The 144179-nt window shown below is 37.5% G+C and overlaps 1 protein-coding gene and 2 long non-coding RNA genes across 7 annotated transcripts; all 3 read right to left on the reverse strand.

Moving 5' to 3' along the window:
- Positions 1–3657: 3657 nt before the first annotated feature.
- On the reverse strand, positions 3658–79830 carry LOC18434990 (malonyl-CoA decarboxylase family protein). 5 transcript variants are annotated; one of them, XM_020667718.2, is made up of 15 exons: positions 79687–79830; positions 78994–79100; positions 78774–78864; positions 78570–78696; positions 78288–78471; positions 64708–64852; positions 64476–64566; positions 44318–44376; positions 44165–44242; positions 43057–43140; positions 30885–31072; positions 28453–28581; positions 21165–21237; positions 4039–4107; positions 3658–3951 (listed from the first exon to the last, which is right to left on the reverse strand). In XM_020667718.2, exons 1-15 carry the CDS (start codon positions 79756–79758, stop codon positions 3943–3945), a joined length of 1506 nt encoding a protein of 501 aa, XP_020523377.1. In that variant the 5' UTR covers positions 79759–79830; the 3' UTR covers positions 3658–3942. The 5 variants fall into 5 exon arrangements, with proteins under 5 accessions (XP_020523377.1, XP_006845110.1, XP_088724846.1 ...); XM_006845047.4 differs by having other exon boundaries at positions 4022–4107; XM_088868720.1 differs by having other exon boundaries at positions 79430–79776.
- Positions 79831–92450: 12620 nt separating this feature from the next.
- LOC148781700 (uncharacterized) lies at positions 92451–93884 on the reverse strand. The gene is made up of 4 exons (XR_016057784.1): positions 93704–93884; positions 93484–93611; positions 93323–93398; positions 92451–93233 (listed from the first exon to the last, which is right to left on the reverse strand). It is a non-coding gene; the product is annotated as an uncharacterized LOC148781700 (long non-coding RNA).
- Positions 93885–103966: 10082 nt separating this feature from the next.
- Positions 103967–105221, reverse strand: LOC110007345 (uncharacterized). Its single transcript, XR_002281067.2, has 2 exons — positions 104730–105221; positions 103967–104258 (listed from the first exon to the last, which is right to left on the reverse strand). It is a non-coding gene; the product is annotated as an uncharacterized LOC110007345 (long non-coding RNA).
- Between the last annotated feature and the right edge of the window lie 38958 nt (positions 105222–144179).

Here is a 144179-nt window from a genome sequence, read left to right on the forward strand (position 1 = left end):
TTTTTCGGACTCAAAATCTATTTTCTTTCATAATCATACATCTCGATGTCAAGATTATATATATATATATATATATATATATATATATATATATATATATATATATATAGGGAAATAACATTATGAGACCCTCCTACACCCATGTGTGCAGGACCCCAAAAGATCACCATTAAATTTGACATAGATCTCTAGAAAAATTATCATATTGGTGTGGGACTTGACTTTTCTAAAGATCTATGCTAAATTTAATAGAGATCATATGGGGTCCCACACACATGGGTGTTGAAGGGTCTTATAGGATCATTACTCACACACACACACACACACACACACACACACATATATATATATATATATATATATATATATATATATATATATATATATATATATATATATATATATATATATATATAAAAGAAAGGATGGGATTAGCCCACTAGCTCATATGAACATATGAAATCAACAGCCCAGATTGAATTTGAGCCGATTTGACGATCATGAATATCCGGTAGTGCTTGAATTTTATTTATTTTTCTACATATCCAAATTACTTGAAAATTTAGGTGTGTGTTCTTCTCATCAAGGCGCACCTAATTAAAATATAAAAAAAATTATTGGTGAAAACAATGACCACAATACCCTTGAATCTTAGGGATATTTTGATCAATTTATTTCATGTAAAATATTTTTTAACATTTTTCGAAGATTCACCTATTTTTGATGAATACACGCCTAAAATTTCAAGTAATTTGGATTTGTTGAAAACAAACTAAAATTCAAACACTACTGGACATCCGTGATCGTCAGATCGGCCAATATTCAATCTGGGACATTGTGATCATATGTTCATATGAGCTAGTGGGCTAATCCCATGTTTTCCTTATTTATATATATATATATATATATATATATATATATATATATATATATATAGTCACTGTTGTACGCCTATACGCCTATACACGAATGGCCTAGATTGAATCTGGGTCATTATGTGACCGATCTAACGCTCAGATGTCCGATAGTGTTTGAATTTTAAATTTTTTTATACAAACCCAAATCAATTGAAATTTTAGGCATGTGTTCTTCTCTTCATGTCGCACCTAATAAAAAAATTAATTTGTGAAAAAACAATTGACCAAAAAACCAACCGAATCTTTTTTAAGGTATTTTGATCAATTTATTTATTGTAATTTTTTTTTTATATAGTTTTCGTAGATTCATCTATTTTTTAATAACACACTTAAAATTTAAAATGATTTGGATTTGTAGAAAAAAATTAAAATTCAAATACTATCGGACATCCGCGTTCGTCAGATCGGCCAATATTGAATCTGGGCCGTAGGCATTTACTATAGCAGTATGCACCTGGCCGCCCAAGTTATTTTCTCATATATATATATATATATATATATATATATATATATAGAAAAAGTCTTCCCAATGCCTATAGGAAAAAATGAACAGTGATTTCATCTACCCTCATCACCCATTCAAAGTTCATCGCACGGTCACGATTGTTTGATAGTGTTTTATTTTTAATTTTTTTTTCTACAAATCGGAATGATATGAAATTTAAAAAGTGTGTACATCTTAGTAAAATGCCGTTAATAAAAATATAAAAAACATAATTCACAAAAAACAAACTGATCAAAATACGCCAATTTCGAGGGTATTTTAGTAACTTTTTTCATGTAAAATATTTTTTTGATATTTTTTATAAATTTGCCTATTTTTAATGAACACACACTTCAAATTTCAGGTCATTTCGATTTATAAAAAAAAATGAAAAATAAAACGCTGCCAGACAATCGTGACCGTGCAATCAACTTTGGATGGTGATGAGGGTAAACAAAGTCACTATTTATTTTCACATATAGGCGTTTTGTAGTATCTTTCATGTATATATATATATATATATCTAAAAGAAAATGCTGAGAGATTAGCCTACTAGCTCATATGTTCATATGAGCCCAACGGCCCAGATTGAATCTGGGCCGATCTGACAGTCACGACTTCATTTCGTGTTTAAATTTTAATTACTTTTTTACAAATCCAAATAACTTGAAATTTTATAATATATTCTTCTCATCAAGGCTCACCTAATAAAAATATTTAAAAAATAATTCGTAAAATCTAAATTGACCAAAATACTCCTGAATTTCAAGAGTATTTTGGTCAATTTACATCTTGCAAAGTATTTTTTTAATATTTTTATTAGATTATCCTATTTTTTAAGAACACAACTAAAATTTCAAATTATTTGGATTCATTAAAAAAAAAATTAAAATTAAAATACGAAAATAAATCATGAGTGTCAGATTGGCCCAAATTCAATCTAGACGATTGGGCTCATATGTTCATATGAGCTAGTGGGCTAATCTCAACATTTTATATATATATATATATATATATATATATATGTGGAAAAAGATTTCCAAAGCTACTAGCTATAATAAATAGTATAAACTACTAACTCCCGTGCATCAAATCTTTCATCACGTGATTTAAAATTCATTACTATTTTAATTTTAATATGTTTTCTAAAAATCAGATTAATATGAAAATTTGGATGCATACACTAACACTATAGCAAACCATATAAAAATATAAAACAATTACTTTCAATCATTTAAAATGATCAAATTACGCCCATCATTTTTCAGGGGTATTTCAGTTATTTTATAATTTAAGAAATATGTTTTATATATCATTTTATTGGTGCGATTTGTATAAAACCTAAGCTCTAAACAATCACATTAGAGCCCTTCAAATAGTATCGAGAAATGTGGTTTCACTACTGGAAATCTTTGTTAGCCTTAAAATATATTTTCATATTTATTTATAAAGTTTAAAGCTTAAAAAATAATGTAGATTGACATATTTATGAAAACTTGAAAATCTTGAAAATTGACGGTCCAAAAATATGTTGCAAAATGTACTATTTTCAAAACTTGAAATCTAATTTTTTCTCATGTCTATGCAACTTGACGTCGAGATGATCAATTTGAACATATTTAGGCATCAAGACAACATCTTCTAATGAAAATTTTAAAGTAGGCTCAAATTTGGTCGTTTAGAGCCTCAACTCTATGTAAACTTTTCCCTATTTTTATTGCGCACGCTATTTTTTAGTAAGCACATCCAAAATTTCATTATGATCTGATTTCTAAAAAAAAAGATTAAAATTCAAATAGTGGTATGAACTTTTAACCACCCGATGAAGATCTGATGGTTGGAAGCTAGTAGCTTATACTATTCATTATAGCTAATAACTTAAGAAATTATATATATATATATATATATATATATATATATATATATATATAAAGCTTGCATCACCATTTCAACTTTTTAGTACCACCGCTGACCCACCAAAGCAGTTTGAAAAAGAAACACATTCATGGCAAGATGAATGGCATACATTAGTCGCCATTTTTTATCTAATAAGATTGTCTCTGGCTTAAATATACTCGCACCCCATACAGAACAAGATCTTTGCACAGAGGCCAAGTTCTGGATTAATAAAGACAAGCAATTGAAAGGATACCATTATCTTAATTGTAAAATTAATCTAGCTATTGGGATGAAAAAAACATAAACTAGTTGCAACATGCCAAGATCTATCTAAAACTGAACTCGAGAGAACTCGTACGTACATAATGCCTTCACTTTTACTTTACAAATTATGAAACAATCTTACAACAATCACAATAATTACACGATGTTTTGATGGATGGCTATTGTTGATACCCTGTCACGTAAAAATTGCACAAAACATTTTTAATAATGAAGAACATTTAGGTTTTAGGGAAAAACAAGCAAAAACATCCACAAGATCAAATCCTTGAGTGAGTATCCAACTCAAGATAGCGTTGAATGTCAGGGGAAGCTTGAATATGGCCCGAGTTAAAATATAACTGCGCATTCTCTTCAATTTCACCAGGCCTGAAAAACAAAGCTGTTAATCTTGGAAGAATGGTATGATTTAATTTCAAAAGCCAAGTCACGTAATCACCTGTACAAATAATTTACCATGATGCCTCCACTTTGATGGAAGCCTTTCTCTGATCGATCTGCCATCCAATTCAATCTATGTATCATCTGTAAATATCAGGCAGAGTTAGATAATTGAAACATACCACATAACAATTTAGTTCCTATATACTGTAGTTAATTGAAATTGTATGTAGGGTGTTATATCATGATATTTCACCCCTAGGGAAGTTCGAAGCATACCCACAAATAACAAGAGGAACCTAAAGACATTGGTTTAATATATAAACCAATTATCTAACCCGTTTTCCTAGACTTCATTAAGCATATTTTTAAATAACTAGTTCTTGATGTTCATGGGAATGCTCTATTGATTAAGCACTTGGACATAATCAGCACATTATTTGCCTACCATTCTTTAAATTTAATTGCATCAGGATCCAATTGGACATAACCTTATATCTTCCAAATGATAACATAGTTGCATAACGTGACCAGGGAAGAAAATTGTGCCCATTAAACTTCTAATGATATGCAAACTAGGGTTCTGTAAGCTGCTTAACCTCTATATTTCTGAGTTTCTTGATACTAGTTAAGATTGTGATGTCGTATCCATCCATAATAAGAAACATGAACTTCCCGGTACTCTATGCGTATGAATCAAACCAACTTTATATAGGAAGCTACACCTAGTAGTGAAAGGAAAATATGCTCAAATGACCCAAACCAAAAAGAAAAATCAAACCAGATAACTTATTAAAACAGAAAAATCCTCAGATCTCTAGAATAACAGCAACTTTCAAAATTTGCCAAAGATGAACTAAAATTGCCACAGTAGGCATAGAAAGACCCTAGTTACAAGCTTCAATTAGCTCCAGAAACAAAATTTTATCATTGACCATCTATTAAAATAGGAAACAGCCAAATTTGTGCCGAGGCAATAAAAATGGAGGCCATTTAAGCATTCACTGCTATAAATGATATGCCCGATATATTCCATGTTTTTGCAGGTTTGTGGGGCTACAAGCATGTGCATTATACTATGGTGGGCAGCTTTCTTAGCAAGTAGTTAGCACATTGGAACCAGAGGATGTGAGGTGAACAGATTCTAAAGGGTTGAAGTTTAAGACAGTTGCAATTATGGGAATAATATTTGGGATATTATTGAGGACAATAACAAGGACTAGAACTGATAAAGACAAATTGTAAATCCACAATGGTTCAACAGCTTCCTCCTACAGATGCTATTGAAATTTTAACATAAATTAAGCTGGAGAAACCAAAGGGAACCCCCATCCGCTCATCATTATCATCAGAGCCTTTTCCCCACTATTTGGGGTCGGCTACACGAATCCTGGTCCGCTATTCTGCTTTATCAAGGGCTAAAGCAGCTAATCTTAGTTGTCTATTCCTTTTGGGTGTATCCTCTGGCTACTAGTCTAGCCTTTTATTTTTCAAGCCGCCCCTCAGAATTTAATATCTTCTTGAACAGACATTTTGATTCGATCGCTTGCAATTCGGAGGACGATAAACTAGTTCCCATACTTTGTTGTCATTAATTGATTTCATTTCATCCTCCATGGCTCCCAGCCATTGCTTGTGTTCTGGACACCTCATGGCTTCCTCATAGGAAGCCGGTTCATCACTTTCTTCACTGACTCTCTCATAGACATCTCCTAAATAGGTGAAAAATTCAGGTGGCCTTCTAATTTTAATACTTCTCCTAAGCTAGGTTATAGGCTGGGTTGGAGGTTCTTGAACCCTAATCTCATAGAAATCAGCCTTCTTATGGATCACCTTCCCTTCCAGGAATTCATCTTCAAGAAAATGTTCATCTAGACTCTAAATGACCTTCCCAAAAGACAAGTCATAGAATCTATAGCCTGTACCATGATTTGGGTACCCTACGAAAACACACTTAATAGTCTTGGGGTCCAATTTGGTTCAGTTTTGGGAAGGAACTAGGACATGGGCTGAACAACCAAACTTTGAGGTGACCGATAGATGGAGGTTTTCCCATATAGAGTTGATATGGATTCTCAGGGACTGCTTTAGTAGGAGTTCTATTTAGGATGTATGTGGCGGTAAGCACCGCCTCACCCCAGAAATCCAAAGATAATTTTGCAGTACCCATCATGCTCCTAACCATCTCAATCAAGGTTTTGTTCCTTCTTTCGGCGACCCTGTTTTGTTCAGGTGAATAGGGCATTGTGGTTTGTTTGACTATCCCATGTTCTATGTAATAATTATTGAATAGGTGGGATGTGTACTCACCACCTCTATCAGATCTTAAGTTTTTGATATGTTGCCCAGTCTGGTTTTTTACTTCCGCCTTATACATCATGAACTTTTCTAATGCTTCACTTTTCTGGTGAGTAGGTATGACTATATCTGGAGAAGTCATCCATAAAGGTGACAAAATATCTCATGTGTCTTTAGTTGCAACACTCATGGGTCCACAAATATCTGAGTGTACTAACTCTAAAATCCGAGTAACTCTTTGGAGCTTTCTATGAGATGTCTTAGTCATTTTCCCTTGTAAACATCCCTCACACGTAGTTTGGAAATCATTGTCCATGGTTTAAAAAAAACCATCGCTCTGAAGTCTTTCCATCCTTGCCATAGTTTTAAAAAGCGGACCGCCCAACGCCTAGGCGGTCCAGAAGGCCTGGGCGGATCTCCCAAGCCTAGGCGGCCAAACTAGGAGGATATCCCTAAGCGTCCGGGAACCCACCTAGGCGCTCGCCCGGACAGCCGCCCAGAGGCGAAAATGCGGCTCCTTGAGGGTATTTTTGGGTTATTTTTTAATACTAAAGGGGAAAAATTGTGGGTTTTAGGTTCATTTGAAATCAAAAATCCATTAGAGACTATTTTAGATAGAGAAAACCCCCAAAAAAAAAACTTAATATTAGGCCGCCCAGGTTCTGGGAGGGCACCTAGGCGCTCGGCGGCCTGGACCCCCCGACCGCCTAGGTGCCGCCTAGCACTTTTTGAAACACTGATCCTTGCATTGCCCATGTGACCTAATCTGAGATGCCATAGCATAAAATCATTTTGAGGCTCCAAGACATAAGTAACAGCAGATTTGATTTGAACTGTGACGAGACCATTTGCCAGGTGGGCTACAAAGATAACTGGACTGCTCGGTTCTGTCGTAGACATAAATAGGGTTTCCCATGAACAGAGTTGGATAACCGATAGAAGAGAGTTTAGAGAAAGAGATACGTCTTTTATGCATTCCAAGTGCATAGAGAGTACCCCTAAGGACTAGGGTTTCACCATTCTATAGTTTAACATAATCCCCAATTCCTAAAACTGGTTCTTCTTGATTTCCTCCTACGTAAATCTTGCATGGTCCCGGTTTAAGTTCTTTAAAGGTTCGGAAACCAACTTCCTGGCTAGTGACTTGCACGGTTGCCCCAGAGTCCAGGCACCATGCATTTGTCCCATCACTTGCTATCATAGCTTCAATTACCATGCAAATTCTCTCTCCTTTTGGAGCACATCCAGGGTTTTGTGGAAGTGGAGAAATAGATGGAGGATTTCTACATAATTTCATAGTATGCCTAAACATTTTGCATCTAAAATGCTTAGTAGACAAATCCTTTCTACCAGGTTGAGGAGCATTATTTTGGTTCCCATTTCGCAAACTTTTATCTTTTCTCCCATCATATGGACCCTTAGGTGGAGGAGGCGAAGGTCCGTTATATGGCTTCTTTCCCTTGGAGTTGCTATGCGGATTCCCCTTATAATATTTAACCTTCCCTTTAAATTTCCCTTTTCCTTTTCTATTTCCATTAATGTAGTATGTCGTTGTGGCAGAACTAGCCCCGGTGGGGTCAACTACGTTCACAGCACCCATGAAATGCATATTAAAAGGAGGAGGATTAGAATTTACCCCATGGACCATTGTCGTTGGTCCATCCATTCGCATCGTCCATCTCTCCTCTTCGACCTCCAGAAAATACACAATCTCATCAAATGCCAACGGTGTCTCATGAGACACCAGATTTGTCGTGAACACGTCCCACAAGACCAACAAGGTGGTCTAGGTAGGAGCATCAAAGGGCATCCCACTGCGTCCAACTCATAGAACATAAGCTTGAAATTGCGTACATGCTCACTGACCTTGCAATGTTCTGGCATGCGGAAATCCAGTAATCACTTCATAACAAGTCCTTTGCGATTTTGGGAAGGCGTGTCGTACACCTTCTTGAACCTATCCATTATCTCTTTTGCTGTCCAACACACCTTATATCCTCTCACATATGTTTCAGTCATTGTGGCAAATAAAATGTTTATGGCAATGCGATTTTTAGAGACCCAAGTGGCAAAAGCATCTAGAGTGGCCTGAGCCGCATTACCTTTGGGCTCACTTGAAGGAGCCTCGGCGACGAGAGGAACAAGATCCTCATCATGTAACACATACCCTACTTTCCTTTTCCCTTCAAAGTAATTTGTGCCGTGAAACTTCTCATCTTTAAACAAATCAGTCAAAATCCCTTCAGCAGCCATATCAAACTCTAGTGCACAACTCTATAACTCTAAAAAACACCTCTCTTTTGATAACAATTGAAGTAGCACCAAGTACTCCACTTAAGGTGCAGAAATTAAAAAAATTTCAACTATAACTCAATAATTCACAAAAATTGCTTACAGAACCTTGAAGAAATCCCTCCACTTAAGGTGTAAAAATTTTAAAAAAATCAACTGTATCTCAATAATTAACAAAAATGGCTTATAGAACCTTGAAGAAATCCCTACAATCACTACAAAACAGGTACAACAGGAGTACAATTCGCTTCCAGCAAATAACTTTCAATCACAACTTTACAATGACGAGCTTTGCTTAATTACAACACATTCAACTTACAACTCACTGAGTCAAAATAATACAAATAAAATGAACCAAATTATGCACGAGTTTGATATAACTTTGAGAAGCCAATATAATTATCAACCAACTCGTGTTTCCCACAACGGTTTTGTACAATCCTTGCTACCGCTCCTATCAATAGCGCAAGAGGGATGGCACAGATCTAATCATGGCAAGCACAAATGACATGCAACACTGACAAATGTTCACACACCAAATATAGTCCAAATGAACTTCACATGGGAAACAAAAACAATGAGAGCATTAGGTGGAACAAACACGGCCAAAACCAGCTCAAACAGTGTAGTATGGGAGCTAGGGTGTGCGCTAGGTGTCTACATACCATATGAGATCAAAGGACCACAAACTAATGTTCAACACATGCCTTAAGCTCACCGTTATATATAAAAGAGCCCAAATTTACAGCAGCATAAACACATAATAGTTTGGGAAAATCATGATCAAAATTACACCATAGATTAACAACACAAAAGGCTTTTAAATGCTATGATCAACAAGCTTTAAATGGAAGAAGATAAGGTCAGTTAGCTTGCTGCAATGAGCATTTACAGCAGCACATCCACAACCAAATGGGAAGGTGGGTGCGTAGGTAGGTATGTGGCCAAGCTTCAAGTCACACCTCCATTATGGGATGAGGACTACACACTCGTTTTAATGAAGGCTTAACAACTTAAGAGGCAAGGAAATGGAAATGGGAGTGGCACGTGGCTATCCAAGGGGAGTCTCATAAATGAAGAAAAGGTGAGAGAGAAAGTAGGATTAATGAGGAGGGTAGGACTCCCTTTTATAAGAGGTTCAAAATGCAATGTTTTAAAAAACAGTCCGCCCGGCGCCAAGGCGGCCTGGACCAAAATACCGCACGCCCAGACCTAGGCGGCCCTACACGAGCGGATGTACCTAGGCGGGCACCCAGGCGGGCGCCCAGGGACGTGCCTTTTTTTTTTTGAAATACCCAAAAGGGACAATCGGGTAATTTTGACGTTTAAATAGGTTATGGGGGTTATTTTCAATCCCCAAAGTTAAAAGACAAATTCCATTAACCTTCAATATCTTAGCTATACCTGTTTCTGATAATCAAAAGTATTTTTTTTGGTTTGAAGAACCTTTCTAAACCTTTTCAGAGTTGGAGACTATTACTAATACATATCCTATTAGACTTTTAAATTTTGCATGGTTTGAATTTTGAAATTTTGAACAAGTTTATTCTCAACATACGATATGTCATATTTTTGTACATAAAAAAATATGTTACAATAGTTTCAAATGTAATAAATTCTAAAATTGACACAAATATATGTACATATATTACATATCTATATAACTTGTACAACAGGGCGCCTAAGGTTCTGGGCGCTCGCCTGGGCACTGGGTGCCAGGCCGGCCGCCTAAGGGCTGCCTAGCGTTTTTTTAAACCTTGTCAAAATGTGAGCTTTATCTTATATTAGATCTTGGCCATCCATTGAGCGATCCAAGGGTTGAAAGTCTTAGCCTAATTAAATCACTATTTATAGCTATCATATGAATGGTAACTATCAAAAACACCTTAATCACCATGCCCAAAAATCACCTCCAAATTTTTTTTAACATAAGCGCCCTTCAAACCCTAACAATTCATTTTGGAAACATTTGATCTCATTCATTTGTTTTAAAACAATGTGCAAGATGAAATAAGTGGGGCATGGGCATCTCACTTTCTCTCTTCATCCCTCTCACTTAAAACTTGCACCACACTTCAAGTTACATGAGGTGTCATTTTCAAGGGGGACATGCTCTTATCAAATGTCAAAAGGTATTCCCCCAACTAACGAAGAGATATTGGTGGAATTGCCACATATGAAATTGAGCGCAATTTTGCAAAGAAAAACCCCACTTATAAAATTGAGTGCAATTTTTCCCGAGAAGAGACGGGGAACATGCTACCCGAGAAGAGAAGGGGAAAATGCTCAATATCAATTAATTGAATAGTTGCCTCAGCTCCTTGTTGTTTGAAGAAACCCTCCACTTCAATTGGTCTTTTTTCACGATAAGCAGACATGAGATAACAAATCAAGTGTTTCACTAAGATTTCGAAATGCCGTCCCGAATTCCAGTTGATTATGTTTTGCTTCTTCCCCCGAGAAAGACGATCAAACAATTCCAAATCATGGCCCTTGCGGATTAGATCATCCAAATTCGTATAGGATACAAAAAGAAACTCCAGATATTTAATATCTTTCTTTTTGAATTAGATCTCAATTCCAGCTACTGTTTCATTAGATATCTTACAACTAAACCTTCACTTTTTTCCGATCCGGTTCCTCCAGCACTGTGAATCCCAATTAGATTCAAGTTCACCAATCACATACCAACACCCATAAAAATCCATTTTACCCACAAATCACATAATTTCAAAATTAAAATATATTTGGAAATTTAAAATGCCACACACACGTGTATGCACACACCTGCCTTCACACATCTGGTCTACACGTGCCACAAAATTACACATCATATAGTTCTGTGTAAAAACAAAACAAGACATACACGCCCAAACCCTAGGTTTGTCCACATCATGCCCGTAGGGTAATGATGTGGCTGTCCAGTGGGCTCCAAGTGCGACACACATTGGCCACATGTGTGCCACATGCCACACGTGCAAATGTCCTCATTTGGAATTTCATATCAACAATTTAAATAGGCCACTTTTCCTCAATAAAATTTCCAAAAATTCTCAAAACTCATAATAAATCATTTTTAATCATTTTCTATCAAAATAACACAGTCAAATAAATCTAGTTGGGAAATTAGGATCCTTCAGGAGGTCGGACTTCATGGCACTCCATTGGGCTAAATCAAGAAACCCAGACCACTTTCTCAGATCAACCTTATACGCCCTATGTGCGACAGACTTAAGTCCGGATACACGAATGGACCTATTAAAGCTAACCAATAGATGGTTGGATTTCTTGGTGTTTGGTGGATTTCAGGTGTCCCCCAAGGATATGCACTCTTGCAGATGCGGGGTTCCTCTCTCAGCATGTGTGCGTTTTGATTCATGGATCTTACCTTATCAAAATGGCTTCCCAAATGTAACCATCTAGTGCACATGCTATGAGAAAACCACATATGTCAAGGATTTGGGTTTATGTCCTTCAAGAGCCCAGTTTGCTCACACAACGCTTATCACACATAGAAAATTTCTCAAACAAACTGGGATCCACTGATCCTCAAGCCTTGGCTCAGACCACGAGGGGCTTACATACATCGACCCTGACTAGAGGAAAACCCTCAATTCTCCCATTTCACAACATGGCACAAGAAAATTGCCTCATGTAATCAGGGTTAATTAGACCTATCCGGATCCCAGTCTGCAAAGATTCTGATAGCCTCAGCATTCCTGGTCACTCCCACTGTGACCTAGAACTGTGTTGGCAACACACACAAGGTCTTGAAAGGCCATAATTCCAAATAGTGTGTGGATGAGTGGGTGTTTATGCTCCGATCTGCGCCTATCTCTAGGATGAAGTCTGCTCAAATCTTAGTAAAACCTAAGTTACTGTTTAAAAGGTAGAGAGAGTGGGGTCCCTTGAATTATGGGCTCAGAAAAATCCCAGATCTATACAAATCCGGTCTTTTTTTTAGTGCACTGGCAGCGCCAGCTCCAAATCCGTATTTTGACTAAAAAAACAATTCTAAATTTAATTAAATCTAATGATGAATTAATTTCCAGAAAATAAAATAAATCACAGAATTAAATGAAGAAAAACAAATTAAATAAAGCAAAGAAAAATATACTTACCTCTAAGGACCCGAAACTCGGAGTTTCGGGCTTGAATCAAGCCGCTTTTCCGATTTGCGCCACCATCTCCTTGTTTTGGATGCCTTTGCTTGCTAGAATTGGTAAATCTAAGGTTCTTTGACTTAGATCTAGGGTTCCTAAGGCATGGGGAAAAACTGTGAATTTTAGGTAGGGTGTACCTAGGTTTTTATTAGGATTGGAGGAGAATTTCCTTAGTTTTCTAAGGGTTTTGGGACCTCCAGAGGTTGAATATGAATTCTGGAATTTTCTCTGATTTTTTAGGATTTTTGGGGATTTTTTCTAATTTCTTAAGAATTTTCTATGGGGTTTTTCCTATTTTGGAGTATTTTTGGGCAATTTTTCTAATTTCGAAAATTTCTAAAGGATTTCTTTCTTTTTTTGGTCTCTTTTTCGTCCCCTTTTGGGTTAGGGAAAGGGGGTATTTATAAGATTCAATTGACGATTTTTTTTATTTTTTTGGAATTTTTTAGGAATGTTTTAGATTTATCTTGAAGTTTTAGCCTTATCTAATTCAAAAAAACGCCTTTACTGCATCATAAAACGTGTTGACTGCATCATCAGGCCACGTCTGCGTCATCAAGCCGCGTATCGGCCTTTCAGGACGAGTTAAAGCCCGGCCCGCGGCCCGACACTTGGGTCTCACAAGGACTAAATTGTCATTTGTTATACCGTTTTATCCGTATGTTCGATTCAGGCGATTCTTGGACCGTTGGAAAGATCTCGGGCTCTACTTCAAGTTGGGATAGGATTGTGGTAGTTTTGGAGCAATTAAATTGGGTCTAGGTTGCATATGGTCTACTAGGGTTTGTGTGGTCCTTTTAAGATCAGAATCGAGGTTTTTAGGAGTTCCCTTAGCCAGAATTTCAAGAAAGTGTCTACAGTTGCCCTTCTTTGGCATTCACTTGGGGCACCAAGTGAATGGCAAAGAAGTAAACACCTGATACACGGTGGGAAGGAAAACCTTTTTCAAGGGATCATTCTTTTGAATGACCAGTACCCTTTTGGGTAGGCGGTACGTCGATGGATGATTTTGATCTGTAAGACTCGAACTGACACTGCTATCTTTGAGGTTGAAAGGTCTCAGACAATCGGGATCCGAAGTGCCACTCAACAGGAATCGTGCTATCTTTAAACCGGTGACACTCCTTGTTGTAGTCACTCCAATGCTCTACCTGGGAAGCTGTCAGTGTTACTTGGACTGATACCTTCTTTTACTTTCTGACGCCATTCTACCTTGAGAAGAGAAGAATTTTTGAAGATTTTTGAGAAAAGACGAAAAGATAGAGAAGTTCTATTTTGCTATCGCCCCGAGGTCCCTTTTGGGTGTTCAGCCCAGTAGCTTTTTTTGCAACATTCGGGATTCCTTTTGGATTTTCAGCCTGGCGGATTTTATTTTATTTTTTTCTTTGCCGTTAGGGTCCCTTTCGGGTTTTCAGCCCAGTGGCCTTTTTTTCCAACACTCGAGATTCTTTTCGATATTCATCTCGGTGGATTTTGTTTTTCCTTTTGAAGATGGAAACAGAGGAGTAGGAGAAGAGTTGGTTGTGTTTTTTCCTTCGTGGCACTTTGTCCTAAAAAAACAGATAAGAACATGATCATCCTTCCTTCTTCCAAGTGGCAAGGAGGTCCTAGTCTTGGTTATCCTTATATTTTCCTTGCCCCTAGTTGGTATCACTTACTTGACAAAGGATGTCGAATCTTTATAGAATATTTCCTCCTTGGACTGCTTCACTCAAGCTTTGATTTTCAGACTCGGAGTCACTTTGAGCTTCCTAATCCTTCAATCTCTTGTTGAGTTGGCTAAGCTCATTTTTCTCATTTTTTTTTCTCGTTTTCTTTTTTTTTTTTCTTTTTTTTTTCTTTTTTTTTTTCTTTTTTTTAACTCCTTAGGTTGTCAATACCACGGAGCAAAATGCCTAAGCAAAGCATGGATGCCCCACTTGGCTTATTTGAATGGGAGGAGCAAGTGATCACCCCATGCCTTTTCGGTAATGAGGAGTATATCGCCTCGAGACATGTTGGGAGTCGTCAGATAAGGCGTGGGCCTCACCAGTTGCCCCTGCTTTATTTTCAACATCAAGTGAGGGTGCCCCTATCAAGTGGTTTGGTAGGGCTGCCCATGTAGGGTCTTCTCCATTTGATGAGACAACCAGTATCTTGGATGGGACCGCCTCTATAGTATTTTCATAAGATGGGGCGATCCCTATCAAACTGGTGGATAGGACTGCCCCTGTTGGATCTTCTTTTTCTCTTTGAATGTGGGGTACCCCAAGTAGTGGAGTCATGCCCCTGCCCCTATCATTTTCTTTGGATCCTTTCTCTTCAGGGAATAATATGATTTGATCTTTAATGTTTGGTTCTTCATCCCATATAAGCGGGTTATTCAAAAAATCCTTTGAAAGTGGCCGAGGTGGTCCCCTTAGAATTTCTAAGGGTTTGATTTCTTTTAACTCTTGCAGAGGTGTTAGATCTTCAGGAATGATCAAATTTGGATCATTCGCTTCTTCGGTGTTGATTGCTAGATCAATCATAGTAACTGCTGTAATTGACTGCTTTAGGCTCAGCTCTTCATCCCAACTAGGTGGATTTGTCAAGAACTCAGGTGAAGGTGGCCCAGGTGGGCCTCTTAGGATTTCTAGAGGTTCAATTTCTTTCATCCATTCTTGAGGGGATGGATCTTCTTTTGGGTTTACATTAAGGGATAGTTCAACAGAATCCTCTAGGCTTAACTCTTTTGTTTCTTCGTGGATTGCACTGTCGAGATTAAGGAATTCGTAACAAATGTCGTCTTGGGAGTCCCTAGCTTCAGGATCTTGATTGAGCTCATTGATGACTTGAGCCTCCTATGGGTCATCAACTACACTTATTTGAAAGATGGAATTATTTTCTTTTGCAGTGACATGTATCACAGGGATGCCCTGAACATTTTGTGCGCTCATTTCTTTGACCAGAATCAAGATTTTTCTTGTACGATCATCATTTTCTTGAGTTTCAAATTTCTGGCTACAATTACTTTCCTCAATTTGAATTTGAGAATTTATAACCTCAAGATTTGGATCATCTACCCTTGCCCTGCTATCTAAGATAGGGGTGCCTTAAGCCTTCTGCAAGTTTATTCCTTTCACTTCAATTGGAACTTCTTGGGCAGAAGTTCGCTCTTTCATTCTCTCTTGAATCATGGACTCTGGGCTAAGGCAATCCTTGGCATTTTCTTTATGAAATTCCCTAGCCACATGGTTTTGAGTGTACTCGTGCTCATCCGGTATTTTTTTCATATGGTGGATAGTTTGGTCCCTTTGTGTCTTCATAGTCTCAATTTTTACTGGGATTGCTGGAATCGTTTCCTCCTTTTGTGGGTTGGACTTCTCTAATTCTATAGGAGCTCCCCAGTGAATAGATCCAGACTTAAGGCAATTCTTATCATTCGGTTTCTAAAATTCCTTGGTAAAATATGTCACTCTACCATTTCGTTTTTCATTTTTAAGGAGATTTCTTCCTGTGCCCTAAGGCCATATTGGATGATTTTCAGTCTTGAGCATGGACTTCAACCCATCGATCTTTATCAAATTGATATGGTCTTCATTTTCAGGGCGACTCCTTCCTGTGCCCCAAGGCCATATTGGATAATTTTCAGGCTTGAGCAGGGATTTCAACTCGTTGATCTTTATCAAGGTGATACCAACTAGGACTTCTCCATCTTCATCAGTCCTATCATCTGATATTACCTGGCTTTGCTTTGAGGAAGCCCCATCTATGTCCTTAAATGATTCTGGTGATGGCTCAAACTTGGGATCACCGTCAAATTCTTCAATTGTCATCTCTTCAGAGTTACATTTAGATGAATCTTCACTGTAGTCAGGTTCTTGTTCCTTCATGACTTCATCTGACTCTTGCCCCAGTATCGTTTCATCAGGCTCTTGCCCCAGTGTAACTGTTGACCGATCTCGGGCCCTATCCTTTGCTCTCTCATAATTTGAAACCATTTCTAGCATTGAGTCAAAAGAGAAAGGCCGAATTCTTTACTGAAGTAGAGTTTATACTCAAGGGAAGCATTCTCTATGGCCATACCAATCTTAGAGGCTTCAGAAAGTGTCCAATCAATGACTTTAGATGCGGCCTCTTTAAATCGTTGGACAAAATCTCTAAACAACTCGCCTGGATTGTGTTTGGTGGAGACCAATTCGCCAGGGGTCATTGATTTCTCTCTGGTCCCGTGATATTGCTCAACAAAATGTTGAAACAACTCATCAGGAGTTTGATTCGGGTATTTTGATACCACCTCTCGGAACCATGTTAAAGCTTGTCCGGAGAGAGTGTACTGAAAGATGACCTTGAGACTGTTTCTCTTCAAGTGCAGGAACAGTCAATAGGTAAGCGATGATGTGATTTTCAGGATCACCTTTCCCATTGAACTTATTTTCAAACTGAGGGAATTCGAAACCCGGAGGAAGAGGTTCGACATCCCCAAGAACATCCTTGACGTAAGATCTTGTAGGATGTATATTTAGAACTCCAATCTTAGCAAGGGTCTCTTTAAATGTGGTTAATTCGCCTTTCAGCTGAGCAAGCTCGACTGACTAAGGGGTTTTAACCTCAGAGGTCTGTTGGTTTCCTAGAATTGATGGCATATTTCATGGTGCAAGGGATGCAGTTGATATGGGTTGCACAAGACTAGATGTAGGTGGGGCCCTCGAGATGGTTGGAGGATAGTACGGGTAAATCTGAGAAGCGACCAGGACTGAAGGAGCCAGAGGCTGATAAGCCGGTGCCGGGGCCTGAAAATGGACAGTCGGGGCCTAGTGCACAGGATATCCCAGGTATGGGTGACTATAGGCCGGGACTGTAGGCGGAGGGTGTGAAGCCAACTGGTATGGCTGACTTGGGGGATATTGAGTTGGAACAGGAGCAGAATAGGGTACCTGTGACTGATGGCATGGAAATAGAGTGGCCTGAAGAGGCTGCACCAGTGAATGACTATACATAATTTGTGGAGGGTCAGGTCTGGACTGACAATGGGATGGACGGTCCCGTGGTCGAGCAAGATCTACAGGAGTTTGAGGATGAGAAGATTGGCGATACCGGCTGGCCGCCGGGGTGGAACTCACATAACTTTGTTGGTCATGGGGTAAAGAGATCCACTGATTCTGACCTAACTAATGACTCGATGCCCTAGGTGGGGCATGTGGCTCAACATGGCCAGCACGCTTCAAGAAAGCCTTGACCTAGGGTAAGTTCTTGAGCCTCTCAAATGAAAAGGTGTCATAGAACTCGAGGAGTTCTTGATCAAACTGATGTAACTCAGGGTGCATGCCCTTGTTGGATGAACTATGATGGCTCAAATTCTGACTATTAGAGCCCCTATAATGGGTCTTTTGAGGATCCCGACGTGATTTGACCAAACTTTCACCTTGAGGAGGTAGACTCGGGTCTACTTGACCCTATGGGTCAGGTGAGTTAAGGGGAGCTGGGGTATTGCCGATAGTGTAAATTTCAGCAACACCTCCCTCAGACTTGGATTTTTGTAAAGGTGGATGGCGTGCCCCTAGCTGGACAGCATCAACTCTAGAGCTAGACAGATGTGGGTCGGTGCCCCTAGTTGAGCAGCTTCACTCTTAGACTTCGATGATAATGTGGGGTGAGCTACCAGTTTAGTGAGATTTCCCTTAAACTTTGGCATTTGTGGGAGATACGACCTTAGTTGGGGGGTATCTCCCCTAGATTTGGAAGATAAACGGATTTTAGCTACTGATTGGGCGGCATGTCCCCTAGAACCAGAGTTTTGTGGGAAATGTGCCCCTAATTGGGCAGCATCTCCCTTAGACTTAGACCTAGAAGATGAAGGTGGGTTCAACTCTTTCTTTCGACCCAAGTCGAATACCTTGACTATTGAGGGTGCCTCGAGCCATACATACTTGCTAGACTCCACGGCTCGATTGACTTACAGATGTGTTAGCCATGCTTAACCTTGGGTGCGGGACAATGGACCTACTAGAGCCTGATTTCGACTGACCTAAGACAGGGTAGGCCCAGGGAACTGAGCCATAAAGTCCTGTGGGTCTAGTCATCCTAGGGGGACTAGATGACGCAGTAGACTCAGTATTTGAGTCACCACAAACTATAGACATGACTAGAAAGTTATGCAACAAAAATCCTCTCTTTTTTTTTTTTAATCTAATTATTTTTTTTGCCTCTTTTTTTTTTTTAACTATCTAAAAAAAAAAGATAAAGATGCATCTAAAAGAAAAATATTTTATTTATTTATTTATTTATTAGAAAAGAGATAAAGATTCTTTCTAAAAGGTGTATTCTAAAAAGATAAAGATACACTTAAAGAAGATAATTATGATCTAAATAAGATAAAAGATGATCTAAAGATGATAAATAAGAACGAAAGAAGATATGAAAAAGATGATATAGATGATATCAAGATGAATCTAAAGATGTTCTAAAAAAAAACAAAGATGATCTAAAGATTGAGAGGAAAAAGATCTTAAAATTTTTATGGAGAGAGAAAAGATAAGATCTAGAAAGAAAGAATCTAATAAAAATAAATTTTTTTTTTTACCTTGTTTTTCTTCTTTTTTTATTTTTGCTGGAAAAATAAATATGAGAAAAAAAAAAAAAAGAAGAAAAAGAAGCTCTCGTAAGTCTAAAAATACGGATCTGAAGCTCATGGTGCCCCACGGTGGGCGCTAAACTATTTACGCTCCAATCTGCAAAGATCTGCTCAAATCTTAACAAAAACTAAATTACTTTTGAAAAGGTAGAGAGTGGGATCGCTTGAATTATGGGCCCAGAAAAATCTCAGATCCATACAGATCCGGTCTTTTTCTGAGTCCATTGGCAGCGCCAACTCCATATCCGTATTTTGACTAAAAAAAAAATTTCTATATTTCATTAAATCTAATGATGAATTAATTTCCAAAAAAATAAAATAAAACAGAGAATTAAATGAAGAAAAACAAATTAAATCAAGCAAAGAAAGATATACTTACCTCTAGGGACCCAAAACCCGTAGTTTCGGGCTTGGATCAGGTCAGTCCACCATCTGCTTTTTTTGGATGTCTTTGCTTGCTGGAATTGATAGATCTAAGGTTTTTTACCTAGATCTAGGGTTCCTAAGGCATGAGGAAAAGCTGAGAATTTTAGATAGGGTTTACCTAGGCTTTTCTTAGGATTGGAGGAGAATTTTCTTAGTTTTCTAAAGGTTTTGGGATCTCCAGATGTTGAATATGAATTTTGGGATTTTCTCTAATTTTTTAGGATTTTTAGGGATTTTTCCTAATTTTTTAGGAATTTTCTAAGGGGTTTTTCCTATTTTGGGGTATTTTTGGGCAACTTTTCTGATTTCGAAAATTTCTAAGGGATTTCTTTCTTTTTTTGGTCTCTTTTTCGTCCCCCTATTGGGTTAAGGAGAGGGGGTATTTATAAGATTCAATTGGTGATTTTTCTTGATTTTTTTGGATTTTTTTCAAAATGTTTTGGATTTATCTTAAAGTTTTAGCCTTGTCTAATTCAAGAAAACGCTTTTACTGCATCATAAAATGCGTTGACTACATCATCAGGCTGCGACTGCATCATCAAGCCACGTATGGGCCTTCCAGGTTGCGTTACTGCTCTGTCACGGCCCAACACTTGGGTCTCACTGGGACTAAATTGTCATTTGTTATATCATTTTATCCGTAAGTCTGATTCAGGCGATTCTTGGACTGTTGGAAAGATCTCGGGCTCTACTTCAAGTTGGGATAGGATTTGGGTAGTTTTGAAGCAATTAAATTGGGTCTAGGTTGCCTATGGTCTACTAGAGTTTGTGTGGTCCTTTTAAGACCAAAATCGAGGTTTTTAGGAGTTCCCTTAGCCAGAATTTCAAGACGGTGTTTAGAGTCGGAAGAGAGAATAAAGGAAAAAGAGAGGGGGGGGGGGGTTGTTGTGGTTGTGTTGAGGAAGGGGAGAGATAAAGGGTTTATGACATCAAAGGAGAGAGATCTGATACATGCAAGAAATGAATATATGTTTCAGGCAGGAATATAAAAGAACATTCTTTTTATTTTCCCTTTTTTTTTTTTTTTTTTAGAAGGATTTTGAAGAGAAGATCAATATACAATTTCTTAATCAAAACAAAGAGAGAGAGAGAGACACACACACATAGAACCACTAGAAGTGCCTAGGAGGGGTTTCCAAAAGAATTCCTGATGTTTAAAGAATCCTGGATTAGAGGAGATGCCTAGACTTAAGACTGTTTCAAAACCATGACAATTATGGAGTTGTTTCTAAACTTACACGAGAACATGCCAGAGGGACAGTCACCTCCCTAACGATAACAACATGTACACTGGACCATCATATATGGGCAGATAAACAAATTCAAAACAATTATAAATAGAGAGAGGACAAAAATAATTACTCTTTTGCAACACCAAAAAATCCCAACAATCCATAAAAGAAACTAGGTTACAAGAGGGGAGGTACCGCTCCATTTTGCAAGTGAAAGTTTGCAACAGCATCAAGGGCTTTACCTCGCTTCTTCTCACGAACTAGGTACCTACATAAGTGCCTTGATAATCAGCCATTTCATAGGAATCAATAACTGAAGATAATAACACAAAATATATCCAAACCGATTGCCTAAACAATTTTAGTGTTGATTAAGTGACAATCTCTAGTCTCAACAAACATAAGAAACATTAGCGAGATACTAAGCTGTATGTCCGCTTGCCACAGGACAAAAGCCTATCTTTGAAATTCAGAAACACCAGTTACAAATCTCAAAAACTAGTAAACTATAAAATTGAAGAAAATCCCGAAGCAAGAAACCCTAAACCTATTAGAAACACAAATTCTTAAATTCGAGAAAAGTCCCAATAATAGACAAATAACAAACCTATCCAGCAAACTTAAAAATCTTGATAATGAACTTTGAGCTGCATGGAAATAGAACCCATATATCACAATGAAAGCTTCGAAACAGACCATGGAATGTACCAAATTGACACATGAGCAAATGTCATATAGAAGAAGAACATATTGATGGGGTTTGTGGCCTTTAAAGGCCGTGCGAGCATGTAAAAAGGCATTTATAGTGGATTTATACACTTCAGTGGGAGTGGATGATGTTTGCTTATGGGATAAGTGGTCTATGGCTCTAGTCATGTCCAAAACCCTTACCCCTAGGCATGTGGCACTACTTAAAAGAGTTTATAGAGAGTCATCCATTGTTGAGGTCGGAGAGATGCCCAGGGATAGTTTGTACCAAGAGAGTTGTACGGTCTCCTACATGCGAATGTAGGCATATAAGAGCAAGGGCTAAATTCTCAAAAAACTTCTGCATGGCATGTATATATGACAACCACACTACTGGAAAGCAATCCTGAAAAGGGATATGTACATGGAGGGAGTCCTCCTTTGCCCTATAGTGACATGTGCTTAGCTTGTTCTTATGGGGGGAATTGTAATCTACATTCCAGGATCATGGTTCCACTTTTTATTAACCAGCTTTGACAAATCAATCATGAGCCCCTACATGAGACTGTGGGTCATGGGTTTCGTTGAGTTAGTTTGAGAAGACATTTGTGGATCACGGTCGCTGGCTCAGATGGAGTTCCCTTATAGTCACTTATTTTGACCCATTGGTACAAGTCCACTTCTAGATTCTTTATTTTCAATATTAGAATTGTTTCTATGAATTTTATAAATTTTTCAGAATTTTTGAAAATATATTTTCTGCAAATTCTTTAAAAAGGGTAATTTTGAAAATACGAAGTGTAAGGGAGCACATATGTAAAAGTGTAAACACATGTGGGCCCTTGGATCCAACTACATGTGTATCACACCCCATGAGTGGGGCCCATGCGGCCAAAATGTCACCCATAGGGGTGGCATGCCCCTCATCTTTTAATTTAAATGTTGTTTTAATTAGTATGTATTTTTTAAGATAAGTTAATTAGATAATCCTTTAAATAAAAGATTACGTGTGCTTATTTTTATGGGAGTTAGCTTTGACCAAAAATATATTATTTTGACTTCCTATAATTTTAAAAAAATAAAAAAGGAAGTTCTAAAAGGCTTTTAGATTGGTCTAATTCTAATTAGACTAGAAGTAGATATAGGTCAAATAATAAGGGGACAAAAATCTTAATATGCTTCCCTAAATTATGATGACTGATTGGAGGGATGGATAGCTCATTTATTTCTCTCTCACCTCAAAGATTTCCTAAATTCCTATTGGTCAAGGTGAATCATTGGATAGGCATACCTAAAGGGGGTTTTGAGCCTATATAAGGGGTGACCCCCTTTCTCATAACACACAATTGGAGCCTCTCACTCTCTGCTAGCTCTCTCTCTCCTCTATACCCCAAGTTTTCTCTCTCCTCTTGTTCTTATTGCTCTCTCCTCTCTCTCCTCTCTCTCTTTATCTAAGTGGCAGGCCACCTTATAAGAAATTAATGAGGGCGGCACGCCAGCCCTAATTAAGGTTTCAATGTAGAAAGAGGGGAACGCCCAACCTAGAAAGGGAGGTGCCTTTGAGGCATGCCCTACTTTGTTTCAAATGGTTCTAACAAAACCCTAATTATTTTTTTAGCTCGCAAAAACCCTAGTTTAAGAGATATTTTCTAAGGAAGCTTCCTGGCTTTGAGAATTCAACAAGAACACTAGGATCGAAGTGTACTATTGATCAAGAAATCGAGTGTGGGGTATACTAAATCCTATGGCGATGACCCTAGGCACAATCTAGTAAGTCTTCATGGCTATTTAGTTTTATTTTTCAGTCTTATTTGTATATTTATTTCTGGCACCAATAGATGACAAAATGAGAGCGAGCAGACTTAAGTGGGCTGGCCATATGTGGTGCCGACCCAGTACAACACATGTTAGGAGGTGCAAGTTAGTTCAAGTGGAAGGACTGAAAAGAGCAAGGGGTATGCCCAAAAGGACGTGGTTGGAAGTAGTCCGAAAAGATATAGGGACTTACGACCTCACCGAGGATATGGCATTTAATAGAGCATAATGGAAAACCAGGATTCATGTAGCCAATCCCAATTAATTGGGAAAAGGCTGATTATGATTTGCATATTTATTTCGTATTTCAAGGAAGCATATTTTTGCTTAAAACCCTAGGTAGCATTTAGGGTTTTATTTTCCATTTATAAAAGTGTATTGTAGAACTTGTAAGTGTAATTCAGATTCAATATTAAAGAAGGGGGAAAAAAATTTATTTTATAGCCTTGAATTCCGCATAGCCACACCTTTCATTAGTATCAGAGCAGTCATATTTTACTACCATAGTTTAGGAGTTTTCTCTATTTTTTGAGTCAAGAAGGATGGCAGCTAAGAGTTTTATGGCTGAGCTTATTAAGTATGAAGAATTTGAAATTGAAAGAGAAAATTTGTTATGTCCTCTTTAAAGGACTTAGGCACTTAGCCAGATGCCTATTGAGAACCCCCACCTGCACCGAGAGGCAATGTTTTATGAAAGGCAGTCCATAAGAGAGGCTTATGCTCAGTGGGAGCACGAAAAACACCTTAGCTGAGAATCTCCTCCTCATGGCCATGGATGACTCCCATGCTCTCGAGAAATTCACGAGAGACTCAAGGCTAATTACGCCACTGCTTCCCTCACTAGAAGAACCATGGGGAAGAAGCAAGTACTCATATTTAAAGATGAAATGAGGGATATTACCCGAAACACATCCAGAAGTTCAGAGTAAATAAAATACAAACCCAATAATATAAAAATTTCAGTAATCGGTGAAAAGAAACCCATGAATATAAAGAGTAAATAAAATAAAAATTAAATGTTGGAGATGATATCAACAGGACTGCATCAATCACCCCTAGTTAGAAGAAGAACTCGCCCTCCTGTCATTGCTCCCACCTGTCAGGATCTACCCTTTGGAGCTCCATCTCCAAAATCCACGAATCTTTTGCTTCAGATTTATCTTTCAATGCACAAGATAATGGGTATAGGATCCACACCTCGTGGTATAGTAATCCTTGCATCAAGCACAGAATCGATCACCTCAACCACGAATTTTGGCAACCGGTCCTGCAAATCAATCTCCATCTCTTCGTTGTTCTCACCGTGATAATAATGTAGATCTGAAATACCAAATAATGGCGAAATATCATACCCTGGCGGAAGTACCACCTTATATGCATTCTCTCCCAATCTCTTCATAATACAAAAATGCCCAACACACTGAACTTGAGCTTATGGGCATGCCGTCAAGGAAATCCCTCCTTTCTTAGATAGACCATAACTAAATCTCCTTCTTAAATTCTTTTAGCCACATGTGTCGATCACCACTTTCCTCGTAGAACGTTGTGTTCATCTTTAGTTTTTCTATCACCTCCAGCTAGAAGTCTCGATTGTGTTCCAGCCAAACCTCAGCACTATCACTAACCCACCCCATGTCAGGCAAATTCCCCATACCCAATACTTGCTTCGAATTCTTGTGAGAAAATACTTCAAAACGTGATCACCCTGTAGTTCATTTCTGATACTGTTTATGCGAACTCAGCTCAAGACAAGAACAAATCCCACCATTGTGGTCATCCTCCTGTCAAACAGCCAAAAGATTGCCCAAACTCCTCTTAACTACCTCCGTCTGACATTTGTTTGAGGATAATACGCAATGCTAATTTGCAAGTTGTCCCATCTTTCGCCACAATGTCATACAAAAGTGGCTCACAATGCATCTCTTAATCATCATCAAGCGTGTCCCTTAATCCGATGTAATAATCCTAGTAACACAATGAAGCCGAACAACATGTCTGAAATACAGATTGACTACCTGCATAGCATCCAAGGTGTTTTGACAAGCCATAAAATGTACCATCTTTGAGTAACGATCAATTACTATGAGTATAGAGTCCATTCGCTAGGCTATTCATGGCAATCACACCACAAAATCAAAACATCTTCTTCACGGGGCTGTCATGATACCGGCAATGGAGTGCACAGTCCTGTGTTTTGAGTCCTTCATTTCATCAGTTGGCAAAGACGACATTCATCCACATACCTCAGAACATCTCTTCTATGTCTCGACCAAAAATACCTGTCCTACTCCAAAACGAAAGTACATCCTCTGCCAAAGTGAGCTCCCAGTCCAGCACCATGAAATTTAGAAAGTATCTTCAACCTCAAGGAGCCATCCAGTATGCAGAGGCGATTTCCACTGAAACGAAAACCATCCTGCAAAACATAGCGTTTTTAGTAATTTCTGTATCTCCTGGTTGTATTTGTTCAACAATTTCAACAAACTATGGCTCAATAGCATATTGTTGCAGGACTATTTCAAAGCTCACAACAAATGTCCACAGAACACTCAACACCATAGATCTCCTAATCAATGCATCTGTGATTCAATTTTGAATTCCAAAGCGAGCTGATATGCCTGATCCAAAGTAAAAATCCAATGCATAGATAGCTCATCTTGTATCGCAACATGCAGCCCACTAGTGTACCAGGCAATCAACTAGTCATCAGTCCCCCAAATATAATTTCAACTCAACAACTAATAGGAGGCTTCCACAGAATCCTGTACTATACCATCTTTCTGTCGTAAATGGTGAAGTCATTGGTCAAGATCTTGCGCAAAAACTTTCCCTTCAATTACCTCTTAATCTTCTCCAAACAGTGATCTCTTGCTTTCCTTTTCTTGTACAATCAACCTGTATTTTCTGCCAACAAAACATAGCCTTTTAACCTAGTATCCACAAATCCCACCTTTTAATGCTACATCATAGCCTTCCCCTGAAAAACTTGGTCAATACTTGCCAGCCAGCCTGGGAAATCATCTGGCAGTTATGAAATCAAGAACAACAACCCTACTAGTTCGTCCAAAGCCTTTTAGCACCTAAATCAACCATTCTTCAAATAGTATAGGGTTTCTTACATGAGAATGATGTGATCCCAGGCTATCCGAGTCTAAATCACCCCACAACCAGATCTGGTCTGCATCCTAAATCCTAGGGACGCAGGTCATCATCTCTAGGTTCAACCCTTCGCTAATGCAATTCTAAGGTGATGTCACTAATCTGACCTAGGCAACCAGTGTATTGAATTTATGAAGAACGGCCTCCAAATCTTCCATCACGGTTCTAACTCCACGCCTCAACCGCGGCCTCCCCTCACACAACCTCTTCCTTCCAACCCTTGTGCAGCCATGCCGCAGTGCATTGACAGAATCGATATGCTCCCATACCAAAGAGTAATGACGGATAAGGCTAAACAGAAATTAGGTTTGGAAATTCAGTAGTCTTTGCTGCATCAAGCACTGTGAATAATGACTGTTCCATATTCAACAGAAATCACTTATTCAACATTATGATCGATGTGTTGCATCAATATGTCGCTTAGTGACTCTAAAACAATGTAAAATTTCATGAAATTCATAGGAGAAACAACAAAGCATAATTTAGCACTAAAGTTTGTTCTTCTTCCATATAGAATCCTAATCAGTTCATGTATATGACAATCCAAGGTCTTCCATATTACAAGAACAGTAACTCAATATGAGAGGACAAAAATGTCCTATACTAAAAATATATGTACATCTAGATTCAAAAAAAATGACGGACAACATTTTCACAACGAATACAGAGATTGTTTGCCTTTTAAGGCATAGATCAAGGCCAAACCATCGTGGTATCGCAGAATAAAATCATCATCATAATCCTCAAACTCTTTTTCCAACTACTTAGGGTCGGCTACACGAATCTTAGTCCGCCAATATGCTCTATTAAGATCTATATCCTTAATTTAGCCATAAGTCCCCATATCTTTTCTCACTACTTTCAACCATGCCCTTTTGAGCCTAACTCTTGCACTTTTTAGCCTTCCACTTGAACTAACTTGCACCTCCTAACAAGTGTTGTACTAGACCTGCGCCACACATGGCCAGCCCATCTAAGTCTACTCTCTCTCATCTTATCGTCTATTGGTGCCACACTTAAATTTTCCCTAATATAATTATTTCAAATTCTATCCCTTCTTGTTTTGCCACTCATCCATCTCAACATCCTCATCTCTGCTACATTCATTCTATGGGTATATTAGTTTTTAACCGCCCAATATTCCGTCTCATAGAGCAAAGCTAATCTCACAGTTGTCCTATAGAACTTACCCTTCAATTTCATTCGTATGTGGCGATCACATAAAACTCTGGTTGCACATCTCCACTTCGCCAACCCAGCTCTAATTCTATGTGCGACATCTTTCTCAATCTCTCCATTTTCCTGGATTATCGATCCAAGATATCGAAAGTATGCTCTTTGTATTTCCTCGCCGTCACTCTTAACTACTTCCCTATCTCTACTCTTATTATTACTAAATTTACATTCCATATACTCTATCTTGGTCTGGCTAATTTTAAAATCTTCAAATTCTAGAGCATCCCTCCAAAGTTCTAACTTTGTATTGACGTCGTTTTGGGTCTCATCAATCAAAACTATGTCATTTGCGAACAACATGCACCACAGTACCACATCCTGTAGGTGCTTAGTTAAGTCATCCATAACTAAGACAAAGTGGTATGTGCTTTAATGCTAACCCCTGATGTAGGTATTGCAGAATAAAATAAAATAGAAAATTGTGACATAAGGAAACTCCAATATGGCTACAAACATGATTCAGACGTGATGATAAAATTATGAAATTGATTAATAGAGGCATTTTACTACCTTGACTCATTCAACACTGATATACATTTGTCAATTGATTCCTGAAATAAAATAGACTCAGAGGGGTTTGATATACCTTGAACACAAACGCATGAGAGGAGCTTGCAAAGCTGCCAACAATCTATCTGATTTAACCCACTCAGGGTTTCTTGATCTCAGGAGGCAAAGCATAACTTCAACAGCACTATTTCCAGTAGGATTCTCCCTGATTGCATGATGAGAATGAGGATTAAACAACTATTCAAATATTTAGCCACATTTCAAGCGTAAGAAGTATATTGAAACCATGGAATATATTGAAACAATGGAAGTCTGTGTTCCACTCAAGTAAAGTAAAACCACTTTATCAATGTCTTTGTATTGCATTTTTAACTGCATTTGAAACTGCACAAAATGCAAATCTCATAGTGATGAAAAATGCAAAGGAACTTGAACACTCTTGTCATCAAAAATGACACTTTTAGAGTGACTACGTGGAGGATAGACCATAGTTGTTGGGATCTCTCAAACTATGTGGCAATCCTGCTCTAGGTCTCGTTCTGGAGCTCCAAGAAAGGGATCTTGATTTTTAAATTTTCAGATCTCAATCCCCACTATTAAAGATCTTGATCCCCACCTTAAAAACCAAGATAACAACCAAGATGATGATTCTTACTTTAAAGACCATACGAAGTCCTAGACCATATACACTTTTTAAGGTTGGAAGCAAGATCCCCAAAACCAATAAGTTAGGGTCGAGATCCCTAACATTTGGAGATCGCGATTCCTAACATATGCATTGTGTGAATGGCACACCCAATCTTAATTCCAACAATTATGAAAAGGCATATCTAAGTTCATAGATATGGTAAACTCTCCCAGATAAATTTATGGAGTTAAAGAAATGTGTAACTAGCATTGTTGCTATAATAAACCCACAAAGTTATGCAGAACTCTTCAGCTGATGTAATTTGCATCTTTGGAAAGCCATATGTGAAATGAAATGATCATACTCTTGCAAAAGATAAAACAGGAATAAATTGAATATCCTTTGAAGTTTCTTTGCAAAGTTTAAGTGATCTTAAATTCTTAATGTATTTGGGACAGATAGCCATTTTTTATTACGATGCAAGAGACTATTCATGTTTGGAATGACACTATATTATCATATTTTTGTCCAAGACCAGGTGGGAGTGAATCAATGTAGGGAAACAGCACTCAATCGGATAACAAATACAAACAAGACTTCCTTAACTACATGCATGTGGATGCATAGAAATGCAACAAAAAATAGTCCTGAAATGAATTTCAATGGGTAATATCACAGATGCCACTAGTTACTTGAATTTAGCAATCGTGAGATAGGTATCTACCAGTTGTTTATTAAAAGGACTTCAAAACCTTCTAGCGGATGTCACTAGTTACTTGAATTTAGCAATCGTGAGATAAGTATCTACCTGTGATTTATTAAAAGGACTTCAAAACCTTCTTGTGTGACCATATGCTATCACTATATTAAAGTTGGAAGATGAAATTGACCAACACTCTCTACACTTGTGCATCAATAGATTTACTAATGTAATCAGTTTTAGACAGATATCAGTTAAAACAAGTCGCCCCTCTTCTGAATGTTCTCAAATATTGATTATATGAAATACCATAAGCAACAACATCCATCAGTTTCAGACAGATCAGTTAAAACAGGTTGCCCCTGTTCTGAAAGTTCTCAACATTGAATGTATGAAATACCATGAGCGACAACATCCATCGAAATAAAAGAATGTACGAAGGTTGTAGCTCTCCCTCAGGCTCTGACCTGGTGGTAGCCATTTTGATTAGGGTGAGGGCAGTCAATCGTTCGAAACCTTGAAATTTGTTCCAGACAGCCCAAAGAAGCTGACCTTTCTTTTCTTTTTTCTTATTTTTTCGCAATTTTGTAGTCAAAAGGCATATGCTTGATCTTCCATCATTCTGTGAATGCATGAAAATGATTCTGGATAAATGACTACTGAAATTTTTATTCCATGGTTATCCAAGCAGTATGTTTATGTTCTTGTGCTTTCTCTCCAGATCATGTTCAAGTCTTGTGTCCCATTAGTGAATAACTGATAACATTCGGAATCCCAGTTTATTGAGTTCCAGAATAAGGATTTAGAGATGTGTGATCCAAACTGATACATTATCTTTGGCTACTGAGGACATCATGGTTGTATTACCTCCAATGTGATTTACAGATTAAGAGCCAAAGAGAGTAAGGTGAATCCTCAACCAAGTATCCACACACACAACACACACACTAATAACAAATGCATTGATGTTCTTCGTCATACATTCTAACTGAATAACAATAGTGTGGTACCCATTATAATATCATATTGCATAGACACAGATACATGTATGGTACACATGCATGTCAATACATACGAAAAGCAACATATGTGCATGCATATATTCTTTCCATGTGTCCATACATACAAACTAGCACAGAGTACATCCAAAGTTTCCACGCATATAAGAACCGGAACTCACGCACAAGATGCCAATATTTCTTGCTCTTCTTCAGGGTAAAGTAAGTTCTCCCTAAAAGTACGAGCTGTCATGTCTTCTGATGATACTCTTTTGTCCTCAGAATCCAATTCAGCGAGCTTCAACTGAGACGCCAATTTAGAAAGAAGCCATTGTATGTATCCAGGGATTGGACTAAGTGTTGCAAATGTCTGCAGATAAAAGGACAGTCATAATGAAACATAAATAACAAAAATGTTATCAGGCATATGACTTTAGATGTTTCAAAACATTGGAATACTGGCAGTACCGCAACAGTCACAAAAACAGATAAGTTTTTCTTAGAATGAATCATTTCCTGAGACTTGTAATCTGCTCAGGACTCACTGAAATGCTGTAGAAACTCAAATCGCAAAACATGACATGTATTGAGAAGGCCACAATAAAAAGGGAAAAATGATACAGGCTAAGAAAATAAAGAGATGGAAAAAAAACGCATATAGTCCTCAAGAATGCATTTTGGTGAAGAAATGATTGACACCCCCACCCACCACCCAAAAACTAAGAACCATATAACCCAAGAAATATAGAAACAAGCAAGGAAGAAGCCAAGGGTAGCCAGTCGCAGAACTAGGTTATATATATATATATATATATATATATATATATATATATATATATATATATATATATATATATATATATATATATATATATATATATATATATATGGCCTTTTTCCAATTAATTGGGGTCGGCTACATAAATCCTGGTCCGCCATTCTGCTCTATTAAAGGCCATACCCTTAGTGAGGCCATAAGTCCCCATATCTTTCCAAACTAGTTCCAACCACGTCCTTTTGGGCCACCCACTATATATATATATATATATATATATAAGAGGCATGCACCCCTTAGAATTCTAAGGGGGCTTTCGCACACTTCTCCCTCTCTCTTTTGTTCTCTCTCTCTCTGTCACAACTCCAAGCTTTTCTATCATGGAATTAGAGTTGGTTCGAAAACCCTAGATCTACAAGGCCCTTCAAGGATCTTTCAATGACATCTTCTGACCTTGTCTTACCAAACAGAAGCCCTCTTCTTTCTCTTAGCAAATTCTCCACATAACCCCAACACAAATTCTATATCTCCTCTTTGTCTTTACCTTCTTAAAACCCTAATTTTCTCTTCAAGTATTTCTTTAATTTACATATCTAATTTTCATCTTCAAAACCTTAGTTCTCTTCTCTTGAAACCTCTTATCTTCTCTCTACCCATTTCTTTCTTCTATCTCTTTACTTTTTTTCTACAAAACCCTAGCTCTCTTCTCTTTTAGGGCTTCATATTCTAACTCTACATAATATTACTTTATCCATCAAAAAACTGCACCAATATGTTAACATCTCTCTCCCCAAAAGAAAACCCGTATCTATTCTCTCTCTCTCTAGGGCATCATGTGCCCAGATCTCTTTCTCTAAGGCATCACTCGTCTAATTTTCTCTCTCTAAGGCATCGCGCACCTAGCTGTCCCAGCAACTCTTTATTTTATTTTATTTTTCTTCTCGACAAAAGTTCTCCCTGTTCGAAATCTTAATTCTCTCTCTCTCTCTGTCTCTCTCTCTCTCTTTGCATCGCATGCCCAATTTTCTTCGCCTATAGCACCACATGCTCGATTTTCTTTCAACAGGCCATCAGACAACTAATATTTTGTTAAACGTTTTGTCTTTCTTCTGAACTTCTAGCCCAACATAGTATCCTCTTCCAACACGTTTTCTATGGTCATAAAATTGACCTCATCCAATTTCATAACATGGAAAACCATCATTGAACCATTCATTCGTAGTCATAAACTTGTGGGACATTTGTATGGTACTTCAAACCTCCATCTAAACTCCTTATCAGAAATGGTTATAAAATTGACCTCATCCAATTTCATAACATGGAAAGCCATCATTGAACCATTCATTCGTAGTCAGAAACTTGTGGCACATTCATACGGTTCTTTAAACCTCCCTCCAAACTCCTTATCAGAAATGAAATTGATGAGACTAGGAAAAATAAAGTTTCCTTCACAAACCCCACAAGTGAAAAATGGGTTGCTAGTGATCAACAACATGTTCGATGGATCAATGCAAGTCTCTCAAGATATCCTCGTACAAATTGTTGGAATGCCCATGGCTGCTGAATTATGGAAGGCTTTTACATGATACATTCTAACATGAGTCAGAGGTATGTGCGATGGACTGGAAGCTTGTTGTTCAATAATGCAAGCAAGAAAAGATGATGATCATTGAACATCATAACAGAATTAAAGGCCTTTGTAATTGGACGGATAGTAACATGAGGATGGCTTGGGAAACTTGCCTTGCTCTCACTGGCTTGAGTAAGTTTGTCATTCCTCATTATGGTCACGTAGGCCATGCTACTAAAGGTTATTGGCGGTGGTGGAATATCACTAACCGCTCTTACTGGAAAGCAGACCATAAATGGAAGGCCGTCAACAGTACCAAGAATGATACAAGACATGGGAGGCATTTTGTGCCTCCAATCTTCTTCAAAGTTCATGAACTTGACTACCCCTTGAACTGGAAAGGACTTGGTATACCTCGATCTCTAGCCATGGACCATACCGGCATTCAATATCTTTCCCGTGAAGGTAAAACGAGGTCTTTATTTGATGACCTTTGTTCGATCTTCAAATGGACCAAGGGTCGTGCCGTGCCTGGTTATGAAGGTTGTCCTATTCAAAACCTTAATACCTTAATAGGGAGTGGGCCTCATTCTACTCCAGCTGCCAAATCTCACCAAGGATGCTGCTTCCAAGTTAGGAGATGAGGCAATCCCAGAGAAGAGAGTAAAGAAGAAAGGGGCAAAGAAGAATAAGGACGTAGAGAGTCTTGAACCCAGTTCCACTGTAAAACCTGAAGTTCCTTGAAAGAGCATCCGTCTGAGTAAAAGGGCTTTGTCAAGTCCAGATGCATCTCCTTCAGTTCCATCCGCTTCGAGTGAAGGAGCTGATGTCCCTCATAGACCAAAGAAGCGTGTAAAAACGAAGGCTTCAGAGTTAACAATTCCTGCAATTGTTGTCGCTCAACCAAGTCCATCTGGTCAGACATCCTTCAGCTTGAGTTGTCGATCAGAGAGTGCTCCTCCTCCCATAGTAGAAAACCTCTTGCTAATAAACCCACTGAGCCTGTAATAGTGCAGTCTCCAACTCTCTCATCATTGAGTCAAGGAGACTTTCTTTGCACCATCACTGAGGAAGGGAATATTCTTGAAGATGAGACTGAGGCTATAGGTGGGGCCCCAAATATTGAAATAACAATTTCAAAGGTACCTACTCCAACTACTTCAAGAGTAGAACCCCAACCAGATGCATCCTTAAGTAAAGCTTTGGACCTTGTAGTCGTCCCTACTCCTGAAGAGCCAATTTTATCAGTTGCAAATGCAGAGGCTTCATCTAAGCCCGGTACTTCCTCTAGTGAGCCCTTGGCTCTTGTTCCTCGGGAACTAGCTATCATTGCTGAAATTCCTCCCTCTGTTGTGGCTAGTTCTTCATCTTTGCCTTCTTCAGTGTCAGGCACCGTATCAACTATGAAAACTTTGCAAGTTGAGACTTTGCTACGGTCAAGTCTTCAAGAGATAAATGCTCTATCCCTGATCTTGCAGCCAAGATTGCCGCAGTCAGAGACTGCACCACTGCTTTGAAGGTTGTCAGCTATGATAAGGAGACTTTTGATCGATTCAAAGGCCTCTTAAAGGACCTTAAACTTTGGGGATTTGAAGCCTCACAACGCGAATCCGAGGTGCAAGCACAATACAGGACTCGCCTGGCTTCCTTAGAGGAGACTCTAGCTCAGCATCAAAGTCTTATGAGGAGCTATGATGAGAAGAAGGCACCTCTCCTTTCTTATCAAGCCAGTTTCAAGAAAGAAGACTCAGCCTATTCTACTGAGATAAAGGCAGCAGAAGAAGAAAGGGCAAGGTTGGATATTTACATTCACCAGTTAAAGACTAAACAAAACCACATGAGAGTAGAGGCTCGAAGCAAGTCCCAAGAATTGGAGATGTTAAACTCTGAGGCAACTTTGACAAGCCCAATGTCGAATCAAGTTACTCGGGCAATCTCCCTCCTCAAAGAGCAAATGAAGACAGCCTTAGAACCCTCAAAAGCATTGAAGACCAAGATTCATGAAGCCCTTGAAAACTTCTAGAGGCTCATAAATTCTTTAACTTGTTTGCTTGTTATATCTCCTTTTCATTCCTTCTGTGGATTTTTTATAACTGTCACCACAATTTTGTAATCTTCTTGCATATGGAATGGATACTCTCTTCTTTTCATCTTTGACTTGTCTACTTTTCTTTGCTTTGTGGTTTGCTTTTCTTTCTTCATGGTTTGAACCTTTCTTTTATCCTTGTGACCAACCCTCGTCTCCTCTAAAAGGGCGTAAGAGATGGGCCTGGAGGTCTGCTTTGCATGGAAGCATGTTTGATCTCCGTCATATGTGACTTGAACGACATCTCTGGTTTTCATCCAAGTCCTTGGGGTATGTTGTGCCATATCTAGTTTTCACAAGGACCCCGTATACATTTTTTTGTGGCGCTTTTGCCCATGGTTTTTACACCATGTCTGCTATTTTTACATTTTTACTCGCGATGCCCTTGTGGGCTTTCATTGTGCCCATTTTTTTATTTTGACATATTTTGCTCGCAATAGTTGATGCTACTATCACGCCCGTCATGTTTTTTCTTTTCTTTTCTTTGACTCTTTTACCCATGACGCCCTTGTGGGTTTGCGTCATGTCTGTTTTTTTGAAGATCTTGTTGAGACCCTTTCTTCCATATTTCTTGTCAAAAAGCACAGTGAAAGAGCACCTTTGGTCTAAACCAGTGGTTTAAAAAAGAGATCGGTGAATCGTCCGACTCGGTCAGGTTAAGCTTTAAAAAAATACAAAAAAATTATTAAAATTCATTATAAATATTGTCTTTTAGGAATTCAATAAGAAACAAGGATCCTACAATGTTAACTCTCATTTTTTTCATCAATTTGTGAATATTGAGACGTTCTTTCCCTGTATAAACTTATGTTAACCATTAAATTTACATCATACAAAAGAAAAATCATAGAATTATCATGGATAAAGTATATCAATCATACATGGACAACAATAAAAAGTAGACTAAATCGACGAAAAAATGGCCACTAAAATCTCAAATTGGCGGAAAACTCTAATCCGCTTAAAAAACCTAAATTATTACAACCTAACTATAATCCAAAATTATTACAACCTAACTATAATATTATATACTGAAATTAAAATTGTTTGTTAACATTTTATAATTATTTTATTATACAAACGATAACAAATCCAAAATATTTTATAATATCATCTCATTTAAAATGTATTATTGACAACTGTAAGAAAAATAATACATTACATGATTTATAATGCAAAATTAATAAATAACATAAAAATTTGGTTATCAATATAGAAATTATTTGAATGCGTATCAATTTTTGAAAAAACACTTCAATTTTTCAAAATTTTAATTTTTTAGATTCTAGAATAAATTTAGTAAAACAGATTGTTAATAGAAAGATAGAATTTCAAATGGAATATTTTTTTTTTAACAACATTATTATCTGCTTATTTTTTATTTTTTTTACAACCAAAATAATATATTACATGATTTATAATGCAAAAATTAATAAATAAAATAAAATTTTGGTTATCAATATAGAAATTATTTGAATGCGTACCAATTTTCGAAACAACACTTTAATTTTTCAAAATTTTAATTTTTTAGATCCTAGAATAAATTTAGTAAAAAAAGATTGCTAATAGAATGAGATAATTTCAAATGGTATATTTCTTTTGTTTAACGACATTATTTTCTGCTTATTTTTTATTTTTTTTACAATAAAAATAAAATAATGTAGCGCGCCTGAGCTGAGGTTCGAACTTGAGATGTCCTTCAACTAAGAGGAAGCGATAGCCATAAAGCCACGCCGTGGCAAGTGTATTAATTTTCTATATTAATGATATTTATTCAACGTCTATTTTAATTTAATGAACCTTGTGGGAATTATCCCACATCCAAGAATGAGTATCAAATTTAGTGATATAAATAGTTTCGTTGTACCTCATTAAACGCACGCGTGAAAACACGGGGCTGCGATGCTGTGGGGTTGAAGGCTTGCCACGTGTGACTGAGAAGGGTTGAAGGCTTGACATGTGTGACTGAGAACCGGAGAGAACCGATAAAATGTGATGTCATGTCACCGGTTCTCCCCGGTTTATGACGTCGTATAGACGGTTTATTGTTCAGAACCGGCAGTTCTGATCTAGAACCGGGCGGTTCCTGGTTTTGCGAAGTAATCGGCACGGGGATACTGATTCCCGTGCCGACTCGGGCTAGTCCGTTGCAACTCGTCAATTTTTAAATCACTGGTCTAAACCATACTGGCGTGCAAACCTGTGCAAACCTATGGGGAAAATAGCCCTCAAGCTTTTTGTCTATGACACCCCTGTAACGCAAGATGCATCCCCTGACACTTACGAAATACATTGCTTCTTTAGTCTCAATGGTGTGTCCGTCAAAGACATCACCAAAAGAATCAGTGTAGACACGGTCTGTGGGATTGCCTACAGGAAAAAGGCGACCACGAGAGAAGAAAGAGTTGTCTATCCGGAAATGACGTGCGTCACCTAGCCCTCTAAAAATGGCTTTCATCCCTGCAATCCTTAGCATTTGAGGGCAAGTATACCTTGAAAGATCTTCATTGATCTCATATGCTCCAGGGGTATAAGGATTAGACTCCTTGGGGAAGTATGCTGAGAGCCAACCAAAGACATAATGGATAGGGTACCTTGTCGTGAAGCGACCAGGAAGGACCTCCCCACCGAAAGACTCACTCTTCCTATCTCTAGATGATGCTTTGCCATGACCAGGAGGGACTTCCTCAGCAAAAGATTCACTCTTGCTATCTCTTGATGAGGCTTTGCCACATGCAATTGCCCCTAACCCGTGGTACATACCACAGAGGACTGGTTGGGCCAAGGCATACGCTTTGCCATGAGCAAGAGAGACTTCCTCAGCAAAAAGATTCACTCTTGCTATCTCTTGATGAGGCTTAGCCACATGCAATTGGCCCTAACCCGTGGTATATACCACAGAGGACTAGTTGAGCCAGGGCATACGGTGAGTCTCGCCTCATCTGGTCTCTTTAGTTCAAGAAAGACCACTATGCCTTGTTCCATCAACATTTTTAAGAGGGTTGGTACCCAGGCCTTGCTAAAGTTGTACTGCTGGTTCAATCTTCGCTCAAATTGGTCAAACCAGTACAGGTTTTGCAGTGCGAGGCATCCTGTTATAGCCCTGAGGCTGGGATTGTTGTTGTTGGGAGTGGTACCATTCCCCGCAAGGCGCCTAATGTCTTGAGAGGAGTGACATTAGTTGGGAGTTTAGGTAGAATGGGTGTGGTCGTAACCTCTACGCTGACCGTATTTCTTTGCTGGCCAGCACGAGGGTTAGGTCTGCTATTGGTGAAATTCCGGTTTTGACCTCCCCCTGAAGTCTGAGCATGAGTTCCACCATGGTGTTTTAACAGACTCTCAATTTTCACCACCTTTGAAATCATTTCTAAGAAAGTGGTGGGATTAGAAGCTTCAACATGAAGGGAGATTTCCTTCTTCACTTTTCTGATACATGTCTATACTGCGTCACTCTCAGGCATAGGATTGCTTCGATATACTGCGAGATCCCTCCATGTACTGGTTCCAATTACCTATCAGTGATAAAAGAAAGTATAATGTCTTTGCTGGTTTGAGGGATGAATACAAAATGTTTGTCACCTCAATAACTGCTAAGCTTTCATTTCCACATTTTCGTAACTACGCCCATTACTAGAACCACATGAGTCCCTCTTCTACAGTCAACCTACACTGAAACACATCTAGAATCAAGATTCTCATGATGTGCCGATCACGGCCAGCAACCCTATAGCATTTAATGGTCGATGAGGTCCACATGGATGGGGTTCTGGAAATAGATGTGGAAGAGCTGGAAGATTGCATCCATTTCCACCTAACCAAGTGTGTTTCCTTCTTTCTACGCCCAATTACCATCCACAAAATGCAAATCCAAGGTATGGCGGGGTGGCACGTCAAATCTATGATGATAGAAATCATGCCATAGTGGCCTGTTGTTATCGCTACAATCAGAAGGGACAAAGTTCAAATAATTACTCGAAATCTCACTTATCAGATTCCATTGTAGAAGAATCGTCCGCAATTTTTTCAGATGAATTGACCATGTTGATCCATGCATAATATCACGAAAAATGGATACAAATTTGTGACTGCTATCAGTATTGAGAAGACAAAGCTGCTGCCCTAAACACTCAATGGAAGTCATGACATTTGTCTTCCCCGAATGAGCAAGCATCGATTCTCAACAGTGGAGCAGCTAAACCATGTTACAGGTGATCTAGCGAATTTCTAACTCTTACCCGATGTTCTGGTGGTGATTCTGTAATAACTGGAGATGGGTCATCACTTCCCATCACACATGTAAGAAAGTCCATGCAAATTGTTCCAAAGGTCCCGTCTATTGAATAATGCGTTTTTAGCCCCTAAAATCAAGTGTACTCTCATTTCTATTTCTTAATCGACTCGAGAAAATGAGTCAAACTTTGTTTTTACACCGACCTCTATTGTATGGGACAATGTTGAGGGATTTGGCAATAACATCTATATGTCTTAAATGATAAATAGATGAAGCTCCCATTGTTAGTCTCTTCATTTCAAATAAGTGAGGATGTCAATATTTGGCATTAACATCGAGCTCACCTCAATCATGAGTGAGTCATTAGGTTTTGTAAAGAGGGTTCAATCCCATCGTTATCTAAGAGTTGGAATCATTAGGTAAACATTCCCAAATCCCCTTTTCCAATTTGAATAAAAAAGCTCCCTCACCTCTTGAATTAATTCATTCTATCTACAGACCTACATCTATCGCTTCTTCTTTCCATAACAAATATTATGTAATATTTTTGGATGACTTTTCATGATATACTTGAATTTATTTAGGATCTAAAAGGGCATGGGAAAAGCCCTAAACAACATAGATGGAAGTAGTAACAAAATATATGGTGACTTATGGTCTGACTGAGAAAATGGCCTTTGATAGAGCGTACAGGACTCATGTAGCCGACCCAAAATAGTTGGGATAAGGCTCGGGTGATGACAATACTTGGATTTACATCCTTAAGGAAAAAACTCAAAATATTTGAAACATTCACAATCTAAAAATTTAGTTGAGAACCATTTGTGTAAACCAATTTTGTTCTTTTGTAGTTACAGCAAAGGTGAATTCTCATCTCATGCATTTAAGAACTACATAAAAAATAAAGGGATAAAGCAACAAATTTTATATCCACAAATTCCACAACAAAATGGTGTGCTAAATGAAAGCACTGCCATATTGGTGGGTTGCTCTTCAACTTCATTAGTATGCGGCGATCACATCAATCTCTGGTTGCACATCTCCACTTCACCCACCCAGCTCTAGTTCTATGTACGACATCTTCCCCAATCTCTTCATTTTTTTGGATTATCAACCCAAGATATCAAAAGTGTGTTTTTTTTGGTATATCCTAATCATCGATCTTAACTACTTACTCATCTCTACTTCTATTATTACTAAATTTGCATCCTATATACTCTGTCTTAGTCCGGCTAATTTTAAAACCTTTAGATTCTAGAGCAACCCTCCAAAATTCTAACTTTATGTTGACACCGTTTTGGATCTCATCGATCAAAACTATGTCATTTCCGAGCAACATGCACCATGGTACCTCATCTTGTAGGTGCCTAGTTCAATCGTCGATAACTACGATAGAGGTATGGGCTCAATGCTAACCCCTAATGTAGACCTATTGTCACTGAAAGCTCACTGGTCTCTTCACTAGTTGTGTGCACACCACTACACTAGTAAATGTTTCATCATAAATATCTCTCACTAAGTCGAAACAGTGTCTCGAGACTCCTTTTTTTTTCCAACACCCACCAAATCAAATCTCAAGGTACTTTATCATAAGCTTTCTCTAGATCAATAAAGACCATGTGAAGGTTTTTTTCCTTCGCTCTAAACTTCTCAATCAGTTGTCTAATTAGGAAAATAGCATCAATTGTTGATCTCCCTGGCATAAAACCGAATTGGTTTTCTGATACACTCCTTTCATGCTTTAGTCGTTGCTCAATCACTCTCTCCAAGAGCTTCATAGTGTGGCTCATAAGTTTGATCCCTCGATAGTTCACAGAATTTTATACGTTTCCTTTATTTTTGTAGATAGGTACCACAGTACTTTTCCTCCCTTCATCTGGCATTTTCTTTGTTCTTAACAACTTGTTGAACAGCTTGGTCAACAAGTCAATGCCAATTTCCCCCATGCACTTCCAAACCTCCATCAGGATACCAGCTGGTCCTAAAGCATTTCCTATCTTCGTCATTTTCAAAGCTTCTTTCACTTCTGATATACTAATCCTACGAATGCATCTATGACCTCCGACCTCATTTATACCAATGGTTCCTTCTACCGCTATGTTCCCATTATGTTCGTCATTTAATAATTTTTAAAATAAATTCTCTACCTTTCATTGACCTCTTCATCTTTCACCAAGACCCTTTGATCCTCACTCTTAATGCATTTAATATGGTCTAGATCCCGACACTTTTTCTCTCTCATTTTTACTAATTTGAAGACATTTTTTCACTTTTTCTTGTTCCCAATTTATTGTATAGATTATCATATGCCTTAAGTTTAGCACTACTTACTATTTGTTCAGCGTTTCTTAGAATTTTTATATTCTTCTAAGTTTTGATCATTTCAATTATACTGCCAAGTTTTATAAAATGTTCGTTTTTAGCTAATGGCCTTCTAAACCTCATCATTCCCCTCATCACTCCACCACCAAGTTTCCTCATAGGTTCCCCAGAAAGACCTTATCCAAAATAGGCAACTATAGTAATAAGCATATAATGTTAGGGACTTTACAATAGTAACGCATGTGTTGGAAGATTATAAAATAATCAAACAAAGGAAAGGTCCTCATACATTTCTTATCTATGACGGTTAAATATGCCTCAATGCCAAAGAATTAGAGATACTCCTTCATGATCATTACTGAAATCAGAATATTTACTGATTTCAAAAAAGGAGGTTGCTTTCAATGAAGAATCATTCCATATCAATGTAAAATAGATTTATGTTCATTATGTGAAGGTCTAGAGAAAGAAAGTGGACCAGATGCCAGCTTTTGTTTGCTTTCATCCGGTTTCCTACTTCTAGATTGATATTTAAACACAAATTAAAGAGGAATGATGCCCGAATTAATTTTGCACAATGGAGCAATGCATACTAGAGACCAGGTTGAAACACTCTTACTGTCAAACAGTATAAGAATATGATAACATCATAATTATGTCGATGAGTGTCTAAAGGGCCTTTCATGCAAAAAGAAGCAAAGAGAAACTATTACAGGGTTACCACTTGGGAAAAGCTCATTTGTGGTACACGAAAGGATATCAACTCTTGTTTCATGGAAGATTCCATGACACATACAACAAATGATAGTTTTCAAAAGGACCATATGAGCATGCCTACATAGCATCAAGAATCCAATTTCTAAATCTCTATCCAGCATATACATTGTCAGTCAGGTGCATGCATCAAGCATTGGTCAAGAAGTCAAGACCTAATTGTAGTATACTCCCACTAAATAACAGCAATATTACAGAAGAAAATAACACATAATGGAGCACCAACATTCACAGAACTTATCAAAATTTACCAGAAAATACACATGGACACATATAGTACATTTATCCATAAGACTATTTAGAAAAAGGGAATAGTCAAGTAGCAGGTCCTCTGTATTTGGTTACTTGGGAGTTCTGTCCCTAGTGCTGGGTTAGAGATCCAATGGTTGGCAGAATGGTGGTTACTCAAATAACCGATAACAAGCAAACCGCTCCTGGTAACCACCTTCGCTACACCCATTAAATGTCTAATCCAATGGATGGGGATGGAACTCCCATACAACCGAATACATGGGACTTCCTATGTGACCATTTCCCTAAAAACAACACACATTACAAGAACAGAGATTGATATTGTCCTTTGGAACAGTACATACCAAAACACATGGCATATCTCGTCGAACCAGCTCAATCACGCGTTTGATGAGAAACTTCCCAAGGTTAATTCCTGATAGACCAGGCTGTTGATTTGAATCATCAACTTGATTAGTGCATTCAACTCCCAAAAAAACTATAGTACTTGAATGACATTTTTCCAAATAATCCCAAAGAAAAAGAGGGACAGTGTGGGTATCACATAATTTTCAAGATAGAAAAACAATCACACACACAAACAAATGAAATGTATAAGCAACCTCAGAATAAGGAGACTACCTCAAGTACATCATGGTCTCTACGTGATTCTCTCTCTCCTTCTCACCTTCTCTCTCTTCTATTTTTTCTTTCTCTAAGCCTATTCCTCTCTATAAATCCCTCATCTTCTTTATTCTTTTTCTCTTCTCTCTAAGCCTATTGCTCTCTCTACACTCCTCATCTTCTTTATTCTTTTTCTTTTTCCATCTTTTCTTTTTCCATGATGCTATATTTTTAACTTCAATGTTTGTGCTTGTCAACACAATGGTTACAATGTTACATCGTACCCTCGAGCCCATATTTTAGGAGTGTGCATGAGTTAGCCCCATTCGTAGCTTCAATGTTAAGCAGTAGAAATCTTTGTAATAGATCCCATGGACCATGGAGATAATGAAAATGCCTAGACTGGGTCTAAGGGGATAATATCCAGGACTGTCTCTAGTTGAATTTGCTACATCCCAAATGAAGCATATTTGATGGGTTTTAAGGAAACTCCTGAGTTACCCCTCCAAGAACCCCATTAATGTAGACGTTTTTTATTTCTGATGCACTCAAAAGTTAGGTGTTTACAAACCCATACTAAGACGTCCATAATAACATGGAAGTATATCCACCCAGACATGTACAACAAAAAAAAACCAAGTAAAAAATCACTGAACACATACCCCAAGCGATCTACTATATTGCATACAGTGGTGAAGATATGATCCATACTAGCAAGAAGAAAAATACTATTTATCTTAAATTTCAACTCCAAGTACCATTCAATTCCATGGGGCGGAACTGCAACGACATTAAAAGTGTATAACGCAATTTTACTTCTATATTCATAGAGAGGTCTGAAATTTTCACCTGGGTTGAAGATATAGAATAAAACAAGGCACATGTAGCATCATTTTCGAGAATAGGAGGCTCATCCCACAAAACCTCCTAACCACAGAGAAAGGTCAATAAATCCAGCTGCAGATAATGATGAATTAGATAACATCTGAAGAACCAAACAACCTGTATTGTATGTGCCACATCCTTCAAGAGAGCAACTTCGATGAAAATCAAAGGTTCACCTGTATAAACATTATTTACATGATTGGAAGCACAAAATTAGCAAATCTAAGAGGAGAATTACTCTAATACCAATGACTATTTTCTAACTATGTCAGATAGTGAACTATCAAAAGAGTTGAATTCAATTTCCAGGAAGCAGTCACTAGAACAACTAGTAAGTATGAACTTATCCATGTGAAGTATGGTCATGCATATTAAGAGAACTGTTTGTTAATAGACTAACTCAAGCATCGATTGAAGTCGTCCAATATGAATGAAAGCCAAATGATTACCAAACAGATTTCAAAATAATCAAACGATTGCATGTACCCAATGTGCTACTCTGCTCATAAAACCCCAATATTCAACCATCACCATCATCATCATCATCCGAGCCTAATCCAAACTATTGGGGGTCAGCTAACAGGTTCAGGATTCATGAAAAGATGTAGCAAAATTTTATACTTGCTGCCCTACCGAACACAACCCTCCTCCTTTATCCAGGCTTGGGACCGGTGTGACCGGCTTGGGACGGCCATAGAGGAGTTGAAACCCCAATATTCAATAATGAACAGAAATTGCAAATATAATGATTCATGAACAAAATTGTAGACATTATTTGGGTTTCAAAGGAATATTGTGTTTGTTTTTTCCTTTTCTTTTTGGCCTTATACACAGACTGAAAAGTTTGAGGATCTAGACCCCTAGGAGAGAAGGGAAGTTGTGGCTGCAATTGGGAAAGAGGGAACGAGAGAGAGAGAGAGAGATGGAGAGAACACAATTCCAGGGCAAAAGAAAGAAAATAGACATAGAGCGGGAAAGAAGACCACTAGCTTGGTAAAAATATCAGCTAGTTGATCTTTAATCCTGGTATACTACTTAGTCCCTCGTAAATTGACAATCAACCTTAATGTGTTTTGTTCTTAAATGGAAGACGGGACTAGTGGCAATGGAGAAAGCAGCTTGGTTGTCACAGTGCATAGATATAAGTGATGTGCTGTGCACTCCCATGCTAATTAGGAGCACTCATAACCATAAGACTTCACATACAGTTGACCTTATGCTACGGCCCTGGAGCACGCAATTATACTCGGGTTTTTGCTTCTCAAGAAACCAAATTTGCCCCTCCACAGTCAATAGCCAGCAGTTGATTGGAAATCAACTACATAATCAGCCCAGTCAAGAGACATATTACATCTAAATAGATGTCCTTACCAAGAATACCTTCAATATAGCTCAAAATATGTGCAACTGAAAAATGTGGTTATGGGGAATTCAAGACTATAAAATCAAAAAAAATTCTTTTTTTTTTTATTATGAATCTGAAATCCACTTACAAGTGCCACCATATGCTGTTGAAAATGAAAAATAAAACCCTAAATACAACCTAGGGTCTCTTCATTCTACTGCCAAATTAAATAAACACAAGCCAAGAACAAAAACTAGTAATTAAGACACAAATATTGTTCCTGAAAATTCATAATAAACACGCAAATATGACTGAAAAACAAAACTAAAGAGCAAAGAAGACTTACTGGATTATTCCCTAAGAATATTTGTGATTATACCCAAGTAAAACTTACAAATAACAGATTTATCCCATTTTCCATAGTTAGTGAGAATACATTGCCCATGAACTTAGTATCACAGCAACATTAGAACCATAGGTTTGGAACTTTAATAAGTAAAAAGGTTATAACTCAGGTTAACAGGAACCCCTCCTGCATGCAGGTGGTCAAAATACAAAAATCACTCTTCTTTTATTTGAATCTCCAGCTCTAGAGCAATGCTTGCCAATTGTTACCCAAACTGACGAGAATGACCCCATTGATAATTGTATTTTCAACACTAACCTCATTCAGTCATGCCCACTGACGTACCGCCATACTCATAAAGCATCCATTTTCCTTGACTTTTTGGTGATTTAATGGTTACTCCATCGAGACTAATAGAAAAGAAACAGATGTTCTATATATATAACTTGAACCTCTTCATATAATGAGGTTTTTGAAAGATGTGGCTATGTGGAATTCAACACTATAGAATAAAAAAAAATTTCTTCGTTTCTTCATTAATGAATTTGAATTCCTCTTACAAGTGCCACAAGACCCTGCCGTAAATGAAAATTAAAACCCTAAATACAATCCAGGACCTTTTTTTGTCAAAATGAATAGACACAAACCAGGAATAAAAACCAATCTTCTACTAACAATTTAAGTACATATGATGTTCATGAAAAATCACAGAAAATATGAAAATATTATTAAAAAATAAAACCAAACAGTCGAGAAGACTTACTCAATAAACAGTGGAACTGCAGTTCCAGAATATGGATTACAGTTCCCCTTTCAAGAGCAAGCCAAGCACATATCACTATAGCGCAATGGGAACTTTATCTATGCACATATACATGTGTCCTTCTATAGAGTTGCTTTCCCGCAGTGTGGCTATTATATGTACATGCCATGTGGAAGTATGTTGAGGATTTAGCCCTTGCTCTCACAGGCCTACACATAAGAGACCACACAACTCTCCTGACCAACAACTATCCTTGGGCATCACTCCGACCTCAAAAAGGTATGACCCTTTATAAACCCTTTTCGGTAGCACCACATGCCCAAGGGTAGGGTTGGGGATGGGTCGGGACCCGGACCCAGACCAGTGCCCAATATTATTTGCAAGACTCATACCGACGGGACCCGACCAATCATTTGTACAAGTTAGTGCATCACATATCAGAGGTTGCTGATGTAGAAGAGCCAAATCCTAAAAAAGCCACAACAGTACGGCCAAGCCAACCATCAAATCCTTTATATGAGGGAGCAAAATAACCATATGGAGTATGAATGACGAACGGAAAAGATAACATGGAATCGTTTGAAGGAGTGATTGAAAAAGATTGAAATTAGGATGACTACAATTGAAATAAACAAAAAGAGTGTGTAAATGATGATGAGGGTAGTTGCTGCATACAATGTGCTCAGTGTGAACTTTAGGGAACTATTGAGAGAGAGAGAGAGAGAGAGAGAGAGAGAGAGGGAGAGAAGATAGGAAGAAATATCTTTGAAGCAAGATATCTCTAAGATCCAGGGTCTTTGTGCAAAGATGGATGGGCTATGGCGATCTGTTGCAACGAAAGGTCACTGAGATCAGTGGCGACGGTTATGGTGATATGTTGCAGCGAAAGCTCTCTCTTCAGCTCACAGTTTTCAAAATTTCCATGTGAATTGAGGGATTTGTTCCAAGTTCCTATTGTTGTGAACAACTATTGGGAGACAGAGAGGAGCACTCGTAGCCACCAGCCACAGAACAATGGGGAAGATGGGCCACGGGTTAAGGTTTTACAGAGAGACCCTAAAAATTGAGTTTTGATTTTGTGGGTTTAAAGAAAGACAGAGGGAGAGAAGAGAGGATCCAATCCCCACCGTTCATCTTCATAAAATTACGGTGGGGATCAGGTTTCTAAAACTCAAAACATTATGTATTAATATATATAACATATGTATATATTTAACCTTTATAAATGTATATTTATAAAGTAATATATAATAAACCTTTATAAATGTACAAATATAAAGTAATATATAATAAACCTTTATAAATGTACATATATAAAGTAATATATAACAAACCTTTATAAATGTACATAAATAAAGTAATATATAATATTTTAAAATACCAGGGGTCGGGTCTTAGTTGGGTCCACCCGTACCCAAACCCGACCCGATTTACTATTCAGGTCCAAAATTTGGATTTGTACCTGACCCGTCAGATACAAACCTTAGACCCATATTCGGACCCATACTGAGTCGGGTCTTGGGGTCTCAAGTTGGGTCCAAGTAAAGTCCAAAACCTACCCAGGGGTAAGACTTTTCGATATGACCAGAGCCATAAACTGCCTAACCCGTTGTCACACCCCAAGAATTTACAATACTGTTATTCCTGATATGTGACAGACAAAACATATATACATCTATTGATAGGATAAATTTACAGTGGCGAATTCTTACAAGGTAACAAAAGAAAGTTAAGCTAGCACAACAACAATATCTTCCAGAGTTGATCCCAACGAGCACTCAAAATGAAACCGCAGTTATCCTGAAAAATGTTTACCATAGTTTGATGAGTTTGGCTACTCAGTAAGTGATCATCATAATCCTAAAAATAATCATGGTTGAAAGGTATCAATATTTTCAAAAAGGAGATCTATTAACAGGAATGCATTAACAGTTTCACTTTCAAACAAATGCATAATTAAGTATAATCCGAATAATTGAAATGCATATCACATTTTAACATCAATGCATAATTCAAAAGATTTCCCAAAATACCCTACTGGCATCCCAAATAGGTCACCTATATGCCCCATCAGCATCCTGATGGGTCCACTTAATCCCTATCGGCGTCCCAGATAGGTCCACTTAATCCCTACAGGTCCACTTATAGCTCACCGGCGTACCGGATGAGTCCACTTAATCCTTACCGGCATCCCGAATAGGTCCACTTATACCTCACCGGCGAACCGGGTGAGTCCACTTCCATACTTAAAGTATTTTTAAATCTCTTTAAACATTCGAAAGCAGCAATATCATGTACTCAACATATCACTGAAATCATTAATATGAATTTCACTGAAACCATTAATAACAGTCACTTTCAATAACATTTCAAAAATAACCAATCAAATATTTTGGGCTCAAATTTAGAAACGTAGCATATCGTAAACACATTCTAGCATAATTGCCAAGTTAATATGTATAGAAAAACTCTTATAGAAATTCAAGAAAACAGAATTACCACAATTTATGGGATGTCAATTCACAAATAAACATTTCACAACAATGCTGTAATCATATGCAAAAATATCAATTTTTAAATAATAAGGCAGTCATTTGCACATGAATTTTACAATGTCTAAATATTCAAAAACAGTAGAAAGAAATATCACAATTTTACTAAAAGCAGAAATATCACATTTATTTCTAATAATTTTACAGTATCTAAAATTTTCTAACAATAGACAAGAAAAATAAATAAGTTTATTTCTAATAATTTACAGCATTTAAAATTTCTAACATAGATAAAATATCACAATTTTTATTAAAAAGGTTATGTTTTAAAATAATGAGGTCGCGTGCGCATAAAATTTATCGCGCCTAAAATTCATGATAATAAGCAGAAATAATTATTTCATTTCATTTTTAAAAAGAATGGATTATTTTTCAAGATAATGAAGTCACTTACACACAAAACTTATAAAATAAAGATCCTGGACGGAAATATCACTATTTATTAAAAACAGGCTATTTTTTAGGAAGATGATGTCACTTACCTAAAATATTTGAGAGGGAACTTCGATAAAATTCTGCTAGAGAGAGAAGAGCGGTGAAAGCACCATGGGTAAAATCCTGGGAGGAAGTAAACCTTTGGATTTGAACAAAAAAAATAAAAATGGCTTGGGTTGAGGCACACGAGGTTTTCAACTGTCTATCACATATGGGAGATAGTTAAATTGTCTCAATAAATCTTGAACACATAGAGGATTAAAATGGGAGAGAGAGAGTACGATACCCGAAAGGCTTTTCAGTGACACTCTTTAGACCAAAGGACAACTTCTTTTATAAAGCATACATGGCTTAACACACATGATGTGTCAATAGAGGGTTAACTGCAATATATGGTACTGCCACCACACAATATTACAATTAAGCAGCATCTTATGGAGGCACATTAGCTTCACTTACGCTGGCACGAAGAAAAGTTTTGGATGCTAGCATACAATTATGATAACAGAGCTGATGGACCAAAGGTCCACCTTAAAGAAATGGACTAGCATAAAAAAAAAAAACTATTTGAAAAATAGTAACTTTGAATTATTAATCAAATATCCAAGAAGCCTGGGTCCATCTTTAAATTGAGGGGTAATTTTGCGTAAGAGAAAGATGGTCCTCGTGGTGCATTTTGTCACCATGAATTATCGTTCTAAATATTTCATTATGTATTTTATTTTATTTTATTTATTTATTTATTTTTATTGTATTTATTCTATTAACACTATTATTATTATTATTATTATTATTTTTGAAATTTCAGGATTATTACATTCTTCCCCCCTTAAAGAAATTTAGTCCTCTAAATTTGTGTACCTGATTACTGAAAAAGATAGGGATATTTTTCTCTGATATCGTCTTCTCGTTCCCAAGTCGACTCCTCTCTTGAATGGTACTTCCATAATACACAGACCAAAGGAATCTCCTTGTGTTAATCCAGTATCAAAATTGGCTGCTCAATGAAGGATAGGTCCTTTCTGATCGGTAAAGGTTCATATTTCAAGATATGGGATGGGTCGGGCTGATATTTTCGCAGTGAAGATACATGGAAGACATTATGGACGTTTGCCAATTCGGGTGGCAAGGCAAGTCTATAAGCGACACCTTTGATTCTTTCCAAGATTTCAAATGGTTCGATGCAACGTGAGCTCAGCTTTCCTTTCTTGTCGAATCTCATAATGCCCTTTTATTGGTGAGATTTTTAGAAAAACTCGATCACCTTCCTCAAATTCAAGATCTTTCCGTCGATTATCGGCATAACTCTTTTGCCGACTCTGAGCTGTCCTGAGCCTTTCTCGAATTAATGTTATCTTATCTGTGGTTACCTGGACAATTTCTGGCCCCAAAAGTTTTCTTTCACCAACCTCATCCCAACAGATGGGTGACCTGCATTTCCTTCCATACAGAGCTTTATATGGTGCCATCTGAATACTGGCTTGGAAGCTATTATTATAAGCAAACTCAATTAAGGGTAAATGGTCATCCCAGCTTCCTGTAAAGTTGATGACATAGGCCCTCAGCATATCTTCCAATGTTTGTATGATCCTCTCCGTTTGTCCATCAGTTTGGGGGTGAAAGGCAGTGCTAAAGGTGAGTCTCGTCCCCATTGCTGACTGTAGCCTAGCCCAAAATTTAGAAGTAAACCGTGTATCCCTGTCTAATACAATACTGACTGGAACTCCATGCAACCGCACTATTTCTTTAATGTACAACTGGGCCAGTCGATCCAAAGTGTACGTCGTGCGAATCGACAGAAAGTGGGCAGCTTTGGTCAGCCGGTCCACAATGACCCAAATGCTATCATGTCCTGAATTTGTTCTAGGTAAGCCAAAGACAAAATCCATAGAGATGTGCTCCCACTTCCATTCTGGCACGGGTAAAGGCTGCAACAACCCAGCGGGCCTTTGATGTTCAGCTTTTACTTGCTGGCATGTTAGGCACTTAGACACAAATAGTGCTACCTCTTTTTTCATATTATTCCACCAAAAGGTTTTTTTCAAGTCCTGATACATTTTAATACTTCCGGGATGTATCGTATAACGAGAATGATGTGCTTCTTCGAAGATAGCTTTCTTCACATTCCCATCAATCGGAACACAAACCCAACCTTTGAATCTTAGCAAATCCTCACTACATATAGAGAATTCATCTCTTTTTCCTTGCTTCACTTTTTCTATAATTGTTATAAACTGAGGGTCTTTCTTTTGTGCCGATCGGATCTGTTGGATTAATTGGGGTTCTGCCTTAATATTGGCAATCATACTTACCACACTATTAATGGACGGAGTCGGATGCCAATCCACTATTTCCTCTAACAATCGCATTTCTTGGATCATTAGATGAGCTAAGACTCCTGTAGATTTTCTACTTAGAGCGTCAGCCACAACTTTAGCTTTTCCTGAATGATAATGGATTGTACAATCATAATCTTTTAAGAAATCCATCCATCTTATCTGTCGCATATTTAAATCCTTCTGAGAGAAGAGGTATTTCAAGCTCGTATGATCCGTGTATATTTCGAATTGCTCACCATATAGATAATGCCTCCATATTTTCAAAGTGAATACTATTGCAGCCAGCTCCAAGTCATGAATTGGATATTTTTTCTCATATTCTTTCAACTGTCTGGATGCATATGCCACTACTTTTCCATATTGCATTAATACACAGCCCAAGCCTTTATGTGAAGCATCACTATAAATCACAAATCCCCCACTCCCCTCAGGAATAGTTAAAAAAAGTGCTGAAGTTAATCGAGCTTTTATTTCTTGAAAACTCTCTTCACATTAACTTGTCCATTCAAATTTGACATTTTTCTGTGTCAATCGAGTCAATGGGGTTGCGATTCGAGAAAATACTTCTACAAATTTTCTATAATATCCTGCCAATCCCAAAAAGCTTCGAACTTCAGTCACATTACTTGGTTGTTTCCAATTAAAACTAGCTTCAACCTTTGAAGGATCAACTGATAGACCTTCCGACATGTCCTAAAAATGTCACTTGTTCAAGCCAAAATTCACATTTACTAAGTTTGGCATATAATTTCTTTTCTCTTAATATTTGCAATACCATTCTTACATGCTGCTAATGTTCCTTTTGATTCTTAGAATAAATTAAAATATCATCGATGAATACCACAATAAATTTATCCAAAAAGGGCTTAAAGACTCGATTCATCAAATCCATAAATGCAGCCGGTGCATTGGTTAATCCAAAAGGCATGACTAAAAATTCATAATGGTCATACCTCGTTCTGAAAGCTGTCTTGGGAACATCTTCACTTTTAATCTTAAGCTGATGGTACCCAGATCTAAGATCAATTTTTTAAAACACTTGTGATCCTTGTAATTGATCAAATAAATCATCAATTCTAGGTAATGGATACTTATTTTTCACTATCACTTGGTTCAACTGTCTATAATCGATACACAATCTCATGGTCCCATCTTTCTTTTTAACAAACAATACCGGAGCACCTCAAGGTGATACACTGAGCCTGATAACACCTTTATCTAATAATTCTTTCAATTGTTGTTTAAGTTCTTTACGCTCTGCATGTGCCATTCTGTAAGGTGCCTTAGAAATTGGGGCTACCCCTGGCAATAATTCAATAGAGAATTCAATTTCCCTGCCAGGCGATAATCCTGGTAATTCTTCGGGAAAAACATCAGGAAATTCTCGGATGACCGGAATGGTATCCAAATTTATCTCTTCCTTCCTATCTTCTTTGATATAGATAAGAAAGCCTTAACACCCTTTTCGAAAGAGGCAATTAGCTCTAATACAGAAGATTAAATATGATGGGGAGTCTTCTTTGATACCATTGAAGTAAAATACTGGTTGATCCGAAATACTAAAGGTAACCATTTTCTTGTAACAATCAATACTTGCATGGTATGCAGAAAGCCAATTCATGCCTAAGATTACATCAAAATCTTGAATTTCTAGGAGCATTAAATCAACCAACAGTTCCTTTTCTTCTATCTTTATTACACAGGACTTGTACACTATATTGGTGTCAATTGAATTTCCCATCGGTGTGGCTACCTCTAGAATGTATTCTAATTGTTCTGATTTTACCTTTAAGTGACATGCAAAGTGTTGTGACACAAATGAATGAGTAGATCCAGGATCAATCAAAACATGAGCTACTTTTTGGAAGATAGTAAGAGTACCTTGGATCACTGATTTTGAGGCCTGAGCGTCTTGCTCGGTAATCGCAAATACTCTTCCCTTCATCTGAGGCTTTGGAGCTATCTCTCCCTGCTTTGGAAGCTGTTGCGTCTGTAAGCTAGGACATTGTCTAATCTGGTGTCCCAATTTTTCATATTTAAAACAGGCTCCGGTATTCCAATAACAAAGGCTTGATCCATGGTTTTTCCCACATTTTCTACATGGTTCTATTGGACTTTGAAGTGGCAAGGGCCTTGGCTTCTTATTTGGCCATTCAAACTATTGTCGGTTAGATGGCGTGGGTCTAACATGACTTTTCTGAATTTTTGTCTTTTGGTAATCTTCGAAGTCTTTTTCAACAATTTGGGCTCGATCTACTATTTCAGTATAAGTTATCAATTTTAAGACTGATATTCTGCTTCTAATAGTTGGCCTGAGACCCCTTTCAAATTTTTTCACCTTTCTTGCCTCATTATTAATCATATGTGGTGCAAACCTGGCCAATTCAGTAAACTTGGCCTCGTACTGTGCTACTGTTCAGTTTCTTTGAATTAATTCCAGAAATTCTATTTCTTTTTTGTCTTGAATAAAATCTGGGAAATGCTTTTCATTAAATGCCTCTAGAAATACTTCCCAAGTCAATAGTTTATTTTTTTTTATCAATACTTCTTTTGCCATTCGCCACCAGTGTTGTGCTTCACCTTCTAACATAAGAACTGCCAAGGCCACCTTCCAATCATCAGGACATTCCATAACCTCGAATATTTTCTCCAATTGCATAATCCATTCATCGGCTTCCAGTGGGTTAACAACACCCTTAAAAGAAAGTGGGCTCAATTTCTTAAATTGTTCAATATCACTCCCACCATTTCCCATAACTGACTGCCTGGGTGGATTGTTGTTTTCCGTCTGATGTTGCATTAAAGCAACCATATTTTCCAAAGCTTTGTGAATTCCTTCCATATTAGCTTCAGCTATTCTGGATCTTGACTTCGTCTCAGTCTGTACACGCAATAAATGCGATTTTAAGAACATTCTTTTTAAATTTCCTAAGAAACTTAAACCTATTACTCTGATACCATAATTGTCACACCCCAAGAATTTACAATACTGTTATTCCTGATATGTGACAGACAAAACATATATACATCTATTGATAGGACAAATTTACAGTGGCGAATTCTTACAAGGTAACAAAAGAAAGTTAAGCTAGCACAACAACAATATCTTCGAGAGTTGATCCCGACGAGCACTCAAAATGAAACCACAGTTATCCTGAAAAATGTTTACCATAGTTTGATGAGTTTGGCTACTCAGTAAGTGATCATCATAATCCTAAAAATAATCATGGTTGAAAGGTATCAATATTTTCAAAAAGGAGATCTATTAACAGGAATGCATTAACAGTTTCACTTTCAAACAAATGCATAATTAAGTATAATCCGAATAATTGAAATGCATATCACATTTTAACATCAATGCATAATTCAAAAGATTTCACAAACTACCCTACCGACATCCCAAGTAGGTCACCTATATACCCCATCAGCGTCCTGATGGGTCCACTTAATCCCTATCGGCATCCCAGATAGGTCCACTTAATCCCTACGGGTCCACTTATACCTCACCGATGTACCGGATGAGTCCACTTAATCCCTACCGACGTCCCGGATAAGTCTACTTATACCTCACCGACGAACCAGATGAGTCCACTTGCATACTTAAAGTATTTTTAAATCACTTTAAACATTCGAAAGCAGCAATATCATGTACTCAACATATCACTGAAATCATTAATATGAATTTCACTGAAACCATTAATAACAGTCACTTTTAATAACATTTCAAAAATAACCAATCAAATATTTTGGGCTCAAATTTAGAAACGTAGCAGTTCGTAAACACATTCTAGCATAATTGCCAATTTAATATGTATAGAAAAACTCTTATAGAAATTCAAGAATACAGAATTATCAATATTTATGGGATGTCAATTCACAAATAAACATTTCACAACAAGGCTGTAATCAATTGCAAAAATATCAATTTTTAAATAATAAGGCAATCATTTGCACATGAATTTTTCAATATCTAAATATTCAAAAACAGTAGAAAGAAATATCACAATTTTACTAAAAGCAGAAATATCACATTTATTTCTAATAATTTTACAGTATCTAAAATGTTCTAACAATAGACAAGAAAAATAAATAAGTTTATTTTTAATAATTTACAGCATTCAAAATTTCTAACATAGATAAAATATCATAATTTTTATTAAAAAGGTTATGTTTCAAAATAACGAGGTCGCGTGCGCATGAAATTTATCTCGCCTAAAATTTATGATCATAAGCAGAAATAATTATTTCATTTCATTTTTAAAAAGAATGGATTATTTTTCAAGATAATGAAGTCACTTACACACAAAACTTATAAAATAAAGATCCTGGACGGAAATATCACTATTTATTAAAAACAGGCTATTTTTTAGGAAGATGATATCACTTACCTAAAATATTTGCGAGGGAACTTCGATAAAATTCGGTTAGAGAGAGAAGAGCGATGAGAGCACCATGGGTAAAATCCTGAGAGGAAGTAAAGCTTTGGATTTGAACAAAAAAAATAAAAATGGCTTGGGTTGAGACACACGAGGTTTTCAACTGTCTATCACATATGAGAGATAGTTAGGCTGTCTCAATAAATCTTGAACACATAGAGGAATAAAATGGGAGAGAGAAAGTACGATACCCGAAAGGCTTTTCAGTGATACTCTTTAGACCAAAGGACAACTTCTTTTATAAAGCATACATGGCTTAACACGCATGATGCAAAACGTCACACATCATTTAAGTGTGTCAATAGAGGGTTAACTGCAATATATGGTACTGCCACCACACAACATTACAATTAAGCAGCATCTTATGGAGGCACGTCAGCTTTACTTACGCTGGCAAGAAGAAAAGTTTTGGACGCTTGCATACAATTATGATAAAAGAGCTGATGGACCAAAGGTCCACCTTAAAGGAATGGACTAGCATAAAAAAGAAAACTATTTGAAAAATAGTAACTTTGAATTATTAATCAAATATCCAAGAAGCCTGGGTCCATATTTAAATTGAGGGGTAATTTTGCGTAAGAGAAAGATGGTCCTCGTGGTGCATTTTGTCACCAAGAATTATCGTTCTAAATATTTCATTATGTATTTTATTTTATTTGATTTAATTATTTATTTTTATTGTATTTATTTTATTAACACTATTATTATCATTTTTTTTTTTTTTTTTTTTTTCAAATTTCAGGATTATTACACCCATGGTCAGTCAAACAATACACACTTGAGAGTAGGACTATGTGACCCAGGCAAGTGTACACGATTAAAATTTTTCTTTCTTTTTCTTGTATTTTCACCACCGATCACTTACAAATATCCAAATACAATATATGAATCAATAAGAACACAAAGAATGCCAAGGACTCTCAATTGCTTGCCATGAAAAATAAAACTAATTCATAACATGCAACTAAAGATTACATAACACTAGGATAAAATCAATAGAGCATGAAATAGAATAATACCACATACCTTGCCTCAGGTTACTCCCAAGGACCGGGTCTCCTCCAGCGATGGCGCACAAGATCAAAGTCTTTCTTAGATCTCACAAGTATATGAAGCTTTGGATTGATACCCTCAAGGATGAGAGCATGTGGAACAACTATGGAACCTTTCTTCACAAAATTTGTGTGGGGCGTACCCCTCTAGATCTCTACAACGGTAGGGGCGTACCCACCCCCTTCTCTTGGCTAAGAGACAGAGACTTTACGAGATGCACAGAGAAAGTTAAAGGGATGAGAGAGAGAGAGAGAGGGTGGTGTGCCACCTTGAGGAGAGAGAGAAAGAGAGCTAGGTCAAGGTCTGGAGACATTGTCCTCCATAGAAATCTTTTATAGATTTGTAGTTAAGGGTAAGGTTTCTAGGTTTTATCCATCCTTATGGAGATTTGATCTAGATCATTGATCAAAGGAGACTTGTGGGGTGAGAGATCTTAGCCATACAATGGGACCTCTCTTCACAAACTTTGTGTGGGGCGTACCCCTCTAGATCTCTACAATGGTAGGGGTGTACCCCTTCTCTTGGCTAAGAGACAGAGACTTTACGAGATGCAAAGAGAAAGTTAAAGGGATGAGAGAGAGAGGGTGGTGTGCCACCTTAGCCATACTTGTGGGGTGAGAGATCTTAACCACACTATGGGACCTTTCTTCACATACTTTGTGTGGGGCGTACCGTTCTAAATCTCTACAACGGTAGGGACATACCCCTTCTCTTGGCTAAGAGACAAAGACTTTACGAGATGCAGAGAGAAAGTTAAAGGGATGAGAGAGAGAAGGTGGTGTGCCACCTTGAGGAGAGAGAAAGAGAGCTAGCTCAAGGTCTAGAGAGATTGTCCCCCATAGAAATCTTTTATAGATTTGTAGTTAAGGTTAAGGTTTCTAGGTTTTAGCCGTCCTTATCGAGATTTGATCTTGATCTTGATCATTGATCATAGGAGACTTGTAGGGTGAGAGATCTTCAACCATTACGACCTTATGAAAAGTGTTAAAACCTTATCCCTCGGCTTCTATAACCCAATCTCATCAAACATGCAATGTAGAGAAAACATAATACAATTGCCTTTTATTTTCAATAAATCTCTACATATGCTTCTTTTGAAAAGTCAATTAGCCTTATTACAAAACCTTCCTGTTTTATTTAAATTAAATAAGTGGCTTCTTACACAAGCCAAAAGAATAGGAAAGAGAGAGAAAACTGGGGCATGCACCTCTATGAGTACTAGTGAACCCACAATTTATTTTAATAATCTAAAAATCATTTATAGTCACATTAATTATTTCTAAATTAATTCGATGAGATTCATAACCAACTTCATTATGGAAAATGCAAAAATACATAGGCACTCCATCTCTCCTAGTGATCACGTCCCACACTTACTTTCTCAAACTGACCCAGTAGTTCCCATGACTCATAGTCCATCACAAGGGTTCATGATTGGGCTACCGAATCCAGCCAATAGGTGATGAGAATATAATCCTAGTCTATGGACTGCAGGTTCCCACTCAGAGATAAGCCTAAATCGCACAGCCCAGTGCACACACAATGCAATTAGTGCATGGGAGCTATCTCTCGCACATGTACATGCAACACCGTCAATGATGTTCCCTTCGCAATACAGCTATCATATGTACATGCCGCGTGATGGTCATGATGAGGATTTGGCACTTGTCCCTTAATGCCTACCAATCACACACAAGAATCATGAAGTCCCAATGCCAACTACCTTGGGCATCTCCTCGACCTCATCAAGGGGTTGCTAACCCTTCTCAGTTGTGCTATATGCCAGGTACCATAAGGTTTTAGAACGCAACCCGCCGTAGCTCATCAAACTTAGTTTGAGTCTTGACATTAGTATTACCAACTTCAGCTCCTCTAGACCCTGACCCTTTGGTCCCTCTGAATCGTACTCCAACTAAAGTTATTATATTACAATGTTCATAGATATACACAGTGTTTCAAAAAGCGTTAGGCGGCACCTAGGCGGTCGGGGGGGTCCAGGCCGCCCAGCGCCTAGGCGGGCGCCTAGAACCTGGGCGGCCCAATAAGAAAAGAATAAAAAATTGGGGTTTTTCTCTCTCTAAATTAGCCTTTAATGGGTTTTAAGTTCATTTGAAACCTAAAACCCACAATTTTGTACCTTATATATTAAAAAAAATGACCCAAAATGACTCAAAAATGGCCTCAACGAGTGGCATTTCCGCCCTTGGGCGGCCGCCTAGGCGGGCGCCGAGGATACCTGCCTAATTTGGCTGCTTAGGTCTGAGCGATACACCCAAGCGCTGGGCGATCCGCTTTTTGAAACACTAGATATACATGCTCTCATAAGGCCTTTAAATGGCCACATAACCCCAACAACACTCCCACTGAAGTGTATGATTGATAACGATCAAAGCAAAACGAGTAGCCATGAGTATCTTCTTTAAGAGCAACAGATTCCTCCTTATTCTCGCACATATTTGGAGGATGAAAATCCTAAGAGAGCTTCCAAGAAGAACAAGAAGAAGAAGAAATGGTTTGACTAGTTTTTTTAGTTATTTAAGGGCTATTTTAGATTTTTTTTTTAATTCATTTTATTGTTGGACCGGCTAAGAACTTTTAGACATTTTAGTTAAAGTTAGAGACTTTAATTTCAAGTTATACTTAAGTTAGGACTTGTTGTTCAAAAGTTAATTGTACAAACAAATATTGTCCAAAACAATAAATTTCTAACATAAAAGAGGGGTGTGGATGGGCTAAAGGAACAATCATGTATTCCTCTTTTCAAAAAAAGAATACTGGTCTTAAGAAAAAAGTAGCCTAGGGCTTGAGCCCTCGGTGGAAGGAACCTTAGGGTTTCTCGAAAATTGCATGTGTCTAGCTGTTTTCTTCCTAATTTTTATTGTTTCTTCAAGTTCTCTGGATCAAATTGGTATCAGAGCCCAACATAAGAAGGATGGGACCTGGCGCATGTGTGTGGATAGTAGCACCATTAACAAGATCATGATCAAGTACCACTTCCCAATTTTGGGCCTTGATGATATGTTAGATATGTTGACTGGTGCTACTATGTTTTCAAATATAGATTTGAAGAGTGGGTACCGTCATATCCGTACTCAACCTGGAGATGATTGGAGGACGGCATCAAAACCAGAAAGAGCCTTTATGAGTGGTCAATTATGCCATTTGGCCTCTCCAATGTGCCCAATACTTTTATGAAGATCATGAATCATGTGTTCAAGCCTGTTGGCAATTTCGAGGTGGTATACTTTGATGATATTCTAGTGCAAAACATTGGTGAGCATGTGCATATGGAGCACTTACAGTTGGTGTTTGACTTGTTATGGAAATAGCAGGTCTATGTGAATCTCAAAGAGTGCAAATTCAAGACAAACAGCCTAATCTTTCTCGGTTATGTTGTTTCAGCCGAAGGAATTATGATTGACCATAAGAAGGTAGAATTTATCAAGGATTGGCCTACTCTTAATACAGTACATGATGTCCACAGTTCTCATGGGTTAGCTATTTTCTACATGAGGGTTATAAGGGACTTCAATTTGATCATAGCACCTATCACAGATTGTCTGAAGAAGGGGATTTGTATGGATTGATGAAGTCGAGAAAAGTTTTCAGTTGGCGAAGCAGAAGATGGCTAAGGCGCTTGAATTAGCTCTTCCAAACTTTGATAAAGTCTTCAAGTTGGATCATAACGCTTTGCATGTTGGAATTGGTGCAATGTTTAGCTAAGAAGGTCAACCTATTGCCTTCTTCAGTGAGAAATTAAATGACAGCCGCCAACAATATTCTACTTATGATGTGGAGTTCTATGCTATTATTCAAGCCTAAGGCATTGGTGGCATTACCTGATTAAGAGGGAATTTATTTTATTCACAGGTCATGAAGCATTGAAATATATTAATGGGCAACATAAAATAAATCAGTGACAATGCTCGAAGAGTAGCCTATTTGCAAGAGTTCGTTTGTTATTCGACATAAGGTAGGCAATCAAAACAAAGTAGCAGATGCTTTTAGTAAAGGACGAGGTATCTTTAAGGACTAGGCTTTATAAAAACAAAATAAAGCCTCGCCTCAAATCCTCGCCTGAAACGTACTTTCGGCGATGAAAATCTCTATGATGGCTCTAAAATCAATTTCTAGTGCTGACAATAAAATTTGAAACTCAAAAAATGGCACAGATCTTATGGATCTGTGAACACACATTATTAAAGTAAAATGGACGGTCTAGATAATATGTTATAATATACACTATTTTTATAACTTGAAATCCTGATTTTTTACAACCGTAATGTTCAAGTTGAGATGATTGATGTAAATGTTTTCCAATGCTTGACTTGCAATTTTTTATGACTTATGAGGTGAGGATTTACTTATTTTAATAGGGCTGCATCCCTATCAAACCATTTTCCTTTAGTAAAAGGTCTAACAACTATTATGATGATTGCTATTAGTGGGTTCAAGTTTATGAAGAATCTTTACGTATGATGACGACTTCAAGGAGATATGGGACCAGCGTTGCAGTGGAGTCAATGGGGATTTTCTAATTCAAGATGGATTTCTCTTTAAAGAAAATTGTCTTTGTATTCCTACATGTTCCCTTCGAGAAACTCTAATAGCAAAGCTACATGGGGTAGAGCCTTAGTGGACATTTCGATTGAGAAAATACTATAGTATTGGTGGAGTCTAAGTACTACTAGCCAACATTGACGAGAGATGTTATGCGGTTTGTTGTGCGGTGTCGCACGTGTCAGCTGGCTAAAGATACTGAGCTTTACTCTCCATTTCCTACTACTAATGCACCTTGGGAAGATGTTAGCATGGATTTTGTGATGGGATCATGGGACTTCCACAGAATCAAAGAGATATAGATTCTATATTCGTGGTGGTGGATGGATTCTTAAAGATGGCTCATTTTTATGCCTTGCAAGAAGACCCTGGATGCCACACATGTTGCTAACTTGTAGTTCAAAGAGGTGGTGAGCTTACATGGTGTTCCAAAGAAGATGACTTCGTATCAGAATACAAAGTTTCTCAACCATTTTTAGGGAACTTTGTGGAAGAAATTGGGCACTCGGATGTAGTTTAGTAGTGCTTATCATCTGCAAACAGATGGCCAGACTGAAGTGGTACACCATCTTTTTGATAATCTTCTAAGAAATATTGTGAGGGAAAAGAAGAATAGTGGGGCCTAGAACTGCATCAAGCCGAGTTTGCCTATAACAATGTTAATAATAGGTTTACTGGCAAGAGTCCATTCACGGTGGTATAGGGGAAAACCTTACTCCGTTGCTTGACTTGGTTCCTATCCAAGCCAATGGAGAGGGTCATGCTACTGTAGAGGACTTCATTGAACAGATGAAAGCAATGCATGAATAACTGTGTGCTAGTCTATAAGCAAATACAGCCAAATACAGGGAAGCAGGGGACAACATCACCGTTTCAAGGAGTTTCATGTGGGAGACTGGGTAATGGTGTATCTTAGGAAGGAACGGCATCCAATGGGCAAGTACAACAAGTTGAATGATCAAAAGGCACAAACATTCAAGATTTTGAAGAAGTTAGCCAACAATGCTCACAAGGTTGTTTTACCTTCACATATGGAGACTTCGGATATCTTCAACATTGTTGATTTGTCAACATATCATGGTCCGGAGGTGCATGAAGATGAAGATGCGAACTTAAGGGCGTGTTCTCCTCAATCTTGGGAGAATGATGACGATCAAAGCTTAGTGAGTAGTCATAAGTATCTTCTTTGGGAGCGACAAATTATTGTTGCTCATATTCAGGGGATGCAAACCCTAGGAGGGCTTCCAAGAATAACAAGAAGAGCAAGAAATAGTTTGAATAGTTTTTGTAGCTATTTGGGGGCTATTTCAGTTTTTTTTAACTCACTTCATTGTTGTACCCGTTAGGAACTTTTTAGAAATTTTAATTCAAGTAAGAGAGGTTAATTTCAAATTATACTTAAGTTGAGACCTTCTGGTCAAAAGTTAATTGTATGGACAAATATTATCTAAAACAATAAATTTTCAACATAAAAGAGGGGGTGGATGGGCTGGAGGAACAATCACATATTCGTCTCTTCAGAAAAAGAAGACTTGTCATGGGAAAAAATAAGCCTAAGGCTTGAGTGTGGAAGGAAATCTTAGGCTTCTCTAAAATTGCATGTGTCTGATTGTTTTCTCACTACTTTTTAATAATTCTTCAAGTAATCTGGATCAATGATCCACTATAAATGTCTTTTACATTCTCTCACAGCCTTTAAAGGACACAAATCCCAACAGTTTCCACATGAAAAAAGACCAAAAAAATATTTCTTCACTTCAAACTATAAAAGAATACCTAATTCAACACAGAAGTTGACGAGCTGTTAAATTACCAACAAACATTGATTTGATAATCATGTAAAAATATTCAAGGATTTGAACAATAATTGTATAGCTTATGATACCGCATTGTTTCAATTCATAAATTTTGAATTAAACATTCAAAATACTTCATTTTATTCAAATTTATACAATAAGTGCAAAATTGACTCTTTTTGAGGAGGATAAGATTAATTCTAAAATTTAGTAGAACTTCAAGTCCTAAAAAATTTTATAGATGTCCTTTAATGCCAAATCAAATAATCAAAGATGCTTCGAAATTCGTCATTTGTGAAAAAATGAAGCCTTGAACTTCAATTTTCACAAATGACACAAAAGTCCTTTTGGGTAAAATTAAAGTACTTCATTCAGTCAGAATTTGATGCACAAGTGTACTCACAAAAAATTGGCCTGGGAAAAATGGGCCTCTATATGATAAAAATTGAAAATTTGAACAGATGACTTATGTCATTCATAGCTGGCTAACACAAATGACATAAAAATCAGGAACGTACGACAAATTACCTTTTCAGCACATCTATGAAGATTCAATCCCACATATTACACTTCTTATTCAGATACAAAGAAACAACAAGAATGCAAATGAACCCATCATCAAATGCAAGAACAAAGGAAGAAAAACGAACATGGAATTGCAGGGTGTAGATATCCAAAGCACCGACGGCCAACACCTAATCTTCTTTTTAAATCTTGAAGATTATTGATAGGATGCACAGCCTAAAGGAAAACCACATAAAAACATTTAGACAAAACAAAAAATATGGAACAACTCGCACAAGCAAGTTATGTTCAAGATTTCTAAAAACATAAAGGAAGATATTCTAAGAAACAACTGAAGGAAATAAAACAAAGTATTACCTCATAAGCAACAATCTTCTCGAGCAAAGATGCAGAGTCATCCCACGTGATACGATGAAGCTCTAAGACAGCTGGGCTAAGCCATGTCACCAGTTTTTCTTTCAAATATGAATCTAGGGCTCGTAAAGATGGAAGATTAACTTCCCTACACAATTCATCAACAGAGAAATCAGACACTAAGATCACCATGTTTGACATAAAACTAATATGTACAAGTAAATGAACAACATGAGACAAAAGCACTACATAGAGGGATATGTGTACTTGTTGGTTTTGTGGCCTTTAAACGCCTAGAGATCTTGTAAACGCGATAATTTATAGTGGAATATGTACTTCAGTGGGAGTGTGTATGGTGACTAACCATGGGTTGGGCAGTTTATGACCCTAGTTATGTCCAAAACCCTTATCCCTAGGCACGTGGTACTACCGAGAAGTTTATGGTTCTAGTTGGGCAGTTTATGGCCCTGTTTACAGTGGGTCTTCCCTTGCTGAGATCAGAGAGATGCCCAGAGATGATGTTTGTAGGGCAGGACAACTATGTGAACTCTTGTGTGCGGTTGTAGGCCTGTGATAGCAAGGGCCAAAGCCTCGACAACCTTTCGCACTACATTTATACATGACAACTGCCTTACTGGGAAGCAGCCCTATAGAGGGACACATATACATGTGCATAGAGAGAGCCACATTTGCACTGTAGTGACAAGTGTTGGATAGGCTCTTAAAAGGGGAGATTGAAATCCATAATCCATAATCACAGTTCCACTGCCTATTATATAACTTTGACAAGCCAATCATGAGCCCCTGCATCGAGACTGTGGGTCATGGGTCTATGTTGGGTTGAACAAGAAAGCAGTAGCAGATCATAGTCCTTGGGTCAATTGGAGTCCCCTTATTGTCACTAATTTTGACCTATACGTACCAGTCCACCTCTAAAATATTTTATTTTGGTATTACAAATGTTTTTATAATTTTTTATAAATAAAAATTTATTTCTGCAGCTAAATCTTTTAAAATGACATTTTTTATAATTTCTGAAATTTGGAAGGGCAAATGTGGGACCTAGGATCCAGCCCCACATGTGTGCCACCCATGAGTGGGATGTAAGGCATTGTGGGGATCACTTAATCTCTCTTGGGTGGCACAACCTCTTTCTTTTATTTACGACATTTCCTTTTTTGTTAAAAGTTATTTTAGGAGAATCTTTTAGATACTAAATAGTGTTTTAATTAGGAGTTTGGTTTGACCAAAACTCTAATTATTTTGACTTCCTACAGATTTTGTAAAGATATTAGGAGGTATTTGATTGGTTATAATTTTAATATAAATAGAAGTTAGACTTGAGTTAAATTATAAAGGGATAAGGCTCCCAATAATCCTCCCAAAATCATGATTGCTGATTTGTGGATGGATGGCGCAAATTTATTCTCTCACCCCACAAATTTTCGAAGTTCCTATTGGTCAAGTTGTGTCATTGGATAGACAATACCTAAGAAAGGAATTCTAATCCAAATAGAAAAAGAAATTCTTTCTATTTAAACACCATTGAGCCCCTCTCTCTCAAGATACATATTTCTCTCTCCTCCATGCACCAAGTCTCTCTCTTTCTTTAATTAAATATTCATTTTCTCTCTCCCTCTTCCAAAAAGCGTCATGCCACCCAAAATTTGATAAGACAAGGGTAGCATATTGAAACCCCAATTAGGGTTATGCTGTTTGGAGAAGAAAAAAGGGTATGCCCAGCCATAGGAGGATCCTTTGCCTTCAAGCCCGGCCCTAATTTGTTCCTAAGGGCTCCTACAAACTCTAGTTAGGTTTCCATGCTCTCTAAAACCCTAGAGTAAGAGACATTGCTTATGAAAGCTTCCCATCTCTGAAATTCCAGCAAGATCAAAAGGGACATAAGTGTGTCATCGTTCAGGAAATCGGGTATGAGGTGGATCAAGACCTGTGAGGACAACTCCATGAACCTTCTAATAAGTCTTTCTAGTAAATTTAATTAGTTTTAGTACTACTTCATATTTTTTTGTGAATTTCCACGAATTTATATTATACTCAAAACTTTAGTGGAAGATTGTTTATTGCTCTTGGATGGTTCTTTTTTGCTTTGGCAGCAAAAGTAAAGATCCTAGGTTACATTTAGGGTTCTAAACTTAATTTACAGTAGTGTATAGTTGCTCATGTAAGTGGAATTCAAGTATATTGAATACAAGAAAAAAAAAAAAATTAATTTAATACCTTGAGTTCCATACAGCCACTAATTTTAGTACTATGCAAAGAGAAGTCATTCAGAACAATTTCACAAAAATTTCCGTAAGGGATTTTCAGATATTTTATTCTAACAAAGATATAGAATGTACATATGTTGATCTTAACCCAAGGAACTTCGAGCCTATGGTGGTTTGATGTTCCCCAAACCAATCCTGCTCCTGAACCAGCTCTCACCTCCAACAACTATGGTTCATACAATTCTGTATGTTTCATTTGTTCTTGTCAATAGGTACCACAATGGTTTTTATCCATTCGTTTACCATTTTCTTTATTCTCAACATCTTGTTGAACAGCTTGGTCAACCAGAATACGCAAATCTCTCTCGTGCACTTCCAAACCTTTATTGGGATACCATCTGGTTCTAAAGCCTTTCCTATATTCATTCTTCTCAAAGCTTCTTTCACTTCAGATATCCTAATCCTGCAAATGTATCTATGACGTCTGACATCATTTATGTCAAAGGTTAATACCAACATTATGCTCCCAAAGTGTTCGTCATTTCATAATTTTGAAAATAAATTCGCCACCTTTTGTTGACCTTGTCATTCTTCACCAACACCCTCTGGTCCTCACTCGTAATGCATTTAATATGATCTAAATTCCTACACTTCCTCTCTCACATTTTTGCTAGTCTGAAGACATCTTTTTTGCCTTCCATTATCCCTAATTATTGTATAGATCACCATGTGCCTTAAGTTTAGCCTTACTATTATCTGAGTGTTTTCTTAGCATATTTATATTCATATTCTTCTAAGTTTTGATCGTGTTTATTATATTGCCAAAATTTATTACATGATCATTTTTCGCTAATATCCTTTTGAACCTCATCACTCCAAGTTTCAATTCTTTGGAAATAATTGTGAAAGCCTTTTTGTGGTCTAGTAACAACAACCATAGGAAGATCCATCTCGTGGCTTAAGAACAGGTGTATTCCCCAAAGTGCCAAGTGTTGCAACCTTGACTCGTGAACCTGAGCCTGCTTAGAAAGTGGTGGTGGCATTATGCTACCAATCTGGGTTCTCTTTGGAGGAATGTTGTCAAGAAAAAATATGCTACCAACTCCCTTTCATAGTTCACTCATAGGAGAGTCACCTTTAGGTCCTCAAGTTTCTATAGAAACATCCCTGCCACCCTTCAATGCTTTCTCTCCTATACTAGGTTTAAGGCCAACTGTGGTAACATGGTCTCTTTTATGTCCGACCTATGGATTGGGGATTGCCCTCTTAAAGAAAGATGGCCTTCACTTTTTCCCATCTCAAATTTGCCAAAAGCCTGTGTGGCCCAATTCTTCAATTCCTCTCACCAGCCTCTATTGTGGAACCCAACCTTCCGAAGGCCATTGAATGACACCGAAACTGGGGGATTTTCCAACATTCATAACCTTCTTTTGAACTTCTACACAGATACCACTGCAAATGACAAGCTCATCAAGACTCCCTCTAACTCAGGAATCTTCACTATTAACTCCATCTATAAAACCTTATCTTCACCTCTACGAATAGTTCCACCTTAAACTCCTCGTGGATTTCTACCATATCTCATAAAGCCCAAGATTTCTAATGGCTTAACCGTAATCTTACCTTAGACCAACTCCAAAAGAGAGGATTCCCACTTGCCAATCGTTGTTGTCTGTGTTTAGAAGCTAAGAGATCCCATAGCCATCTGTTTCTGCTCTATCCCTTTGCTGGGAATATTTGGGCTTCTAATATTAAGGATTTCAGTTAGAAGTGGGTTACTCCCAATTCCACAGAACATCTCTTCTCGTGCTAGTTCGATCCTCCCTATCCCAAGGTGGGACGTCTTCTCTAGCAAGCTACGGCCACTCTTTGACACATCTGAAGGAAAGGAATTCTAGAACATTTGAGGGTATTCATAGGCCAATAAATTTTGTCTTGGAACACAACTACCTTTTGGGCTTCAAACCATAGCATCTCAAGCATTTCTCTAGATCTCATTTTAAAACCAATTGGAAGGACATTCTCAACTACAGCCCCACCAAGCAGTCATGATCCTCCTTGCGGCTGCCCCCTGCTCAAGACTACATCAAATTGAACCTCAATAGCTCCTCCTAGGGTAAACCTAGACCCTATAGCTTTGAGGGTATATTTAGAGATGTAGATGCTAATGTTCTTCAATCCTTTAGTGCCCCTCTCGGGAATGGTGATTCTACTTGGCCATAGCTCAAGCACTTTTGGAGGGACTCTCAAGGTTTGACCCATCCTGGGGCCAAAACCTTGTTGTTGAAGGGTGCTCACAATATATTATCGCTTGGGCTCAAAGGACATATGCTCACCCTTAGTGACTTTTGTATTTTTTGACAGGATATTATATATTTGCAGGCATCTCCAAGTCAGCTTTCAACATATCTAGAGGGAGGCCAATACGGTGGCAGATGCTCTAGCTAAGAAGGGCACTGCTACATGTGTTGTCCTGCCGCTTCAATGAAGCCGATGCTACTACTTAAGTTTCTTGATATGTGTCTGTCATGTCACCTTTTTTTTTCCTTCTTTTTGTCTTTTTCTCTCCCTTTTTCTTTCTTCCTTGCTATCTCTTCATTTTTATGTTTTCCTCTAGGCCTCTCTCTCTCTTTTCTTCTCTGCTCTCCCCCTCCAACTAACTTTCCTATCTCCAATCTCCTTTTCTCATCTCAAACTTCTCACTTTCTACTTCTAACTCTGATATATTATATGCTGAAGTTCCTTGTCTAACATCTCATTCCCCTGTCCCTCTACTTCTAACAAATTCTCACCTTCGTCTCCCCAACGTCTATTTCATCTTCTGCAACCACCCCTCCCCCCTGTTTCTTTTCTTCTGTCACCCCCTACTTTTACACCTCTTCCTCTCACCTACTGGTTCTGGACCAATTTTTTATATTTGGGATGAGCTCGTAGCTTGTGGGATGCCACCCGAAGTGTTTTGAGCACCCAGCCGGACCTATTTTATCTGCCCTATTCTTGCATTCTCATTCCTTTTGTACAAGGCTCCCTTGTATGGGTTGCCTTAATCCCACGCCGCATGAGGATTTTACAAATTTATATTTATACACATATTGCAAACTTTTAAAAAAATTGAGAAAATGCAGATAAATCTTCAGAAGACCATAAACCAAAAAAATATAAAATAATAAAATAAATATGTGAATTATAATTCATTTTAATCAAATGTTAAATCAACTAATGGCAACAAAGATAGTTCATGTCTGGAGGAGTAAGAAAGGACAGATGAAGAGAAATGGGTCTTCGTCGTCTTCTTAGGCATTTCCATCCCCCCTTCTGTCCCCCCCGTCCCTTGCGCCTTTGCCTCTCTCTTCGCCCCTCTGATTGGACCCAAATTTACGCCCTTAAACCATCTACCCACTCTACGCTCTCCCTCAACCACATCTCTCACCCCTCTGCCCCCTCTTCTTCTTCAAGCTCTGATGGATCCCCTTCTTCCGAGGCTGAGAAACCCCCTTGAGCTTTCCTTTTGTCAGGTTGTCACTTCAGCCAATAAGCTCCCACCCCCACTTGCCTCCTCCCCGCCTGTCAAGGTTGCTGCCCCTTCTTCCTTCTTGCCCTGCATCATCTCTACTTCCTCGGAGGAGGCATACCATCGCGTGCAACAGCTCTCTGCCTGCCTGGTTGCCTCGTTCCGGCCCAAGCGAGACGACTTTAGAGGGATAGAAAAAGGGGCTCAGAGCATATGGGAGGAGCCTAACCTCACTTGCAGACGAATCACTAGAAGCGAATACCTCTTCTCCTTCCCTACCCCTGCTATAGCTAAGCATGTTAAGGACGCTTTCCAAAACTCGGTTTTCAAAGGTGCTTCTTGCAGCCTTAGACCGTGGCCTCCCGTAGAAGGGTCTTTTAAAAAGCAGCGTATCTGACTCACCGTTGAGCGTATTCCCCTCCATGTTTGGTCCCCCTCTACCTTCAGGAAAGTGGCGGAGGCTTGTGGTGACCTCGTCACGATCCACTGGAAGTCTCTCGAGACCCTCCCGCTTGGCTCCATGCATCTCCTCGTGGAGGTTTTGAACACCAGCCTCATTCCCTCATCTGTTTGGTTGGAAATCGGTAATAGTTTTTTCATGGTCTTGCTGTCTTGGTCAGGAGCCTCCCCCCCTTCCCCTTCTTTCTTCAATCAGGCAGTCTCTTCTCAGCCTTTTGGGCCTTCCTCCTCCACCTCTTGGATCTATGTTTCTCGCAAGCACCGCCACTCTAGAAGGCGCCCCCTTCTGCAGCCTACGCCCCTTCCTTCAGACAGGGCTTGGGCCTCTAAACCCTCAGGGCCCATTCGCAGCCGGGATCCTCCAATCGGGTCCGTCAATAGGCTAGAAATTAGCAGAATAGTTCAACCTTGGGCCTCCACCCCGCGTGACTCGGAAGGTGCGGAATGGGCTCAACAGTCTCAGCCCGAGTTTGTACACTCTCCTTCGCAGCGCAAGCCCGATAAAGAGTCGTGCATGGACTTTGCCTGGTTCTTTCAGGCCACCATCCTCTACCCGGCCCCTCTCCTGCAATGCGCTGTGCCCCGTCGCTGACCTCTGACTTTGCATTAATTTCCCCTGACCCCCCCCATCTAGGTGAAGGACACGTCGCCTACGGTGCCACCCCCGGCCGTCAATGTGTCACCAGCGGACGCTCCCCCTGTGCAGATGTCACCGTACACCTAGCAGCTTTCTCCTCAAGAGGCGCCCCTCCCCGTACAGGTGTCGCCTCAGCTCTCCCCCCTCGTTTCTCTCCCGCCGCCACCTTCACCTACCCCGTCCTTTCTGGCTTCCTCTGCGGTCTCCCTTTGTCCGGTAAAGGGTGACGCATGCCCACCAGCCCGCCGTCATCTCCTGCCCCTCGTCCTTCGTTCGCTCCTCTTCCCCTTCTCTCCCCCCTGGCAGTAACCTCCATCGTTGCCTCTAACCGTTCTGCCCCCTCCTCCTCTCAAATTTCTTATGTTTTCGCTGAAGCTGCCCACCCTTTCCCTCCTTCGCCCATGGATGACTCCTTTTCCGGTTCTTCCCTCCCCCCCCCAACCTTGTTCACACTCACCCTGAACTTGCCAGCCTTTCTGCTCTCTTCCCTCACCTGGTTTGCCTTAATAGGGGAAGGACGCTTCGTTTCCACCCTTATCCTCTCTGCCCATGGATTACCTGCAGACTCATCACTTCCTCTTACAGACTCCTATCACTTCCTCTCTTACCTTCCCTCTCCCCTCTCCCCTCTCTTACCTTCCCTCTCCCCCTGTCTCTATTCCTCTTTACCCCTTAGACTCCTCTCTCCTTGCCTCCCCAGTTTCTCTCACTCCTCTGACCCTTCCGTCCTTGAGCCCTCAGCCTCTGCAACCTCTGCCTCATCCACCCTCTTCCCCCTTCTCCTTTCTCCTGCCTCTTTTTGCCCACCCATCTCCACTCCTTCTCCAGTTGTCGAACCCTTTCCTACCTTGCCTTTAGACCTTTATCCAACTGATTCGTTGGAGCCCCAACCCTTGGAGTCATCTGTCGCAACAATAGGGTCCAGCTCTCCCCTCTGGCTTGCAGGCAACTTCAAGACCTGGATTCTTCTATCCCTGTCGACGAGGATGGAAATCCCCAAAATCAAGAGCAACTTCAAGACCTGGATTCTTCCAGCTCTCCCTCTTCGGCCGAGGACGGAGCCGAGGTGGTCGACAGGACATTGAGACAATCAGAATGAAAGAGATTTACCGTATCATGGGCTTTCAATACGACGACCCTGAAGGCCAAGCGCACCTCTTCCTCCAAGCAGACGCTCAGAGTCATCTTAAGGTAAGACCTAGAGGACAGAGAGAACTCCTTAATTTGTTCTCCTCTGTCCCCTTCGCAGGTTCTCTCCCCGACCTCATCCCCTCCTTCACCTCCTCCTCTCTGAGGAGATCGCCTAGACTTGCCTCTTCACCCATACCCTCTCCCAAGCAATGAAGATTCTATCTTAGAACATTAGAGGACTGGGTCACTCTGTAAAGAAGAACGCACTCAAGGAAGTAACTTTACGACACCTCCCGGCTGTCTTTGCTCTCTCGGAAACTAAACTCCATGCGCCCTCCCTCTCTCTTATCCGCAAGGTCTGGGGTCGAAGACCTTGCCAATGGGTCTCGCCACCTGCTGTGGGAGAGTCGGGACGAATCTGGGTGATCTAGAACCCCCAGGAACATTCCTTGGTTTCCTCCCATTTAGGGGAATTCTCGGTTTTTCTCCTCCTGTCTCGCATCTCTGATGACTTCCTTTAGAAGTTTTCAACTATCTATGGCCCATGCTCGGCCGCTCCCCGTCCTCGTCTCTGGTCCAAACTTGCTTTGGTTGCCTCTCTTCCCCATCCTGTCTAGTGTCTAGGTTGTGACTTCAACATCACCAGATGGTCCTTTGAGAGAAATTCTAACTCTTCCATTTCTCAGGGAATGAATGATTTTTCGGACTTCATATCTCAGCATGACCTTCTTGATATACCTCTTCAAGGTTGTCAGTTCACCTGGTCCAACCGTTCTTGTCAACCCTCTCTATCTAAACTAGATAGATTCCTCTTCTCGGAAGATTGGGAGGAATCTTTCCCGGGCTCCCATGCTTTGGCCTTGCCATTGCCCTATTCTTCTTGATACCCAAGCTCTCTGTAGAGGCCCTAAACCCTTTCGTTTTGAACTAGCATGGCTAGAAGAGAAGTCCCTCCTTACCCTCATTCCGGTCTGGTGGAATTCCTTCTCTACTCAGGTCTCGAGGAGGGCTGGTTTTCGACTCCAAACAAAAATCCAAAGGCTTAAAGCTGCTTTGAAGACTTGGAGTAATCTATCCCTGGGAATTACTGCCACACTAAGGTTTCCCTCCTCGAAACTATTCAAGCCATTGATAGGGCAGAGGAATCAAGACCTCTAACTGAAGCTGAATTCCTTTCTAGGAGCCAATTGAAATCGGACTACCTCTCCACCCTAAAAAAGAGGAATTTTTTGGTTCCAGAGATCTAGAGTTAAATGGCTAAAAGCTGGAGACATAGAACAGGCTTTTCTTTCTTATTTCCAAGCCGTCTATACCGCCCCAGTCTCTCACAGACCTACAATGACGGACCTCGATTTCCTGTCTTTAACAGATGCACAGTCCCTGAGCTTGAGTGTCCAATCCTGAAAGCGGAAATTCTTAAAGCCATACATGAGTTATCGGGAGACAAAGCCCCCGTTTCTAATGGTTTCCCCATAGGCCCCTTCAAATTATTCTGGGAGACATTCCGCTCAGATTTCTTAAGTTTCTTCGAAGAATTCTTCCACCAGGGAATTCTACATAAGGCTATCAATGCCACTTTCATTGCTCTGGTATCAAAGGTGGAAGGGGCTGAGGAGCTCAAGGACTTTTGCCCAATTAGTCTGTTGAACTCCTACAAAATCCTGGCCAAAGTTTTGGCCTCAGGGCTACAACAAATCCTCCCTACCATCATCTCTCAATCCCAATCAGCCTTCATTAAAGACAGACAAATCTTAGATGGAGCGTTACTAGCCCATGAGTGCATTCAATCCAGGTTTCTGTCAAAAAAATCAAGGCTCATTTTCAAAATTGATTGGGAGAAACCCTACGAACACGTAGACTGGTCCCTCCTGGATGAAACCATGAGAAGAATGGGCTTTAAAGACCGATGGGGGAAATGGATCACAGGTTATCTCTCTAACCCTTTCTTTTCCATTCTTATCAATGGTTCTTTCCTTCCTCAAGGGGGCTACGCCAAGGGGACCCTCTCCCCCTTCCTCTTCACAATTACAGTTGAAGTCTTTAGAAGGTCCATCTCCCGCCTCTTCCAGGCTGGTCTTCTCTCTGGCTTCCAAACCTCCCGTCGAGGGCCATCTGTGTCACATCTGCAATACGTAGATGACACACTAGTCTTCCTAGACTCCTCTCCACATGAAGTTGAAAACTTGAGATTGTATCTCGAGTGCTTCCAAGAGGCCACTGGCTTTAAAGTTAACATGGAAAATCAACCATGATGGGGGTCCACATTTCAACGACTGACATTAAGGAATTGATCCCGACTTGGAATTGCAAAGTAGATGAACTCCCCACTGTGTATCTCGATTTACCCCTATGTCTTGGCAAACCCAAGAACAGGCACTGGGCACATGTTATTGACAAGGTAGACCGGCGCCTGGCGGTTTGGAAAGGCAGATACCTCTCCCAAGCAGGCCGCACCACTCTAATAAAAAGCAACTCTAGCCAATGCTCCGGTCTACCTTATGTCACTCTTCCAAATGTCAACCTCTGTGACAAACCGGCTAGAACAATTAATGAGGACTTTTTTGTGGTCAGGCCAAGCAGAGCATTCCAAGTTTCACCTGAGCTCTTGGGATAAAGTCTACCTACCAAAGCAGCAGGGGGGCTTAGGTATCAAGATACTTAGAAAACATAACCAGGCCCTCCTAGGTAAATGGTGGTGGCACCTAGCTACCCAGCCTGACTCCCTATGGGTTCAAGTCTTGCGCCACAAATATAAGATTGTTGAAGGAACATGGGTGCCAGAGAAGAGAAACAACAACAGGGCCTCAGGTGCGTGGAAATCTTTTACTTAAACCCTCTCACTCTTTAGTACTCTCATTCGTTTTCACTCAAGGGAGAGTACAAGAGTGTGTTTTAGGTCGTATACCTGGTTTGGTCACACTCCCTTTAAGGAACTATACCCTTCCCTTTATTCCATAACCTCCAACAAAGAAGTTACAGTTGCCGAAGCAATGACAGTAGTGGAAACCGAAGGGAGAGGAACCCTTCTTTTAAATGAAATCTCACGAGGAAATATCACAATTCCTTTCTCTTTCCTCTACTCTCCAAAACTCTTACATACCCACCCATGGGAGGATTTGGTTGGTGTCGTCTCTCACTCCGTCCGGGACTTTCACAGTGGCATCCCTTTACAAAAGACTTTTACAACCACCCACCTTCCCTCTCAACCCTCCTTCGGTGTTATCAAAGGTATGGAGCACTATCGCACCCCCAAAAGTGAAGTGCTTTAATTGGATAGCAGGATCTCAGAGGGCCTTTACGGTGGATCAGCTCCAAAAAGAGGCATTCCAATCCCCAACAGATGTGTCCTTTGTCTTTGCGAAGAAGAAACAACCCACATCTCTTTCTCCACTGCAACTTGGCCTACGGTCTTTGGGGGCAAATATTGCAACTATGTGGTGTCCAATGGGTCATGCCAGCGACAGTCAAGGAATTGTTATCTCTTTACCTCGTCCTTCACTGGCCTAAGGCAGGGAGAACAATTTGGAAAGTCACAGTGGCAACTATTATTTGGACAATCTGGAATGAGAGGAACTCTAGGATTTTCCAAGGAATAGCTACCGAAGGTCCAGCCTTGCTCCATAAAGTTACATCCTTAATAACTTCTTGGGCTTCTAATCACCGTATCTTTGCAGGCCTCCCTGCTAGTTCTTTTCTCTACAACTGGGGAAATATTATGCTCCACCGCCCTCGCAAGGCCCAAAGAACCAATTCGTGGCAACCCCCCACCCGTGGCACCATTAAACTCAATTTCGACGGGTGCTCCCTCGAAAACCAGGTCAAGTCGGAGCGAGCAGAGTGTTCAGGGACCACTCTAGGGCAATTCTATTCACGTACTCCGAATACCTGGGCATTCAAGACTCTCAGCATGCTGAGGCATTGGCCCTTCTCTTGGGTATGAAAAGCTTCAATTCGTCTTGGGGGCAAAATCTTATTGTGGAAGGGGATGCTAGAAACATTATTTCTTGGGTATCAGGGGGCTCCTCCCCTCCTTGGTATCTTGCTTCCTTTTTTGATGAGATCGCTGACATTTGCAGGGATATGGACGTCTCATGGACGCATACCTTGAGGATGTCAAACGACTTGGCTGACCTCCTTGCAAAGGAGGGGGCCAGAGCTAACACTAAAGACACAAAAGGATAAAGAAACATCAGCTTCTGGCCACATCCTTTTTGTATTTTATCACATTATTTTTGTACAAAGGGGAAACTTATAACCCTATTTTTTGTAAAATCATTATATATCTTGTATCATCTAGGGCGGGCTGTACTCTTATTTTTTGAATAGGGTAGGCTGACAACAGATTCCGAGGTGTCCCACTGCTTAGGGACCCTTGGTCTTAAAATCTATGTACTGACTCTTCTTAATGATATACAGTTAACTTCTATCAAAAAAAATTATATATTACTTATATACCCCTGAGTTTGAAGGATTTTAGATTGAACGCCCCGTCAGGCCTGAGTAACTTGCAGGAGTCCAAGTGGACTCGTTGTTGTAATCAAGTAAGCCTTGGACGTGTGGTGTTTCAAACTCCCATATCATTAATTAGAATGCAAACCTTTATAATGGACCCTAATTTGCTAGACAATAGTTTCCCAGTTCCCTAGTCCAAATGTAACCAAAATAAAGCAAACATAAGCAGAAATTGCTTCCTAATCAAATTAGGATCACAAAAAAACCAAAAAAAATTCCTACTGATTCATTTCTTTTTGTCTTTTCGAGAAAATATTCCTATTGATGATAAACAAAAAACTTTATAGACCCAAAAACAACCGTAAGTGTTACTGACACAAGTGTCATGGAAACTATGTCTCTAGAGTCTCTAGTACTCTAGCACAAAAAGCTAGTAAGGGAAGACACGTCTGTATAATATTATATTAAATAAAATAATAAGGTCTTATCTAAGATAATTTCTCAAGGCATTGCCCAAGTGGTGATTGTAGATTCCGCTCTTCAGTAACAAGATGCCCAAGTTTGAGCTTGCCAATGGATTGTTATGTTTTGTTTTTCAAATTACATAAAATTATTCGCAAATTTTGCTCATCTTCGTGCCACTTGCACAGTTGTAGACTTCACCACAGTGTTTCAAAATATTCTTGATTCTAAACATGTGGGGCTCAATATTCTTATTTTAACCATTCCAAAGTTAAAAGGATCAAAAAATAAAAAATAATAGCTGATGGTGGGATTCAGAACCAAAAGCTCACCAACTTCCTATTAAAGAACCAGTATACTCTACCATTTAAGTCTTTGAAAAATATGCAAACATTTCCATAAGAAGTATACCAAAATATGATGACATCATCTAGTACGTATGGCCAAGATGAGGGGCAAATGGCAAAGAAGTTGATTTCCCGTTATCCTGAGTGGTGTGGTTAGGTAGCGCATATTATGCACCAGACCCAAATATGCAATAAAATTATACATTGAAATTGACAGAGAAACATATAACTTCCCATCTAGGTTCTGTTCTAAAAAAAGGGAGGTTGTTCAATCTATAAAATGTATACAGCTGTAACGATAAAATGATTAGGAGTTACAAAGAGAAAGCGAAGGAAAAAGAGGGAAGAAAGCTCACTCAATTAGGTTAAGAAGATCAGCTCGGAGAATGGACAAAAACTTCAATCCACCAGGATATGTGTTGAGTCTTTCAAATAGAATCTCATACAAAGGCTTGAGGGCCTGTCTCAAGTTTCGCTCAGTCCTATACACAGCAGAGAGGATGCCTCCCTCGTCAACTTCAGATTGGTGCTCGAGCATGCCTAAATGAATAACAACAATAGAGAACAACCTTCAACCACAAAGAAGACTGCAAGCAACTCGTTGCCTACTCCAAATTATTAGAAATAAGTGCACCCACCTTCAGAAATCTCAAGACCTAGGTATTGCTGAATCAGCTCCCGAACTTGATTTCGATTCACACTATAATCTCTGGCAAGGGTGACAAGTAATTCATGTCGATTGTCTCCAGCAAGTGATATATAACCCTGTAGTTTTCAAGAAAGTCACAACAAGTTTGCATCAATCCCACTTCAAATATGATTGGTTATATGCGCGAGCTTACCTGCAAGAACTCCCCAAGTGTCGCATCTACAATCTCTTTTTTCTTCATGTGGATTGCCTCATGCATGAAGTCTCTTACACGCTTCGCCTTACTGATTAGGAACAAAGAAGATAAATCCAGTCATCATGCGTAGCCTTCTTTTTTTATTCTCCATCAATTGGATCGTTCTATTTGTGTAAAGCTTGGCCATTAATCAAAAGGACTCAAAAGTAACACAGACCTCTCAGAACATTCAGAGGCAGCAGCATCCTCATCTCCTGCCATTCCAAATGGCTCACAATGATCTGATCTCTGTTTTTTCTCAAGCTCTTTCCAATGAAAATTCACCTACTCAAATTCAGGTAATCTCAAAATTATTCAGGGTTTCAGATTTTGGGAATGAATTTAGTAAAAAACAAAGGCTAAAAGAAAATGAATGAAATGAAAGTGAATGCAGAATCAGGATCTGAACCCAATATTTCAACAAGAGCACCCATGCTACTGCTAATTTCATTTGCATAGTACCATCCATTCATAAACCAAATCTTACCAAGCAAAGACCATACTAATGGACAAATAATTCCACAATCACTGGAGAAATAAGAGATAGGAAAACTTCATGAGCAGCCAAAGTACTTTTAAAAAGTAAATAAATAAGTAATCATCAATTCACATACAAATCCAATCTCCATTTCTGCTAAAATGTCATTTAATCTTGGGGGGCAAAAGTTTCAAATCACAAATAGAAGCAACACCTCTGGAAAATGCAATTTCATTGATATTAAGAAAAAATTGTTGGGTGAAAGTACATAACAAAACACGAGCATCAGAATGTGTAGGCGCATGGAGAAAATTATTTGAGTGAGTGCTTATATGCATCACATCATAAAAGAGAAATGAATGAAAAGGTTGCTGCTTAATCAAACTGTCTCACAGGTAATTTCCCTGCTTCTGCAGCGGATCTGATTCTGGAACGCATCAATATTTCCAAACCCTTTCTGTTCATTCCTAATACAGTCAATCGTCAGTCGCCTCTGCTCTCCCCAATAATGTTAAAAAAAGATACACTCATTATTACAGTCACCGGTGGATCATTCAGATCCTTTTATTAGTTTTCACAGAATCTCCGTTGGATGAAAATTCCTCGGTAGAAAACTGTTTCATGCGGGCTGGACCGCATTGCTACAATGTACGGTCTAAAGGTATAAAGCATCCATATGAAGCAAATAGGTCGTGCATCTAAAAACAAGGGTAACTAAGGCTTTAAATATTTTTTTAATATATTTATTATTCTTAATTTTTTATTTTTTTAAAGTTTAATATCTCGATTATATATCTTTTAAAAATTAGGACTAATTATATTTAAAAATTATATTATTTGACAAGCCCGTATTTTTACAATATGCGGGCTGGCCGCATAGAAACGGTGTAACAGCCGGGGTCAGGAGAAAGTCTTGTGCGTTACGTGGAGTACTTAGAAAGAGGCATAGGCGACTAGCATCCCTGGCCGGCTGGTCTGTCCACCCCGTGCGAAGGCCCGGTATACATTACAATCGCCCGCCGGGCCCTCTACACTTTTTCCCAAGCGCATGTTTGATTGGTGTGGAAATATTTTTACGATAAAAATTACCTTTTACATGTTTGGTAAGGTAAAAAAATATCTCAAAACAAAATATGGGATAAAATATTTTCCACTCTTCCATGACAACGGTACTGCATAAGGAAAGTATTTAATTGGTTTTATTTTTATATGTGGACTCACTATTTATTACCAACTATTCACGATTTACAGTATAATATATATTAAATAATACAAATAATATATATATATATATATATATATATATATATATATATATATATATATATACTATTTTATACAAATAATATTTTAGTTTATGTTATACTATATCATTAATATTAGATCATATATATTAGAAGGGTGCGGTTTGTATAGAAACTAGGCTCCAAACAATCAAATTAGAACCTACTTTCAAAAAAGTGTCGAGAAATATGTTGAAAATCTTTGTAATAGCCTTAAAATATATTTTCATTTTTATTTATAAAGTTTAAAGCTTCAAAAATCGTATAGATCGACATATCTATCAAAATCTTGAAAATTGACGGTCCAAAATGCGCTAAAAAATACACTATTTCCACAACTTGAAGTCTATTTTTTTCTCATGTCCATGCATCTTTGATGTCGAGATGATCAATTTGAGCATATTTGGGTATCAAACCAACCTTTTCTAGTGAAAATTTTGAGATAGACTCTTATTTGATTGTTTAGAGCCTCAGCTCTATATAAACTTTTCCCATATTAGAATACATAATATTTGTATAACATAAATTTATATAATATTATATGATATATGATATATTAATGGAAAAATTGCTAAAAAACCCCAAAAAATATACTTTTTAGACACTCTACCCCCACCCTAAACTTTCCTCACTTATTTTTCTCAAAAACCATCTTTTATAACTTATACCCCCAACTCAAAAAGTTACATCTTTTTTGACGAAAATACCCTAATGAAAAAATTGCTAAAAACCCTCAAAAATATACTTTTTAGACATTCTACCCCCACCCTGAACTTTCCCCACTTATTTTTCTCAAAAACTATCTTTTATAACTTATACCCCCAACTCAAAAAGTTACATCTTTTTTTACGAAAAATACCCTCCCTGCACATGACAAATCACTTTCGGATCCCAATAAAAGGAAATGTTGAATCGCATTTGTACAACGCCAAACTGCTCAATCTGGCGTACTTCAAAACGCTGGACTGCCCTTATAAAGTTCAGGAGTGCGATATCAAAACACCAGACTATCCCAATTCCGGAGTGCGATATCAAAACTGTCCCTTCAAAATGCCGGACCGCAACTTCAAAATGTCAGACCGTAACTTCCAAATGTCAAACTGCCCATTCCAGCAAAAAAAAAAAAATTGGCCGAACTGCCACCATGAAACTCCGAACCACCCATTCTAGCAAAAAAAAATCGCCGAACCGTTCAAAATGCCGGACTGCCCTCTCTAACAAAAATAATTTGTTATGTGAGGGAAGGGTATTTTTGTCCAAAATAAGTAAACTTTTTGTCTCGAGGTATCACCTAGAAAACATCACTTTTTGGGGGAGTTGATAGGAAAAGTTGGATGGGGTGTAAGTGGGTAAAAAGGAGGTTTTAGCAATTTTCCCTATAGTAATCTATATAATATGTTATAATATATTAGAGGAATGTGTATTTTAGATAGAACCTGTTACTGTGCCTTAAGCAATGGTTTAAAAAACAGATTGGTGACCCAGAACGGGCACCCCAAAAACCCATCCGGATCGGTGAATCGGCGATCCGAATCAGAAATCGGCCTAATTAGTGGGATTAGGCTTTAAAAAAATCTAAAAAAATTATTAAAATTCATTATAACTGTTGTTTTTTAATAATCCAATAAAAAATCAGGATACTACATTATTAATTTTCCTTTTTTTTCATCAATATGTGAATATTTAGTTTATTTTCTTTGTATGAACTTATTTGAACAAAAATACTTGTTGTATTTTTTTAAAAAATAAGAAATCAGTTTTTTTGACAATAATACTTGTTGTATTTTTTTCTATAAGAACTTTTAATTTTTTTGACAATAAATTTTTATTTTTTATTTTTTTGACAAAAAACTTTTATTTTTTTTGACAAGAAAAAGAATTGATAAGAACCTTTTATTTTTTTTATACGAAACTTTTTATTTTAAAGATAAGAAAAAAAAATTGACAAAAAGCGAAATTGATAAAAACCTTTTATTTTTATTTTTTAGAAAAAGCCTTTAATTTTTTTTATAAGAAAAAAATTTGACAAAAAATTTCATTTTTTTATACGAAACTTTTTATTTTATTGATAAGAAAAAAATGTGACAAAAAGCGAAATTGATAAAAAAACCTTTTATTTTTTGGATAAGAAAATAATTTGACAAAAAAAAGAGAAAAAAAATTTGACAAAAAGAGAAATTGATAAAAACCTTTTATTTTTATTTTTTAGAAAAAGCTTTTAATTTTTTTTATAAAAAAAAAATTTTGACAAAAAAATTCATTTTTTTTATACGAAACTTTTAATTTTATTGATAAGAAAAAAAATTGACAAAAAGTGAAATTGATAAAAACCTTTTATTTTTTGGATAAGAAAATAATTTGACAAAAAAAAAGAGAAAAAAAATGATAAAAAGCGAAATTGATAAAAACCTTTTATTTTTTGGATAAGAAAATAATTTGATAAAAAAAAAAAGAGAAAAAAAAAACCTAGCTCAAGAACCAACCCCACATACATCTCACCATGAGGAGATGCAATAACCAATAGGGCACTTACAACTTAGTGTTTTTAAAATAGTTAACAAAATATATAATATATGAACGTTTTACAAAAATACCCTTGACTACGGGTCCTGACCGACATCATGACTCGAAGAACCACGGGCGATTTATTGTATAGAATTGCCAGTTTCCCGGTTCTTTGCCACGGGATGACCGATTCCCGATTCGATTCAAAAGAATCGGCCAATGCCGCGAATTTTAAAACTTTTAAAGAGTTTTTTGAACCTTTGTTTTGAGAAATGTCATTTACTCTCTCCCGTACTCGCTCCCGCTGCTGACAATACTTCCATCAACCGTCAACATATTTAAGACTAAAATATTCACTTTTCACACTCTCGCTCTCTGGTTACTCTAATATTTTTTCTTCTCAAAAGCACCCATTCTTTTCTCTCTTTTGAAACAAATTTAGACCTGCAAACCCATGGAATTCGTCCAACTAAGACTCCAGAGAATCCAAAACAAGGATAAAAATAAACAAAAAGAAAAAACTGATTTTTAAATGCGGCCATTTTTTTCTATCTTGAGAGCACTACCATCTTTTCAACCTTGATTTCTTCAAGGGAAAATATGACGCTTTACAAAAACCTGCTCTTTGCCTGCTAGTGAAAAATGAGAGAGAAAGGCGCTTCAAAGGGGTATCTTTGGGGATCTTGAGAGAGGTTTCATCTGTAATTCCTTTATATTTCGTAAATAATGTGGCTTCAGTAGAGTTTAAAATGGGGCAATTGCAAAAAAATTTTCCCTCCCTTTAAACTTTGGTGCTTGATATTTTTGGCGAGTTGCATCTCTAAGGATAATCTGATTTTAGGGTTTGAGGTTTACAAAACTATTTTTATACCCAAATTAAAGCTTGTGATCATGGGGAAAGCTTTAGTGGTCTGATGCTTGCATAGAGAGAGAACACGCAGGGTTAATGATGTGATGTTAATGCTTACAAGGAGAGAGGAACCTTGAGAGATAGCACGCACAAAGATCTCCGCCAGATTGCCATTGCCATGGGCAATTGCGGCGACTGGAAGAGAGGCGAAAGTGTTAGACAAAGATGGAAAAGCAAGGGTTTCAACGGGTGGAGATAAGTGGCATAAAGGTCTTAAAAAAAAAAATTTAAGACCTTCACGTGGCTTATCTGGTAAATTGGGTTTAAGATTTTACAGACGGTCCATAACACAAATACACCCTTTTTTTCACGGTGTATCTAAAATACACACGATCATTCCCCATTATATTATATAACATATTATATTATAAACAATTATCACAAATATACCTATATTTAATAAATAAATAAATAAAAATTCAATTTTCAAAACCTTGTCTACACCTTTTTTCACTATTTTATATTTTTTTTGGACCAAAATGACGTTCACGGTAGTCTTTTTACCGTAAAGACCATTACGGTAATTTAAATATTGTAATTTGTAGAAAGGTCCATACGATAATTTATGTATCGTAATTCTTAGGCATTTTATACAGTAATTTAATTATCGTAATGTATTAACATAAAATATAAAATTACGGTACTCGAAGTACCGTAATGTCTTCCACATATTACGGTACTCCCACCCTCTCTCTTTGTATCTCTGTATAAGATATCAAAACAATCCACTCATCCCTAGTCTCTTTCCTTCGAATATTTTCTCTCTCTAGACTCCTATAATCAAACCTCGAGACTATTCTCCCTTCCCCATGCATTTTCTACACTTCTATGCAAAAACCCACATATTTCCATCCTCTTTTCATACTTTTTGTTGCCTTTCTCTCTTCTGTAAAGGAACACATTAACGCTCTGAAACCCAATTCTCTCTATCTAACCCTTCATCAAAAGTCTCAATTCTTGGTGCCTAATCAACACTAACAGACCCTGGTTCACGGCAAGATTTGCAACTTTTTCCGATCACCCAATTGATTGAACATAAAAAATCTTTCCTCCTTTTTTTCAACGAAATTTGGTAACTTTTCATGGAAATTTGCATGCACGCAAAACTCTTTCATGAAAACAGTGAACCGTGAAAAAAGAGAGAGAAAAACCCCACTTTTATTATAGAAAATAAATGCGTTAAAAACTTGTATAAATCATGAAAAGAGAGAAACGAAAAAACCCAATTCAATAGCCACAACTAAAGGCATCTATTGGAAGTTCCCAACCTTACTAATTCCTTTGCTTCAGTTCTCTCTCGAACTCAGCTTTTTCTCTGGTTCACAGAGCGCGAGAAGAGAGGGGTAACCCCGATAACTTTTCCTCTGGCTCACATAGCATGGGAGGAGAGGGGTAGCCTTGATATTAGTTTCAGTTTGAAGCTTTCAACCAATAGACGTTTGGAATTGACAGGGAAAATATTACGGCAATAAGAATACCGTAAAGACTTTTCCCCACACATTACGGTAATTAAATTACCATAATAATAATTCAAACTATTACAGTTTTTAAATTATCATAATACTCTTTGAATTTTTTACAATATTTTAATTACCGTAAAGCTTAAAATGTATTATGGTAAAAAGACTACTGTGAAGGTTATTTTGGTCCAATAAAATCCGAAATTTGTGAAAAAATGTGTAGGCGAGGTTTTGAAAAGTTAGGACTTTTTTCTGATTTTACTAAAATAAAGGTATATTAATGATAATTTTCCAATATTATATTGTATTATATTATGATAATATATAATATATATTATATTAGCATGATATAATATTATATTGTCTATTTGTTTATATAATATGTTATATATTATATTTATTATATTCTATATAATATACAATATTTATATTATATTAAAAAGTATATAAGAAAAAAGTTTATATAAGCTCGTAACCCTAAAATGTAGGATTAAGCTGGACCTAAAAAATTCATTGTAAAAAGCTTTTTTTAAGTTGAAAAACCATATAATTGATTATCTCATTGTCAAATATATGAATATGAAATATATATATATATATATATATATATATATATATATATATATATATATATATATATATAGTTATATATTTTGAGTCCAAAAATAATACATCTTGCAACAAATTATCTACATCTTCCAATTTCAAGATTTTCATATTTTTATAGACCTACTTGATTGGAATCATTTTTGGAGTCTAAAATTTTAAGATAAATTTTGGAGGTCAACCTTTCTTTGATTGTTTAAGGTTGAATAAACCTCAAACTATATAAATAATATATATTATTAATACATCTATATTATTTTATATTAATATATATTTGTATTATATATAATATATTTATATATATTATATTTTTAATATATATTTATACTATATCATACTATGTGTGTGTCTATATATATATATATATAGGGAGTGGACTCTGTCAGCCCATGGGTTGACTACTACAGTGTCACCCAATGGCTCAGATTCAATTCGAGCAGATCTGACTGTTACAATCTTATGTCTTATTTGAATTTTTATTTTATTTTTTATAAATCCAAATCACTTGAAATTTTAGATATTCATTCTTCTCATCAAGACGCACCTAATAAAAATATTTAAAAATTAATTCACAAATATAAATTGATCAAAATACCCCCGAAATATTTTAGGAGTATTTTAGTCAATTTATATTTTACGAATTATTTGTTTTATATTTTTATTAGATTCTTCTATTTTTTAATAATAAACACTCCAAATTTCAAGTGATTTAGATTTATAGGAAAAAATTGAATTTCAAACACGAATTAAAGTCGTGACCATCAGATCGGCCCAGATTCAATGTGAGCCATTGGCTGACACTCCTATTTATATATATATATATATATATATATATATATATATATATATATATATATATATATATATATATATATATATATAGGGTTTATCTAGGATTAACAACCCCTTAAAATACAATGGTTAAAGTTAGAAGGGGTTGTGATGGGCATAGTTATAAAAAAGATAATTGTTTTTTGTTTAAAAAATTATTTTAATAGGTAACTTAACTATTAAACAATGACAAATTTGAAATTTTTACAAAAGTACAATGGAATTTTAGAAGTTAGTGTCCTGAAATTTTATTTATAAAGTATCATTGTCTTTTAGTAAAAATTTCAACTTTACCTTTTATGGAGATGACAATTAAGCAATGACAAATTTGAAATTTTTAAATAAGTAACTTAACTATTAAGAATGACAAATTTGAAATTTTTACAAAAGTATAATGGAATATTAGAAGTTAGTGTCCTGAAATTTTATTTATAGAGGGTTTATCTAGAATTAACAACCCCTTAAAATACAATGGTTAAAGTTAGAAGGGGTTGTGATGGGGGTAGTTATAAAAAAGATAATTGTTTTTGTTTAAAAAATTATTTTAATAAGTAACTTAACTATTAAACAATGACAAATTTGAAATTTTTACAAAAGTACAATGGAATTTTAGAAGTTAGTGTCCTGAAATTTTATTTATAAAGTATCATTGTCTTTTAGTAAAAATTTCAACTTTACCCTTTATGGAGATGACAATTAAGCGATGACAAATTTGAAATTTTTTAATAAGTAACTTAACTATTAAGCAATGACAAATTTTAAATTTTTACAAAAGTACAATGGAATATTAGAAGCTAGTGTCCTGAAATTTTATTTATAGAGTAACATTGTATTTTAGTAAAAATTTCAACTTTACCCTTTATGGAGATAACAAAAGTACCATTTGTCTTGTAGTAATATTTACAAAATTACCCTTACTTAATGAAGAAAATATAACAAAAAATAATTTTTTTTAAAAAAATAGACTACAAAATTAGTAAATCCGCCTTTCACAATTCTCTCTATCAACCTTTGTAATTTGAAGGGTTGTGAAGTTTAGATTATCCCATATATATGGGAAAAGTTTATATAGAGCGCCTACCTCAAAAATTTCACTAGAAGAGGTTGTCTTGATGCTCAAATATTCTTAAATTGATCATCTTGACATCAAGATGCATAGACTTTAGAAAAAAATAGATTTCAAGTTTTGAATATAGTGCATCTTGTATCACATTTTAGACCATCAATTTTTAAGTTATTCAAATTTTCATAGATCTACTTGATCTACACTATTTTTTAAGCTTTAAATTTTATAATTATAGATGAAAATATATTTTAAGGCTAGTTAAAGATTTCCAGTATTGAAACCACATTTCTCAACAGTATTTGAAGATGGGCTCTAATTTGATTATTTAGAGGATCCGCTCTATACAAACCGCATATATATATATATATATATATATATATATATATATATATATATATATATATATGATCTTATAGAACCCTGCCACACTTAATGGCATGGGACCCGTAAGGATCATCGTCATATCCTAATTCTAATCTCAAGAAAAAGATGGGCCTATACGGGTTAACCTACTTCCAAGCATGTAACCGATGACCCACAAGAACTCTGTCCCAATTTATTAAAAAACTCTCTCTCTCTCAAATATGGCGAGCTAGAGGTCTTTCTCCACCAAGAAGAAAAACCAAGACAAATCTTCCCCGCCCTCCCTGCACGAGCATCTCTCCCTCTACGCGATCAGGGAGGAGTTCTCTCTCCAAAAACTAGGGTAAAAGAGAAAGAAAATATATTTTTCTCTCTCTAAAAATAAGGGAAAAGGAGGCGTGGACGTTCTCTATTTACAAGAGCAACTCTCTCTCTAGCAATACAAGACACATAGGGGCTGTTGCTCTAAACCAAGGGAAAGGGGAAAAGAAATATCTCTCGCTCTACAAACCAGGGCAAAGGAAAAAGGTGAATCTCTCTCTTTCTAAAACCTAAGGCGAATGAATTATCTATCTCTCTATTAATATTATTTCTTTCTTTAGTTTCAATCAGGGTTTTAAAAAACGTCGAGTCGAGCCGGACTCGCCCGGTTCGACTCGGGAGTTGCCACAGAACGAGTCAGTTCCACACATAAAACGGGAACCTTCGACTCAGGAATCGCTACAGAACGAGCCAGTTCCACACATAAAACGGGAACCGACAAAATCCCATGTGAGGTTGCCCCAATGTTTCCGCGCGAATACTTTAGTTCATATTACATAGGTATTTATATACCAAAGTTGAATATCCATCTTTCGACGTAGGATAATTCCCAAACATCATTAAACGAAAATAGAATGTAAATATATTATATTAATCAGCAATATATAATCACATGCGGAGAGACAACGGAATAGTTATAACCTTTGTTACTTCACTTGACCTCCCAAGGTCGAATCTCCCCATTTTAGTTGTATAGTAGTTTTTGTTGTATATAGTGGTATAAAAAAATGAAAAATAAAAAAGTTAATTTTTTGTATAGCAGTTAATTTTTGTTGTATATAGTGGTATAATTATTTTTGTAAATAATATGAAAGGCATAAAAAAATAAAAAATAAAAAGTTTATTTTATTTGAAATCTCCATCTTTCTACTAACAATCTCTTTCACTAATTTTATTATAGAAACCTAAAAAAATAAACTTTTGAAAAATTGAAGTGTTATTTCCAAAATTTGTATATATTTTATTAATTTTTACATTGATAACCAAATCTTTTATTATATTTATTAAATTTTACATTATAAATCATGTAATGTACTATTTTTCTTACAGTTGTCAATAATACATTTTACATTAGATAATATTATAAAATATTTTTAATTTGTTATTATTTGTCTAATAAAATAATTATAAAATGTAAACTAATAATTATAATTTCAGTATATAATATTATAATTAGTTAGGTTGTAATAATTTTGGATTATAGTTAGTTAGGCTGTAATAATTTAGGTTTTTTTTAGCGGATTAGGGTTTTTAGCCAAAACGAGATTTTAATGGCCATTCTTTCATTGATTTAGTCTACTCTTTATTATAGTCTATGTATAATTATATATTTTATCCATGATAATTCTATTATTTTTCTTTTATGTGATACAAATTTAATACTTAAGTTTATACAAGAGCATCTCAATATTCACAAATTGATGGAAAAAATAAAAGTTAATAATGTAGTACCCTCATTTCTTATTGGATTCTTAAAAAACAACATTGATAAATGAATTTTAAAAAAATTTTCGGATTTTTTTGAAGCTTTAATCCGACCTATTCAGCCGATTCCCGATCCGGATCGGTTTTTGAAGTGCCCGATCCGGATCACCGATCCGCTTTTTAAACCATTGGTTTCAATGAATTACTAATTTGTGAAAGGGTAACAAGCAAGGTGCCTTCTTCTTCGGTAGAGCCATAGATTTTAGAGAGAGATGTACCTGCTCTCTCTACGAATGTACACGAGCAAGACATGTATTTGGGTAAAAAAATAGTTATTTTTCTTTATAAGATATAAAAACTAGTCATGATATTTGTAATATGTATTCTAAAACAAAAAAAGGTTATAACAAGTGGGTTGTGGATCAATTATCATTATCATTATCATTATCATTATCATTATCATTATCATTATTATTATTATTATTATTATTATTATTATTATTATTATTATTATTATTATTATTATTATTATTATTATTATTATTATTATTATTATTATTATTATTATTGTTATTATTATTATTATTATTATTATTACAAAAAGAGACACCATCAGTTGTAACTTAGCTGATTTTGAATGGCAAAGAATATTTATAGTGTTGAGTTTATATTTATAGTGCTGATTTTGTTCTTATGTATTTGATTGATTGAATCAAGGCAATTGTGGGTTGAATGTTTGATTGGGTGCAGTATTTCCATAATGGGTGGGTTGTCTACTCTTGTGTTATTAATTGGTTGATCTTGTTCTTTCACTATGTGCATCAAACATAAAAACTGTATCTTTTCTTTTTCTTTTTGACTTTTATTTCTTCTACATTTCTGCCATCCCCCATTCATGATTTTGATGGGATGAAAGCTGTGTGTTGCAAACATTTTTCTGGTTTGCTTGCATTGGTTGGGAAAATGGGATTTTTAATATTGATATCTCTCACGTTTTCTTTTGAGTTGATTGGCAAAATTGAATTTTTATTTTGATTCATCTCTCTCCCCTCTCTGCTATGCCAGAGTTGATTGTGAAGATGGTTTTTTTTTTTATCTCACTCTCTCTTTCTTTCATTGATTATTCGCATTAGTTATGAAGTTCTCTTTCTGCTTCTCTTACTAATCCACCAAGTTCTAGAGCTTGCTGGTAATGTTGCGAGGGACAATAAGAAGAGCCGCATAATTCCAAGGCATGTGTTGTTGGCTATTAGACAATAAGGTTTCAATCTTATCTCGAGATTTACATCCAAATCTAACGGCGATCCATTGGGGTCATGAACAATTGGGCGTGGAAAGGTCCTATAGGATCATTACTCTTTTAATTATTATTGTTTTAACTTTGTGCAGAGAGAATCACTTTGTTATGGAGCTACTAATTGATTCTTTGTGGAGACAACTTGTAACGACCCTAAAATTTTCTGAGTCAGATAAAAGAAAAGGACACGCAAGGCACGGAGTGTAAGGCTACACCATTTGGAGAGGGGAGAGTGAGGTAGCGCCGTGCATGAACAGAGGAAAGAGATAACACCGAGTGCGTCAAGGGAGGAACACCACGCATGAAATGGATTAATGAGGACTGTGAAGAGAGAGGGGTAGCATCGGCTATGAAGAGAGATAGGTAGCGTCGTCTATGAAGAGAGAGAGGTAGCGTCGGTTGTGAAGAGAGAGAGGCAGCACCATCTATGTAGAGAGAGAGCTACATCGTGCGTGAATTCCATAGGGAAACCTTTTATGCTGTGCTTGTATGAGCATGAGCATGAGCACCACATGACACTTGCATGCCATTTAGCTCTTGCATGAATGACACTTGTCACTTGCATGTTAGCTCCCTTTTAGGCTTATAAGTACCCCCACCCTATCCCTCTTAAGAGTTCTGCACCTTCTCTCTCTCCCCCACATTTTTCCCCCTTTAACCCTTAGAAATTCCAGCCCTTTGTGCCCACTGTTGAGAGGCTTGAAGAGTGAGCCATGTAAAGGATTTGGGATCACCATTGGAGCACAAGGTTAAGTAGATTATGCTATTATGTGTCTATAGTAGTGGTTTAAAAAGTGGATCGACGATTCAGATCAGGAATCGACTGAATCGGTCAGATTAAACCTTGAAAAAATCCGAAAAAATATTAAATTAATTATAAATATAGCTTTTTAAGAATTCAATAAGAAATGAAGGTACTCCATTAAGAATTTTCATTTCTTTGCATAAATATGCGAATATTGATATGTTCTTTCTCTGCATGAACTACTATTTACCATTTAATTTACATCACAGAAAGGATAAACTTAGAATTATCATGGATTAAGTATATCATCATACATGAATTACAATAAAGCATACAATTCGTAACATACAATCTAAAAATAAAATGACAGACGACGTTGTTCTTCATCTCGATCATGCTGGTGCCATTGATTGAATTCGAGTGACAATTCATTGACTAGATCTAAAAATGAATCATCCAAATTAGTGGGTACCTGACTATACCCAGATCCCTGAGTGTTAGCGTTTTGTTGTGGTCTTAATCCAAAATCCCCGAAGCTTGTTCATCCTTTATGCTCATCTATACTATCGTGCTCATCCTTACCCTCTTGTTGTTGGGACTAAATATGTGAATAATTTGGCTGGGATTGGGTGGCCTTGGAATCATCATCTCTCTCATTTTCCCTTAGACCCCCTTCCCACTCTCCCTCATTAGGTGCAATATCACCATCATTTCCTACGAATTGTGGATATGTTGGCGGGCTGCTTCCTCTTTCATGCTGCTCATTATCTTCTTCAAGATCTTCCTCACCGATAGCCTCAAGAAACGCTCTCTTGTACAACACTGGCTCATCTTCTTCTACTACCCATTGTTTTGCTGTGTCTGTGACAAATATTGTGTCCAAGTCTATTAGCCCATAGTCTTTAAGCTTCCTTCTTATTTGTCGCTCACGGAGGTTTAAGTTATAATGAACGTAGACTAATTTATGAAGCTTCTCCGAAGTGAGTCTATTCCTTCTAGTAGTGTGCAAACATTGGAACGTACTCCAGTTTCACTCACAGCCAGTAGCAGAACATGTCTGGGAGAGCACCTTGATTGCTATCCTCTTTAGGTGAGGTGCAACACTACCATATATCTCTCACCATTCAACTGAATTAAAATGCAAAAAGCATTGTAAGGGCAAGAACAATTCATAAGATTAAATATATGAATGAACAAAATATTAGTTAGGGGATAACCTGGATCCATCTTAGTTCGAGAATTTCTGGCAAGTCTAGTTCCGAAGGATCCTATAGCATCCTTATACATAGCATGCTAAAACAAAATATTTCGTTTTAGTGTATTATTCCTCACAAATATAACAACTCAATTAAGTTCTTATCGAAATATTAAATAATACATCTTGTATTGCTGCTACTTGGTTTCGATGGCTTCTCTCCAACTTAGCAATAATGTATCTGACCCCTTCCATTATCTTGTGGGGATGTTCAGGTGTCAAATAGAAAAGTTTTGAGTTGAAGTAGTAACCTGAAAAATATATAGATAGAGAAATGTCATTTAAAATTTCATAAAAAAATAATTTACAATGAAATATTCTAATAATATAAATATATATTTACCTGCATAATGGTTTGGACGTCCAAATTTGGTGTTCTACCTTCTTTCTATTATCTCGATCACTTTACTAGCAAAACTACACTTCTCCTCAATAGCTGATTTGGCCCTCTCGATACTTTCATAAAAGATGCCCATGGTAGCTTTCTTGTCAACATCTACCATTCTTAATACCATTTTTTTACAATGATATTCACTTTAATTCCTCATGATAATACAATTTAACAACATGTATTTTTTGTATTAAAAATTAAAAGTACATTTTTAATGCAAAACTGCATTAAAAATAAAATACAGTTTAACATCATGTATTTGTTAATGTATTTTTTTGTACTAACAACAAATTAGAAAATACAGTTTTGCATTAAAAATATAATAACATGCCACCATTTTTTTACAATGATATTCACTTTAATTCCTCATGATAATACAGTTTAACAACATGTATTTTTTGCATTAAAATTTTAAAAAATTTAAACTACATTTTTAATGCAAAACTGCATTAAAAATATAATACAGTTTAACAATATGTATTTGTTAATGTATTTTTTTGCATTAACAACAAATTAAAAAGTACAGTTTTGCATTAAAAATATAATAACATGCTACGATTGTTTTACAATAATATTCACTTTAATTCTTCATGGTAATACAGTTTAACAACATGTATTTTTTGCATTAAAATTTTAAAAAATTTAAAATATATTTTTAATGCAAACCTGCATTAAAAATATAATACAGTTTAACAACATGTATTTGTTAATGTATTTTTTTGCATTAACAACAAATTAAAAAATACAGTTTTGCATTAAAAATATAAAAACATGCCACGATTTTTTTAATATGATAATACATTTTAACAACATGTATTTTTTACATTAAAAATTAAAAAATTAAAAATACTTTTTTAATGTAAAACTGCATTAAAAATATAATACAGTTTAACAACATGTATTTGTTAATGTATTTTTTTGCATTAACAACAAATTAAAAAATACGGTTTTGCATTAAAAATATAATAACATGTATTTTTTTGCATGAATAATCTATCAACATGAAATTTTTTGAACTAGAAATTTAACAATAAAAATTAAAAATATTGTTTAATTCTTCATGATAATCAAAAACAAGTTTTCGAAAAATCACGATTTCTCAAAAAAATTGATCATGAATAATAAAAAAAAAAAAAAACCCAATTCTTCACAGACCAACCTAACATCAGTCATTCCAACTCAAAAATCAGCCTCAAATCGAATAAATTACATTAAATTGAATACATGTTTTGATAAACAACACTATAAGGAATCAAAGTCCTATAATATTAACACATTATTATCAAAATATTAAATAAAATCGATTGAATTGAGGAAAAAAAAAAAACGCAGTTCTTTACAGACATCAGTCATTCAATCTCAAAAATCAAGCTCAAATTGAATAAATCAAATAAAATTGAATACATGTGTTGATAAACAACACTATAACGAATCAAAACCCTATAAATTCAACACATTATTTGCAAAATATTTACTGAAATTGAGAGAATGGCGAAATAGATGAGAAAGAATGATTATTAAGCATTAAAGTTTGAGATTTAAGCATGAATAAAGTGTGAGTTAAGCATGAATGAAGCATGGATTAGGCTTGAAATTTGAATTAAAGCCTGCAAGATTCATTCATAAGGCTGAAAAAGTTGAAAATCGATGACAAAATGACAAAAAAAATTGAAATCCCGTGAAGAACATTGTGCAGCCCGTATTCTTGCGGGTGACTCGGTCTGACTCGCGATTTGTTGTTGGGAATCGCCCGGATCTCTCTGGACACGGGTGATTCCCGGTTTATTGGTGGAACCGGCTCGAACTGAAGCGATTCCCGAGTCGAACCAGGCGAGTCCGGCTCGACTTGGAGATTTTTTATACCCTGGTCTATAGTATGAAGAATGATTATTAAGCATTAAAGTTTGAGATTTAAGCATGAATAAAGTGTGAGTTAAGCATGAATGAAGCATGGATTAGGCTTGAAATTAAGCATGTATGTTTGTGTTCTATTTTTCCAGCAATTAGGTCTTTTTTGTATGATAAGTTAGGCATTGTTCTCAATCTTGTGGATCCTAAAATTCTGTGGAATGATGCTTGTGTGAGTCTAGTTTATGGTAGAAAAAGTTTCATGTTGTTATCTTGTATGGGTTTGAAGTTATTGAGTGGTCTTTGGAATGTGTTATGATTGTATATTTTCCAGGGAATTTACATGCTTTTGTAATGAGATTTTGACTGAGAAAATTATATCCAATTGGCTTCAAATCATCACCATGTGAAAGGTATATGAGTCTACTTTGAGTTTGGTGTTTATGACTAATTGAGATTCTTGATGGTTTAGAAGATATGTTTCGTTTTGTGCTTATGTGCCACTTTTAGCAGACTGTGATAATTTTCAGGAATATTACTTTTGTTGCACTGAGACTTTGCCTGACCTATTGAAGTCCAAATGACACAAAATCATAGTTATTTGAAAGAAACATGAGTCTACTGTGATTTTGATGTTTTAACCCAGTTCAAATTCTATATAATTGGGAAGCTATGATCCAAATTGTGAAGGCATGTCGCTTTTAACAGATTAATTGAAATGCCAAATTGTTGCCTCTGTAGCTATGGCTTTGGCTGAACCAATGGAGTTCTATTGCTCGCAAATCACTGCCACTAGAAAGATCTGTATGTGTAAGTAAGTTACATGTTGGAATCATCTTGATATGCCCTCTAGATTAAGAGTTATGCTTTTGTAAAGAGGGACATGTTACTGTCAGTAAAATGCAGAAAACCCCTTAACTGATGTTTATTGTGTACTTAAGTGTGGACTAATCAAACGGCTCTCAATTGACTCCATACCACTTTTGGATGAGAGATAATTATGTCTACTTTAATTGTTGTTTTGTGACTAGGTTGAGATTCTTTATAAACCAAAAGCTATGTCTAATTCTGTGAGACTATCACCCATAAATTAGTGAATGTTATGACGTAATGACTGTTGTAGTGAATGCTCATGATGTGAGACCCGACACATATGTGATATTCATGTAATGAATGTGAATACTAATTAGTGAGTACCATGTGATATTCAAGTAATGAAAGTGAATGCTAATTAGTGAATGCTATGTAATATGCATGTGATGAATGCGAATGCTATGCAATGAGTGCCAAATGGTGAACTTCATGTGTTAACCATGTAATAGGCGTAAACGTCGAGTGATGAACGTCAAGAGAAGTGTGACCTAATGTTATACTTCAAGCATGACCCTTTTGTGTTTGATAATTGTAAAAGTGATTTAAGTAACACTACGCATGGGTCACCCGTGGTAGTATGATCGTAAGGCCGGCAGTGTTCTCCAACTCCTATGATAGGAGGGGAGTTAAGTTGGAAGTGTAATGGGTGGGTCATGCCCCCCGAATTTCAGTGCATTATAAAAAGAAATAGTGAACCATATATTGCAAGGCAAGCGCCTTTCAAAAGCCTCAAAGCATATTGGGGACTGGGTGCATGAGTTTGAGGGCATTACTAAATGGGTCACTCATTGTTACTGCCCTTCTTCTTGAGTGATAGTAGAAGTCCTAAACAGTAGGATTGGCTTGGCCTAATGAATATGGCTTCTATTTCAGGAGTAGGTGATTTAAGGAGTGCATGATTGATACTTGATGTATGTAAGTGGATTTAGAAGTTGTATATCATCACCTTATTCAAGCATGAAGTGTAGATTAGTAGAATGTAGAAATATGTGTATGAATGTTAGAGTAAACTTGAAGTCTTGGAGTTTAAGTGCTTGAATCCATGCCTATTTAGTTTATGCAAATGGTGAAATGTTGGCAAAATCCTCATGTGAATCTAGTTTAAGTGAAGTAGGTTTTGACTGAATACTAAACTGTAGTTTGAAAGATATTGTTATGCTTGAGTATGTAGTAAAAAATTGGGAAAGGAATGGGGAAATGAAATTTTCAGGAACTGTGGGTGTTGTTGCATCGAATCATTCAGTGAACAAATGATGTCCAACTGGGCTCAAATCTGTCTTGAATGAAATCTATGCTTGTCTACTAACACTTTACTTCTTTTATAATTATGAAATTCTTCATATTTTAGGATTTACACTCCAAACTGTATAACTATGTCATTGTTAATTGACAGCAGAAATTCTAGCCTCTATCATCTACTTTATATTGAATTTTTGAACAACCAATAAGTGTCCAAATACTTCCAAATCACCGCCACTTGAACCGTGTGTGTGTTCACTACAATGTTTATGTTAAAACTTCGTTTAAATTCTCCACGAATGAGAAGCTATACTCCAAAATATGTCAATAGGTCTCTGTGAATAGTTTCAATAAATCGCATAAATGATGTCTCTGTTGCTACCGATTTTGACTGACCAAAAGGGATCCACTTTCTTTCAAACCACCACCATTTGAAAGGTTTATGGGAACACATAAAGTTTCATGAAAATATTATCTTGAAAAACCCCCTAGTTATGCCCTTTCTAAAGGGAGTACGCCACTGTTGGTAGAACTACTCGGAAATTGTGCATGCTCTACCATGTCTTATAATTGTGATGCATGACTCCTACTTTATGAGCATGGCTTAGAATCTTGATATGCGTTATGAGATAGTATCCATAAGAAGGGAAGCATGATGTTGTGATTTGCTTACTGGGATTTTTAGCTCATTTCTTTGCTTCCATTCTTGTAAATTGTCTACTGTAGGTCGAGGACAGTGGGAGGTGATCGTGTTTGGTGGATTGAAAGCCCACGCTCGATGAGTGGATCTCTGTTCTTGTGTAGGTGTTTGTTAGTTGTCGGCCTTGCAGTTGTTGTTTTATGAAGTTATGTATTTTGTGGTTAGGCCTGTAGTGCTTTGGATGAATTGTAATATTCTGGATATTGTTTATGACCTTGGAGACTGTATATGGATATGAATGGTTTTAATTTATCCAACTTTTGTTACGTTTCTTGTGGGTGTTTTGCTTTATTGTCTCGTGTTTGCTTTGATTCTGCATTTATAACACGTGTTGATGCCACTCCCACCTGAGTGACATACGTGAACTCCGGTCGCGATCCCGCACTCTGTCGCCATCCAGTTTGGGACGGCAGGCGTCAGGGGGTGGGGTCGTGACACAACTTCAGGTTATGAACTTGTTTCTCTCAATTCTATCCATATGACTTGAAACTAAAATGAATTGTTTCTATACATGTTTTTCTAGTTGAATTGATACATGATAGAGTATGATACATGATACGCCTTTTGAACTATACATGTTTTTCTAGTTGAATTGATTGAGTTTGCCGATTCTCTCTAAAGTCTAAATATTTATATTGCACTTCATTGTGTCATTCTCATTCCATGTTGCTGATCCAGTAAGAAACACCAAAAATGCTTTAAGATTTTCTCCTAACCATGGAGGCAACCATTAAGGATCATCCCTTATGGTATGGTGCCAACGCATAAGAAATTGGTAGTTCTATCTAGGTAATGAGTTCTTCAGAATTGATAAGTTTTTTTGTCCGTGTTGAAGTCTAACCAATATTTTTTTGTTCATGTTGAAGTCTAACCAATCATTTGAATGACAACAGGCACCTATAAAAAGTCCACATGCACCAATGGTATCACATGTAAAATGGAGCAATAATGATGTTTCTAAAGAGGTCAGTATTATAAACACTTGCAGTGAGGAAGATGAAAATAGAAGAATGGGAAGCCTGAATGCAAGTGAAGGAAATATTGGTTGTGAACCATTTGTGGGTACGAAATTTTCATCTGAGCAAGAAGCAAAATTATTATATAATAAATATGCGAGGCGAATCGGATTTAGCATGCGCATGGGAAATACAAAAAAAAAACACAACATGACGGGATCGTGCGCTCTCATAGATTTCTATGTTCAAGAGAAGGATTTCGTTCAAGGAACGTTGATATTGAAAAACCTACTCGGAAGGTACCAGACACAAGGGTTGGTTGCAAAACAATGATGAAAATATATAAAAAATATCTGGATAAGTGGATTGTTACATGGTTTGAGAGAGACCACAATCATGAATTTGTGAGCCCAAGTAAGGTGCGTTGTCTCTGGTGGCATCGGGTTGTTTTTTAATGTAAGATAAGTATTATAGATACTTTTCATAAAGTCGGGATTCCTACTAATAAGATTATGAATGCCTTTAAAGTAGAATTTGTTCGATACTGTAATTTAGGCCTAATGGACCGTGATTGTAGAAATGAGTTTAAAAAGCTTAAAAGGAAAAGTCTTGACGATGATGGTCAATTGCTCTTAAATTATTTAAAGCGCATGTAAAGTGAAAATCCATCATTCTTTTATGCAATTGATGTAACTAACGATGGCCATTTAGTAAATATTTTTTGGGTTGATGCTAGGTCAAGGAATGCATATCAATGTTTTGGGGATGTGGTGATTTGTGATACAACCTATAGGACTAATAGGTTTAAAATGCCTTTTGCCCATTTTACTAGAATCAACCACCATACAAATTCTACCTTATTTGGGTGTGCACTTTTAATAGATGAAACTGAATCGTCATTTGTTTGGCTATTTGAGACATGGCTTTCAGCAATGCATGGCAAACATCCAATTACAGTAATTACCGACCAAGACAAGGCCATGCAAGGAACTATTGCTCGTGTATTCCTGAACACTACCCACATATTTTGCATATGGCACATCTTAAAAATGGTCAATGAGAAGTTGGGTAGCATTTGTGCAAAACATCCTACTTTTGTAAGGGAGTTTTTCAATTGTATTAATTGGACCGAAACAATTGAAGAGTTCGAGAGTTCAAGGAGATTGATTATTGATAAGTATGAGCTAAAGGAAAATAATTGATTAGCATCATTAAATGATATTCGACATCAATGGATACCAATCTACTTGCGTGGTATATTCTTTGCAAATTGCTCTACTACTCAGTGAAGTGAAAGTATGAACCAATTTTTCATGGGTTTTTTAACTCTCAAACTACCCTGCAATAATTTGTTCTTAAATATTAAGAAGCCGTTGATCGCTAGTACAACAATGAATCCTATTTAGATCATCTCACTTCTTAGTCTACACCAACTTTGAACACAAGACTACCTATGGAGAAACAAGCAGTAGATGCTTATATCAGGACAATGTTCCTTAAGTTTTAAAAGGAATTGGATGAAGTGATCAATTGTGGTAAATAAAATTGAGGAGGATGGGTCAATCAACACATACAAGTTATGAAAAAAATAGTAAAGAATATATAGTTATATTTCATGTCTCTAAAACCGAAGCAACTTTTTGCTGTAAATTGTTTGAGTTTTCCGGGTACCTTTGTAGACATATGTTAGCCGTTTTGCATCGTGAGCATGTTAAAAAAATCCCATCTTAATATATTTTGAGGTGATGGACTAGGAATGCCAAGAAAGAGGCGTAATTAAATGAGCATAAAAAAAGAGTGATGGAAAATTCCATGGATTCTCTATTCTTACAATTCAACTATTTAAGTCACGAAGCAATTAGCATTGCAGATATTGAGGCAAAATCAACACGTGTTTTTGATGTGGTGTTGTTAGGATTTCAAGAATTGAGGCAAAGAGCAATCCTTAAGGAAAGTGTTGAAAATGCAACACAAGTTTGCACTATGGGCAATGAAAGTAACATGGGAGTAGCTACGACAACAAGTGAAATAAATCTAGATTGTTCAACAAGTGGTATTATATTGCAAAATCCATTGTTGGCATCAACAAAAGGCTGGCCTTCGACCATAAGAATTAAAGCACCATCAAAGAAGAAGCCACGGAAGCTTGTTACATATCATATGTGCAACAAAGTAGGGCATAATTTACGCACTTGTTCATTGTCAAAAAGTAGTGATTCACACCTTGCAAGGGTAAAATATTGATTATGTTGTAAATATTGATTACCTTGTACTCTCTTTATCTACTTTTTTTCTTACTCTCACCACTTATATGACAAGTTATTTTGTTTTTTTAACTTACTTTACAGATTTCAACGATAGATGTCATGACCATGGGTCAGTCCTCGAATGCTATGATTCAAGATTATAGTGGTGCCTTTTAGTTAAGCTTTTAATATTATGGTACTCTTCACAATGACATACATGCAAGCTAGTTAAATATAGTTTGTTTCATATGATTATTTCTTTGGTATACATCTATAATTTATTTTGGCCATGACATTTGGAACCTCCTAGTGAAAATCTATTATGTATTGCTTGGTAATTATTTTTTACTCTTTGCATGCAGTTTGATGGAACTACAACATTTTGTTCTGGCCTTTGTGGATGAGTCCCACTTTTGTCGGGGAGCTACTCATTGGGAGAGCCCAACTCGGCATCCGATGTTCTCGCCAAAGAGACGCAACACAAGACAACAAACATGGGATTTTTTTAGCACTTTTTTGAGCATTTGGTCCCTAATTTTTTGTATCTAAACTTCTTATTTATATTTTGGATGTAAAGCATTTTTTGAGCCCCTTTGGCTGCTTAACACGTATAAATGGTACTAGCAATATTTTCTTATTGCGGTTCCAGTCTATAGAAATACCATAGAGAATAAGAATTACATACTGAAATTTGATGTGTATATCTTAGCCTCCACCCTCAAATATCATGAGTGTGGATGGTCTCTCTACATTTTGTCATTGGACATGCTAGATTGGACTGAAATCATTGACAATGAGCACTTAACCGAGTTTCAAATAGTAAATGAACAAAAATGGTAAACCATATCCAAAATCATTCTTTCCAGCAGTTCATCGAGGAGAGAGCAATTCAATTTTTATTCTTGATAATGGAAGATTTGCTATCCTTTTGCTTCAATTTTTTTTATCTTATGATAATTGAATTTGGTCACCTAGTTTTTCTATTTTGATGTTCCTTTCGTAGGTTGCAATTCATCGAGGAAAAACAACGTTTTTTTTACTAAGATCATCTTTGCTTCTTTCTTCTTGAAGAAGAGATACATACCCTAGCCTGGTTTTTTATTACTACATTTGTATGACTCTAATTGGAGTTCAAATTCTAAATTTCTCGCTAAATAGGGAGCAAGGATTTTTTTGGTCAATATTTTGAGCACATGGTCCATCCTTTTTTGTATATTAATATCTTGTTTATATTTTGGATGTAAAACATTTGTTGAGTCCCTTGGGCTGCCTAGCACTTGTATTTGGTTTAGTCTTTATATTAATACTACAACGAACACATTTTAGAAGAAAAGAGAGCAGTAGCCTATGTGGGGATGGATTTTACTTTTATTGTAGGAGCTACTAATTGGTTTCTCTATAGCATATATTTGCAAGTTAGTTACCTAGATTATTGTTTCATGGCATCATTTTTTTTGTATTTGTAAAACTTACTGTGATAAGTTCATGGCATCATTTTTTTTGTATTTGGAAAACTTATTGTGATAAGTATAGTCATGTGGCATTCGCACCCCCCCTTCTCCCTATAAAAAGAATGGTCACATGGTTCATTACATCTCCACAACTGTAGATCACTTTACGTCTCTCTCTTTTTTCTAGACATGAATGTATTTCATCTCATGTAATTTGTGCTCTCTTGGTAATTAGTTTGTGCAATGTTGATGAACTACTTGTGTTATGAATAACAAGTGATGAAAACGAGTAATATCTTTCACATATCCTCTCAGTTTGTCGGAATTGGGGGAAATGATACCAAAAAAAAATATGTTTATGCGGAATGAAAGAACTATATCCCAAAGACAAAAATCTGTATAATCATTCATCAATTTAGAAGTTGTATACAAGATTTGGGATTTATGTTGCATAAAAAAGGCATTCGGGAATGTCAGCAAAGCACAAAATTCATTGGTTTCTTCATCCATGTGTTTCCTTTGTAAATTTTGGACAACGAACAATCAGGGGATTCGAATGGCAAATGAGATACCGCCAAGCTTGGCCAGGCTTGGTTGCACCATCATGGGCATTGGATTTCATGCTCGATGCAGTCACCAAGAGATCCAAGCAATATGAGAAATGCCACCATGACAAATATCCAAATTCATGCCAAGCGCCAAATTAATGAGTATCAGTGCAAAAGGCATAAGCACTTTATGCACAATGGTCCTTGAAGGGCCATACAAAGGGCATTTGGTAACTCTCTCTGTCAAATACACATATCAACAACTAGTTCTCAGCTCATCTCTCTCTCTCTCTCTCTCAAATACCCATAAACACATCAACAAGAAGAATAGCAAGGAAATTTTGGCACATAAAAAGCATAAAACCAAATTTCTATTGCTGATAATCATCAAGTCATGCATTATGGACTGCTACAAATTAAGAAGCAAGTAAAACACAAGATATCCTTAACAATTTTTTTGGACTGACATAGGACATTGTCATGCTCAGTTTCTTCAAAAAAGGACCTTGTCTTCCGCAGCAGTAATTCTGAATTCATAGTAAACCCATCCTTCTTGGACCTCTACGGTAAGGCGCTGCCTTTCTCAGCAATAGAATTCATAGCAACCCATCCTTCTTGGACCTCTACGGTAAGGCACTTGGAGAACCTACAAAAATTCCAAGCAACAACCAATACTTTGCCATTCAAAATCAGCTAAATTGCAATTGATAGTGTCTCTTTTTGGATCCAAGGAGCTTCTCAATTTTTTTGATAAAGAAGCTCAGAAAATCCACAACATAAAAAAAAAAAAATACAAAAAAACAGAAGAAAAAAAAAAAAGAGATCCACAACCCACTCATTATAACCCTCTTTTCAGAATACACATTACAAATATCATGGATAGGTTTTATATCTTATAAAGAAAAATAACTATTTTTTTTATCCAAAATACATGTCTTGCTCGTGTACATTCATAGAGAGAGAAGATACATCTCTCTCTAAAATATGTGGCTCTACCGAAGAAGAAGGCACCTTGCTTGTTTCCTTTTCACAGATTAGTACTAAAGAAAGAAATCATAATATTAATAGAGAGATAGAGAATACATTTGCCCTGGTTTTTAAAAAGAGAGAGATTCACCTTTTTTCTGTGCCCTGGTTTGTAGAGAGAGATATATTTATTTTCCCCTTTCCCTTGGTTTTTAGAGCAACAGCTCATATGTGCCTTGCATTGCTATTGTACATCCATAGAGAGAGAGTTGCTCTTGTAAAGAGAGAACTTCCACGCCTCCTGTGCCCTGATGTTTTCTTTCTCTTTTACCCTAGTTTTTAGAGAGAGAACTCCTCCCTGATCACGTAGAGGGAGAGATGCTCGTGCAGGGAGGGCGGGGGAGATTTGTCTTGGTTTTTCGCTTTGGTACAGAGAACTCTAGCTTGCCATAGAGAACTGCTCATGTAGAGAGACAGAGAGGGAGAGAGAGAGAGAGAGATAGAGAGTTTTTTAATAGACGAGGACCGAGTCCTTTGGTTCATCGATTACCTGCTTGGTAGTAGGTTAACCGGTCAAGGCCCATCTTTTTCTTCTTGAGATTAGAATCAGGACAGTGATCCTTTGGGTTACATGCCATTGGGTGAGGCAGAGTCTATATATATATATATATATATATATATATATATATATATATGAAATGATTCATTACAACGGTTGTATAGTGTTATAATGCAACCGTACCTCTAAAAAATCATATTTTGGCATTTGTATGACCTTATATATATATATATATATGAAATGATTCATTACAACGGTTGTATAGTGTTATAATGCAACCGTACCTCTAAAAAATCATATTTTGGCATTTGTATGACCCCAAAATTTGCCCACATATTCTCTTTATCCTCATAATCAATCATGCAAAAAACAAATTTCAAACACTCTATATATGGTCAAAATTAATACCTATTCAACAATGAATCTCGACCATCCATTTGGTGAATTTCAAGATCTAGGCCTTAACAAATTCAAAATCATTTTTTCCTCTTTTTAGCATTATTAATCTAATGATGATAATACTATATAAAAACTTTGGGAATAAAAAAAATGCTTTTGAGGCCTATATCTAACCATCTCAATAAAATGGACGGCTTATATTAATTGGGCTAGAATGAAAACTTTCTAGAGCATTTTTTCAAAATTTTCATTTTTGTGATTGTTTTTCAGAATGAAAAGAGTGTACACTTAAAAATTCGTGTCTAAAAAATGTCTCTAACATAGTTTTTGAATATGGTTGTATTATACTACTATACAACCATTGCATGAAATCATTCCTATATATATATATATATATAAGGCAATAATTTCATGCCATCGTTGTATAGTAATATGATGCAACAACCTTAAAAAACTATCTCATGGCTATTTGTTTGATTCAAATTTTGAAATATACACTCTTTTCACTCTAATGAACAATCACAAAAAAGAAAAATTTGAAAACACAACCTAGAAAGTATGTTTTTAGCTCAATTAACATAAGTCATTCATTTTGGTGAGATTCTTAGATCTAGGCTTTAAAAGGATTTTTCATTTCCAATTTTTTAGATGGTTTTATTATCATTAGATGAACAATGTTAAAAAAGAAAAAAATGATTTTAAGTTTATAAAGGCTAATATCTTAAATTAAAAAATGAATGGTCTAGATTCGTTTTTGGAGGGGACTCATTTTGACCATATCTAGGGTTCAAATTGAACTCGTTTTTTTTTTGGGATTGTTTATTGAGATGCAGATAGTGTATGTGCAAAATTTGGCAACGCAAACATGGTTTTCTAAAAGTATTGTTATATTATACTATGATACAACCGTTGTATTAGATCATTGCTTATATATATATGGAAAAGTCTTTCCAATGCCTATAGGCGAAAATGAATAGTGATTTCGCCTACCCTCATCACCGTCTAAATTTCATCGCGAGATCACGATTGTCCGGTAGTGTTTTATTTTTCATTTTTTTTTTATAAATTGGAATGACTTGAAATTCGAAGGGTATGTACATCTTACTGAGGTGCATTTAATAAAAATATAAAAAAAATTATTCATGAAAAATGAATTGACCAAAAACCCTTGAAAATTTTCAGGGGTATTTTGGTCAAATGTTTTCATGTAAAATATTTTTTAATAATTTTTTAAGATTCCTCTATTTTTTATGAATATAAGCTCCAAATTTTAAGCCATTCAGATTTGTAAAAAAAAAGAAAAGAAAAATAAGACACTACCAGACAATTGTGACCGCACGATGAACTTTGAGCGATGATGGAGGTAGGCAAAATCACTGTTCATTTTCGCCTATAGACGTTATATAGTATTTTTCTATATATATATATATATATATATATATATATATATATATATATATATATATATATATATATATATATATATATATATATATATATATATATATATATATATATATATATAAGACCTTCCCACACCTACGTGCATAGTACCCCAACACATCACCCTTAAAATTCAGTTCAAATCCCAATATAAGATTTGAATCCCTCCCCTTCTTAAAAATTATATATTTTTTAAATAACTCTTTCTCTCTTAGACTCTCTCCTTTTATCCGTACTTTCCTTGACCATATGCCCTGGCACTTCTATGCATCTCCCTCTGTCTCTCCTCAGTAAACCCCCATCCATCTTTCTCCACCTCTGCGTTAATATCTCTCCATCTCTCTCTCTCCCTCTACCTAGCCTCTGTTCGTGGCCCTAGCTCCCCCACCCCCCCCCCCCCCCCCCCTTTCCTTCTCTTCTCTCGTTATCTCGAATACAAAACCCTTGGGAACAACACATACCCAGAGTAACTCAATCCCAATTGTTTGTTAAAAAATATCAAAAGTTCTCTTCCCATTTTCAAGTAAGTGATTCAAACCCAAAGAAACTTGTTTATTTTTTGGTTCATTGCCTCATAATGCCCATAAAAATGGCTTTTTTTCTACATTTTATTCAATCACCGGAAATATAAGACATTGGTTTTCATCACAAGCAGTTTTAGCTTTTGTTGCTCCACCTCAAACCAGAGATCAAGACCTTATGAATACCCAATTGACTGAAATTGTATTGAGGAGCAAATGGTCTAAAGAGACTGAAACTGAATTGAAAAAGCTGAATTTCTCACAAAATGAGGCCATGTATGTAATGCATGTGTTAAAAAATCAGAAGGGGAATCCGCGTTTCGTGATTGGGTTTTTTCAATTGAGCTTCAGAGGCCATGGATGGTAGGCTTAGTTATGAAGCATACAATTCAATTATTATTATTCTAGGTAAGAAGGGTTATAGAACGGAGTTATGGCATTTGATCAAAACTAAGAGAAAATAAGTACAAAACATTTCAAGAGGAAGTCTACAAAGTCATTTAAAAGAATTTTAATGAGGTAAAATTGGTGAAAGATGCTGAAAAGTTGAAGGAATTGTTTCGAAACCTGAGTCCAATTCATTTGATGCAAAGTGCTCGCTCAAATAGTTAGGATATTCAATAAATGTGACTGGAACAAAGAAACAAGTAAAAATTGGGTTCATTGGACATTTCTTTATCTGACGAAATAGTAGTGAGTATTTTGGTGCTTCTCCCATGAAAGCTTTGAATTTGTTTTGTTGGGTTGTCGAATAACTATCTTTTAAGCATAGGGAGAACAATTACAATGCAGGGATTGTTCTTTTGGGGCCAAAAGATTGCATCGTTAAATTTTGGGTTGGTCAAGGAAATGAATAAGGAAAGCTATGGTATTTTAATGAAGCATTGGATTTATATGTTTACATTGTGAACAATCCAAACAAACCTTCCGTTCATTATTTTTCCATAATTTCTTTCGTTGGGTTTTGCATTCGATAATGGGAGAAGAGAGGGGGCTCAAGTAGAGGCAGAGTAGAGGGAGAGAGATTACGGGATAGCGATGATATACACAGAGCAAAGGGAGAAAGAGGGGCAATAACAAAGGGCTTGGCACAGAGAGAGACAGAGGGAGAGAGTTTAAATGCAGAGGTGGAGAGAGATGGATAGGGGTTTAGAAAACCCATATTGAGATGGGAGAAATTGAGGAGAGAGAGGGAGAGATGCACGGAAGTGCTAGGGCATATGGTCGGGGAAGTACGGATGAGGGGAGAGAGTAAGTGAGAGAAAGAATTACTTACAAAAAAATATTTTTTTAAAAAAATAAGGGGAGGGATTCAAATCTCACTTTGAGATTTGGATTGAAAACTACGGGGGATGTGTTGCAGTCCTATGCATGCAGGTGTAGGAGGGTCCTATAAGATCAGTCCTATAAGATCATTACTTATATATGCTTACATATATATATATATATATATATATATATATATATATATATATATTAGCAGAGTCCTAGTGCTCTCCACATGATTTGAATTCTTTTAAAATAAATTAGAAAGTTTCTAAAGAGGGTGTGGTTTACCTAAGGTTCAAACCTTAAACAATCAAAATAAGGTGCACCATCAAATTTTATCATAAGATGTAATTTTGGCATAAAAAATTCATAGGATGTTTTGAGAATCTATTTTCATCCCTAATTATAAAATTTTAAACTAAAAAAATGGTTCAAATCAAGTAGATCTATAAATACATGAAAATAGTGAAAATGGATGGTCCAGATAATGTGTTGCAGATATACTATTTTTGGGACTCGAAATCTTTTTTCTTTTTCATATTCGTACTTCTAAATATGGAAATCATCAATTAGAGGGTTTTCTAACTTCAAAATAGCCTCTTACAATGGATTTTATAGGTGCACCTTAATTCTATACTTTAGGGTTGAAACTTTATATAATTTTTTTCTTTTCAATAAATTATAATTTTGTATATTAATTTTAAGTAAAATAAAACTAAGAATAGAGCAATTCGTTAGGTTTGTGGTGCTGATTTATTGTTGTTGCCAGCTCAGTTTCTGTGATGAGTTTAGGTGTCAACCATAAGTCGCTCCAGGGACATCGAAGGGAAGGTAATAACAGAATTTTTCTACTATAAGAACATGTAAGAACAACCTATATAACTTATATTGAGTCATAACAAATATAACTTAATAACTTTATAATTTGACTGATAAGTTGATATTATACTTATAAAGAAATAATAATTGACAAAGATTCAAAGTTGACATTCAATTGATAATAATATTAAGTAAACTGATGCTTAGAACAATACAACGTGTCATTTTTGTAGTGGCACTATGTTGTGTTACTTACACAACTTGTGTTATTATTTTAAAAAGTATTAATCTTACCTAGACCATTGTTTTGAGCAGTGCAAGGCGTCATTTTTGTGATGTCACTGTGTTGTGCTGCCTACTCAACTTATGTGAAATTTATTTTAAATAAATTGCACATTATATTGCTTAATAATTATAAACTTATGTGAAATTCATTTTAAATAAATTACCAATTATATTGCTTAATAATTATAAAGTGGAAAACAGTCAAGTTCAATGGCCAAATCAATACCACCTTCAAAGCAAAAAACTATACGTAGTTGTTTGATGCAATGCCAAAGGGGGTCGCAAAAACAGTAATAAAAGGCCCCATTGTTGTCCCTGATGACCCCATCACCACCTGTCATACTTGAGTTTTGATGACCCCATCACCACCTGTCATACTTGAGTTTTGAAAAGAAGCCTCATCAACACCAATTCTTGAAATATTGGGGGTAAGGGAAAAGATTATACACCTTTCGGCACATAATATCAGTTTCTTTTTATGTTGTTGCCATTAGCTACATTTGACTCTCTTCACAAATGAACATTGTACATTAGATGTAATAATGAATCTATATTGTATCCCACAAATATGAACCACACAAACATGTAAACTATTTATTGATTGATTCCCAGCCAAAGTTCCCTTCATGTCATGTTAATTCTTTCCATCCAAACCTAACTTAGTTCTCTTATTCTCCATCCAAACTAAACTCCGAACCTAAGATGAAATTTATTGATTGGCACCTAGTCACTAACCTTCTCGTGTCATTATTCATCAAATTATATTATTAGTTGGCAATTAAATATTGTGATTGAATATTTTATTGAGGCATATTTAATTTTATACTTTAATTATATTTATAAATATTTCTATAAAAAAAATTATATTTATAAATCTGAGAATAACTTGTCAACTTGGGTAAAAGTTGGATTTTTATCGATACAAAAATATATAATCTAAGTACATCTCTTCTTTTGAGTAAAAACTTGATTTTCAAATACACAACAGAAATAAATATGTAAAAATAATAATTTCGATTGATTGTGACCATTTTAATTAATATAAACATCAAATATAATTTAAATTAACCAGTAACTAAAAAAAAAAGTAATTGAAGAGTAATTTTGTGACCAACTAGCCCCATGCAAATCGAAAAAGGATCATGTACATTGTATTTGTCTGCAACACAATTATTCTAATTATGGCTTAATTTTTCAAGAATTAACTTTCTCTACAAATTTCAAGCTTTTAAAATAAAATATTGATAAAAAAATAAATATGAAATTTACCTAAATTGAGTTTTTTTTACTATACGAATTTCTTTCATGATGTTTTTTTAAGAAAGGGTGTGGTTTCAATAAGGTTGCAACTTTAAACAATCCAATTAAGACACACCTCCAAATTTTATCTTAACATGTAATTTTGGTATAAAAAATTCTTAAGATCATCTGAAAATCTATTTTCATATCTGATTATAAAATTCTAAACTCCAAAAATGAGTAAAATCAAGTAGATGCATACATATATAAAATTCTTGAAAATAGACGGTCTAGATAATATATTGTAAGATGCACTATTTTTGGGATTCAAATTTCTTTTTTTTTTTTTAATATTCATACATCTCGATGTCGAGATGATCAATTAGAGGGTTTTTCAATGTTAAAACAACATTTTCGATGGAATTTTCAAGTGCATATGTAATTCTACACTTTAAGCTTGCAACCTTATATACATTTTTTCTTTTAAGAAATTCTGACATTAGTAATATATTGTTTAAATTGATGGAGTATGCTATCATTTTGTATTAAAATAGTGGTACTTTTGGAAAAAGTAAATAGTTATATGGTAGGACGCGTGGGTCCTACCCAATAAATGCATGTACGTGGTAGTGTTCAAAACAACGGATCGGGCCAAAATAGTCAGTCTTGGCCTGATTTGATTAATCTGACTGATCCTGACTGGATCAGCCGATTAGTGCCCTGATTTTTTCTGAAAAATGTAATTTTGGAAAAAAATCCCAAAAAAAAGAAAAATAATCATAAAAAAAAAGCTTAAAATTTACACGTGTATTGTTTTTTATATTGTCATATAAAAAAAAGGAAAAAAATAAATATTAATATATATATATATATATATATATATATATATATATATATATATATATATATATATATATATATATAATGTGTACGATAAGAATATATAATGTGTATGATAAGCCTAAATCTTGGCCAAAGTGCGTAACGGTAGTGGCACTCAAGTCCCCAATTTTGAGTTTGAGGCATGTCATACATGCCTGCTTTTCTCCGGCCTGATTAAATCCATGCACCGTCAAGCTGGTGGGTTTGCTGGTCTATACTTAGCCCGATTCGGGCGAGGATCCTCTCAAGAATCAAATTCATTGCAGACCCCCATCAATCATGATTCGATTGATCGAGCTAGCGTGCAGTTCACTCGCAGTCTCGTGCCATCTCCCAAAAGTGAGTTAAATCACCACCATGCTCACTCCATGGCCTCCATAGACTGTCATCCACCATCGTCATGGTCTAGTTGCATGGCCTTAAACTGCAACGCACGTCCTAGCCACATGATGTTAACATGCTTTGCACAAGTCCCAGAGGTATGACCTTAAATACGCCCTCACAAAAATACAAAAAAATGGGCACAATGAAAACCCGAAAGGGCACCATGAGTAAAAATAACGGACGGTCATGGTCACAAAAACATGAGTGAAAGCATTTTGAAATAAAAACCTGGCACGGTGAAAACCCAAAAGGGCACCATGTGTAAAAATAGAAAAAGGGTGGACACGGTCGTTAGGTTTTGGGTAAAAGAGCCCCAATAAAAAAGGAAGCCGGCGCTAGGTAGCCGACACTGGGTATGGATCAATATTTGAGCGAGAGCCCGAGCCTGACCCGGTCTTAATTTGATGAGGCGGGAAATGAAACCTTTCCCAGGCCTCGGGCCAAAGCCCGACCCCGGTCCAGCCCGTTTGTTGGGGTTTTATGGGAGGCGCTGAGAGTTGTCTGGGGCCTCAGGTCAAAGCCCGACCCTGCTCATAGTCGTTTGGCTTTTCTTGGACACGGCTGGGATTCCCAGTTTGTGAGGGGCATTTGAGGGTAGCATTGGATATATAAAGGGGTAAAACCCCATTTTTTTTTACTTTTTCACCAAAGGTCAAAAAAACTTAATTTTTTTAATGATGAGCAGAGTTTGTGGTGGAAGCTCCAGCAAGCAACCATATATATATATATATATATATATATATATATATATATATAGGGAAAAGATGAGATTAGTCCACCTACTCATATGAACATATGAGCCCAACGGTCCAGATTGAAAATGGGCCGATCTGACGATCACGGATGTCCGGTAGTACTTAATTTTTTTTTTTTTTTACAGATCCAAATCACTTAAAATTTTAGTTGTGTGTTCTTCGCATCAAGAAGAACCTAATAAAAATATAAAAAAATTATTCGTAAAAAACAAAATGACCAAAATACCCCCTGAAGCTTTTTAGGGGTATTTTGGTGAATTTATTTAATGTAAAATATTTTTTTGATAGTTTTCGAAGATTCATCTATTTTTTATGAACAAATATCTAAAATTTGAAGTGATTTAGATTTTTAGAAAAAAAAAAATTCAAACACTATCTAACATCCGTGATCGTTAGATAGGCCCAAAATCAATCTGGGACGTTGGGTTCATATGTTCATATGAGCTAGTGGGCTAATCCCATCTTTTTCCATATATTATATATGTATATAATATGTAATCAATATATACTATATAATATAAATTACATTAATAAGATAAATATAAATATATAATATATAATATAATATGGTATAATATAATATTATAAAATATTATAATATTTCAACTCAATACCATTTTTTTTTTGGGTATTTTGGAATTCAATTCAAAAATATTGGTAAAATATAAAATTTTTTATCTCTTTGTGACAATTTGATAAAGTTTCATCTCTCTGTCTTTCATATCTATGTCTATCTGTATGGTCTATGTGCCTGTAGATATTAGATTAAAGATTAAATCAGATGAACAACACATAAATTGAGGGGCCTATAGGCTTGGCTGACAGAATCTTTTCCATATATATATATAACCTGACCCACTCTGGTGCATCTGAGTCTACTCACCCAAAGCGGCAAACCCTATAGTTAACAAATAAAAAATTACAATAATATATAAAATTTTAAGTAGAGAAATAGATGAAGGAAAATTGTTTAATGCGGGTTGGATTGCATTTTTACACTTTGCGGTCCAGAGGTATATAAAACATCCATCTTAAAGATAGGATACAAATGGGTAGTCCTATCTAAAAATAAGTGTAACTAACGGTCCAAATATTTTTTTAATATAATTATTATTATTATCATTATTTTTATTTTTTCATGATCTTCATAAAAAATTAGGATAAAGTTATATTTAAAAAATATATTTATTGTTAAGCCCGCATTTCTACAATATGCGGCTAGCAGCATAAAAACCATTTCCATAGAAGAATAAGAAAAAGAAAGAAAAGAAGAAATATATAAAAAACATTATAAGGACAACTTTGCCGGGTCTTCCATAGAAGAATAAGAAAAAGAAAGAAGAGAAGAAATATATAAAAAATATTATAAGGACAACTTTGCAGGGTATGCACTGTGAGAGTGGACTTATCGACCGATTTTTTGAACCAATAGGCCGATTACTTCGATTAGTGCACTGAAAAAAAAAATCATGACGGTTGGAATCGGGCTCGACCGATCCCAAGTTAGTTGGCAAAAATTTTAAAAATGTGCCGATGGTAGGTGCTGGGAATGATAAAATGTTGTGTACATGCTCCCGGGGGAGCAAATCAGAGCGCTACTCCCTCAAAATAAGGACCTACTAGCCTTATATTTTTTTCAAAAGGTGTAGGATAAGAAATATTTAGGAAATAAAATTTAAACGTATGAAATATATGTTTATTTGAGAGAGTATGTGGATCATAAAATCCCTTTAATTTATTTCATGTCGTCTATGAATGGTTTGGAATCTTGACCTAGCTTTACCATAATTGTAATTTTTAATGTCATCGAGCCTCACTCGGAGCCTGAGTGTTTCTCAATCGCCACGTGGTGACAAACCTGTAGGTATTTTATATATAGAAGATATATTATTAATATATAGGTAAACTTTCTATGCTTCTCCTACTACATTAAATTTGTATGTTTCTTCTTATCCAAGTGTCTATTCTGAATTGATGGTTGAGATGGCCCCAATCACAACGTCACATATGTACACTATTTTTATTTTTAATTTTTTTCTAGAAATTTTTTTGATACCAAATTTTAGATGTCCGCTCCTCTCTTAAACTCACACTTGTAAGAAATATAAAAAAATATTACCAATAAAATAAAATAACTAAAATACCCTTGAAAGTTATAAGGGGTATTTTGGTCATTATATTTTATAAAAAAATTTAAAAATATTTTTTGTAGGTGCGCCCCATTGAGAAGATGATAGGCACCAAAATTCATATTCATACAATTTGTAGAAAAAATTAAACATAAAATACTTTGAGACATCGAATTTAGATCAAACGGTGTGTGGCTCACTTGATCTAAATTGGATGGTGGGATGGGAGGAGAAGCATATCTCTTATGTCGTAGGGGAACTATAGAAACCTTTCTTGGTCATTATATTTTTATCAATTTTTTTTAAAAAAATATTTTTCGTTGGTGCACCCCATTGAGAAGATAATACACACCAAATTTCATATTCATACAATTTGTAGAAAAAAAAATTAAACATAAAATACTTTGAGGTGTCGAATCTAGATCAAACGGTGGCTCACTTGACCTAAATTGGATGGTTGGATGGGAAGGGAAGCATATCTTTTATGATGCAAGAGAAGTATAGAAACATTTCTCTTGATATATAATATATATTATATGGCATATATTTATATTTGAAAGGTGGACCATATAATAAAGCATGATGTAATAAATTTTAAATTTTTTTTTCTCTCACCTGCAAGATCACTTACAATTTCCAATTACAAATAAAATTACTATTTGAAATAAATAAATAAATAAAAGGGTTCTCACTTGCTACTACTCAAATACAAGTCATTTATTCAATAAATAAAAACTTGACACATTTCTTCATGGGAATAGAAGAGCACTACAAAGAAATAAAATAGAACAAGTAAAGTTACCAGATATTACCTCAACCAAGCTTACTACACTTCATACCGAGTCTCTTCCTTCCAATTGTGCTTGGGATCAATGATTGATTTCGATTCTACTAAGTATGACAAAACCCTCCAAAGCATATAGATCTCATCTAGAACCAAAGTGTTAAGGCCTCAATGCCTTAGCCTACCTTAAGCCCCCTTGGCTAACCTTAGAGAGATGAGAGATAGAGAGAGACATAAATCACAATGTGGGGCCTATCCCCTTAGAGAGATGAAGGGCCTAAGTGGGACATATGGAGGGCCTAAGTGGGGCGTGCCCTTTTGAGACGGAAAGAGAGAGTAGAGAGAGAGCCTTTTTGGGAGAGAAGAGAGAAGATGAGAGGTAAAGAGATTTAGGGAGAGAGAGCCCCTGTTTATAGAATTTATATATTTTAGGGTTTGTTATTTTTAGTGAGATCAAATCCAGACTATTGATATAAGAAGACTTGTAAGGTGAGAGACATGAGTCATCTATTCTTTAGATTCACAATCAAGCTTCAAGTGAATGCGTTAAAACCTTATCATCCATTGTCTAAACCTATTCCCATCAAATGTTTAAATAAAAAATATTCATATTTTTCTTTTTATGGATATCCATTCTTTATTCATTCAATCAAAATATCTTAATTCACAAGATATACCAAATTCATTATATTAATTCATAAGCTAAGGAGGCTTCATACAAGAAATAGAAAGTCAACTAGCCAAGGTGGCTTGAACCAAAATATGGCAAGCCAACCTTCCATGGGTGGGGTGTGCCACCATAGTTGGCCCCTCATGGGCCCCACTCAATTCTACCATGTGTTAAAATTAAAGGCCCCATCTTATGTGGTGAGTCCCTCATATTTTAGTAATTATTTAAATTATTTTGTAGAATATTAAAATAAAATTTATTTCTTTTTTATTATTTAAAACATTGATAATTGATTTTTTCTTATATTATAAATCCAAATAATATAACTAGAATACCAAAAGAATCACAAAAATTCAAATAAGCATTCTAAAAAGCATATAACATAAAATTAATTAAAACAAATTAATTTTGATGGGAATCAGATCCATATAGGTCTAGAAATCATGAATATATTGGAGCACTCCACCTGCAATTATGGATCACGATCCACACTAGCTCTCCCAAACTGACTTAACGGTTCCTATATCCACATTTTTATCCCTGCCATAAGTCTTCGAGCCTAGAATCCACTACAGGGGTTCATGATTGAGCGTCAAAGTTAACTAATAGGCTAGGGGATGTAATCTCAGTCTACAGACTACAAGTTTTTCTCTAGAGACAAATCTATGGTCCTCCAAACCATGATGCAACCATGGCTCCATGGTGCATAAGGATAATCTCTCGCACATGTACATGCTTCACCTGCAATGATGGATTGCTATATCGATACAACTATATGTGTACATGATGTATGATGGTACATTGATGAGGTTTTGGCTCAATCTTTATAGGCGAACCATCACACACAAGAGCTATACAGTCACTTGGCTCACTCATCTGGGCAACACCGACCTCATTAAAGGATGATCCACTGAACCCTCATCGATTTAACTATATGCCTAGGTACCTTGAATTTTCCAATTTTACTGGCCTAACACATCAAGCCAAGTCCGAGTATCGGCAAATAGTATTTGCCTAATATGGTCCAAATAGAGCACCACACTCCCACTAAGTTTATGTTTCATTATATAAAATGCTAATACAAGCTCGCATAAAGCCTTTAATGGCTACATAAACTCAACATCTCCAACTTGGCTTTTGAAGATGTTACAATCTTTCTATCAAGCATTTTTCATTTATTCTCTCTTATTACATTAATCATGGCTTTCGCTATTAATCCTTTCATAAATGATTTATGGAAGCAACACCTCTTTCTCTTTGCTCCTCGGATCTCATCCTAAACATGGTCGTAGACCATTTTTCATATCGTATCGCGAATCATGGACCTGTTGTCGTAGAAGATAATTATGTACCGTCATCGTATGGGGTTATATCTTCAAGGGCTCAAAGTAGTTCTTCAATCAAGTTGCTCCTTACTATAACCATACAACCAGCGCCACACATCCGGGTTCCATAGGTGAACAACATTATAGTATGATGTTCAAGCTGACCCATCAAACATAAACAGGTGCTCCCACTGGAATATTAAATTTACTTGGATCTTTCATGATAGAATACATGTATATCTGAATATCCAAACAGCTAAAATTAATTGTGGGATTGGGACGGTAGCAGCACCGACTCAATTATAACATATATACCATATACATTCTCGGCATTATTATGCTTATGACATGAGGTAGTATAGCAAGTATTGTGCAAAAAAAAGAAATAATTCAATGCCTATTGGTTTCACAATATGTAAAACCTTCCTGAACCACAAAGGTCAACTATACTAGTATTTTTAGTAGTAAACTCATATAAATCAAGTTATCTAATCCACACATCATGTGTCAAGGTGGCCTACCCTTCCTATGACATTCCCAATGGTTCATGGTCTTAAGTAATCAAGGATTCTAAAGAACTAAAAAATAGGTCACGTAATCGGTACTATGAAACATGAGTCAAGACATAAAGGTATTTAAAAACAATATATAAATGAATGGCACTTTCTCACATGTACGTAAAATGCTTTCAAGATCCATTTTTTTTCCTTATATAAATTACTCTTGACTTGGTATATTTTCACAACCAATAGTTAGAAAATAGCATGGTGGTTTAAAACGATTTTCCTTAAATACTTAGTGGACCTTGCAAGACTATGAGGTTTTCTCAAATCCATATCCATAGACTTAGGTTTTTCACAAATGATCCAATTTAATTTTTAAATACATAGTTAGTCTTCATAAATCATTTTACCGCATTCCCTTTTAATTATTTACCAAGACATGTTTATAACCACAACAACAAATCATAAAGTCCATCTTATAATTTTAACCAAAATAAAGCATCACTAAAGAATGGTTATCAAAACCTGACAAAATACTTCTGCTTGGCAAATATGGAGTATTTATCATGAGATAATTATCATATGCAATTCATCACATTACTGGAAATATTTCGTCATCATGGGTCCCCGGTCAATGAAACCTAACAAATAGTGGAAATTCTGACAGCCTCAGAATGGCCTAAAACTGGTCAAGATATTCATAAGGACTCTCAAAAGTTTCCTGCCAAGTTTTGTCACATTTCGACATGTCTAAGGTAAAGCATACTCAAACAGTTTCGACAGAATCAACCTCTAGCATCTTGAAATGGACCCTATAACTAGAACTATATTTTTAGTACGTCAAATTACTGTGGGACCACCGCCATTAGATTCGACATGATTTAAAACCCCTGAGGTCAAATTTCAGTGGATATTCCAAGAAGAAGTTATAGGCGAAAGATCAAAACAGGAGGAGTCGCACACTATTCCCATGCGGCCATCCTGCAACTAAACTCCATTAAAGGGATAATCACAAATAGTGACTTGCGATGCTTATATCTTCCTCGTCCGAGATCAGATCACTCTCCAACTTGATGGAGCATGTTCGTCTCGTTGAGATGAATGTTTCGATATGTGGCATACCCCACGATGACTCCCAAGCATGAAGAAAAGCTAGAGAGAAGTTGTTGATCCGTGAAGAAATTTGTAAGAAAATTAGCAGCGTCGCACCTTGCTCGAGCGGCCAAATCATGTGGATCGTGAACCCGATCGATGTGAAACTAGTTCCATCGCGTGTGTAAGGTCTAGGGTAATCGCTATTTTTAACCTTGTATGAGATGAACGGTTGGATTTCGTACACGAAGCCGATGAAGTGACTGTAAATTTTGATGCTAAAATTGCAGATTCCAGCCAAAACTCCAAAGTTGCAAAATCTTTGTCCGGACACGAAATCGAGCTACGTTTGTAGCCACGCGATCGTGACGGCATGCTCAGTGTGATCCAACAAAGATATCATAGAAAAATATCAAGGAACGAAACCACTATCGATTTGAAGTTTCAAGATTCATCCAAATTTCAAGACGCATGATTATGCCCTAAAACACGATCCATGGCTCGAAGTTGGTATCAAATCGATCACCATGTCGAGCCCTACAAGAAAAAAATCATCTTTCTATCCAACGGGCATTAGAACAACCCTGGATCATCCATGAAAAATTATGCACGTTCTAAAGCAACACATGGACTATTTTGGAATTCAACAAATTGTTAGGAAGGGACAAATCTGTCATTTTGCACCCAATTTTCTAATTTCTTTTAATTCACTTAAATCTTAATTTTCAGCAATTAAGTTTAATTTTGATCAATCCATCCATGTTTGGGCACAATTCTATATATACCACGTACTACCATTGTCACATGACCCTCATTCATTCACCAAGGAGAACTTTTCTTAATAAATTTTTTTTTCTTCTCATTGTTGGTTCACATTTGGAGAGAGAGAGAGAGAGAAAGGAGAGAGAAACTTTTGGATCGATACCCCTAGATTCAAGGTAAATCTTCTCTCTCTTCTTCTTCTTCGTCTAAGCCTCTCTCAGCGGCCATGCACGGCAGTTGCAGTGCCGTGCATGCCTCATTCCTTCTTCCCTCCCTATGGTTTCACAGGTCACGCATGGCTATGGCAGCGCCATGCGCGAGCACCTTTCATCTTCCTTTTTCGTTCATCTCTATCTCTCAGCATGGTTTGTAAATGGTGCTACTCATCGCCATCTGCAAATGTATTCTTGACGCCTCAGTGAGGAGCACAGACGGCGAAGCCCATTGCCGCACGTAGGGATATCATCATGTTGCGCACCTATCGCATATGACAATGCCCATCGTTGCCCATGATGGGTCGTGGCAATACCCATCGCCATGTGCGAGCTCCTCTCTTATGCCCTCTGTTTATCGCATACGGTGATGTCTATCGTTTTCCGTGAGCTCCCTTCGCGCGCTCGGTGACTATTGCCGTCCTTAAGCTTTCTTCGCGGGCTCGGTGCCTATCACCATCTGCGAGCTTTCTCCGTGCGCTCGGTGCCTATCGCGGTCCGTGAGCTTCCTTTGTGTGCTCGGTGCCTATCGCCATGCGCAGGGTCCTCTCCGTGTCTCACACCTATCGCTGCGTGCTTCAGAAAGAACTATCACTGCGCGCTTCACAAATGGCTATCGCCGCATGCTCTACGAGAGCTTTCAGTTGGCAAGGCTTAGTGCCAACTGGTTTTGTCTCTCTTCTTCTGTCAGTTGGTGAGACTAAGCGTCAGTTGGCTCCTTTCCTCTCTTCTCATGTGACACAGTCGGTGAACCTTTGCGTCGACTACTTTCTCTCTCCTATCTCCTGAAACAGTCAGCAATGTTTAGCGCCTACTGCATCTCCTCTTCCTTCTTCTCTCTCCTTACGTCTATCCCCTTGCTCTCTTTTACCATTCCTCTACTGCTCTCTCGTTCGACCAAGAGGGATTGAGGTTAGCATCTCATGACAGTTCTGTCGTTTAACAGTAACGTTGTCGTACCGAGTTCGTTTGGCCCGCTTTACTGCCACAACAGACTGACCATAATGTTTAGCTAGTCGATATAGACAATGACGTCTAATAGCGATTCCATGAGCGGGTCTCAATTACTGAGCCCGTTTTGCCACCACATTATGTCAATTATTCACTAGTCTAGTCACTGCCTTGACCTTCTCGCTTGGTCAAATTCTTCTCTCCCCCCGTCTTTCTTTCTTCTTCTTGAATGCGCATGCTTGTGTACGCTCATCAGAGAGGAAAAGGGTGACGTCTAACCCACCTGTCCCAACCTTTGCCATATATGTGTGTGATTGTAGAAAGCATAATATAAGATGAATATGAGCTAAGGGAGGCGATTCTAAAGTGTCATTACTAGGGGGCTTTCTTCGTGATCTAAGAGGGTGCCCATGCGAGTCAGCCCGAGTAAGTCCCGAACCCACCTTTTAAATTCCTCTCACAGGTTGGTAATATCTGTCCCCGTTTTCGAATGAGGTTCCCAAGAGAGCAATCTCACTAATGTCCTGGGTCTTCCCCGAAACTTGAGACATGAGCCACCGGATCGCCCAGGGATCCGAAGGGCGAGATCGAGGCACCTAACCAGCTTGGCGACTCCACTGAGGACTTACTACCCCTTAGTCAGATCGTTCTTATTTGGCTAGTTTCTTCTTTATCTGCTTTCATCATCTTTTCACATTCACTTATGGCTGCTGGGTTCTATAACCCATTCATCCAGATCGGGGATTTTCTTATCCCCTTATTCAAGAGTGTCCCTAGGGAACAAGGTCCTTCGGCTTCGTTCCCGACCATCCTCTTGAGCAAAGACCCGTTGTCTAGCTCCCAGGTCTTAACCTGGACCGGTGTGAGGAGGGACTTGAAAGTCCCTCATTCCCTATCTCTTCGCTCTGATAGAAATTCCACCAAGGTGCCTTCATGGGCGGCACTTATGTTGCCCCACATAGCATGGACCCAACCATTGGCAAGCCACTTACCGGTCATGTTTCTGAGGTATGCCAGAAGGCTGCCCAGTCCCTTTCTATAAAAGGCAAGCGAGTTGCCATTGCTTCCGTGGTTCGCCATAAGGCTACCCCCCACATTCCTACACCAGGGGTATCCCTAGCGGCTCAACATAGAGAGGCGGAAACCCCACGGTTTCCACCCCTTACACACACCACAAGACTCATGGGTCACCCACCCGAGTCACACTTCGGGGCAACCCTTCTGTTACCTCGAGTCCGTGTCCAGGATCGAACCTTTCGAGGACAGATCCTCCACACACCACTCATGTGCATCTCACTACTCGGGGCAATGCCATTACTGTGCCAACCTGAGTACACAGGAGACGACCTCCTCGTCCTCCTCCTATGCACACACAAGGACACCCTGTAAGGGGCAGGCCTGCAACTGTTCTCTTACAAACACCTGCTCGTAGTTCTCGGCCTCTTAAGGCCAGCTCACCTGCACGAGCTCGGGTGGACCCCTAGGTCCCTCAAGATCCTTCTTTAAGGGGTGCACATACGTCGCCATCTGAGGCCTTCTCTCGTCCTAGACTTAGGCCTCCTCATGAGTCAACCTTTCTCTCGCTCACTCCTTCTTCATTGAGCAAGCACCTTCAGCCTTGGTACTTGAAGGTTTTCCCCAAGAGTACCATCCTAAACTAGCCTCAACACTTTGGTCATGTCTCTGGAGCTCATAAGAGAGCTCGGGGCATGGGCCTCACAGAAGATCGAGTCCTTCATCCTCCTCGACCCAAGATGACTCCAGTTCCTGGCCCTCATCCTTTGCCACACCTGATGGAAACAACTCTCTCATGTGCAAGAAGAGTTGACCAACCATGACCTAGATCGTAGTTTTGGCAAGAGGTCCATCAAAACCTCAAGGCTAAACACGATAGAGGTCTGCAAATTTTGACTAGGGAGGCAACCAAGGCAGTCAAAACAACTAATTTTGACAACCCTCTTCACCTAAATCCCTTCTACCCCGTTCAGACAATAAAGCTTGAAGAAGAGCTCTATGAGCTCTGTGCTGTGGTTACTGTCACAAAGAAGACCCAGCCACTCAACAACCACGGTCCCAAGACCGTCGTGAATCGGCCTTGCAGCCACAGTCCCAAGACCGTCGAGAACCGGTCCAAACACGATCTGCATACCAAAGTCGAGTTCAGTCGGGGCATGTTGACCCCTTACTGACTGACCTACCATGTCCGACGCATCAAGCTCACAAACCTTCTATCGCCACTAACGTTGCCCTCCCTAGAGAAACGGTCAGTGTAATGGTCATAAGTGAGCCTAATGGCGTGCAGGAGGATCGCATGAACAAGTTTGAGGATATGATGCTCGCGATGATGGAAAAGATAGATCGTATTGATGCTGCAGGCCAGTCGGCTAGCCATGAGGTAAATTCCCATCACTCTGATGGTATACTTACATAGCAGCCTCCTCGAATCTACCTCGCAAAACAATTCTGTCCCTTATCTGGTCTCTCAGTCTGATGTTGATGCTGTGGTCACCCATAGCCTCAAATTCTAGGCATACAGGGGGTGACGCTTATCAAAGACCATAACCCTCCTATATTGATCAAGTTCCATTCCCCTCAGACTATAAGAAAGGGAAGTTTCCTCTATTCAGTAGAACCCCCTCCCCAAACCAGTATATCGCCCACTTCCAAGAGGCATGTCGGAAAACGACAACTATTGGGAGATTTCTTCTCTGCCAGTTCGTCAAGACCTTGATGGTCCGGCATTTCAATGGTATGCCCGACTTCCTCCAAACTCGGTGCATACATGGGAGGAGATGGAGAAATTGTTCTATCAACGCTTCTATGAAGTCAAGAGAGAGGTTCAAACCATCGAGCTTCTCACCCTGACTCAAGACCCCGATGAGGCTATAGATCCGTTCATATCAAGATGGAGAAACTTGGCTTCCCCCCATCCTAATCCCATGTCTGAGAAGGAAGCAGACCAAACTTATGTGCGGAATATGCGACCTGAAATCGCTCTATATGTCTACGCCTCCAATCCGATCTCCATGTCAGAGTTGATCTCTAAATCAGTTTGTATAGAAATTTTTTCACGTCATCATGGTGCGACATGACAGCCATCTACAAGTTTAGCAAGTAACAGGGGCAATGGTAGCTCTCGGAATAACACACGGAGCAGTCAACAGAAAGGGTAATCAGCGCAGTTGTCATGGTCACTGATTCAAAGAAGGCTTCCCCCCAAACTTTGAACCTCTCTAAAGGGGTAACTGCAGCAATAATAACACCCCAGGCTGGCAAGCAACCGTCGTACAATAAGGAACCTTGAAATAATCCTAAACTTTTTTTTTTTTTTTTAAATATATATATATATATATATATATATAATGTTAATAGTATTAACAGAAAAAAATAAAAATAAAGAAATAAAAAAATAAAATAATAAGTATATATTAGTAATGATAATAATAATAATAATACTAATATACCGTTAGGATATTGTTGCTTTTATATTAACAATAAATAAAAGATATTATTGTTAATATATTTGAGGGTTCAATTTTACTTGGGTGGACCTTAGGTCCAACACCTTAAAGGTTTATAATCACACTCCTTTAAACGACACCTTGCATTGAGGTGTATCTTTTTATACGCCTCTTTCTCTCTCTTTCTCTTAAAACATCCGGTCTTTCTTTTTATCTCGCTCTGCGTTCGTAAGTCAAGAGGCTACTCTTTTTCTCTCATCAACCTTCATCTCAAAACCTTCCCTATCTCTACTCTCTGTAAACCTCTCTCTCTAACCATGGCCTATGAACCATATACACACGAGACTACGATGACGCATATAATAAGCCCACATCCAAAACTGATGCTCACCCAATTTCGGAATTAATGTAAGTGACATCGTCTTCCTGAAAAATAGTCTGCTTTGAACAAATGGTGATATTTCCGTCCAGGATCTTTATTTTATAAGTTTTGTGTGTAAGTGACCTCATTGTCTCGAAAAATAATCCATTCTTTTTAAAAAATGACATGAAATAATTATTCCTGCTTATTATCATGAATTTTAGGTGCGATAAATTTTATGCGCACGCGACCTCATTATTTTGAAACATAACCTTTTTAATAAAAATTGTGATATTTTATCTATGTTAGAAATTTTGAATGCTGCAAATTATTGGAAATAAATTTATTTATTTTTCTTGTCTATTGTTAGAAAATTTTAGATACTGTAAAATTATTAGAAATAAATGTGATATTTGTGCTTTTAGTAAAATTGTGATATTCCTTTATACTATTTTTGAATATTTAGATATTGTAAAATTCATGTGCAAATGACTGCCTTATTATTTAAAAATTGATATTTTTGCAATTGATTATAGTATTGTTGTGAAATGTTTATTTGTGAATTGATATCCCATAAATTGTGATAATTCCGTATTCTTGAAATTCTATAAGAGTTTTTCCTATACATATTAAACTGGCAATTATGCTAGAATGCCTTTACGAACTGCTACCTTTCAAAATTTGAGCCCAAAATATTTGATTGGTTATTTTTGAAATGTTATTGAAAGTGACTGTTATTAATGGTTTCAGTGAAATTCATATTAATGATTTCAGTGATATGTTGAGTACATGATATTACTGCTTTCGAATGTTTAAAGAGATTTAGAAATACTTTAAGTATGTAAGTGGACTCATCCGGCGGTGAGGTATAAGTGGACCTATCCGGGACGCCGGTAGGGATTAATTGGACTCATCCGGTACGTCGGTGAGGTATAAGTGGACCTGCAGGGATTAAGTAGACCTATCTGAGACGCCGATAGGGATTAAGTGGACCCATCAGGAGGCTGATGAGGTATATAGGTGACCTACTTGGGACGCCAGTAGGGTATTTTGTGAAATCCTTTGAATTATGCACTGCCGTTAAAGTGTTATATGCATTTCAATTATTCAGATTATACTTAATGATGCATTTATTGAAAGTGAAATTGTTGATGCATTTCTGTTAATAGATTTTCTTTTTGAAAATATTGATATCTTTCAACTATGATTATTTTTAGGATTATGATGATCACTTACTGAGTAGCCAAACTCATCAAACTATGGTAAACATTTTTTCAGGATAACTGCGGATTCATTTTGAGTGCTAGTCAAGATCAACCTTGGAAGATATTGTTGTTGTGCTAGCTTTCTTTATTTACTTTGTAAGACCTCGCCACTGTAAATTTGTCCTATCAAGAGATGTATATATGTTTTGGACTGTCACATCTCAAGAATATCTGTATTGTAAATTCTTGGGGTGTGACAATTATGGTATCAGAGCAATAGGTTTAAGATTCTTAGGAAATTTAAAAAGAATGTACTTAAAATCACATTTATTGTGTGTACAGACCGGGACAAAGTCAAGATCCATAATAGCTGAAGCCAATATGGAAGGAATTCACAAAGCTTTGGAAAATATGGTTACTCTAATGCAACATCAGATGGAAAACAACAATCCACCCAGGAAAGTAAACCCACTGGAAACCCACTGGAAGCCGAGGGATGGATTATGAAATTAGAGAAAATATTCGAGGTAATGGAATGTCCTGATGATAGGAAAGTGGCCCTGGCAGTCTTTATGTTAGAAGGTGAAGCACAACACTGGTGGAGAATGGCAAAAGGAGTATTGGTCAAATAAAATAAACCCTTGACTTGGGAAGTATTTCTAGAGGCATTTAATGAAAAGTATTTCCCAAATTTTATTCGAGACAAAAAAGAAATGGAATTTTTAGAATTAATCCAAAGAAATAAGACAGTAGCATAGTACGAGGCCAAGTTTACTGAATTGGCCAGGTTTGCACCACATATGATTAACAATGAGGCAAGAAAGGTGAAAAAATTTGAAAGGGGTCTCAGGCCAGCTATCAGAAGCAGGATATCCGTCTTGAAATTAAGAACTTATGCTGAAACAGTGGATCGAGCCCAAATTGTCGAAAAAGATTTTGAAGATTACCAAAAGACAAAAAATCAAAAAAGCCATGTTAGACCCACACCATCTAATCGACAACAGTTTGAAAGGGAAAACAAGAAGCTAAGGCCCTTGCCACTTCAAAACCCAATAGAACCATGTAAGAAATGTGGGAAAAACCATGGATCCAGCCATTGTTATTGGAATACCGAAGCCTATTTTAAATGTGGAAAATTAGGACACCAGATTAGACAATGTCCTAGCTTACAGATGCAACAGCTTCCAAAGCAGGGAGAGATAGCTCAAAAGCCGCATATGAAGGGAAGAGTATTTGCAATCACCGAGCAAGACGCTCCGGCCTCAAAATCAGTGATGCAAGGTACTCTGACTATCTTCCAAAAAGTAGCTCATGTTTTGATTGATCCTGGATCTACTCATTCATTTGTGTCACAACACTTTGCATGCCACTTAAAGGTTGAACCAGAATAATTAGAATACATTCTAAAGGTAGCCACACCGATGGGAAATTCAATTAACACCAATATAGTGTACAAATCATGTGTAATAAAGATAGAAGAAAAGGAACTGTTGGTTGATTTAATACTCTTGAAAATTTAAGATTTTGATGTAATCTTAGGCATGGATTGGCTTTCTGCATACCATGCAAGTATTGATTGTTATAAGAAAATTGTTACCTTTAGTAATCCAGATCAACCAGTATTTTACTTCAATGGTGTCAAAGAAGACTCCTCAGCATATTTAATCTCTTGTATTCGAGCTAATCGCCTCCTTCGAAAAGGGTGTCAAGGCTTTCTTGCCTATATCAAAGAAGATAGGAAGGAAGAAATAAATTTGGATACCACTCCGGTTATCCGAGAATTTCCCGACGTTTTTTCAGAAGAATTGCCAAGATTACCACCTGATTGGGAAATTGAATTCTCTATTGAATTATTGCCAGGGGTAGCACCAATTTCTAAGGCACCTTACAGAATGGCTCCTGCAGAACTTAAGGAACTGAAACAACAATTGGAAGAATTATTAGATAAAGGTTTTATCAGGCCCAGTGTGTCACCTTGAGGTGCTCCAGTACTGTTTGTCAAAAAGAAAGATAGGACTATGAGATTTTGTATTGATTATAGACAGTTGAACCAAGTGACAGTGAAAAATAAGTATCCATTACCTAGAATTGATGATTTATTTGATCAATTACAAGGATCACAAGTGTTTCCAAAAATTGATCTTAGATCTGGATACCATCAGCTTAAGATTAAAAGTGAAGATGTACCCAAGACAGCTTTCAGAACAAGGTATGGCCATTATGAATTTTTAGTCATGCCTTTTGGATTAACCAATGCACCGGCTGCATTTATGGATTTGATGAATTGGATCTTTAGGCCCTTTTTGGATAAATTTATTGTGGTATTCATCGATGATATTTTAATTTATTCCAAGAATCAGAAGGAACATGAGCAGCATGTAAGAATGGTATTGCAAATATTAAGAGAAAATAAATTGTATGTCAAACTTAGTTTATGTGAATTTTGGCTTGAACAAGTAACACTTTTAGGACATGTTATATCAAAGGAAGGTCTATCAGTTGATCCTTCAAAGGTTGAAGCCGTTGTTAATTGGAAACAACCAAGTAATGTGGCTGAAGTTTGAAGCTTTTTGGGATTGGCAGAATATTACAGAAAATTTGTAGAAGGATTTTCTCGAATCACAACCCCATTGACTCGATTGACATAGAAAAATGTCAAATTTGAGTGGACAAGTGAATGTGAGGAGAGTTTTCAAGAACTAGAAGTTTGATTAACTTCAGCACCTATTTTAACTATTCCTGAGGGGAGTGGAGGATTTGTGATTTATAGTGATGCTTCACATAAAGGCTTGGGCTGTGTATTAATGCAATATGGAAAAGTAGTGGCATATGCATCCAGACAGTTGAAATAATATGAGAAAAAATATCCAATTCATGACTTGGAGCTAGCTGCAATAGTATTCGCTTTGAAAATATGGAGGCATTATCTATATGGTAAGCAATTCGAAATATACACGGATCATAAGAGTTTGAAATACCTCTTCTCTCAGAAGGATTTAACTATGCGGCAGATAAGATGGATGGATTTCTTAAAAGATTATGATTGTACAATCCATTATCATTCAAGAAAAGCTAACGTTGTGGTCGACGCTCTAAGTAGAAATCTACGGGAGTCTTAGCTCATCTAATGATCCAAAAAATGAGATTGTTAGATGAAATAGTGAATTGGCATCCAACTCCGTCCATTAATGGTGTGGTAAGTATGATTGCCAACATTAAGGCAGAACCCTAATTAATCCAACAGATTCGATTGGCACAAAAGAAAGACCCTCAGTTTATAACAATTATGAAAGAGGTGAAGCAAGAAAATAGAGATGAATTCTCTATTTGTAGTGAGGATTTGCTAAGATTCAAAGGTCGGGTTTGTGTTTCGAATGATGAGAGTGTGAAGAAAGCTATCTTGGAAGAAGCACATCATTCTCGTTATAAGATACATCCCGGAAGTATTAAAATGTATCAGGACCTGAAGAAAATCTTTTGGTGGAATAATATGAAAAAAGAGGTAGCACTATTTGTGTCTAAATGCCAACATGCCAGCAAGTAAAAGCCAAACATCAAAGGCCCGCTGGGTTATTGCAGCCTTTACCCGTGCCAGAATGGAAGTGGGAGCACATCTCTATGGATTTTGTCTCTGGCTTGCCTAGAACAAATTCAGGACATGATAGCATTTGGGTCATTGTGGACCGGTTGCCCAAAGCTGCTCACTTTCTACTGATTCGCACGACGTACACTTTGGATCGACTGGCCCAGTTGTACATTAAGGAAATAGTGCGGTTGCATGGAGTTCCTGTCAGTATTGTATCGGACAGGGATACTCGGTTTACTTCTAAATTTGGGCTAGACTACAGTCAGCCATGGGGACAAGACTCACCTTTAATACTGCCTTTCAACCCCAAACTGATGGACAATCGAAGAGGACCATCCAAACCTTGGAAGATATGCTGAGGGCTTGTGTTATTGACTTTACAAGAAGCTGGGATGGCCATTTACCCCTGATTGAGTTTGCTTATAATAATAGCTTCCAAGCCAGTATTCAGATGGCACCATATGAAGCCCTGTATGGAAGGAAATGCAGGTCACGCATATGTTGGGACGAGGTTGGTGAAAGAAAGCTTTTGAGGCCAGAAATTGTCCAGATAACCACAGATAAAATAACATTAATTCGTGAAAGGCTCAAGACAGCTCAGTGTCGGCAAAAGAGTTATGTCGATAACCGAAGGAGAGATCTTGAATTTGAGGAAGGTGATCGAGTTTTCCTAAAAATCTCACCAATAAAAGGCATTATGAGATTCGGTAAGAAAGGAAAGTTGAGCCCACGTTACATCGAACCATTTGAAATCCTGGAAAGAATCGGAGGTGTCGCTTATAGACTTGCCATACCACCCGAATTGGAAAATGTCCATAATGTCTTTCATGTATCTTCACTACGAAAATATCAGCCCGACCCATCCGATATCTTGAAATATGAACCTTTACCGATCAGGAAGGATCTATCCTTCATTGAGCAGCCAATTTTGATACTGGATAGAAGGTTGCAAATGTTGTGCAAGAAGGAGATTCCTTTAGTCCGTGTATTATGGCAGTACCATTCGAGAGAAGAGACGACTTGGGAACAAGAAGACGATATCAAAGAAAAATATCCCTATCTTTTTCAGTAATCAGATACATAAATTTAAATGACTAAATTTCTTTAAGGGGGGAAGAATGTAACAATCTTAAACTTTTTTTTTATTTTAATATATATATATATATATAATATTAATAATATTAACAGAAAAAATAAAATAAACTAAATTAATAAATAAAATAATAAGTATATATTAGTAATGATAATAATAATAATAATACTAATATACAGTTAGGATATTGTTGCTTTTATATTAACAATAAATAAAAGATATTATTGTTAATATATTTGAGGGTTCAATTTTACTTGGGTGGACCTTAGGTCCACCACATTAAAGGTTTATAATTACACCCCTTTAAACGACACCTTGCATTGAGGTGTGTCTTTTTATACGCCTCTTTCTCTCTCTTTCTCTTAAAACATCAGGTCTTTCCTTTTCTCTCTCTCTGCGTTTGTAAGTCAAGAGGCTTCTCTTTTTCTCTCATCAACCTTCATCTCAAAACCTTCCCTGTCTCTACTCTTTGTAAACCTCTCTCTCTAACCATGGCCTATGAATCATATACACACAAGACTACGATGACGCATATGATAAGCCCACATTCAAAACTGATGCTCACCCAATTTCGGAAATAATGTAAGTGACATCGTCTTCCTAAAAAATAGTTTGTTTTTAACAAATAGTGATATTTCCGTCCAGGATCTTTATTTTATAAGTTTTGTGTGTAAGTGACCTCATTGTCTCGAAAAATAATCCAATCTTTTTAAAAAATGAAATGAAATAATTATTCCTGCTTATTATCATGAATTTTAGGTGTGATAAATTTTATGCGCACGCGACCTCATTATTTTGAAACATAACCTTTTTAATAAAAATTGTGCTATTTTATTTATGTTAGAAATTTTGAATGCTGTAAATTATTAGAAATCATTTTTATTTATTTTTCTTGTCTAATTTTAAAAAATTTTAGATACTGTAAAATTATTAGAAATAAATGTGATATTTCTGTTTTTAGTAAAATTGTGATATTTCTTTCTACTGTTTTTGAATATTTAGATATTGTAAAATTCATGTGCAAAATGACTGCCTTATTATTTAAAAATTGATATTTTTGCAATTGATTATAGTATTGTTGTGAAATGTTTATTTGTGAATTGATATCCCATAAATTGTGATAATTCCGTATTCTTGAAATTCTATAAGAGTTTTTCCTATACATATTAAATTGGCAATTATGCTAGAATGCCTTTACGAACTGCTACCTTTCAAAATTTGAGCCCAAAATATTTGATTAGTTATTTTTGAAATGTTATTGAAAGTGACTGTTATTAATGGTTTCAGTGAAATTCATATTAATGATTTCAGTGATATGTTGAGTACATGATATTACTGCTTTCGAATATTTAAAGAGATTTAGAAATACTTTAAGTATGCAAGTGGACTCATCCGGTTCGCCAGTGAGGTATAAGTGTACCTATTCGGGACGCCGGTAGCGATTAAGTGGACTCATCTGGTACGCCAGTGAGGTATAAGTGGACCTGCAGGGATTAAGTGGACCTATCTAAGACGCCGATAGGGATTAAGTGGACCCATCAGGACGCTGATGGGGTATATAGGTGACCTACTTGGGACGTCAGTAGGGTATTTTGTGAAATCCTTTGAATTATGCACTGCCGTTAAAGTGTTATATGCATTTCAATTATTCGGATTATACTTAATTATGCATTTATTGAAAGTAAAACTGTTGATGCATTTCTGTTAATAGATTTTCTTTTTGAAAATATTGATATCTTTCAACCATGATTATTTTTAGGATTATGATGATCACTTACTGAGTAGGCAAACTCATCAAACTATGGTAAACATTTTTTCAAGATAACTGCGGATTCATTTTGAGTGCTAGTCAAGATCAATCTTGGAAGATATTGTTGTTGTGCTAGCTTTCTTTATTTACTTTGTAAGACCTCGCCACTGTAAATTGTCCTATCAAGAGATGTATATATGTTTTGGACTGTCACATCTCAAGAATATCTGTATTGTAAATTCTTGGGGTGTGACAAACCTCCACCAGCCAACTTTGATCAAAATGATTATCTCTCCAGGCATAGGAATAAGGTTTATCCCTTCGAGAAGGAATGGGTCCTTGCGTTGCTCTAGTTAGTATTACAGTAGAATATGATCCAGCTTCTAGAAACCAAGTTCCCCGAGTAATCTGGCCTTGACGATCAGGTGAATTATTGTGCTTATCATCAGAGGATTAATCATCCTACGGATGACTGCTACACGCTGAAGGACATCATTGAAGCCCTGATTCAGAAGGGTCAGATAAATCTTAAAGAGCTAAAGAAGGCCTTCGGGGCAGCTGAGGCCTCCCATGTTGTTACCATCCTGGAATTCTCTACACCTTCTTCATTATAATGCATAATCACAGCAAAGCAGGCAAGCAACCTCTTCTCCTTGTTAAGGGGACTGAAGATTGTTGATGTCCATACCATCAGATAAGAGGTCATTACTTGTCGAAATGACCTCTTATCTGACATATTCGCAAAGAAGATGCGGGAGTATCAAGAATTCTATTATCTTCCTGTAAGCGATCCTCAAATTATTTCCTCATCGGGGCAAGAAGATCTCACAAGGCAGGACCTTCTCATCAATAACTCAGGCCCTGCGGAACCCGCAACTTCCCTGCCATTGATGATCTACCATGGACGAAGCAGACTCAAGTCTTTGAAGCAAGAAGCAGTTCGTCAAGCTTAGGCTGTTCGCCAGCCCAGCAAGACGAATCACACATTACCTCAAAAAACCAAAAAAAGACGGGCACTAAGGGCTACTCGCCTAAGAAACAAGACCTCTCAACCCATAGTTGAACATGGATTTCTCGGGCCCCTTCCTCCGTTGCCAACTTTGCTGGACTTCATCCACGACACGAGCATGTTTCCTTCTTCATCATGTCAAGAAGATATCCCCGTGACATCTTCCACTCAACAAACGTCCGATGAGGGTGACGACGTTAAAAGCATTCCCCAATGGTCTGAGAAAGGGAAAGACCTAAAAGATCCCATGCACTCGTTCAATCCTTGTGATGATGTAAAAAGCTGCTCAGATCGGTTTGATGAAGGGAACGACCTTAAAAATCCCCCACTTTCTAACTCTTCTCCACCTTCTTCTCCTGCTTCTCATTCTCTTATGTCTTCTATAGATACAACCTTGATGTGCTCAGACTTCGAGGCTCTCAACCGGGAATATAAGCACGACGCACCGGAAGCGATTGAGAAAGACCCTAGCACAGGCAACAGGATTCTTAACAGTTACTGATGCCCTGATAGCTAAAGCCAAGGCAGAGCCACCTTCATCACAGAAGCGTAAAAAGTTAAGGCCAAAGAAGCCCCAATGGCCCCTTGAGCCTGACTTCGAGCAGAAATTGAGAGAATTAAGAGGACAAAGCTTCTATTCTCAGGAGGCTAGCCACATGATACAAATCTATGAAGAACCGGCTGGCTTGGAGCAAACACTCCAGGCATCCATACAAATACCGTATGGTTCGTATGAAGACACTCTTCACATAATCATCGTTGAATCTCAATTCCCCTCTAACATTCAAGACAAGCCTCTCCAACTTGACATGTTCACCACGTTTGAGGTTGACCTTTCTGTCACTTGATTCGAGGAAGATGCAGAAATTATGACCCAGTCTAGACCTCTATCAAAGGTAGAAATGTCAGGATCGTGGGTCTCTACACTTGAGGTTGATAAAAAAATCTCTGAGAGCAACGATGAAGAACTGCAAGAGGCTTCAGAAGAATGGGAAGAAGGTGGTCAGGCCACAGCTGATGAACTTGAGAAAATAAATCTTGGAGACGAAGCCGATCCCATACCCACTTTCATTTCAGTGAATATGTCTCCAGCAAAAAAAGTGGATTTCACCACCTTCTTGAAAGAAAACTGAGACATCTTTGCTTGACACTATCATGAGATGCCTGGGTTAGACCCTCAAATAGTAGTTCACCATCTCGGCATCGATCCAACTATCAAACTAGTCAAACAGAAGTTGAGAAGGTTCAGGCCTGACCTCGAGATGCAGATAGATGTTGAGATAACTAAGCTCAGATAAGCAGGTTTCATCCGTGAAGTCAAATACCCGAAATGGCTAGCAAATGTCGTTCCAGTCAAGAAAAAGAATGGTCAAATCAGAGTGTGTATTGACTTTTTGCAATTTGAACACCGCCTGTCTTAAGGATGACTTCTCGTTGCCATTCATCAAGATGCACATCGACTCTACAGCTCACTGCCAGATCTTTTCCTTCATGGACGGATACTTCGGGTATAATCAAATAAGGATGACGCTCGAAGATGAAGAGGCCACCACATTCTTAACTCCAAAGGGGTCTTCTGTTACACCATGATGGCTTTTGGATTAAAGAACGCTGGGGCCACATATCAGAGAGAAATGATGACCATTTTCAAAGACATGATACATAGAGAGGTGGAGTGTTATGTAGATGACTTGGTGGTAAAATTTGAAGAGAAGGATGCTCACATGAAGGACCTTGAAAAAGTATTTGAGTGACTACATCTTCATCAACTTATAATGAACCCGCTAAAATGCACTTTTGACATGCGCTCTGAAAAATTATTGGGGTTCATCGTCAGACATCGAGGGCTTGAAGTTGAGCTGGTTAAGATCAAGGCAATCCAAGAAATTTCGTCACCCACTACACTTTGTGAAATGCGCTCTCTTCAAGGGCAATTGGCATACATTTGTAGGTTCATCTCGAACCTCTCAGGTCGCTGTAAACCCTTTGCAAATCTGTTAAAGAAAGATACCCATTCATCTGGGATGAAGCATGTCAGGTAGCCCTTGATGACATCAAGCATTATTTGCTCAACCCTCTAGTGCTCTCTACACCAGTATTGGGGAAACCCCTCATTTTGTACGTGATTGCTCTAGACGAGTCCCTCGGAGCATTGTTGGCACAAAACAATGAAGAGGGAAAGGAGACTGCATTATATTACCTCTGCCAAAGGATGCAAGGAGCCGAGAGGAACTATCTCGTTTGGCTTTGATCTTCGCAGTGCAAAAACTCTGTCATTACTTTCTTGGTCATGAAGTCAAACTTATATAAAAAGCTGATCCTATAAAATTTCTCATGACACACTCATATTTGTCAGAACGCCTTGCCAAGTGGGCATTATTGCTGATGGAGCTTGACGTCACATATGTCCCACAAAAGGCCATCAAGGGCCAGGCCTTGGCTGACTTACTAGCAGCACACCTCGTGCCATCTGAATCACCTCTATCAAGTGATCTTTCTGATGAAGAAGTATTCTGTGCTGACCTTGCTCTTGTGTGGGATTATACTTCGACGAAGCCTTCCAATCGGAACGATGAGGCACCGGAGTCGTATTCGCGACTCCTACAGGAGGAATACTGCCACTTTCTTTCTCTCTCGCTCAAGCTGGTTCTCATAATGAAGCAGAATATCAGGCCCTTATAATCGGACTCGAGATAGCTTTCGATCTCGACTAAGAGCAGCTCAAGATCTACGGCGACTCGAAGTTGGTTATCCGACAGGTCAAAGGGATTTATGATGTAAGAAAAGACACCCTCAAGCCTTATCACGATACTATAAAATTGTATATGGCCCAATTCGAAGACGTATCCCTGAGTCACATCCCCAGGAGGCTAAATTCGCAGTCTGATGCACTTGCGAAACTCGACGCTACAATTCAGTTGTCCTCATCAAGACCCACTCTTGTTTGGGTGGCAGAATGAAGACACATCGAGCTGAGAACTGAAGTTGATGCGGATGACAAGAGAAATATCTTCCATGAGTGTCCTCCTTATCCATTTGGATCACTTCTATCGGTCAAAGAAGTAATCAAGACCGAACAAGAAATAGCACAGAGTCGAGGAGCTAAGGGTCAAAATCAAGAACCACAATTCTTTGACCCAATATGTGTAGAAATTGAGCAGGTCGGACATTGGAGAGACCCCATTACTAGGTTCCTAAAACATGGCAGGCTCTCAGAAGATCGTGTCAAACATAACAGTATACGTCGAATGTCCACCAAGTATACCCTCCTCGAAGGTGATGTTCTCTTGAGACGGCCATTTGACGACATTCTTCTAAGATGTGTCGACATTCAAGAGGCAAATAAGGTGTTAGAAGAAGTCCACTCAAGCATTTGTCGGCTGCACCTGTCCGGTCCTAAGCTCTATGAACGAATACGCAGGTTGGGATACTATTGGCCTTCTATGATCGCTGATTCCTTAAGCCATGCTAAAAAGTGCCAGGTATGCCAAATACACTCCAACCTGGTTCACCAGCCTCTAGAGACCTTATACCTTACGGTTCCATCATGGCCCTTCTCATAATGGGGTATGGATATCGTATGGCCCATTGATCCCCCTTCCGCAATGGGCCATATTTTCATCATAGCTGCAACAGATTATTTCTCTAAGTGGGCTGAAGCGGTCCCCCTTAAGCAAGTTCTTGGGACAACGGTGGCTTACTTTGTTTGACGTGATATCATATACCGCTTCGGAGTGCTCGACCGGATCATATCTGACAATGGCTCTCAATTTAGAAGTCATCACATTGATCGCCTAGTTAACCAGTTCGATTTCGAATGGAGGTACTCGACTATGTACCACCCTCGGGCGAATGGATTAGTTGGGGCTTTCAATAAGACTCTATGCAATGTTCTAAGAAAGTCAGTATAAGAAACAAGGAAGAACTGGCATGAGAGGCTTCCCGAAGCAACATGGGCTTATCGCACTACTATACGAAATACTACTGATTCCACTCCTTATTCTCTGGTTTATGGGGGTGAAGCAGTTTTACCTCTCGAAATGTAAATCCCTTTATTGCGAGTAGTTATTCACCAGGGAATAATCGAAGATGAGAAAGTTAAGCTCCGATATCAAGAATTGGATGCACTCGATGGAAAGAGGTTAGAGGCTCAGTAGAACCTTGAACTCAACCAATGGAGAATGAAGAGGGCTTTTGACAAATCTGTCAAGATCCGCTCATTCACACACTGTGATTTAGTCCTAGTCATTAAGAGGCCTATTGTTATGCGTAGATGGCGTAAAGGGAAGTTTGAGCCTAAGTGGGAAGGTCCCTTTATAGTAAAAAAGGTCTTACCCAACAGGTCCTACATACTAGCACATCCTGGTGGAGAAGAGGCGATGCCTTTATCAACGGGCGATACCTAAAGAAGTACTATCCGTGATGCGTATTCAAATGAAAGGGACTCAATGTGAAAACAAGCAAGATAGTCCAAAGAAAATGCTAAATTTTTTCTTTTATATTGCAGTAAAAATGAGTTACAAGTTACAAGAACCCATTACTAGGGAGGTTACAAGTCTCTTGCGTCTGAGGATAAGAGGACGGTTACAAACCAAAACTTGTGCTTTTGCTCCTACATATGAGAGTAAGAGGACGGTTATAGGCCAAAACAAATGCCTGCCCCATGAGGAAGAAGCAAACCCACAAAAGGAAGGACCTCCTCATGAAGAAGAAGTGAAACCACTTGGAGAGTTAGCTTTAATTCATTTGACGAGTAAGAGGATGGTTACAGGTCATAAGACAAAGTAGAGCCACTCCAAGAAGTTAGCCTCAGTCCATCCGACGTGCATGTCAAACATACAAGCCAGATACCAAATCTGACGCGTATGTCGAACATATGACTTAGTCATCTGACGTGTATGTCGAACATATGACTTAGGATCCATTTCGACGTGTATATCAAACATACAAGAGGGGCTACTCTGGCAAGGAGTTGGCCTATGACGAGAAGCACACCCTATTCACAATGGATGCCCTTCCACAGAACAACATGGACCTCACTGTTTTCATGGAGGATTTGGCTTCCAACATGTACCACAAGCCACGCCGCATCCTTCGCCACTTTTTGCCGGCCCATGGACATCGTCGTACATAGCTCATCGTCGAGCACCACGAACCCGCACGTGACTTACTGACACATGTGAACATCTTTCTTCGCACCGTGATAAGCCACATGTGCTGACGAGCGCCGACTAAAGCAAGTGCCAGTTGCATTCTCTAAAGGCCAGTGTTAGTTGTGCTCCTAACCCTTAGCGCCGGCTATTTTGCTTGAGGGTCAGCACCAGTTGTATCAGCACTCCAAATCATCAGTGTTGGTTACCTTTAAGCCAGTTGGACTTCTGTTAACGCCGGCCCTGTCGCGACTGCTCGCCTTTCGAGACTCCTCGTTTTCACAGCTCCTCAAATGCTCACAGGATTGCCAAGGACAACGGTTCACCTCCAGCAACTGTACGCCTTCCTTGCGACGGTTCCCCTCTAGCAACCGTATGCCTTCCTCGCAACGGTTCACCTCCAGCAACCATACGCCTTCCTCGTGACGGTTCACCTCCAGCAACCGTACGCCTTCCCCACGATGTTTCACCTCCTATAGCCATACGACCCACCTCCCGTGGTCGTTTGTCTTCTACTGGGATTACTCCCACACGGCCGGAAACTCACAGCAAAACTTTCCCGCCTATCTTTTTGGTCTGGAATTCACTAGAACCTCATCGAGAAACCTCTGAGAAGCCACGAAAGTTTCAAAAAACTTCCACAACCATCGGAAAACCCTTAAAAACCCTCGGAAAGCCCTCAAGGCGTGCGAAAATACTCGCTGATGTGTTTCCCTCCTCTTCCCAAAAGAAAAACGATAGCTGGAGCCTCCTCTGCTTCCCGCAAAGTTCTCCTTTCCTTGCTACTCTCTCTACAACTTCGCCAAATTATGGGTGAAGTTCGCATGCCAAATGTCTTCTCAGCAAAACCCTTGCCAGAATCTTGCTGCCTGCTCAAGAGCCTTCCCTGCAGAGACAGTTGCTGAAGTCCCACTGCTCACTGGAAACTTCAACCGAGCACTCTCTCCTCGTGGTTAAAGAAAACTTGCTTAAGTTTTTACCCTTGGAGAAAAATAAGGGAAAAACAGGGTTTTACCCCCTTATATAGACTGCACTACCCTCAAAAGCCCTTCACAAACTCAGAATATCAGTTGCATCCAAGGGAAGCTAAGCGACAACGAGCTGGGTTGGGCTTCGACACGAGGCCCGAGGTAACTCTCACCAATCCATCCGCAATGCCGGGTGTGTTTTCAAATACAACCTAGAGCCAGTTGACTTAACACTGGGTGTATTTTCAAATACAACCTTAACGTCAGTTGACTTAGCGCCGGGTGTGTCTTTGAAACGACCCTAGCACTGGTTAGCTGTGCGCCAGTTGACTTTAGATAATATCACAGGTCATTCACAATGCCAGCTGAACAGTGCCGGTTGTGTTAGAACACAACGCCAGTTGTGTTGTGAGAACTCAGCGTTAATTGAATATTCGCAATAAACCATCAGCGCTACATGTGGCACCGACTGTATTTCAAGCATTTGCCCTACCACTATCCCTAGTGGAGTTGTGTACCCAAGCCAAGACGTGCCATCCTTAGTGGACTTGCACCCAGGCTGTTGCACCTAAACTGTGACTTTCCCAATGGAGTCAGGTGTTGTCCCTCGTCCCCCACTAGGAGCCACACTCATACTGCGACCCATCATCTCCAATGAAGTTGGGTTCATTCTTTCCTCCCCAATATCTAGTGGGTCAGCTTCACACCAATCTACCTTACCCCAGGGAGTCAGGCATGACCCTAAACTCCGCGGTCCATGCTGCATCACCCTAAACTGCACAACCTTGGTCTAGACGCACGACCCTAAACTCTGCGGTTCGAACTATATGACCTTAAACTGTAGCAGAGGTCTAGTTACACAACCTTAAACTGCATGGTCCAAACTATATGACCTTAAATCATAGTCTACGTCCCAGTCGTACGACGTTAAACTGCACAACACCACGGTCCAAATTATACGACCTTAAACTGTAGCAGAGGTCAAGTTGCATGACCTTAAACTGCATGGTCCTAATTGTATGACTTTAAACTGCATAACTATGGTCTGAACTATATGACCTTAAACTGTAGCAGAGGTCTAGTTGCACGACGATAAACTGCATGGTCCAAACTATATGACCTTGAACCATAGTCAACATCCTGGTCACACGATGTTAAACTGCACAGCACCATGGTCAGAACTATATGACTTTAAACTGTAGCGGAGGTCAAGTTGCATGACCTTCAACTTCATGGTTCTAGTTGTATGACTTTAAAACTGCATAACCACGGTCTAACTATATGACCTTAAACCATAGTACAAGTCCTGGCCGCATGACGATAAACTACTTTGCCCAGGTCAAGGAGGCATGACCATAAACTCGCCCACACATACGCGCACATGCCTTTACGTGCACTTTCACACATGCCTTTCCTAACTTACCCGTTAGTATGCGTGCACCACCTTCACCTCCTCAGTGAGTTCATTCTTTCTATCATCTTATATCATTCTCCTGTGAGTGAGAAAACAGCGAACCATTCCGTCATCCATACTCATTGTAAGTTCGAGGGTCACCATAATCCACTCACCTTTCATGCATCACCTATCTCTCATGGGTAGCCTCGAACCATCTCCCCAGGTGAGCCAAATCACCACCATACTCACTCCATTGCCTTCATAGACTGCCATCTATCACCATTACAGTTCAGCTATATGACTTTAAACCATAGTGCATGTCCAAGGTGCATGATGTTAAACTGTTTCGCACGGGTCCTGAAGGCATGACCTTAAACACTCCCTCACAAAAAAAAAAGAAGAGAAAAGAAAAGACATAACGGGCATGGTGTATACTTGAACAAGGGAACACTATGAGCAAAAATGATGGACGAGCATGGTCACGAAACCATAAGTAAAAGAGTTCCGTGAATAAAAACTGGGCACGATGAAAACCCGAAAGGGCATCATGAGTAAAAATAGACAAAAAGGGTGGACATGGCCGAAAGGTCATGAGTAAAAGAGCCCCCCCCCAAAAAAAAAAAAAAGAAGTTGGTGAAAATCGTCTCTACGGTGCCGCTTCCCAAGTTCAAGTGAAAATCCATGAAGGACACTTGGACCGATAAACAGGTGACTTTAGCCAACACTCCCTTCATCGTCAAGACGTCCAACATGGTGTAGATGTTAAAATCATCCCTGAACATTCCTTCTTCAGTCCTGAGTGAACAGGTAGCCCAATCGACATCCTTCTTCAGTCCCGGGTGAACAGGTAGCCCAATTGACATCCTTCTTCAGTCTTGGGTGAACAGGTAGCCCAGTCGACGTCCTTCTCCAGTCCTGGGTGAACATGTAGCTCAGTCGACATCCTTCTTCAGTTCGGGGTGAATAAGTAGCCCAGTCAACTTCCTTCTACGGTCTTGGGTGAACAAGTAGCCCAGCCGATGTCCTTCTTTAGTCCTGAGTGAATAGGTAGCCCAGTCGACATCCCTCTTCAGTCCTGGGTGAACAGGTAGCCCAACCGACGTCCCTCTTCAATCCTGGGTGAACAGGTAGACCAACCAATGTCCCTTTTCAGTCTTAGGTGAACAGGTAGCCCAGTTGACATCTTTCTTCAGTCTTGGGTGAACAGGTAGCACAGTCGACATCCTTCTTCAGTCTTGGGTGAACAGGTAGCCCAATCGACATCCGTCTTCAGTTCTGGGTGAATAGGTAGCCCAGTTGACATCCTTCTTCAGGGCTGGGTGACAACGTAGCCCATTCATTATCCCTTCTTCAAGGAACTCCTCCCCATGCATGGAGTATGCATGCCTCTCCTTCTCTTACAGATCTCCTCCCTATGCATGGAGTATGCATGCCTTCTCCTTCTCTTATAGATCTCCTCCCCATGCATGGAGTGTGCATGCCTTCTCCTTCTCTTATAAACCTCCTCCCCATGCACGGAGTGTGCATGCCTTCTCCTTCTCTTATAGACCTCCTCCCCATGCACGGAGTGTGCATGCCTTCTCCTTCTCTTATAGACCTCCTCCCCATGCATGGAGTGTGCATGCCTTCTCCTTCTTTTAAAGACCTCCTCCCCATGTGCGAAGTGTGCATGCCTTCTCCTTTTCTTATAGACCTCCTCCCTATGCATGGAGTATGCATGCCTTCTCCTTCTCTTATGGACTTCCTCCCTATGCATGGAGTCTGCATGCCTTCTCCTTCTCTAATAGACCTCCTCCCCATACATGGAGTATGCATGCCTTCTCCTTCTCTTATGGACCTCGTCCCCATGCACGGAGTGTGCATGCCTTCTCCTTCTCTTATAGACCTCTTCCCCATGCATGGAGTGTGCATGCCTTCTCCTTCTCTTATAAACTCCTCTCTCCATAAGGCTAGGTGACAAAGTAGCCCAATCATCATCCCTCCAAGGCAGAAGCTAAAAAAGCCAGGGCAGAGCCTGCTGAAGACTTCAGCTCGCCTAGCTGACACCCTCGGGATCGGCTAATAGAACCTGCCCCCGACTGAACTTGGTAGACGAGACCAATAGTGGTACTCTGATCGTCAAAAGCAAACCTAGCGTAGCAGCAAAAAAATGCCACCAAAAAGTATCTTCTCCCCCTAAAGACTCCACGGACGGACCTGTGAACAATGCATCTCTATGTTTGAGCAGCCTAGTTACACCATTATGTGAATCTCCTCGGCGTTCACGTGGTCTTGTGGCTAGGAAGGAAAAAAGTAAAAGTCGAAGGAAACTTTCTAAATGATTGTCCTTCTCGCTTCTCTTGAAGCACAATATTTGGTGGGGCAAGCTGTTTGAACGTATTTTTCATCACCTTGGTCCTTGGTAGGAAGCAGGTCAATAAAGCCTACAAAACAGTGGAAAATTCCCGACAGTCTCATAATGGTCCCAAAATTATTCAAGATCGTCATCAGCACTTTAAAAGACCACCTGTCAAGTTTCATTACAATCATACATGTCTAAGGCAGTAAACATAAAAAAATAGTTTTAAGAAAATTAGCCTCTAACACCCTGAAACAGACCCTACAACTGGAGCTACATTTTCGTTGTCTCAAATCACTGT

This window comes from Amborella trichopoda, chromosome 6 (genome assembly GCF_054954075.1).
Source record: "Amborella trichopoda isolate Santa Cruz 75 chromosome 6, AtrichopodaSantaCruz75HAP2 v2.0, whole genome shotgun sequence".
In the NCBI taxonomy this organism is placed as follows: Eukaryota; Viridiplantae; Streptophyta; class Magnoliopsida; order Amborellales; family Amborellaceae; genus Amborella; species Amborella trichopoda.

Coding starts and splice junctions, on each gene's coding strand:
- LOC18434990 (XM_006845047.4), bottom strand. CDS start 79,758: ATGAACAGAAAGGGTTTGGAAATATTGATGCGTTCCAGAATCAGATCC. Junction 79,101..79,686: donor CAGAAGCAGGGAAATTACCT/GTGAGACAGTTT, acceptor GAATTTGAGTAG/GTGAATTTTCATTGGAAAGA. Junction 28,582..30,884: donor GAAATATTGGCATCTTGTGC/GTGAGTTCCGGT, acceptor TCATGCAATCAG/GGAGAATCCTACTGGAAATA.